The sequence below is a fragment of the Microtus oregoni genome, unplaced genomic scaffold, assembly GCF_018167655.1.
Source record: "Microtus oregoni isolate MIOR12 unplaced genomic scaffold, Mior012 000046F_ref0000063, whole genome shotgun sequence".
NCBI classification, from domain to species: domain Eukaryota; kingdom Metazoa; phylum Chordata; class Mammalia; order Rodentia; family Cricetidae; genus Microtus; species Microtus oregoni.
The window spans coordinates 14,928,412-15,070,203 of record NW_024543220.1 but is presented as its reverse complement, the minus strand read 5'-3'; the positions used below and the strand labels follow the sequence as shown (position 1 = coordinate 15,070,203).

Genomic DNA, 141,792 nt, shown 5'->3' with positions numbered 1-141,792 from the left:
CTCTGGAGACCACAGTGCTGGGACTCCCAGGCTATTAATGGCAGCTTTATGAGGAGAGCTGTGACCATCCAAGGCTAGACTGGGTAGGCTGAGGCAGCTGTTACAGCATCCAAGATGCAAAAAAAAAAAAAGGAGGGGGGGATGAGGGTTACTTGACTAGACTGTATGATGCTGGTTCAAGACCAGCCTTGGCTAGATGAGAGCCTGTCTCAAAAATAAGAAGGGCTTGGGGCTAGAGAGATAGCTCAGCAGTTAAGAACACTTGCTGCTCTTGTAGATCTGAGTCCAGTTCCCAGCACCCATGTTTGGCAGCTCACACATGCATGTAACCCCAGCTCTAGGGGACCCAGCACCCTCTTCTGGCCTCTGAAAGCACTTCGGTCATGTGTACATGCTCACACACAGACATACATGCATAAAAATAAATCTTTAAAAATTAAATAAAACGGGGAGAGTGTTAATTGGAAACGTTGAGAACCAGCTGCAGCCAGCCCGCGTACTCTCTTCCTTGTTTCTGCTCCTCTTGAGGTCCCCACCCTCCGACCAAACGCACAGAAGCCAGAGGTCAGGGGGTTCAGGGGACACTATGGCTGCAAAGCGGCAACCCAGAGCACAGATCAGGGTGGAGAGTGGAGGGACAAGAGGATGCCCTTGTCACCTGTTGCTCACCACCATCACCACCATCACCACCAACACCACCCGACTCCACAGCCATCACCTTTCCTGCCTGATTTTCTGTTTACCACTTAGCCATCTTTTAAAGTACCCAGCTTTTTTTTTTTTCCTCATCCTCTACTGTAGTGTGAGTTCGACAAGGACCAGGACTTTATCTCTTTAGTCTACAGATGCATCCTTGGTGCCCAGTCCAGAGCCCTGTGTATTATAATAAATGTATGGCACACTGAGTGATGGTTCCTAGGTGGTCAGTGGGGGAGGGTCAAGAAAGCAGGAACGCAGCCTGAGGTTGCTTCCTGCAGCTGAGATCTCTGGGCTTGGCCCTGGAAATTGCCATCTGTAAGGGAGAAAGAATGCATTCGTTGTTCGGGTAATTGGTAGTAACTGATGGTAATTTCGAGTAATTAAACACTAATTAATTCAATGAGTCAGTAATGTATTTATTTATGGTATCCGTGTTTGTTCCCTTATAAATATTGGTGTTACTTTTCTCAGGCAATTAAAATCCACTGGTGGGGACTGGCTGAGGTCCCAGGAGAATCTGGAAGCTTGGCCTGGCCTGAGCCAAGAATGAGTGGTGGAGGGGCTGGAGAGACGGCTGAGCAGTTAAAAGCGCTTGTTGCCCTTGCAGAGGACCTGGGTTTGGTTCTCAGCACCCACAGTTGTCTGTAATCCCATTCATTATAGGAGACCTGACGCCACCTTCTGGCATCTGTGGGCACCTGCAAGCACGTGGTAAACACACACACACACACACACACACACACACACACACACACACACAATCTTTTAAAGAGAAAAGAAGGAAGGAATGGGTGATGGAACCAAGGCGACATAGGGTGGGGTGTAACACTGGGGGTGCTGAGGGGTTCTGTGTGTTAGGCTGGTGCAGGTTTGCGTAAGATGCTTGTTCACAAAACCCTTCCTAACTTCTCCACTTGGCCCTCCTTGTCTCAAAAGCATTGTTTTTAGGTTGCTAATACAGGAAGTCTGTGGAAAACACCAGAGGTAGGGGAGGGGAGCTCTTTGACTTCTCTTCCAAGACCTCTACTTGAGGTCTGAGCCCTTTGGCACATGACCAGACAGATCCTGATGGATCTAAGATGGAGAAAGAGAGAGGGAAGGGAGATCCTGGGAGCCAGAGCAGGACTTGAGGAGCTGTGGAGGCAGGAAGCCCAGACCTTGGAGTCTTGATGACTTCGGAGGTACAAGTCTCCAGGTCCTCCAGTTAAGCTGACATGGAAGGACAGACCCCCCCCCCCCCTTAGGAGGTCCCACCCTTCTGTCTAGGTCCCCAGTTCACATTCCCTCAGTAGCCACAAACCTTAGGACTTCTCAGCAGCTTCAGAGGGCGCCTATCTGTCTTCAGGATTCCCCCAAACTACCATTCCCCTGGTACTGGGTCACAGTCCTCTTCTGTTGCTCTGATAAAATACCCCGACTAAAGCAACATATGGAAGAAGGGTTTGTTTTGCCTCATGCTTCTAGGGACACAATTCGTATCCAGGATGACAAGACAGCAGGAGCTCGAGGCTGCTGCTTACGTTTGTCCATAGTTAGGAAGCAAGAAACAATGAATACATGTACTCAGTTTCTCCTTTAAAAATAATATATATGTATATGTATATATAGATATAGATGTAGATGTAGGGACTGGAGAGATGGCTCAGTGGTCAGAGTGTTTGTTGCTCTTTCAGAGGACCTGAGTTCAGTGCTCAGCACCCATGTCAGGGGGTTCACAACTGCCTGTAACTCCAGCTCCAGGGAATCCGACACCTTTGGTCTCTAAGGGAACTGGCATTCCCATATACAGACACACACATACATAAAATTAAAAATAAAAAAATCTTAAAAATATTTTAATAATTATTTGAGATTTTTTTTTTATTTGTTTGTTTGTTTTGAGACAGGGTTTCTCTGTAGCTTTGGAGCCTGTCTTGGAACTAGCTCTTGTAGACCAGGCTGGCCTCAAACTCACAGAGATCCGCCTGCCTCTGCCTCCCGAGTGCTGGAATTAAAGGTGTGTGCCACCTCTGCAAGAGCACTCAGTGCTCTTAACCACTGAGCCAAATCCCCATCCTGCCCGTCTCACCCATTTTAACCTCAGAGATTCTTCTCCTCCCATGGGTCCAGATCAGCCATGGGAATTTTCCCTCCGTGGGTTCCAAGGGCTTCCCCACTCTCCCCTCCAGCGTGTGAAGAGGTTATCTTCTCCTCTGGGGGTCCAATGCTGGCAGGGAATTTCCCCCTGTCTGCACCACTGCCTTCCTGTTTCCCAGCCTCTGCCAGGACAAGCACACTGTAACCCCCTCCTGCCATGTCCCAGCGGCCCCTGGCCTCGTGTAGTGATCTCTGAGTCTTTGTCCCCGTCTCGCTGCCCTTCATTCTGCTGCCTCGTCTCCCATTTCTCCTCCTCTCTCCCCCTTTGTTCTCTCTGTCTCCCTTAATTAGCGACACTCTGGGACTGAGCTGTTTTTATTATGTTTTATTTATTGAATGGCTTTACTGTTTCCTGTTCTTAATTTAAAAGGCAGATCGATAAAACGCTTTATATTCCTGCTCAAAACGAAGCTAAGTCCAGTTGTTTTTCCTAGTGCGGCTCTTCCTTGTGTCTTTCTTTCTCCCTGGGAAGAAAAGATTCCTCATCTCCATTCTTGTAAATCGACAAGAACATTTAATTCATTGGCCTCACTTATTCCATTAATTATTCAGCAGATAGTGATTGTGTGCCAGGCACTGTGTAAGACCCTGGGGACCCCGGGGACCCCAGAGATAATTCAAAACAATGTTTCTGCTCTCCAGAGGCTCCCATCTAGCGGGGACACCTAGACACCAGTATGTGACAGAAAATGCTCAAAGTGCCATGTTAATGTATGTAGTGTTACATGCAGCACACAGGGAGGGAGCGGGAAGGCTTCTGGGAGGGAGACAAGTCAGGCTGAGAAGCAAAGGTGAACCTGTCTCTTGGTGCAGGCTCACAGAAGCAGGTCAGCCCTAAGACAGGGAGATGTGTGTCAGTGGTGTACTTAGGAGGGTCCCGGGGAACTAAGGTAGCATGTGGCCCTTCCCTTCTCACCGCCCTGACAAGACTCCTGGGACAAACCACGAATGAAGAAAGATTCATCACTCAAAGTGTCATCTGCAGTTGGCTGACTCCACGTTCCTGGGCTCGTGCTGAGGCAGAATGTCATGGCGGAAGGGCACGAGGAAACAGAGTGCCTCACTTCGTAGTGGCCAGGAAGCAGATGGAGAAACAGGTGAGGGCCAGAACCAAGATGTACCCATCAAAGGCACACTCTCACCGACACTTCAATCTCACGAGCCCCCCACCTTCCACACCTTCACCCCTCCCAATAGTCTTTTCAATTTTTAAAAATGTTTTGATTGATTGATTGTGTGTGGACAGAATGCATGGTGGAGGTTAGGGGGCATCTTGTGGGAGCTGGGTCTCCCCTTCTGCCATGTGGATCCCAAGGGTCAAACTCAGGTTGCCAGGCTTTGTAGCAAGCCCCCTTGCCTGCTGAGCCATCTCACTGGCCCATTCTACTCAACTTCAGATGGGCCAATGGAATGAACTACTGGTTAGGGCAGAGGCCTCACAGACACCCAGAGGTGTGCTGGGGTAATTGCCTCCATGTCTCTGAGGTCAACCTCAGGAGTCAGGGCTAACCATCATGGCGGAAGGTGGAAGAAGAGGCCTGGTAGGAAGAAAGTTAGGAGAGCGTGTCCCTCCTGTGAGCAGCTGGGCTTCATCCCCTCTGGGAGATTGGGGGGAGACTGCAAAGCATGCAACAGAGTTGCCCCAAGTGGTCAGGGGGGTAGCTGGGTGTTTCGGGCTCCTGTCCACTGTCACCTATCATGGGTGACAGTGCTCAGGAGACGGGGTTCCCCCACAGCTCTGATTTGTCACACAGATGGCCAGAGAGCCTTCATACAGAGAAATGAGGGCTCTGGTGGATTGGCATGCACCAAAGTAGCCAGAAGGAAGTAGCCAATACCTCTGCTACCATGCGTGTTGGGGAAAGGGAGAAATGTTCCAGACAGAACTCCTGAGAGTGACCCCTGCAGTTTCAGCAGGTCTCAAAATTCAAGTGCAGGAGACCTCACTCATTTACAGAAGAATGACAAACACCTTCTCCGCTCATCTGAGGTGATTTGCAGGGAGCCCCTGCTCGCCCAGGGCCCTGCAGAACAGAGACCCATTCAGCCTATTCTTTGAATCCCTCAACCGCACCTCCTGCCAGCCTGTGCGAGGCTATTTATGATGTCCTGTCGATATCTGTCTTGGCGCGGGAGCGTGGAGGGGACGGATGGAGCCTGGGGTCCTATCCATCAGTCACTTGGCCACAATCTCTAAAGAGATTTTAATTGTGAGCTCAGATTTACTCCTGCCATCAGCTGCGCGCGCCCGCCTGCCTCTTTACCAGCTAGAGCAGGGCCTGCAGGCCCGCTGCGCTTTGCCAAATGCACGTCTTGTAGCAACGTTGAGGAAATATTTGCTGCGGCGAAACTGTGTGCCCCGAGGAAAGCAATCGCCCTAAATTGCCCCCTGACAGCTACCCAGCTCCTCGATACACGTCTCTGCTTTCCTTCCTGCCTTCTACCCAGCTTGTTTCCTGCCACCAGAGACAGTGGCCTCTAACCTGGGGGAAGTTGAGGCAGGGGCCACAGCACGCCCTCTTCCCGGCCACGAGGTAGAGAGGATTGCAGACCATTAAGGTAGCAGGGTGGTGGGTGAGGGTGGAAGACCCAGCCCTGAGCGAGGCAGGCCTGTCTTAAGCAGGCCAAAAGGACAATACCCTATGGCCCATTTATAGCGGGGGTCAGTGCCCAGGGAAAAGGGTGTCTATTCAAGGCCACATGCTGATTAGGATTTGGTGATCTGAGAGCTGGCAGAAGGTTTGATCTTTAGACCTCCCCAGCATCCTATGATCCTGTGTTCCAGGGACTAGGAACCCCTTCACTGCAGGACTGTCTCTGGGGATGCCACCATCTGCTTCAAAGAGGATGTGCCTCCCAATGGCTCCTCTCCTAAAGGACACAGATCTCTCTCTCTCTCTCTCTCTCTCTCTCTCTCTCTCTCTCTCTGTGTGTGTGTGTGTGTGGGGGGGGGTATATGTGTAGGTGTGTGTGTATACGATGAATACACTCAAAATATTTAATGTGATGTCCTCAGAGAATTAATAAAAACTATTATTATTATTATTCAAGACAAAGTTTCTCTGTAGCTTTGGAGCCTGTCCTGGAATTAGCTCTTGTAGACCAGGCTGGCCTCGAACTCACAAAGATCTGCCTGCCTCTGCCTCCTAAGTGCTGGGATTAAAGGCGTGTGCCACCACTGCCCAGCAAAACATTATTTTAAACAATGCTTATCTTGACAAAAGGAAAGGAGGGGAAGGGAAAAAAGGGGAGAAGAAAGAGGAGGAGGAAGGAGAGGAGGGGGAAGGAGAGAGAGGAGGTAGATTTGAAAGAGGAGAGGGAGGGAGATGAGAGAGAGGGAAGAGGGGGAAGAGAGGAAGAAGAGAATGAAAGGAGGGGAAGGAAGAAGAGAAGGAGGAAGAGGAAGGAGAAGGGGAGGAGGGGAGGAAGGAGGGGAAGAAGGAGAGGAGAGAAGGAGAAGAAGGAATAGGAAGGAGAGGAGGGAAGGAAGGAAGGGGAGAGCTTTTCCCAAACTGTGAAGTTATTCAAAGGAGAGCCTCCCATTCTCCCTTCAAGGCTTACAGCTTGTCTGGCCCCAGAGGTTCCATTTGGTCTAAATGCACACTCCCTTGGCCCTCAGCAGGCCTAGTTTGTGGAATTCATCCTACTACTGAAGCTACCTGGCTGCAAGAACTGGGTGATGCTGATAGCAAAACTCTGGAAATGGATCTTTTAATAGGGGACCATTCCCTGAGTTGGACATTCCCCACCACCACCACCACCACCAAGGATCAGGAGACACCACACATAGAAGCCTTAGGAGAGTTGGGAGACTGAAGCCTGAGCATAGGAACCCTGTAAACCCAACAGTGGAGGGAGGGCGTCAACAGGTCTCTGATGGGTCAGAGAACACCAAACCCTCTCCCTATAGCTTTCCCAAATTAGGCCACCAGGAGAGAAGTGGCCATCCCTCCCTCCATCTTGTCCCCCCTCCCTGGCTTCTGCAATGCCTGCCAGCCTCCCATTCGGTGGCATCTGAATGGGCTGGGTGGGCAGTCGGAATGCTGTTGAGCAGGTTCCAGACGGGTACACCACCACAGGTGAGCCGGCTGGGAGGCACGAGGTCAATAGGTGAGCACAGAGGGTTGGGGAGCGCCCATGCCCACGAGGCCTCTTAACACTGGGATGGTGAGGGTGGAGACCGCTGAGATCACGTGAGGAGGAAGGCAGCAGCTGAGGAGCGGTTTCAGAGACGGCCAGGTGGACTGCTGGACGCCGTGCTCTGAAGTTCTGGCCGCCACTCCTCACTCTTTGTCACTCCGTTTCCTCTTCCAAGTCTGTCTCAACAGCTAACCCCGATTCTGCCTGCGGCCTCCTCTATAGCTGAGTAGAGACCCACCCCACCCCACGCCCACCTTTCCTTCTCCATCAGACAGGGCCTCCTGAAGGCCAGAGCCCACGGAACCCCCATTCTCTGGTAGATGGGGATACACCTCGCCCCTGCAAAGGCTGGAAAAGCACAAGCCCTCTGTCACCCTGCCTGGGCCCTGCTTCTTCCAGTGGGTAGGACTACCTGGGGGGGCGGGGTTGGGCGAGAAGAGGCCACTTGTCCCTGCCCTCTTCTCCAGCCAGATAGCCTGCCTCACCTTCCCCAGGTTGTTTACCTTGGCGCGCTCCCTCTGCCCTGCTCTCCCAGCCGATCTGATTGCCGTAATTAGTTAATCAGTAACTGGCATAATTTCCCCCTGATTAATGCAGGAATAATCACCCGCCAGGGCTGCCAGCAATTTGCTTATCAGAGTCACTTTGAAACAGCTTTGAAAAATGAACGATTGGCACCTTCCTCAGGGTTAAAATTAGAGTCGGGGAGGCCGCCCTCTGCTGTGGGCGGCTGGGAGTGGCAGGCCGGGCTGGCAGGGGCGCCTCCACCCCAGTGTCTGGGGTAACCGGAGTGGGTGACTGGCACAGTTCTATGTCTGGCTGATCCCAAGTGAGCGCTGGAGGGAGGGGAATATGTGTGTTGGTGCGGCTCCCCAGGAGAGGGAAGACAGGTTGGGATGCTGTAGCTGTCTCTGGGATGGGGCTGGCCCATAGGGATCTGGACAGAGGCCTTGGACAGTGCAGGACAGAGGGACATGCTTACATTGGAGTAGTACTAATAATAACAGTGTCAATAGCAAACCAGTCACATTCATCTTATTTACTTATGTTCTTGTGGTTCTGGGAGTGAAACCCAGAGCCTTGTATCATCTAGGCAAGCACTGTACCCCTAAGCCATACACACACATCCCAGTAGAGAAACCCCTGGCTTTCTTTATATACGTTATCTCATTTAATCCACTGAGTGAGCTCATCTGCTGGACCAGTATCTGACCCTTTATTTTTTCGTAATTTTACTTTTGTTTTGTTTTTGTTTTCCAAATCAGGGTTTCTCTGTGTAACAGGCCTTCCTGTCCTGGAACTCACCCTGTAGACCAGGCTGGCCTCGAACTCACAGAGATCCTCCTGCTTCTGCCTCCCGAGTGCTGGGATTAAAGGCATGCGCCACCACCACCCGGCTCATTATTTTACTTGCAATTAAGGAAAACTTCCCACGTGGGCAGAGAACACTGGGATAACGAGCGCCTATGAGCTCAGCGCCCACTTTCTTCCTGCCACCCAATGTCTCCCTAATCCGGTTCCATCTGATCCGCCCTCCATTCTCGTTAGCACTGGTGTCCAAGTCTTTAAACCAGTCCCTAATACGGCAGTGTTCTCCCTGTAAAATGGGGTGCGGCAATCAGTCTCTGCCTCTCGGGCAGGCTGGGAAGTTTAATGAGATCCTTTGTGGAGGTGTGAGGTAGATGTGCATCATTATTTTTTTCAGAGTGGAGAGTAGCTTGGTTGGGTGTTGAAATTTATGGAGTCCAGAAGACAAGCATCAGACAGAGTTGGGGGATGAGGGAGGATTATAGTACACTGGGCTGTGCTCCAGTCAGCTAAGTCAGAACACACACACACACGCACACGCATGCACACACACATGCACACACGTGCGCACACACGCACACATGCACGCACACACACACGCACGCACTCCTGCATACACACATACACTACCAAGTAGGTTTATTACTCACAGACAGGCAGCAGGCCTGGCTTTATGGGGAGCTGGTCCCCTGAGACTCGGGAAAGCTGCCTGGAGGGACAGCCTTTTCTATGCATGGCTGACCTGCAGCAGAGCAGGGGGACCCTGGGAAATAGACTGTAGGGTTAACACATCTGCCCCTGGGAGGGGCTGGAAAAGAACTCACACTGTGCCAGGAGACCGCAGAGGTAAGAAAGGTGAGGGAAGGTGAGAGAAGCTGTGCCCAGGCGGCAGGGGCACACAAGCTGCTGGAGCTGGGCGGGTTAAAGAACCAATTACCAATAAGTAGTGTGGGGCCTGATCCTCGGCACTTACATGTCTATGCACACGTGTGTATGTGTGTGCACACACGTGGCCTCACTCCTAACTTGCAAATGACCTGTTTTGTGCACTCGGGCTGTTGCAGGAGGACACAGGCGCATGTCCCGCATGCAAGCATTCTTGAGAGCCACAAGGAGAAAGTGAGGGCGGAGACTGGGTGGATCTAAGGCCACATGGGGCACTGTCCTGCAGAGGTGTGTGAGGATCTTGCTAGTACAAGCCTTACACACCTAAGTCTTGCGGGAATCGGGCAGCAAGGCTGGTGTGATTGTTTTGTAGTTTTATTTGGATTGACCCCAGGGCCTACACATTCACTGCTGCTGACCGTTGCATTAGCTTTTCCAAGGGAGGGGGGAACAAATGTCTACTTGCCACAGACAGAGGTGAGCAAGCCAAACAGACCAAAGCGACAATTGCACTGTAGTTCGTCATGATGAGACAATGAGTTCACAGGAGACCCCCAAACAGCTACACCATCAGAAGTCCCACCCCATAGTTGCATAGATGGAATGTGCCCTCACCTCAATTAACCTTCCATGCTCTGTATTGAGACCGCAGACCACATGCAGCAAGCCCTGAATTACAGTTGGGAGGGAGGTACAAGCACAAAGTATAGGAAGACGTAGTTAGAAGCTCAGATGTGGGCCTGAGGACACTCCCCCCCTCACCCTTCTTCAGGAAAGCAAAAAACCAGAATTTGAGGGTCTCTTGTGTGTAGTCAAAGTGCTTTAAGATAACAATGGCTGTGACACTCAGAACACAACCCTGGCCCCTGGGCATTGGTCTTTCCCCTCTATGTGAATTACCTGGGGGCCTGCAAGTGGGTTCTAAAGGGATGGTGTTGGGGGTTATGTCCCTGGAGCTGAGTCGTGGCTCCACGGTTGCTGTTTGGATCATGGAGTACCAACCTTATTCCATTTGAAGAGCTGGGACAAAACATAGGCAGGTGACAAGGGACCCCGAAAGAGTTCTTGTTCTCTCATAGCCTTAAGTCAGGAAGATCTAAAATCACCAAGTACCTTGCCTGTACTGGGAGTGCTGGGGCTTCTGCCCGCTCAGAGCTGCAGGAGGCGCTGCTGAGTCAGTCCGGAGGAGAGGGAAAAGACCACAACAAAATGAGGGAGGCCTTGCCGCAAGGTTCTCACCACCTGGTGGGAACGGGAGGAATTAAACAAGAACAAGACAAACCATGTCAGGAACTTTGGAACACATCAGAGACCTGACCTGGCCTGCTAGGGCCTGGACCCTTGGCGCATGCATGCTGATGCATGCTTGTGCGTGGGCGTCCGTGCACTAAAACACAGACACAGACACACACACACACACACACACACACACACACACACACACACTACACGGCCTCACGCTCCTGACTTGCAAATGAGCGGTCCTGTGTGCACATTGTCAAAGAACACCTGTCATAGAGAAGTCTTTGTTAGGGCGAGAAATAATGAGAAGTTAATTTAGAAAGATTTCTCTGTCAAAGAGTTGAGACTGTGTGACTAGAGACATTAAAAAAATCATTTAAAACACCACAGAAGAATTTAAAAATGGACTTTATATTAAAAGAATCAAGTTCTTTGTGTTCTGCTGCTCCCATTGGCCAATTTCCCGGGAGTAGATGGTGGCACCCCACCCCCACCGTGCGTAGGTGTCACTTTTGCGTGCGTGGCACTGGTCTGGCTGCTCCCACTGTAGGCAGTCAACTCCTACCTTCCTGGAGCTCTGGCTTCCGGTGCTGGATTCGTCTCCTGGCTTCAAGGCTCCTCTTTCATCTTCTCTGCCAGCTGCTTCTGTCTTCTCTCTTAGCGGCTGGAACCCCTGAGACTGAACCCACCGTTCACTTCTCCCGTGATCCCCTTCATTCTCTTGGCTTCTTGTTTGCTTGTTCATCCCACCACCCACCCACACCCCCGCCCCCTTGGTTTATTGTTTTCAGACAGTCTCAGGTAGCCCAGGCCAAATTCCCGCTGTAACTGAGGCTGGTCTTGAGCTCCCATTCACGCGCCTCTGCCTCTCAAGCGCTGGGACACAGGCGTGCATCACCATGCCTGGCTCGCTCTCTAGGCTTTTTACCATCAGCTTCCAAACCAATACTGGCTCCATCTGTTCTTCTCCCAAGGACTCCGGGCTGCAGTTCTCTGTGGGTCCCGGACACCTTTCTCAAGGTTCCCTTGCGGGAAATTCCAATTCAATTTGTCTTTTTCAATTTGTCAGTCTTCTTCTGCAGATTAAATTATCCTTCTTTGATCTCTACACCTTCACTGGGTACCACCATTATCTTAGAACTTCAATCAAGAAATGTAGCCACCACATCTGCACCCCCACACTCTGCACTTCCAAGGACTTCCAGCTCCTGGTAGGCTCTGCCTCCCCCACATCCTGAACACACCCTGCTGAGCCCCCATTCCTGGCAGGATCTCCACCTCTTGCTGGGTTCCCCTCCTGTCTACCCTCAAAATCCTAATGGGGATCTTAAGTCCAGACAACTCAGCAGCGCTCCATCATGGGTTTCAGCCAGCTCCCTCCTCTCTCCTGTCTACTCCTCTCTCTCTGAGCCGTCTGCTGAATCATTTCTGGGGAAGGCAAGGGATGGTTGGGTACAAACAAGTACCTGCTACTTGGCACTTGGGAACAGGGTCCTCAGCCACACTCATCTCTACCTATGTTTTACCTTCTCAATCTTTGTTTTTTGAGGAGGGGGGGCTTTTCTTCTGAGCCACACCCTGCCCCTACCTGGTTTTATTGGGTGGTTTTAGGTTGGGCTTCAATAATAGAGATTCCACATCATGGTAACTTAAAGTAGATGCTGTTTCTTATCCCTGTTGATGTCCAGATGGAACTCTCGTACTTAAAATCCTGAGAATCATTTCAATTTGTTCATTTGTCCACTGATGCTTACGACCCAGGACACTAGCTTGAGTTCTGCCATTTCCTCTGTGCTCTAAGTATTAAAGGGAACAACAGGGCATGTACGGCCTCTTGAAGACATCTGTCTGGAGTTCCAGGGTGTGTTTCCACTTCCAGGCTGCTGGCCAGCTGCAGGGAAGGGATGTGACATTTAATCTTTGCTCTGAACTGTGTAACTGGTTGGAAATCCTGCCTGTAGTATTATTCAAGAAGGCAAGAGGGTTTTGTGGGGGGCCGTCTAGAAGTGTCTGATGCTGACTGACTGTGGACCACTCAAACATCTCTTCCTTCAAGTGCCTTCTCAGGCCCCCAGCAAGAATCAATCAGTTCTTCCCTGGTTCTTGCTGGCAGTATTAATTAACCACAGCTGGTGCTAGTTGGTCTCTCCTGGACTCTAAGGCCCTGGGAGACACGTGTCACAACCCTGAGCTGCCTTGTAGCCGACCACATGTGGGGCAGAAGACGTGATGCTGGTGGAAGTGGCCCAGTCCTTGACCACCTAGGTCCTTCTTCCTTGGATTCCAGGGCTCTGCAGTCTTGGCAGCTCCTGGCTGCTATGACATAAGGAGCCGCCCTATGTGTCTGACTCCTTGGTTTGGTTTAATAACATATCTTTTTTTTTTTTCTTGAGACAGGGTCTCACTCTGTAGACCAGACTGGCCTGGAACTCATAGAGATCCGCCTCCCTCTGCCTCCCCAGTGCCAGGCTTAAAGATGTATGCTATTACACACAGGCATGCATCTTTTTGAGGCAAGGTATCTTAGCTGGCCTTGAACTTACTGTGTAGTTTAGGCAGTCCTGCCTTGAACATGTGGTGATCCTCCTGTCTCAGTCTCCCATGTGTTGGGATTCCATCTGTGAGCCCCCATACCCAACTCTTGCTATACCTAGCTGTTACGTACAAATCTTTGCATGTGTTAGAGAGAGAGACAGAGAGACAAAGAAAGGGAGAGAGAGAGGAGAGAGATGAGGGTCTCCTGTAGCCCTGTTTGCCCTCAAGCTCCTTCTATAGCTGAGGGTGACCGTGGGTTTCTTCGTCTCTCCACAGGAATTACATCTTCACCACCAATCTCAGTTTATGCTGGGCTGGGGCTTGAACCCAAGGCTTCGGCACATCAGGTGCTGCTTACGTAGCTTATGTTTCGCTAATCATGCCTAAGCTCAATGGATTTTTTGATAAATGTCCTGCTTAGCCACTCCTCTGACCACGAGAGAACTGTACCCTTTTCTAGAGACAGGCCTGCAGAGGTAACCACTGCTCATTCCCTGCATTCACCTGGGTTTTTATCAACGCTCACATGAACTGGCACAAACAGATGACAGCGTGGGGGCTGAGAAGAAAGCAGGAGTTGGGGCGGGGAAGTTCTTCCTTCTCTGGGTTCCAAGTCTTCCCCAAGTTACTACGTGCCAGTCAAACTCATCCTTAACTTCCTCTGAGTCACTCAGCTTTCTCCAGCCCCAGGGACTTGGTACTGGACATTCCATTTCCCAGGCTCACTCTGCGTCCCCATAAGGTCCTGATCCTCAGTGCCTCTCCATCTGGGTCCAAACATTGCTTCTTTGTTTGGCTGTCCCTGACACCATCTTAGGGTCTTGCCCTCCCACAGAACCTTGGACGCTGCTCTGTGAAATCGCCATTCTTCCTGTGCTTGCACAATTCCCACTGTGGTGGATGCTCTGGAGCGTAAGCCCCCAGTGGGTCATACCCACATAGAACCCCTTGTTAACGTGAGACCTTTGGCCTGCTCCTGTCAATCGATTATGTTAAGCATGAAGGTTCTAATGAAGGCTCACGGCCAGACAATTTTGAATTAATTAAAAAAGATAGCTCAGATGGCTCTCAAAGAAGCCGCGCGTTCCGTTCTCAACACCTGCATTCTGATGCCTGGAACCACCTGCAGCTCCAGCTGCGGCAGATTTGATGTCCTCTTCTGGTCGCCTCAGTCATCCGCAGGAGCTGCATGCGTGTACGTGCACATACCCGTGTGTATGCACATAACTAAAGATAACAGCTGGGTATGGTGGCTCACACCTTTAATCCCAGCACTCAGAAGGTAGCAATGGTGGGCAGGGGTGGGAGGGTGGATCTCTCTGAGTTCGAGGCCAGTCTGGTCTACATAGTTTTGGGACAGCCAGGGCTACATAGTGAGACTCTATCTTAAAAATAAATAAATGTATCTATCCTTTGGAAGGCCTGACTTAGACTCAGAGAAAAGACTCTGAAATAGGAGCTGAGACCTTCTTTGAGCTAGCCTGGAAACAAGTCTTTAAGCAAGAAAGCTGACTCTGCCAGGACAGAGAGGCTGTGTGGGGCTCTGAAGAGAGGAACTAGAAAGCTGACGACAGAAATGAACATGAGGAACGCAGGTTGTTTTTAAGTATCTAAGTATAGGGTCATTTGTTTTGCAGCGATGTGTAGCTAATACATCTTATCTGCCCTTCCCTTTAGACTCAGAGGTTTGGAGGGGCTATTCCTTTCATTTTTTCTTCTTTTTAAAAATTGTTTTGAAACAGCGTCTCATGTAGCCTAGGCTGTCCTCAGATTCCCTATGTAGCTACGAGTGACCTTGAACTCCTGATATTTCTAAATCTACCTTCCAAGAGCAAGGATTACAGGTATGCACTACTACATACAGTTTTATTTCATTTTTTAAAGAAATGACATTTATTTATTTAATGTGGGCACATACCTGCCTTGGTACACATGAGGTGTTCAAAGAACAGTGTGCAGGAGTTGGTTCTCCCTCCCTACTGTACGGGTCCAGTGCATCAAACCCAGGTTATTAGGTTTGGTAGCAGACACGTTTACCCACTGTGCCACCCTGCTACTGCGACAGTCTGCAGGTGCCTGAAACTGAAGACAGTGCCCAGAATCTATGCATTGTATGTTTTTCCTCTATATACATAATTATGATAAAGTATAATTCATAAATTAGGACTGGTAGGAGATTAATAATAACTAAAAACATGAGTTATAATATTATAGTAAAAATAACTTAAAATTACATTGGTTTTAGAATTTTCCAAGAATATCTTTTTAAAAATCTTTATGTGTATGTGTGTGTCTGCGTGAGTTTATATGTGCCATGCATGTGCAGGAATCCACAGGCACCAGAAGAGGGCGTCAGAGCCCCAGAACTGGAGTTATAAGCAGTTCTGTAGGCGATGCAATTCAAACTTCAGTCCTCTGCAAGAGCAATCAGAGCTCTTAACCACTGAGCCACCTCTTCAGCCCCACACTTTGTATCTTTGGATGCCACAGAAGGTGAAATTGCACATAAGGGAGGAGGGCCACGGTTTCTCAAGCCCTAGCCTTAGATCAGCCCCTCCATGTTCACCCTCCCTTTCTATTCCATGGAGATTTTTAATATGACTCAGTTTCTTTCTTTCTTTCTTCCTTCCTTCCTTCCTTCCTTCCTTTCTTTCTTTTAAAGATTTCTTTATCATGTACACAGTATTATGCATACAGTATTCTGCCTGCATGTATGCCTGCACACTAGAAGAAGGCTCAGTTCTTAAGAGTATGTAGCTCTTGTCCAGGACCCAAGTTTATGTGGCAGCATCTGTGGTTTGGTAGCTGACAAGTGCCTGTAACTCTAGCTCCCAGGGATCCAGTCCCTCTTCTGAACTCTGCGGGTGTCTGCCCTCACTTGAGTACATAACTCCCACACACATATGCCTGTGACTCAAACTTTTTCTGATCTTTTAAAATCTTAGAAACGTGTCTTCACAGACATTATCAAAAGGATTCAGCACATTATAACGCTTACCATGAGCGTGACTCCCTTCTGACGCTTCTGAGATGTTGATGCGTTTCTATGAGCATGTAACATAGCTAACAAGGCTATGGTGCCCGGCACATGTACCTCTGCTTACGGTTTGGGAACTGGGAATCTGGCGGGTACATGGCAGGGGTTAGAGCCACCTGAGTGGCTGAAGCGACAGTGGTGGAAAGAGAGCCCAGAGAGAGATGGAAAATATAGAGGAGAGAAGCCCCCTTTTCCCTCTCCTGGCACAGGGACTCTACTGAGCTGCCAGAGAGCATCCAGGCAGGAAGTAGACACCAGTCCAGATGTCTCAAACTATAAGAAATACAAGCAGACAGTTGGTCAGACATGGGATGGTGAGATAACTCAGGCTGGTGGGAAGAAGAGACTGCTGGTTTGTTCCCTTAAACTACAGAGACAGAAGCAAGAAGCCATTCCATACCCCCAAGACAACCACAACAACAGTCGAGGCCAGCAGGAAGCTAGTGGTCACATCTGATAAACACAGCTTTGAGGGGGCCATCTCTAGGGAGAAGGGAGGGCAAGGTCAGACATGGGACTGAAATCACAGCAGCCCTGGAGAAGGTGTGAAGGACCTGGTTATGGGGCAGAAACTAAGCAGGGGAGGGGTCTCATCTTCTAGACCCTTTTTACCTGGCTTAGGGCCGTGTGGGCATCACTGGGGCCATGTGGATATCATTCTGAGACATGCTAACTTGTCATTGAATAGGGGAATGGTTGGGGGACACCCTGGGTGCTCTTGGATATCAAAAAGACAACTGGTAATGAGACCAGGCTCAGAGCACAGAGCTTTGGGGACAGGCCTGCTGTCACCCGGAAGCATAACCTCAGGTCCCTCCCCCACTTTGGGTCTGGCCCCACATGCAAATGATCCAAAAGCCCCCTTATATTTTCCTCTGACCTTGGCCATCCTCCAGGGCACCGCTAACTGGATGCTGGGAATGGGGTGTGTTGTTGGTTGGTGGAATGCTTGGTTGGCTTACCCAAAACCCTGGGGTCAATCTTCAGCATTGCCTAAACTGGGCACAGTGGTGCCTGCCTGCAAGGTCAGCACTCAGAGCTGGAGGGAAAGGGAGAAGAAGTTCAAGGCTGTCCTTGAGCACACAGCAAATTCAGGCCAGCCTGGCCACCTGCATGAGATCCTGCTTAAAAGCAAAGCAAAACAAAACACCTCAAGAAAAAAAAAATCTAACCGTTGAAACAGGCCATGAGGGTAACTCGTGGGTAGGCATGAAGGTGGGATGGCTGAGAGATGGCTCAGCAGCTAAGAGCACCGTTTCTCTTGCAAGAACCTTGGCTCAGTTCTCAGCAGGCACATGGCAGCTCACAGCTGTCTGTAACCCCAGTTCTGGGGATACGATGCCTTTTTCTGAGCTCTGTGGGAAGCAGGTACGGGTATACAGGCAAGGTACACATGCACCCACAAAAATTAAAAATAATAAATACTTTAAAAAAGAAAAGAAACAAGGTGAGGCCAGATTCCTTCTACTCAGGGTCTATAGGCACCTGCTAACCATACTCTTATTTTTATTTTGTATGTATATGTGTGTGTGTGTTGTATGTGACTATAGTCTCTCAACAGGAAAGCCTCCTTTAGGTCACGTCTATCCAGTATTTGGTCACAGTAATATGACTAATGAGGGACATTCCAGAAAGAGGAGACAGGATTAAAACCTTTCCCATAGACGTCCAGGTCAACAGAACACAGTCACATGCTCCAGACATCAGGTTCTCAGCATGGGGTCAACCTTAATTCCTCTGCACCCGTGTTTCCTCCTTTCCCCGAGTGGACAAGGCACTTTCATAATCAAACTGATATTCACAGGCGAACAGAGAGCTTCTTCCATCATAGGGGTCACTTTGGCTCCATGTGGCCTTGGGATAGTGCTTGCCCCTCTTTGTTCTGTAGTGAAGGCAAGGTCATGACCCCTGCCCTATGACCACACATAAGATACTGACCATGGGCCTCCCCTAGGAATGGCCACCTGCTGGCTGGCTGGCTGGCTGGGCGAAATGGTGAAGGCGGCAGGGCTAACTATATAAAGAGAGTAACCGCATGGGGGTACCTCTCGTGGATGGGGTGTGGCCGCTGCACTGGAGGAACGTGATGTGGAGAGCGAGGTGCGTGGGGCTTCCATGTGGAATGGCAACCCGATCTGCTTCCCCTGTGCCTCCTTCCTGCTGGCTGCCCACATCTCATACATACCAAGTTCTTACCACATCAAGAATTCATAATCATCCCAAAATATTCAATGGGGATATGAAATATTTACACACAAGGCATTAGACGATGGAACGAGTGTGTCCCCAGCCCTGACAGAAACCTCTCTCCTGCGGGGACAGAATGGTGCTGAGGGGGGAGAGTGGGCCGGGCAGTCTCCATGAGTCTTCTCTCTCGCCCAGAGCTCTGGGCACCCAGGGCATACTCTGGGTGTGAAGTGCGGGCACAGCATTAGCTCTCAGCCTCCTCCTTGCTCCCCATATGGAGCCTGGGGCAGGTTGGCCTCAGATTGACAGGGGACATCTGGGGGGATGAAGTGACAGGGACCCAGGGACTTCTTATTCATCACTGGAACCTCAAATCCACTCCTCCCCATACCCCAAGTGTTTTGGGGAAACTCATCTGCCTGCTTGCTTACACCCCAACCACAGGGACCTTGCTATCACCATTTACTAACGTACAGTTCCAAAGCTCTTCCTTGCAAGGAGGCATGGTAGCACAGGCTTGCAATGCCAACTCATAGAGGATCCCAAGTTCGAAGCCAGCTGTAGTAAGTTCAAGACCAGTCTAAGCTCTATAGAGAGGCCCTGACAGCATCCTTCTCACCCTGAAAAAAAAATGGAGGGAAGAGAGGGCAAGAAAGAAAGGTCCCTGGCTTTAAAATGACTCCTCATTCTACCCACCAGCCCTGCTCTGCCTGGCATCCCTGCAGCTAGCTCAAAGGTCACCTTGGCCATCCCCCTGACAGCCTGGGTCTCCAGTGTCAGCAGACCCCAGATCTGTCAGCACACAGGGACACACCAGAGCACAGATGGGCCCCCAAGCAGCCCTAATGGCCTCGTCTGTCTAATTAGCATGCAATTAGCCTAATGCATATTTTAACATCACATCAGAGTTGCTCATCAATCATCCCCCAGCCAGGAAGGCAGGCAGAGACAGACAGACAGACAGTAGGCCTGCAGAGCCGGGAGAAAAAAGGTCTTGCTGGCAACTTTTCAGGGAGGACTCCCCACTCCCAAGAAGTTACAGGGCTGCCTGGGGGCTGTGCCAAGTCAAAGGATCAAAAGCCTTTCCGTCTAGCTCCATGGCAGGGAGGAGATGCCCAGTCATCATTTCCCCACTGTAGCTTAACCGCCAAGGGGGCCAGCAGAAGTAGATGCCTCTTCCTGCTAGTAAAGCAGCCCAGGACACTCTCTCCCCCATCAGGCTGGGGACCCTTTGAGGACAGACTCATGTCCTCTCTTTTCTCCACCTTTCCCAGAATTTGCAGCTCAGGACTGTGATCCAGGACAGAAGGAACTCTGGTCTAGGAGTCACTGAAAACCTGTGTCACACAGAGTAGAGAAAATGGAGATTTAAAAAGTAAAGGTGCCATCCGTGTAGGCCCACTGCGGGTAGCTGGGTGACCCCGAGAAGCTGTCTCAATCTCTCTGAGCCTCCGCTTTCTCAAATGCAAAGGCATTCTCCTGTCTCTGTTGTGGAGTGGAGAGAGAATCCGTTAGTTGGCATCACACTCTGCCTTCGGTTCACAGGCTCCTTCTTGGACTGTGGCCATTTGGTTGCTGGTGCCAAGGAAACCTTTGACACCAGTGCTGAGTAGAGGCCTATGTGGGGGTAGAAGGGCTGTGAGGAGAGGTGGGGTGCAGTCATGAGAGGGAGAGGGAGAGCCTTCCTCCTCCATGGGGATGAAGTGGAATGTGACATTGTTCCCGCCAGACCCTGCGCCGCAGAACCCAGAGGCGCCTAAATATTTCATGGTCAAATTCATCAATAATGGAGACCGAGACTAAATTACATAACTGTCACCTTTCTGTTAAATAATATTTTCTGCGGGGGGCTGGGAGGGGGCCAGGGAGGCCTTTATTGCAAGTCATGAATGATTTAGGACCGCAAATAAAGGGGATCTGGAAGAGAGGACAGGGGCTTCCAGAATCATCTAACACATTGCCCTGCCGTGGGGGACAGCTGGACAGACTCGGAGTGCGGGCGGAGAGGATCCTGGCATCTCTGCAGGGTGTGTCAGACAGACCCCTGTCACCATAACAAAACACTAGAGATAAATCAGTGTAGGAAGAGGAGAGCGGGGACCTGGAGACGGCTTGGTTAGTAGAGAGCCCGCCTAGGCAAACAGCCCTGGGTTCCATGCCCCCCACTGCATGGGTGGCATGTGCCCCTGGGGCTTCAGGGTCATCCTCTATGACATAGCTTGGGGCCATCCTGGGCTACATGAAATCTTGTCTCAAACAGGATATAGCAAACCAAATACAAACAAAGAGGGTTAGTGGAAGGGTCAGCGGCAAAAGCGTTCATTGTGCAAATGTAATGGCCTGAGCTAAATTCCTAGGACCCAAATAAAGAAGAAGGAAGAAAACTGAATCCATAAAGTCACACACTTGCCCCCCTCAACATCATCCACGCACGCATGCGTGCGCACACACACACAGATCCATAACAATTTTAAATTTTTATTTTTTGCTTTTGAGACAGGGTTTCTCTGTGTTGTCCTGGAACTCACTCTGTAGACCTAGCTGGCCTCAAACTCAGAGATCTGCCTGCCTCTGCCTCCCAGTGCTGGGATTAAATGTGTATACCACTGTCTCCTGGCTTATAAATTTCAAGTTTTTTTAAGAAAAGAAAGAAAAAAAAACCTGATATGATAGTACAGGCTTGTAATCCCAGCTCTCGAGAGGCTGAGGCAGGAGGATTGCTGCAATAGTGCGGTCACCCTGAGCTACATACTGAATTCCAGGTCTTAAGGTCTGGGGAGTTGGCTCAGTGTTTGAGAGCACTGGCTGCTCTTGCAGAGGACCCAGGTTTGATTCTCAGCATCCACATGGAGGCTTTGTAATTCCAGTTCCAGGGGATCTGATGCCCTTTTCTGGCTTCTACGGATATCAGGCAGCCATGTGGTACACGTACATTCATGCAGGCAAAACACCATATACATAAAATAACAAAATGAGTAAATCTAAAAGAATTCTAAATGTAAGAATAGGAGAATTGCTTTCTTTGTTTAGACTGACAGTTTTGGGGCTTGCAGCTGGCTGCAGCCAGAGGCAGAAGAAGCCGCTCACTGCATGGCATCCGAGAAACAAACAGTGCCAGGAGAGGATGGGGCTCCACTGTCCCCTTCTACGGGGCATCCCCAGCAACTGGAGGTACAGACAGTTGTGAGTTGTCATGTGGGTGCTGGGAACTGAACCTGCATTTTCTGGAAGAGTAACCAGTGCTCTTAACTGCTGAGCAGTCTATCTGGAAGCCTTCAAATAGGCCCCACCTCCTGAAGGTTCCGCTGCCCGGAGAGGGCACACCTCTCTCAACTGCTGCCACACCTCCCCCGCCACGAAGTCCCTTCACCCTGAACCAAAGAAACCCTGTTTCCTCCAGCTTCCTCTTGCCCAGTATTTAATCACAGCGGTCAGCAAAGTTACTAAATAGAAAGGACACACCTTCCATTGCAGGTTTGAGCATATAGCACGTTAGCTTTCAGTTGGCATGGTCAAGTTGTCCGGTTTACACAGAGAGAAAGATTCCCAGAGACAATCAGAGACCCGGGCACCAGCTCCCTGTCCAACAGAGGGGTGCTGCTTGTGGGGAAGCTCCACCCAAAAGGCACCTTGGGCAGGTTTGTCTCCTGTAGCCAGAAACTGTGTCTGCCCTCACTGAATCTGGACCTTTTTCATCAGTGAGCTCCCTTCTGCCCTGGACTCGGGCACTCCTCCATTAGGCCCACAACGCCGGGAGTCCACAACAGTGTGGAATGATCCGATTAGGGGCTCCTGGAACACTGGTGTCTGTCCCCTCAATCACAGTGAGGTCCCAATAGGCCAGAATCACATCTCTGTTAAACTGAGGGCTTCTTGAGGTCTAGACTACACCTTCTTCTTGTCTTTCAAGTCTGCGTCACCTGAGGGAGGCGCTCAAGACCTACTGCACCTCTGTCTGGAAGGGATGTGGAGAGTGTGTCCAGGCTTTGCTGCGGCTCCTGGGGCTTCACAGCAGGCGAGCTCTCCCCTCCCAGGAAGGAGTCTCTGTGGGCGTGTGTGCAAACTCACCCTGCACCGTCAGCCCATGTGGGAAGGGTGAGGGTTGGGAGTGCGGTGCCCGCTAAGTGTATAATTACACGGTACTTGGGGTAATTTCCCTGTTCCTCAAGAAGCGCACGTTGGCCCTGATTTTCCTATCTGCAGATTGTAAGCTCGTAATTAGTAGCAAATTACCCACACAAGTGACAAATTTTTGTGCTTTCAAGTAAACAGACAAAATACCCACAGTTCATAAATTGCCTCTCGGTGCAGCAGGCACCTGGCTCCGGCGATGCCCAGCCTGCCCACACATGGCAGAGAAGAAGCCGGAGTCAGTGAGAGGTGCATGGCTGCACACAGAGGGACGAAGGGGATGTCTCTTCTTTACATCTGACCCTTCCAGTTTGCAGTTCAACAGGAAACCAGCAGGTCACTCACAAGCGTTGGGGAAACTTCATGGTCTCTGGCAAGGGCTGGGGACACGAGGGTGTCAGTCTCAGCTTCAGTGTTAGGTGGGTGGCTGTGAACTCATCTGTCACTCCGAATTTCACTGGGGTTCTCCCAGCAAATACCAGCTCTCTGGGTATCACATGCTAAAAGAATACTGACCCCCTTACAGGCCTTTCTTTTGTTTTGTTTAAGGCAGGGTTTCATGTAGCCCGGGTTAGTCTCAAACTTGCTGTGTAGCTGAGGTTGGCCTTAAACTCTGAATGCTTTCTGCCTTCATCCCCCAGTATTGGGATTACAGGTTACACACCCACTGTTGGCATACAAAAGAGTGGCTAAAGGGGTTCCCATGGCACATCACCCCAACTGTATTGCAAATCTTTTAATATTATTCTTAACCTACTCTGTCCCGTGGGTCTTTGGCAGTCAGTCAGGGCCTCTGGAGTAAGCCTCAGGTGGTAGAGTCCTTGATTGGCATGCACAAAGCCCTGAGCCCCAGCACGGCACACCCTGAGCAAGACGGTGCATGCCTGTAACTCCAGCACTTAAGAGGTGGAGGCAGGAGGAACAGAAGTTCAAAGTCAGTTAGAGACCAGCCTGAACTACATGAGATGATGTCTCAAAAATACACAAGAAAAGAAAGAATAGGCAAACAAACAACCCAACCCCCCAAAACAAAGCAAAACAAACAAAAAACCAAACAGACCAAAAACCCTGAACTTCAACATCAGGCAGCTTGGAGTTCAAATCTTGGCTTTACTCTATGTGACCCTGAGAGTCTGGTAACTTCTCTGTGCCCTTTTCCCTATAGCAGTGGTTCTCAACCTGCGGGCCACGACCCATCTGGGGGTGGGGTCAGCTATCAGATATCCTGCACATCAGAGATTTACATTATGATCTGAAACAATCGCAGAATTGCAGTCGTGAAGTAGCCATGAACTAATGTTATGGTTGGCGGTCACCATAGCGTGAGGTATTAAAGGGTTGCAGCCTTAGGAAGGTTGAGAACTCTGCCTTTTGGGTTGGTGTCTTACATAGGGTTGGAAGGATTAGATGGCATAATGTGTGCAAAATCCTTATCGGTCTCTTGCACACAGCAAGTGTTCAACCAACGTCGTGTTCCTTTTATCATTGCTAATCCTCGGTTTGTGAGTCGGTTCTTAATCCCCGCGCTTGTCTTCTGCTTTGCGTATGTGCGTGAACGGTGCATGCGTGCATGCGTGCGTGCGTGAGTGCTGCGTGCGGCCATCGCTCCCACGGCCTGGGCTTGACAAACACTCATTCAACAAACACTGATGGTGCCTGTTCTCCTCGAGTTCCCTAGTGCCATCTGATATGTACGGTGTCCCTTCCCTCCTGGCTCACAGTGCTCTGTCACCCTGCCTGACCCTAAGGTCATTATTTTTAAAATGAAGTTCTCCCATCAGGCTGACAAGGGATAATATTGCGCAACGCTTGGTAAAGGCGTCTGGTATGTCACAGGGCCTGTCACTGGTTCTATTGTGTGTGGAAATCTGCTACATTGGCGGCTTCTAAGGAAGCACACCCAATCGCGGCTCTAGCTGCTCCCATCCCATGCGACTCTGGGCTAGCTTTTATGTCCTGCCGTATTTCAGACTGGGGCAGGAGTCTTGTGGCAATTCCTGCCTGGGTTGTAGGAAGGCCTGGCAGCCTGGTGAGCTGCTGCTGGCTGGCTGGTACCAACCGGCCAGAGCTAATTGGTAAATCTGAAGGAATCTTCTGAGCTGACTGACAATGAATTGGTAGCTCACAAGGAGTCTTTTGTTGTCGTTTTTGAGATAGGGTTTCAGGTAGCTTAAGTTCACCTCCAGTTCACTAAGTGGCCAAGGCTAACCTTGAACTCCTGACCTTCTGAATCTCTGCCTTTGGAATGAGCCTTGACAAGAGAATTTATAACACATTTGGCAAATACTCTAAACCAAAGGCTCTTCCTTCTTTCCTTCCATTTTCTTTGCTTTCTTCTCAGTTCCACTCCAGCCCCAGCTGACCTGGAACACTCTGTATAGCCCACGACAACTTCAAATTCAGAGACCTTTCTCTCTCAGCCTTCCAAGAGCTGGCATTACAGGAGTGAGTCACCACACCTCCTCTTCTTTTTTGTCCTGAAGGGCCCATTACCGGCCTACCCCTATCTAATAGTTCCACTCTGAGCTCTGGTGAGGCTGACCCACGTCTGAGCAGTTCTGTGCTGGCCTCCTTCTCACTTTCACTGTGGTTTCAGCAATGGCCCCGCCCCCACCCCTGTGGAGAGCCCAGAGCACAGAGAGAGGCCCTGAGATTCCCCAGGTGACAACCAGGAATACATATATCTGACTTGAGCCTTTCCAGCTGGCTGCAACCCAATGGTCCTCCTACCTGGGACAGACATCACCTGGGAAAGAAGCAGCCATAGACTCTGCCCCCACTCCAGGAGTCAGCACATCCTTGCTGTAAGCCTGCAGGGTTATGATCAAATAAAACACTCTTGTTTCAAACCAGGAAGTTTGGGGTATGCTGTATCACAGCAATAGATAGCTGAACCAACCACCATGTGTCCCTAAGACGAAGAACCTGGCTTCCTCATTATGTGGCCTCCCATTCCTTTCTGTAGCTCCTGAGGGTCCAGGAAGCCCAGAGGGAGGAGCCTGTGGATGGGACAGGGTTGTTTGCCCTGGAACCACGCCTACCTTGCAGAGATCCCAGGTGGCATCCAGCTCACCCTCCTCCACAGGACATACAAGGTGAAGGGATGTGGAACGTGGGTTTCCACTGGGAATCTGAGACAAGCGCCGAGTCCCCTCCCTTCCCTGTTGACATTTGCAAAGGACTAAATTAGGAGACAGGTAAATGCTATTCTTTTCTTCTCCTGGGGACCAGGGAAGAGGGAGCGGGAGGCGACTCTTGTAACTCTGCTTCAAGCTTCGTAAGTTCTTTAGGGTCCAGGTTGATGCCAGTATTGCAGGGTGTTGGGCTGTTACCTTCAGGCAACGTTCCTGGGACTGATTTAGCGCAATCAGCTCAGCCTAAACCAATAATCCAGTGCTTAGAGAAACCCAAGGCCCCTACCTCAGGCATCATAACCCATCAGGGATGTGTTTCTAACTTCCTGGCCGAGCCTAATTTGGGAAATTTGGGAAACTGGAAAGTAGAAATCCTGAGAATTCTTGGAAATTTCCAATATCATACAAATTATCTTGTATTTCTTTCCACCACGCTGTTTTTAAACAATGATGTGTGCCTGCAAATAATAAACAGTCCGTCAAGTTTCAAAGACGTATTCAAAATCTCAGAGGTCATTTTTCTAAAAAGACGTAATATAAAATGCATGGACTGTTATTGCTAAGAGCCACTCTATGTTCACAAGATTATATTTTAATAAAATACAAAATAGTTCTCCACCTGGTATTGATGTTGGACAAGCAAAACCATCAAAATAAGGAAATATAAAAACCACAACTACTAGATGGGAGTGGTGGTACATGCCACTCTGTGTAGACCAAGCTGGTCTTGAACTCACAAAGATACTACCGCCTGCCTCTGCCTCTTGAGTGCTGAGATTCAAGGCGTGCATCATCACGCCAAGTTAATGATTATTTTTTATCGTAAAATGAAAACTTTAAAACCCGTAGAGCACTCATTAGCTAGCCTGGCAGTCATGATCTCTGTTTTGAAACAAATATTCCAAACATAGCAAAGATTTGGGTTGTGGCTCGGGGGTGGAAGGATGGGTCGTGTGTGTGTATATGTGTGTGTGTGTGTGTGTGTGAGAGAGAGAGAGAGAGAGAGAGAGGGGTTGGCATTGACATTGCTGTACTGACCAAGCCTGTGTCTATGAACAACTTCAGTGTGGGAATTCTGATACCCAAGACTCTTCACAAACAACGAAGCGCTTTGTCTGCTAGCCGCGGTTTCATTTCTGTCACTAAAATCGATGCTGCTCCTGCTCGTTCATATATTGAATCCGCTTTTGAGTTTGCAGCTGAGAATCCCACAACATCCTTAGCCTTTTTTTTCTCTTTGCATTTCGTTCATAGTTAATATTCAATCACTGGAAAAAGGCAGCGCCCGTGACAGGATGGTATTTGAAGAATGGTAACATTTGGGTCTCCCCGCAAGGTTAGCAGTACTATGCATACAAAAATTGCCAATTTAGGGGCTTATTCTGCTTCTAAAACTTATTTCTTGAAATATCGCCCATAGGATCTGCATAATGTATGCTATGCAAATAAACTTATTAATATTTATTTTATTTGGAAGATTGACTCGCCATCGGCAGTAGACAGGGCCACAATCATGCACTGGTATAACAACAAGGGTGGTAAGGGGGATGAGATGGTCACTTCCTCCCCCCATGGGCGCTTGTCCCCTAATTCCGGAAATATTGCATTAATCTTCAACTCCGCATATCCAGGATTCTGACTCTTGTTTTTAACTTTTAATAGAACAGGATTCTTCTGAGTTGTAAACATTCCTGTGTGGATTATGAGGCTCCAGTCCTCAAGGAGAACTTTCACTACCTCTCTCCATTTTTCAGAACTTTGGGGATTTGAGATTTGGGAAAAGATAATTTCCTGAGAAATGCTAGGGAGATCTTGCTGCACTGTGGCATTGAGATCGCTAGGGTGGTAGTTAGGAAAGCCATGGGAGCAGGCAGGAAATGTTCAGGGCACTACTTATCCTACTAGGCCTGTAGCATTCCAAGGTGTGGGCTTCTTTTGGGAAGAGTGAATTCAGCATGCCCTTCTCCCTACAGGAAGGGTGGCCGTGGTCCGGGACTGGGAAAGGGTGGACTCAGGAAGAAGGACCCTCTGACCTCAATGGTGCCCATATTCGCACCTCGACTGATATGCTCATGTAAAATGACACTGTTTCTCAAGGACTTGTTTTTGCCTGTTTACCTTCATCTCCGTGACCTCTGGAGAACCCTGAGGTCAAGTTTCAGTCTAGACCTGAGATGGTCCATCTTCACTGTCAGACTGACTGGCTTTACAGACATCTAGGAGACACACCTTGGGCATGTCTGTGAGGGTGTCTCCGGAGAGGCTAAACTAAGTTGGGAAGACCCATGCCAAGTGTCAGTGGTGCCATCCCATGGCTGGAGTCCTGAGCTGAATAAAAAGGGGGAAAAGAGGAACCCAGCTGGGCATCAGCATGAATCCTGGCTTCCTGGTGGAAGATGCAGCAAAGCCAGCTGCCCAACAGCTCTGCTGCCACAGTTGACTGTATCTCCTCAAACTGTAAGCCAAAACAAACCTTTCCTTCCTTAAGTTGCTTTGGTCAAGTGTTTTGCCACAGCCACGAGAAAAGTGCTAGCAAGCGTGGCAGAGGTTAGTGGGAGGCTTTAGCAACCCCCAACAGGCAGGCAATGCCAGCAAATGCTTAGCCTTTTCCAGATGAAAGGTTAAAATTACCCTGCCAGAAGAAGAACTGACTAGCTGGGGTACTTATAAAGATAAATGGAGCAGGGGACGAAAGGATAAACAAAGGCCAGTTACCAACCTTGCTGCAGAAACAAGAACTATTGTAGGCACCCGCATCACACTCCTGGCTTTCTTATGGGTATTTATCTATTTGATGAAGTTTCCTTTGCTCTCCTGCCCACACTGCCATTGTACTCATAAAGGGCTGCTTTTGAGGATGAGATTTAGAACCTACTACATAGATTATAGAGACAGGATCATGGTGGATTAAGGAGAGAATGAACTTCCTTTGTTAGCCTGGCCCAGTGACCTGCAGGGATTTGGTTGGTTCCCTTTGGGGGAAAGGAGGAAGAAATTTTTCACTAGAAGGGAAATTGCATTGTCAGGTAGAAGCAAGTGGTGACAGAAGCATGGTCATGACAGGCAAGTTGAAGAATGGACTATAGGGGCTGGAGAGGTGGCTCAGTGGTTAGAAGCACTTGCTACTCTCTCACAGGACCTGGGTTCAGTTTCCAGCTCCCACAAGGCAGCTCACTCCAAGGAACCCAATGCCTTCTTCTGGCCTCCATGGTTCCTCTGCTTCTCAAACATTGAGGCTACAGGTATGAGATACCATGACTGGCTTCTGCCTAGGTCTTCTAAAAAATATATTTAATTTTATTTAATGAATATGAGTGTTCTGTCCGCATGTGTGTCTGTGTACCAAGTGTGTGCCTGGTGCCCTCAGAGACCAAAAGAGGGCATCGGGTACCCTGGACAGTTGTGAGCCACCACGTGGGCCCTGGGAACTGAACCCAGCTCCTCTCTGCAAGAGCAGCTATGGATCTTAACATCTGAGTCATCCCTCCAGCCTCTTTGCCTAGGACTTACTGAGAACCCCTTTATGCCTTATTTGTCTGGTTGAACACCAAGTTCCCTGTCCCTGGTCATACACCCTCTTTTAGGATGGGGATAGACCTTGTTCCTGGGCCTGTCTTCCAAGGGAAGACATCCTACTGATAAAGTATCAAAGAAAGGTCCATGTTGGCTCACGGTTTCAATTCATGCTCAGCTTGTTCCATTGTTTCTGGGCCTATGATGAAGTTGACTGTGTGGGTAAAGAAAGGAGTTTACCTCCTAGCAGGCAGAAAGCCGAGAGACAAACACAGGAAAAAACCTGGGCAAGATAGAGCCCTCAAAGACAGCACTCCCAAGTGACCTACTTCCTCTGCTTAGACCCTGCCTCCTAAAGTTTCTAGCACCTTCCAAAACAGTACCACAAGCCAAGAAACAAGGCTTCAACACATGAACCTGTGGGGTTTTTGTTGTTGTTGTTGCTGTTGTTCTTGTTTTTTGAGACAGGGTTTCTCTGTGTAGCCCTGACTGTCCTGGAACTTACTCTGTAGACCAGGCTGGTCTCGAACTCAGAGATCCGTCTGCCTCTGCCTCCTGAGTGCTGGAGTTAAAGACGTGCACCACCACCCCTGAAAAGCCTGTGGGAGCCAGGCCACGGTCAGGAGAATCTTGCATCCTGACTGACCGGCAGCCAGAGTGCTTCTTTATTTATACAAAGTTTAGTAAGTAGAGATACATTCATGTTGTCCTAAAACATAGACCATATAATTTTTGTTTTTGGACTGTGTTTCCCTTCCTTCTGCTTGTCTTTTAGTCGTCGTTAATAAACTATGGCAGAACAGAGTTATTATTTCCCATCGTTTCCCCTCAAGTTTTGGCATCATTGATAAACAGAGTTATCATTTTTACTCATTAACCCAATAACCCAATTTTTAGGAATCTAGAGGCATATGAAAATTTTTCTCAGGCTGGTTACTTCTTTGACTACAAGGACATTTGACCAAAACAATCTTCAAGCCATCCCAGGCACATCGCCATGTCCCAGGCAGGGTATTATCAACTCTTAACGTTCAGAGTGCCCAAGAAAAATCCTCAGGCCCAAGCTGCTGCTGTTATTATTCAAACTCGGTCATGTTTATACTTTGTACCTTTGTAGAATACGTTTATCATCTTTTTACATCATTCTTTGCCCATCGTTATGTCTTCGTGCAGGGTGAGGTAACTTCAGCTGGTCTAACTTCATTGCTATATAGGCCACATAATTGTCTGGGTGTATAGTGGGAAGAGGCTTGTAATCTGAATTGTGGCCAGCTCCTCCAGCCCACCGAATCCTGTTGACCTTTTTAGTTTACTTTGTTTTAGTTATCTTGTTCCTGGGTAAGTACAGATGTTTCAAAAATGCCTTAGAGCCTCATAAAGAGACCACTGGCTTCTTTGTGTGTGTCACAACCTCCAAGGCGTAAAGAAGGCCTTCAAGTAGATTAGGATATCTTCCCAAGACGGGGAAGATGTTCAGGGCTGTGCTGGGGAAGCTTGGAGATAGCACTCCTGGGAGAAGGCATACATGATTCATAAGAAATTTTCCATCAAGCCAATATTCCCAAATTGTACAAATATTAAGTCTTTCAGGTATGCAACAGGTGGAGATGAAAAGCAAAGGTGGCGTGGCAGCCCTCAAGTGGCTCAGCTCTGCTGGGTCTTTGTCACACAGCTGTGCTGAAGTTATGATTTCTGCCAACCCCACCAGATACGACCGTGCCAGACAGGAACCAGGCTGGACTGGCTGGCCAGTGAGTTCCAGGCATCTGTCTGTGCCTCAACAGAGCTGGGATTTCAGGCCCTGTTGCTGGGGATTCAAACCCAGGTCCTCACGCTTGTGCGGCCAGCATTTTTCCGACTGAGCCGTCTCCCCAGCTCCTGTGAATTCCTCTTCTGCAAAAAACAGTGGCTGTGATCTCTGCTGCTTGCAGTTTAGAAAGCCTGATCAAATGCAGCTGGCTCCAGGTTATCTCGTCTGAATCAGTTCCACGCACACCGAGCACCTGCCCCTTGGCTGGCTGGCTGGCTGGCCCATAGGCAACAGTGAGGCAAAGATGTACGAGACAGATTCATATAATTAGATAACAATAGCTCACCCTGCTGGGTATGGTGGTCTATGCCTGTCATCACAGAGCTTGGGAAGTGGAGGCAGGGGGATCAGGAGTTCAAGTCTTTCTTGGCTGTGTAGGGAGTTTGAGATCAACCTGGCCTACAAAAGACACTGTTTCAAGACAAAATAAAACCAAATGATGGGGCTGGAGAAATGGCTCAGCAGTTCAAAAATTTGCCTCACAAGTGTGAGGACCCAGATCCGCAGAACCTATGTAAATGCCGTATGGGCCTACCTGGGATGCCTGCCTCAGAAGAAGAAGACGGGATCTCCAGCGTGCTGACTAAGGAGGTTAGCTGTGTGAGCTAGCTCTGGGCTTGATTGAGAGAGCCTGATTCCATGAACAAAGTGGCAGTGTGACCAGAGATGATTGCCGATGTGAACCTTGGGCCTCCACACACACATGCACATACATGTGCCCACACTTATGCAAGCACACAAACACGCATACATGCATACCATAGATACAAGAAAAATTAAAAGTAAATAAATAACCCTGGGACTGGAGAGCCAGCTCAGAGGTTAAGAGCACTTGTTGCTCTTACAGAGGACCTGGGTTCAGTTCCCAGCGCCTACAGTGGCTCACAGCCATCTGTAACTTCAGTTCCAGGAGACTCAGCACCCTCTTCTGGTTTCCACAGGTACCGGGTGTGCACACAGTGCACTTACATACATGTAGGCCAAACACTTATATACACATAAAATAAAATAAATGAACAAATCTTTAAAAAAAATAAAAGCCAAAAGAATTAAAAAGAGAAAACCATTGCCTGACATTCCATGATCACACGGACTGAGACAGACATTATGCTGTGTACCCCAACCCCGCAATATTATGGTTCTCACGAGTCCTTCTTGTGGTAATTGCTGTCGTTGACCCCATGTTGTAGACAGGGAAACTGAGGCTCGGATAAGGTAATTTGACTGAGACACACAACTGGCCTCTGCCTACAGTGAGCCTGCTCCTAACCATCTGAGGAGATGCCCCTGTGCACCACGGAACTGGTTGGCCCAGGGCAGGGCAGGGCACTTCTGACCGTGGAAAGTGTGTTTCCAAAGGACCAGAGGCACTAGGTTATGGGACTGGAGTGGCCTGTGATCCTGAGGGCAGACAGGCAGAGCCCAGACCTCCCTGTTCCCATCACCAAGCACTGAGCTCTGGCCGGCTGAGCCTAAGAAGCCCAACTTGATCCCGGAGGCTGTAGAACCATGAAGGGATTTTCAGTGGATTTACAATTCAGAAATCTCTTGCAGCTTGGCAGGGTGTGTGGGCTGGGAAGAAGAAGCTATTGCGAGGCCCTTTATGTAATTCAGGTGAGAAACGAGCAGGGCCAGGATGAAGCCCCGCTGGTGGGAAGAGGAAATGGACACAGGGACGAAGATGAGAGAGGGAGGCAGAGAGCCGTAGGCCTGGATCGTGCATACTAAGAGGAAAGGGAGCACTCAGGGTGAGGTCCCCCGAGCCTGCCTGGAAGATGGGGGTGCTGCTGAGCCTACGCTGAGATATGAGAGATACGGGAGGAAGAATGAGGCCGTGTTCTAAGCGGCGAGGTGGCCGCCCCGGGGAGCTGGGCCGAAGATACAGCTAATGATGGCGGACAATTACGAAGGCAGGCAGCAGAAAGGGCGACCTCCCAGGGATGCGGGAAGATTAAATGAATTAATACACGCAGTGGGCTGAGAATCGTGCCTCTCCACAAAGCAAGCATGCTAAAAGAATTTGCTATTAATTTGACTATTGTTAGCCTTGTTTCACAGTGTGGGAAACTGGGGCAGAGGGCTCCTGGAGCCGGCCAGGGTCACGTGCTCACAGGACTGCCGCAATCCCACTCAGGGTCCCGGTCCTTACTCCTGGTCCCACACCATGCTGCCTGTGGGGCAGAGGGCTCATGGAGCCGGCCAGGGCCACGTGCTCACAGGACTGCCGCAATCCCACTCAGGGTCCCGGTCCTTACTCCTGGTCCCACACCATGCTGCCTGTGGGGCAGAGGGCTCATGGAGCCGGCCAGGGCCACGTGGTCACAGGACCGACACAGGCTTGGTCAGGGTCCCGGTCCTTATTCCTGGTCCCACACCATGCTGCCTGCAGCAAACTGAGTATGGAGGGTGACCAGAGGTTAGGGTGGGTAGGTCACACAGGGGACAGGAAAGAGGTAAAGACAGAGGCCAAGAGAAACCCTTCTTTAGCTAAAGTGTGTTCTCTAGGCCTCTCTGGAGCCCAAATTTCGGCTATAGACGCGGTTCATCCTTGGAGAACCTTTAAAAGATACACTGACCTTCTTACCTCCTACCCATGAGCCTCTGCTTCGGTCATTCTGAAGGGTAAAGGTCCTGGCCCAAGTTGGAGGAAGCTTGGACACAGGAAGGTGGCTGCGCACTCAGGACTAGATGTAAGGATAAACATGGTTCTGGTTTGTTTTGTTTCTCTCCAGACGGAGGCTCCTGCATGCCAGGCTGACCTCCTACTCAAATAGTGACTCAAAGAGTGGCCTTCAACTTCTGACGCTCTGTTTACTCAGTGCTGGGGATGGAAGCCAGAGCTTTCCAACTCTAGGCAGGTGCCTACCAACTGAGTTACATGGCCAGCCCCCCAGCATGGTCCCCGCTCCGTACTGGAATGAAGACCCAGTGAGACAACACTGGCAGGTGATGGGGGCAGGGCTGAGAGGCAGGGGTGGGGGTAACCCAGTGTTAAGGCCTTGTTAAATTCCTGTGGAGTGGGTGGCCGAAACAGACTGCCTCATTTTGGGTTCTGCTCCCCCGCAAGCCGGAAAGTCCCCTCAGAACCTGTTCCCGCATCATTAGACTGGCCACCCCGAACCTCAGGCTCGCAGGGTTCCCGTGATTAAATGACAGGATGTGTGACTGCTTTGAAGGCTGCAGGGAGCGTGTGTGTGTCTACAAACAGAGCGCTCTGTCACAATCCTGTGACTTCCACCTCTGGAGGTAGCTGGTGACAGACTGGGAAAAGAGCGTGGGAAAGCTGTCTGGGACTCGTGGGCAGCTCGGCGGCTTGGCAGAGGAGTGGAGCGAGGTCAGTGTGGTTGGACTGAAGAGGAACAGGCGTGGGCTGGCTCCTCAGACCCAGGAGGGGCCTGCCGAGGCTGATGGGCTGTGACCTCCTCCATGCTTATCCTGGAGCATGCTCAGGAGTGCTGCAGGGGGATGCGGGCATGCCTGAGTGCAAGCATGTAGTGTGAGCGAGTGTATGAGTGCACACTCGAAGGACCGCCCCCCTCCAGCTTGGATCCACACTCAAGAGGACACCCCAGAGGGGTGTAGGTAGGATGACTTCTCTGAGAAGCAAGCCTCTCCGACGGGTGACTTTTCTGCTGAACCCTCTTCCCAGCAGCGGGGATAATTGGAACGCTTGCAGCGTTTGGTTTGTTTGGGTGTCCATGCACTGTAAGTAAGCCAAGCATGCGCACACGTGTCTGGTGCCGCCAGCCGCCCACGGAGCAACCACGGGTCAGTGGAAAGGGCGGTTGTTTACCAAGGTGCACCCTGGTGGTACTGAGAGCGACTGGATGGTGGCCTCTTGGCTGCTCCTTCTGCGTGTGACAGCCCCCCTTCCTGCCCCTGTGGTCAGAACTTTCTTTGAGAAGGAAAGGTGGGTGGCTGGGAGGAGGAGGGAGGAAGGGGAAAACCACTGTGGTGTCTCAACCGGCCCTGGCTCAATAAACAACCCCCCCCCCCCCAGGGTCCCACTCTTGTCATAGCAATGTCTTGCTCCAAAAGCCAGCTTCCTCTAGCAGCTGTGACTGTGACCCTGGTGGGTGATTTGTGTGTGCTGTGTGTGACTGGCCTCTGAGCTGTGCCTGTTTCAACCCCTCCCAGCAGGGCTTGTTGACTGTGTCTACACATGTTAGTGTGGGAGGGTGGAGGGGGTCACAAGGCCCTCACACTAGCTACAGATCTGGTGCTCCCGTGCCACCTGATGTGTGCAATTCTGCCTAATTGCACACGGCCTGGGGAGGAGCTAGAGTACATAGACGGGGAGACTAGGGGACTATCACTCAGTTCCCATTCATGGAGTACTAGGCTGCAGACACTCACGCTGGGCATCAGTCACTTTGCCATTTGACAGGATGTCATCATGTAGTCACCCACAGGGTTTATACTTGAGAACCACTCAATAGCTTACACACACACACACACACACGCATGCACACACCTCATCTTTAGTCCATGGGTTGGACGCGTCTGGTAGAAGTCCCTTGGGGCTCTGGGAGAGTCAAAGACATGGTGAATGTGATCTCGAGCTAGACTGGGTTCCTCCAGTGGGGCTAGCACCCTGGGATCTATGTGGGAATGTTGTGGTGAGTTTAACAGCAGGTTCTCTCGAGGAAGGGTCCTCTTGGTACCCTGGGTCAAGAGCCCACCAGTTTGGGAGTGGGAAATGCTAGTTTGAGGACACAATTGTGGCAGCAACTCTATAGACTGTGATAGCTGGGGTCAGCTAGCACCTGGTGCATAGTAGGTCTTCAATCAATATCTGTTTAAATGAATAAGTGAATGGTCAGGTATATGAATGAATGAATGAATGAATGAAGAGCTGGCTGGCTGGGAGCTGAGTCAAGAGGCTGTTGCAGGTTGGGAAGGATGGGGAAAGGAGACAGAGGCCTCAGAAATCAGGACCCAGCTGATCCAAGGGGTCTCAGCCCCAGCCCCATCCCCAGCTTCCCCAGTTCTGGCCACAACTTAGCATTCTCTCATAAATGACCCGGGTGCTGTTGAATGCAGGTTTCTCACTGGGCCTTTTGTTTCCTCAATCGTGACAAAAGCCATATTAATGAGTTATTGGAAAAACCAAGCCCTGCTCCAGGCCAGAGACACGGCAAACATAGAGGGGGTGGTGCCAGGAAGCAGGGGGGGGGGTGTCTCTGAAGAGTGGGAAAGGGAATTTAAATCTTCCCACAGCTTGTCTGTTGGAGCACAGCAGCTCACACAGACTGAGGGAATCATTTGCAACCTGACTGGCTTGGCGTCTGATAGTCTCTGACTGTTAGGGCCGCTACCTCAGGACCTTTGCACTGACAATTGCCCCAAATCGCACTCCTGCCACACCCTCGCATTACCTTGACTGAAGGCCACTTCCTCCCCGACACCCTCCCTGGTGATCTTGCCTAACATAACATCATTCTCCACTCCCACCTTCCTGCCCTCACTCTGTTTTAACTTTGGCTTCATAGTGTATAGAAATTTCTAGATTTTTCTAGAAGCAGACCCAGATGAAAATTTGGATGTAACCAGTATTTGTTGGCTCTATGGAATAGTTAAAAAAGGGGCAGTGATGGGGGTACAAACAATGAAGTTGCCATTGTGGGGGGGTTGGAGCTCATATCACCAGGGAACTACAGGACACATTCTCAGAGACACCCTTGCGTGGCAAGGGAGCTGGGTAGGCCCTAGGCTCAGCGAGTCAAAGGTTAGGAGCCATTCCTAAGGAATGTTTTCCTGATGAAAATGGTGTGGCTTGAGCTGTTGAGATAACTCAGTGGGGTGAAAGAACATGATAGTAAGCTTGATGAGCCGAGATTGATCCCCATGACCTGCTGGAAAGAGAGAATTGACTCCTGAAGGTGTCCTCTGATCTCCGTGTGTACACTGTTGTGGCATGTGTTCCTAACACACACATACACATACATATGTACATATACATATATTATATATTTAATATATATATGATAAAACCTATGGGGAATGGTGTAGTTTGAGATCAGATCCAGTCATACAGGAAGTAGGTCTTTGGGTACAGCAGTCTCTCCGACTCCTCCCACTAGGTTTCCTCCAATCACTATCCTGAGCTAGGGCATTCTATATCCTGAAGTTTGGCTTATGCTGGTTTGGCCTAGCCCATGGGAGCGTGTAAGGCTGTTCTCCCAGGACCTATGCTGGAGTGTTGTGCTTTCCGGCCTCAGCTGGAGTAACCAGAGCTTTAGATGTTGTTGTCTGAACAACAGAATGCCCCACAGGTGAGGGAGGGGCAACTGAGGGTCTTGGGGTGAGCGGAGAGGCAGTTGGGCACGCTGATCTGAGAAGTGGGGATTCACCTTGGCTTGTCTGCCGTGCTGCATGGGGACTTGTGCAGACACAGGAACTAAGTAGCCAGACCCTCCTCAGGTCTGCAGGCCACTTGAGGTCCTGAAGATTCAATGGCAGGCGCCTCTCAGGGTGTGTCCAGGGCGGTGCAGCCGGACACAGCCTTCAGCAACCACAGGGACAAGAGTCAGCGACGTGGCAGCCTGGACCCTGGAGAATCAAACATAACGAAGGCTGGTTTCTCAGCATTGCGGCAATTGGAGACTTGGGATCCAAATTTATTTGACTTGGAAAAATAAAACAGGATGACATTTATTGCAGGAGGATGTGGCAGCGTAGATTCAAGACCACTCCAGTGCAGGATGCCCTTGGGGCCTCTAGGCAGAAGGGTCTGGGTTGAAAGGCTTGCCCTGGCCAAGTGTAAAGTGGGGGACAGAGAGGGGGGTACGGAAGCTGCTAGGGAGAGGGCAAAGGAATGGAATGTTTTGTTTCATTTTTAATGTACTTGAAAAAAAACATTTCTTTATTTCTGATTGTAAAAATAACACAGGCTGCTTGTGGAAAATTGGGGAGAAACCATAATATATGAAGTCAGAGTTGCAAATCACCCCTAATTCTATCACCCACGATAGTCATTAAAACAGTATTATCCAACCTTCTCATCTTTATTCCATACCTGGCTCTTCCCATAATTGAGGCCATATTAATATTATTTATATAATTTATATTCTATCTATAGAGGACAGCAGATCCCTGAGCTCTGCGCAGTAAACAAATGAGAAACCCGCACACACAGTCCCTCGCCCGTCCATACTCAGATCTTAATTTACAGAGAGGTGGAGCATGGGGGTGTGTGACAGATACCAACCCTGCCAACAAACAGTATGGTGACCCTGAAGACGCGACCTCACACCCTGCGTGCCTCAGTCTATACCGCACAGCGGTTTTGAGGAGCGCCACATAGAAGTGTCCTTTAATAACTGTCACGGTGCCGTCCAGCCTTGGTGGTGGCGGAAGAACAATCGGCGGGGCTTTGGCATTCAATTTGCCATATGACTTTAAAGCTGCTCCTTCTGCTGCTTCTCCTTCTTCTACTCCTCCTCTTCCTCCTCCTTCTCTTTTTCCTCCTCCACCTCCAGCTCCTAACTGTCCTTTCTTCTTTTTAAATATTTGAGGCTGGAGAGATGCCTCGGGCCGTTGAGAGCCCTGGCTACTCTTCCGGAAGCCGTCGGTTCAGTTCCCAGGGGCTCACAACATTCTGTAACCCCAGCTCCAGAGGATCAAATGTCTTCTTTGGTTCCGTCATTGCCAGGCATGCATGCTTACATACACACAGGCAAAACACGCACATAAAAGAATAAATAAACATTTAAAAAAGCAAAAGAAAGAAAAGGCATTCGATAGTCTCTGGTGTGAATGCCAGCTTTGCTGTGTGGCACTGGGGATGTGACTACACCTTTCTGTTCCTCGGTGTCCTCATCTCCCAAATAGTTGAGGAAGGGGGTCTGTGAAGGTAAGCGGTTTTTAGTCTAGGCTGTGAAATTTGAAACCATAGCCTCCCCTCCCCAGAAGGCCCTGGAGTAAGGAGATAGAAAGGGCATGGGCATGTAATAAACAGGCTGGATTATCCTCAAAGGATTGAGAGGTTGGTCCCTTCCATCCCTGCCTCCATGTTTGGATCCTGATGCTGCATGCCCCGCTGGTAGTCTCTGGAGGTCCCATAAGGGCCAAACAATGAGACTAGTTAATCAAAGGGGCAGCGGATCCCCTGGACTCTGGGCTTTCTGAACTGCTCGGCCTGTGGCGGCGGATGCTGGCATTTCCAACCCTCCCTGGACACTCAGAGCAATCAGAGTACATCCTGTGGAGACAGGGGACAGGCCTGGGTGGCCAGGGTCGGAGCTGGGGGAGGCACAGGCCCACATGGCCCTAGGGTTGATGTAGGTTGGAGAGAGGAAGGGGAAATGAAGACCTGGGTGTGGAGATGCCAGCCTGGGGTCACATAGGAGCAGAGGGAGTGGCCACATACTCTGGGTGCTTAGTGGGCCAGGGACAGTTCTGGTTCAGAGGAATCTGTGTGAATGGCGCCCCCTGCAGGAAATGCCATGCGTTCCCTCATCACTCTATGTGTGTGTGTGTGTGTGTGTGTGTGTGTGTGTGTGTGTGTGTACGTCTGTGCATACAAACTGCTCCTCCACATTTGTTGCAAATTTCCATGTCCCTCAACCCCATACTTAGATCACAAACTTGAGTCATGGCCTGCTTGGCCTACAGAGATAGTTCAAGGCTAGCCTGGACCACTTTGTAAGATCCTGTCTTGAAATAAAGAAAAAAGGGCCTGGGTGTAGCTCAGTAGCAGACTGATGGCCCATTGTGAGTGAGAACCCAGGGTGTAGTCGTATGTGTGTGTGTGTGTGGGGGGGGGGGTGATTAAAGAAAACAGTTGGATAGAAGGTTGAACAGAAAGAAGTAAGGCGCACTCAGGGCCTGACCTTGAGCCCCCAGGCTATGACCTCAGCTTCGCTGGTCCCCTTCCTAGGCCATCTCTTTAAGCTGGGGAACATTTGATCCAGCTTCTGGCAGAGGCTGCTGGGAGCGCGAGAAAAGCCAGCTCAGCGGAACAGGATACTTCCACTGGGGCCCCAGATGCCGCCGGAGGACTGGCCCTCTCAGCAGACTCTTGGAGGAAGAGTACCTAGCCTGACCTCTGGCCCAGTCACATCCCAGAAGCGGGAAGCCATGGGGACATTGTCTGCAACCTGCTTATAGGGGGACTTACTTCCTGTGGCCACCTGGCCCTCACTGGGCAGCTCCCTTTCTCCAAGAATCGACTCCCCCAAGGTGAATGTGATTCTTCTGAGAACCTGAGCATTTGCATTTGCCCTGATCCAACTATCGATTGGGTGAGTCAGGCCTCATCCAAAGCCAGTTAGTGCTGGTCAGTGTGGTCAGCTTGGCTCACGAGCACACAGGTGACTGCTGTGTGTTGGACCACGCCCTGGGTGCTGTGAGCGGCCCCCACAGGAGCAGGAAACATGGAAGTATAGAGCACAAGACACTGATGCCTGTTCAAGGCCTGGGACATGGGTGACATCCAAGACCGCGTAGCAGCTGGGGTTCCAGGAGGAGCTGATCTGCAGATACCCGGCAGTCCCAGAGGCTGAAATGGCTTCCCTGGAAAGACTGTTGGAGGTTTCTTGCCCGAGTGGAGCCTGGCACTGTGGAGAGGGCAGGTTCTCTTTCCTGTGTGTGTTGCCAGCTGCCAGCGTCAAAGACTCACCATCAAACAGACCCAGTTCCCAGGAGCCTAGAGAGACGTTTGCATTGAGAGAGAAACACAGCAGGCTGCTTTCCTGGGGCGCTAAAACTGGTAAGCTGCAGCTGGCCAGGCAGAGGGCAAGAAGTAATCTTGCATTAAGAACACAGAGTAAACCCGGCGGTGGTGGCGCACGCCTTTAATTCCAGCACTCAGGAGGCAGAGGTGGGCGGATCTCTGAGTTTGAGCCTAGCCAGCCTGGTCTACAGAGCTAGTTTCAGGACAGCAAGGACTGTTCACAGAGAAACCCTGTCAAAAAACAGCCGAAAAGAAAAAAGGAAAGAAAAAAAGAAAAAAGGAAAGAAAAAAAGAGCAGAGCCACCAGCCCAGAGCCTTTCTCTTTACTGCTAGGGTCCATCCTTAAATGTGTGTTTGTATCCATTTCTGCATCAGGATTGGAACCCATGTCCTCTCTCAGGCAGGAGGCAGGGCCCAGGGCTGTGCCTCTTCCCTCAGACCCAGGCTCCCTGTGGACAGGCTGTGTTCCCTCAGATGAGGCTCCCAGTGGACAGGCTGTGTTCCCTCAGACTCAGGCTCCCTGTGGACAGGCTGTGTTCCCTCAGACTCAGGCTCCCTGTGGACAGGCTGTGTTCCCTCAGACTCAGGCTCCCTGTGGACAGGCTGTGTTCCCTCAGATGAGGCTCCCAGGTCTCCACTTGCTGGTTTTCTTCTAAAGGATGGGCTGTTTGCTATGATACAGGTATGGAACTTGACTAAATTGCTCATTTCTTCTACCTGTTGTCGTCTTCCCTGACCCGTTCAGTGGGGACACAGAGCCTGGTCTCCCACTGTTCAGAGCACCTTCAATTTTTTAAAGTCGGTGTTAAAGCAAAATTATTTCTGATCTGCTGAGCCTTTGGTTCAAAAGAGGTTAAATGAAACCTTCCCTGTTCCAACAAGAGTGTGAGCAGAGGGAGGCTGGAACAGTCCGGGTGACTCTCCAACGGGAAATGGTGTGTTTTAGAAGCCAGGCTTCAGTCACAGCTCACAGGCCTCGGAGTCTAATGCTCTGAGGAATTTCAAAAGGTGGCCCAGTCACATTGATATAGAGCAGAAAATTCTGGAACCCAGAGAGAGGACGCTCACACAGTGAGGCAGGGTGCAGTCATGGCACAGTAGTAACTCGTGGCCTCCTTGTTCACATCTGTAAAATGGGTAGACCACTTGTCTTCCCTCCAAGAAGAAGGTGAGGATAAAATAGTATGGTCAATGTGGGAGTCACTGGCAAGTTCAAATCTTAGGGTTTCTAATGCCGAGATAAAACACCATGACCAAAAACAACTCCGGGAAGAAAGGTTTATTTCATCTTCCACTTCCACGTCATAGTTGTCATTGAAGGAAGCTGGGCAGGAACTCAAGGCAGGAACCTGGAGGCAGGAACTGAAGCAGAGGCCCTGGAGGAGCACTGCTTACTGGCTTGTACTCCAGAGGGGTAAGATTCTGTCATGGTAGAGAGGTGTCGCATCAGGCAGCAGGTAGCATGTGGCTGGCCCCAGGAGCTGGCCGAAGGCAGCAGGAAGCAGGTGTGGTCATCTCAAAAGCCATCTCCACTGACACTGCCCACCCTCCAGCGAGGCCACACCTCCTGAACCTTCCCAAACAGTGCCACCAACTGGGAGCCAATTTTTTAAACACATAATCCCCTAGAAGATATTCTCCTTCAAACTGCTACGACCCTCTTTGACCTCAGCAATCCCACTACCTTGGCTACTCAGTTGCTTCCATAGCAACGCACCACCACGGGGCCTTTGCCCTCGCTACCTCACCCGCCAGGTGTTCGCGTGATTCAATCCCTCTACTCTTTAGTGTCATGGCTCCAGGGTTAGACAGAGTCTAGATTCTTTTCGTATCGTTCAACCCTTGTGCTTCCTAAACCTCTCCCTAGCTTTAACAATAACCCTTAGTATCTAAACACTAGATATTTTCTTTACGTGCTTGGCTTATTGTGTGTCTCTTCACACCTCCATAAAGAAGGTGTTTTATCTTTTTATTTTTTTTAAATCACAAGCTGGGTGGTGGTGGTGCACTCCTTTAACCCCAACACTACAAAGGCAGGAGAATATCTGAGAGTTTGAGGCCCACCCCACTTGATCTACAGAGCGAGTTCCAGGTCAGCCAGGGCTACACAGAGAAAACCTAAACTGTCTTGAAAACCTAAACTAAATAAATAAATAATAACAATAATAAATCTTTTACATGAGTGCTAAGGTTATGGGTGTGTGTGTGTGCACGCATGCGTGTGTGCGTGCATGCGTGTGCCGCGGCATGCCTGTAGGCCGAAGGCAGCTTTTGGGAGTCAGATCTCTCCTTCTACCATCTGAGTCCTTGGGATGGCACTTGGGCCTTCAGGCTTGGTACAAACACCTTTACCTGATAAACCTCACTGGCCTCAGAAGGGATTCTGTCTCTGTATTGAGTCCACAGCGCCCAGGGTGACCAGTGAATGGTGCACACAAAGATGAAGTCTGCCTCCTATCAGCAAGGCCTGCCTGAAGGTAGAGGAGAGAGGGAGTGGCAGGGGCTACAGCCTTGGCGACAAAATTTGGGAGGCTCCCCCTTGCCAAGAGTGTCAAGGAAAGACTGCATTATCCCTAGTCTTGAGCTGAACAATTTATAACAGAAGTTAACTGTTTACTAATTAGCAGCTGGGACCATTAATTGGCTATTTGTTAGAGCTCGAATTAATAAACCGGTCTTTCAGCGGGGTCATAACTCTCATCGTTCGTCACCCCCTCCCAGCCAGCCTCCTCCCCTTGACCAGAACTCAGCCTGCTGTGCGATTCGATCAATACCTGCCACCATATGATTTTCAAACGCAATCTGCCTCTCAAGGCGGCGAGGACACCATCGGGGCCAGGCCAGATCCCTCTCCACTCTCTCTTTCTTCCCTTCCAGGCTCTGACCCGTGGGAGGAGAGCAAGCGGCTGGGAGAGATGGAGAGTTGTCTAGTAACCGTGACGTCATTAGAGCCTGCAGCTGGCTGCCCTGGCTGAGCCCTGACCAGGACCCTGCTTCCCTGGCCCGTCTTGGGCACTCAACCAGCCGTTAGCTAGTTCTGAGCACTTGCTAGGGCCCAAGTGCTGTGCTTTCTCTAAGACAAAGGAAGGTGGGCTTTCTTCAGTAAGGAGTGATGGTGGGTCCCAAGTAGCCTGCCACGGTCTGATCCCAGGGTTCCGTGGTTCCACTCAAGGGTTCCCAAAGGCTTTGGGGTCTAGCTGTCATGCCCCCATACTCAGCAGCCCCACGTGGGGTTCAGAGTGCTGTTCTGGAGATGATTCTTATAACAATGTGGCTACTCACCTCTGGGCTCGCATGCCTGCAGCACCGGTAGCTCTGGAGGAAAAAGCAAGGCCATTTCGCCTGGTTTCTTAAGTCAGGAGCACCTGACCGTTCAGCAGCTCTGTGATGCATGCCTGACGTATCTGATGCAAAGCCTCTGGCCCTGCAGTGGGCACCCAGTCTCTCAACCCATCCCTTAGGCAGGGATCCCACCTACCTGATATCTGGGGGAAAGTGAGGACCAGAGAGAACAGGGCTGAAGCATAAGACTATCATTTTGCCTTCTCTGAGGTTGTCTGCCGCTGTCAGTTCTGGGGCTCTGTCCCAGGCAGCAGGCCTGGAACACTGGGGGAGGAAACGATGGAGTTGACAGGCACATATGAACAAGCTGTCGAGGTGTTTACATTGCATGCAGCGAGTATTCACAAGTGGATTAGCACAGCAAATGTTCAATCCCAGCCTGCCAGGCTCTGGACTTCTGCTCCCCTCCTCCCCAGCCCTCCTCCCTCACAAGGCCTCTTTCTTCTGTAGGCCAGGGTGTGTTCAGACTATATCCCTGTCTTCGCTCTGCTATGCCAAAGAGGAGAGATTTGATGCTGTTTGGGGTTGAGGTGTCTAACTGGAAAAGAAGACAACAGCTTCCCAGAATAGGCAAAGTCAGGGAGAGCCTGAGTCATCAGGATGACTCCCTGGGAGCTTCCTGGGGGATTCTGGAAGCTTTCCAATAATGGTAACACCACAGTAAACACAGCTACTCACCATCACCCCCTCAGTTGGTACCACTTTCCTTTCAGGCTGGGTGGGAGAGGTAGGTGGGCAGACATTGGATATCTATGGAGCAGATCATGCATTTTTCCTTTGGGTTAACGGGAGGCTATGAGGAGGGAGGACGGTGCGCTGTAGGCTGCCTTGAGCTGCGGGATTTGGATCGTGATGGGCATCATTCATTCATTCAGTTAATAAATCTTCAGTTGCTGAGTTGGGCTTGGACACCCTTAACTGAGCCTTGAACCCTCACAGCAGAAGAAGGGAAGAAATGAGGAGGGCAGAAACAAGGGTTGATAGACTGGATGAATCAAAAGGAAGTTGAGAAAGGACAGGCTGATGGCGCCCCTCCCCACCTACCACCTCGCGCTCCTCGTTTGCAGGTCAGGTCTGCTCAGGAGGGCCGGAGGAGAAAGATCCTGGTGGGAAATGGATTTGAAGAAGGAGGGGTTTATTACTAATATTTTTAATTTATGCGTGAATTTACATGCAAGAGAATCAACTCTTTGGGTGAACAGGTCTTTGAGTTTGGACAGATGCCTGGAGTCATGGATCCACCATCGCAGATCCTGAACAGGATCCAGTCTCCGAGCTTGTTAGCTGCGGCCGCTGTCCGCGCTCCCACGGGCCGCTCTAGGACAATCCCTGCGCTCACGCCGAGATAAATAACGGCGACAGGTGGAGAAGGTGAGATTAGCAGGACCCGGGTAGGGGGATGCGATTGGAGGCGCCAGAGCGGTCGCGCGCCTCGCTCCACAGCCCACGCCCCTCCCCAAGGGCGTCTGGAAGGAACTACGTCTTTGGGGAAGGCCGGGTTGGGGAGACCGCGAGTGCTGTACTCAGGCCCCGGCTTGGCAGCGGAAAGGGCGTGTACCCCTAGGGCACTGGGTCACGCCTGAGGTCCCATGGGGAGGCAGGGTGCCAGAGAAGCAGGCTGAAGGGAACACTTGGTGTCCCCGTGGAGCGGCACTGGGGTCTCGCTGGCAAACCTGTTGGCAACCTGTGGGCCGGGGCTAGGACACGAGCAGCAAGCGCGTCCTCCTCCTCAGCTGCTCTGGCAGTGGCTTGGCGCCGACCCGGGGAGAGGCCGAGGCGGCTTGGAAAGGGGCCGGGGCTCTGCCAGGGGCGGGTGGTGATTGGAGGTGGCGGGATTCCCAAACCGAGCCAACATCCCTGCAGAGCAACAGCAGGCAACCGGCTCTCGCGCCAGCACTGGTCTAGGAGAAGCAGACATCTCGGCCTTTCTCTCCGATTCTAGGCTCCAGTCTCGCCTTCTCCAAAGTACAAAACGTTCCTAACTGTCCAGTGCCCTGAAGGCTTGGGTCCCCGCAACGAGCCGCCAGTACCTGGCCCACGAGCGTGCGGCGACCGTTTGCACCCAGCCCAGGCTTGCCAGCTTGGGCTGTGCAAGGGCGGGCGAAGAGCGTGTGCGAGTGCGCGGCTGCAGAGCCCGCGCCGAACCCACGTTCCCGCTACTGTCCTCGGGATAGATGGATCCATTGCTGCTTTCTGACATTTTTCTGCCAGGGGGCTGTTGGTGGGGGAGGCGGAGATAGCGAGAGAGAGAGAGAGAGGGATGGGGGAGGGAGAGAAAGAGAAGAGGAGAGAGAGGGAGAGAGAGAGAGAGAGAGAGAGAGAGAGAGAGAGAGAGAGAGAGAGAGAGAGAGAGAGAGAGAGAGAGAGAGACTGCTTCCCCCAGCCCTGTTTTGTTTTCTCTAATTGGTCCTGGGGGAAGCAAGGAAATTGGACAGAGGCTGGGCCGGGCGAGCTGGGCTGCCTTTAATTGGCTCCTTTTTTTAACTGGAGGGGAATCAAACAGGAGAGCGAGCGACAAAGGGTGGGAGAGCGAGAGACCGATCGCGGAGATGGGAGGAGGGAGAGAGGGTGGAGGGAGAGAGGGAGGCGGGGTGGTGGTGGTGGGGAGGTGGAGGAAGCGCGGAATGAAAAGCTCGGAGGGACCAGAAAGCAGCACAGCGAAGCCCAAGTTGCCGAGCGAGCGGAGCGCTCCCGCGGCCCCGGAGCCCGAGTGGCCGCCGTGCCCGGGAGCCCGGCCCGGCCCCGCCCGCTGGGGCCCCCTCGGGCCCAGGCCTCCAGGAGGGGGGCGGGGACGCCCAACTTGGGGCGCGGCGCAGCCCCGCTCTCCCGAGATCGCGGAGCCCGGGAGCGCCACGGCTGCGGCCAGACGGCGGGAGCGGACCGCGGAGACAGGAGGCAGCTGGCGGCTCCCGAGCTGCTGCCCGGGCCTCTGCAAGAGCGCAAATTATTTTCAAAGGACTCAAACTTTCCTCCTTCCCCTGCTTGCTGCGGTCCCTCTTGCTTTGGAATCGTTCTCCGGAATCCCGCGGGGGCTCTGGGACGCGCTCGCCTCCCCCGGATTCCTCGGCGGCGGCTCCGCCAACTTCGTGGACCCGGGGACCCGGAGCGCTCGCTCGGCGGCCGAATTCAGTCCTCGCTGCTCCCGCGCTCGACAGGACCGGGACCCGGGGAGACCTCGTCTCCGAGAAGGGCGCCTAGCCCTGATCCCTTGGGTCGGGCTGCCAAGCCCTCCGCACCCACTGCAGAACTGGAGCCAGCGGATTAACCTCCCGGCCTGGCTCCACGGTGGGGCGTCCCCTGGGCGGGGAACGACAAGTTTGTCAGGCATCGGTGGCCTGTTGGATTGGAGCTCGGCCACCGCAGCAGAGAGGTCCCCTGCGCTCAGCACCTTCGGCAGACAGCCCTGGGGACTCAAGGCTACTAGGTGGCCGAGCTTTCTGGGCCAGGGAGCTGGCTGCTGCGCCTGGTGCACAGAGGCACCAGGGTCTGGGCCAGCGCCCCCAGCGACCCAACCCGGGCAGCCGCCCTGTGGGAAAAAGACAGAGCCAGTCGCCGCCTGCTCGGACTCCTTCTCTCGGTCGTCTCGCTCTCTGTCGCGTCTCAGGGAAAAGGAGGGAAGGCAGAGGGCATCGCGGTGCCCCGGCGGATGCGCCCCCCGCTGCCTCTCAGGCTGCGCCGCCTCGCGGGGATGAAGCACTGGCCGTGAAGATGGAGGTGACCTGCCTTCTACTTCTGGCGCTGATCCCCTTCCACTGTCGGGGACAAGGAGTCTACGGTAAGAGCCCGCGTCCAGCTCCACCCTGGCGGAGCCGCGCGGAAACTTTGCAAGATCTTGCTCAAAGTGCGCGCTGGCGGGCCTTGGTGGAGCCCTGGGCTTGCACTCTGGAGTGGATGACCGCTTCCCCGCCCTCGCCCGGGCGCCAGGAGACCTAGTGGTCTGCTCCCGAGCCCAGGAGCGGGTCCTAGGGTATGGCATGAAACTGGGGTTGCCGGGATGAGGTCTCGACTTTCCGAAATCTTGCTAGGGGTTGGAGTGATCTGGAAGTATTGGGAGAATCCAGTGGGATCAGGAGACCCGGGAAGAGCCCAAGCCCTGGACTGGGGCAGCGATTTCCACCGAATCTTTTACCTCCCCTGGCTCAGCCTCCCGAGTGGAAGCATGCGATGCAAGTGATCTGGAGTTGTGTGCGGCTGGCGGATGAGATGCTCGCCAGAACCGCGGCCGGGCCGCTGGCTCGCATTCTCGGCAGTAGCCACGGCTGAGCTGCCTCTTCTAGCTTTGTAATGGTCTAAGCGGATGATGGGCATCGCCTAACTCTGGCGCCTAGGGTTCACGGCATCCCTTTTCAGAGACCTCTCCCGAGTCTGCTCTTCCTGTCCCTGGTTCCCAACCTCAGAACCTCAGCCCCAGCTTCCTTCTGCCGGCTTGCACACACAGACACATTCAGCCACCGTCCTCAGGAAACGCAAACACCGCTTGCACCCATTCAGCTACGCGTCGAAACTCTGCCTCCCGCCACGCAGCTCCACTCCTGCATCCCCAAGCCACGCTCCGTTGCGCCAAGGAGTATTCTGGCCCCATTTTCTCCACTTCCTGCCGCGGGGTTTTCTCAGCAAAGGCTCCTTGGTTCAGTACTACTCGGGGTCGTCCTGCCGACGTGCACAGCACAGAGAGTTGGTCCCCAGAGCCTATGGTTCTGACTTTGCCTTCTCCTGACCGCAGGGTGGGCTTTGTAGTTACTTTTTAATGATGTGTGACCAGGGTGGGCAGTATTCTCCCTCTTTCTCTGGGGTCGAGAATCCAGTTATTCTCTTTGAGAGTGGAGGGAGTTGGACTTGAACAGTTTGGGTTGCAGAGCCCATGTCCACAATTACTAGCTTTAGTCCCGTGTCTCTGCCTGTGCCTGGCAAGGGAAAGGAGCATCCTGGGAAGCGGGTATCTGGAAAGTATACACCCCTGAACTCCAATAGCTAGCTGGCTTGGGCTTAATTCCCTGGTGAGGCCAGCCCAGGCTTCCAGCCAAACTCCTTTTCTTAATTAGTTTGTGTGTCTCTTACTGTCTGGCCCCTGGCATAGGCCAGACAAAGTAGGCAGGAGGAGGGATGCTGCGAGGCTGTATGTATGGGGCGTAGGGTGTGAAATAGGTTCTCCCTCTAGGACAGGAAGATACCAGAGGCCTTAGAGTTCTTCTTTCTCCAGGATCACCAAAGATACCAGTGGCTTAGCCACAGCTACCTTTAAGGGACTACCCCCACAGAGGCTGTTGCAACTTGCTCATACACCCTCCTGAGATCTCTGTCTACTACCAGCTCTTGGATTGCTCTGATGACCCCATCTTGTGGCTGTGTGGTTTGGGTTTCTCCTGTCTTCCCTCACCGGGGCGGCCCAATGTGCATGTAAGGAAACCCCTCTGGGACTACGCAGGAACCCGGACAATGAGGACAGAGGTTAGGGGACAAGAGCCATGGTCTTTGTAGACCGTCTGTGCCTCCCCTTCTCTGTCCCCTTCTCCTTTCTTTACTTTCTCCGAGCTCTCACATGCCCAGGTCCCAGCTGCTCTTGTTACAAATCAAAGCAGGGTAGGTCCACCGGGTCCACCCTTGGCCCTTCGCAGGCATTCTTTTACACCTGCTCTGGGAGAGCCTGGCTCCAGGGAAGGCCGGGCTGCAGGGAGATCGCTGTGTGGAAAATCTTCTTGGTGGTGGATAGGAAGCGAGGGAAAGAGGAGTTGGGGGACACTGTCCCTTGTGATGTTACAAGCACAGGTGACACCTCAACAGGGTTGGGACTGGACTAAGAAGTAGGGTGGAGAGCTAGGGTTTGTTCTGCCCCACCCATTCCTCTGCACCCCAAAGCAGATAAGGCAGATGAGTGGGAGTGTGGTGGTATACAGGGATGGAGACGTCCCCCCTGGCCATCCACCGCAGCATCCAGCCCTAGCATGCTACCTGGCGTCCTGTAGGAACTCTGATGAGGCTTGTCGAGTGGATGAAGAACTGCAGGTTGAAATACTTCATGATATTCTCAGGTGTCTCCAGAGCTTGTCACTCACCAAGACAGAGGGCTTTAGTTGAAGGTTTCTGCTCAGAGAGCCACGAGACCCTAGGCTTGCAATCCTATAGAGAAGAGACTGAAGTGCTGGGTTTCGCTAGCATCCAGGAGGGAGGCTGTATGTCAGTATGTGCTGGGGATAGACTTAAGCTGCCGGCTGTCATTCTGCCCCAGGCTACTGATGGAGGGGTAGTCTCATAAGGAGGGTGAAGGCAGGGCAGGAAGGAGGGACAGGATGGCGGCCTTATGGGTGGGTGAGGGTCAGTCCATCCTAGTAGGAGACAGCTGCTCAGAGCCCTAAGCCCTGCATCCTGCTGGGTCCACCCTCCAGCTCTAAAGCCTGCCATCAGCAGCAGGACTGGGAAGGCCCTCTCAGTCTGACCAGGTGGCTTTGCTCTTCTTTGGGGCCACAGATGCTACAGCGGCCAGCCGTGTGTGGGACCAGATGGTCCATTTGGAGCGGGGCCTCCTCCTTCTCCGATTCTCAATCTCTAGCCCAGTTTGTTGTTTACAGAGTAGATCCTGTAATCTATTTTCTGTCAGGCCAGTGTGTGTGTGTGTGTGTGTGTGTGTGTGTGTGTGTGTGTGTCTGAGGCTGGCCCCAGAGGTCCAGTTCTGTGACAAAGACTAGTTGGGTAAAGAAGGGGTGGCACATTCTATGAAGGCTGAGTTGAAGGCTTCTCATCTTCTGTCCTGGCTTCTTGTCTCCTGTCTTAAAGCAGGCAGACTTCCAGGCAGGAGTCAGTGAGGACGATTCAGCTCCTTACAAAACACACACACAACAAACCCCTGGATTATTTAATATGCAGGAGTGGGAAGTGACATTCTCCTTAAGACAGGTTGTTTGCCACGTACTGGGGGAAGTCAAAATATTTCACCAAAGGTGTCATCAGAAACTACTATCCTATGCTAATTTTTGTGGGAACATGAAGACAGATGTTGAATAATTTGACAAGAGCAACATCGCTCACAGAATTATCACCAAGTCAGCCCCCCTTTTCCTCGAGGGGAGTGTGGGGAAGGGATTTCGGGAAGGGTGGGGCTTCTGAGTGTTGATGTTGTGAGTGGGAATGCTTGGGACTTTTCCCTCTGAGGTCCACACCCCTGCACAGAAAGTGGCTGTCTGTGTAGGGCCTTCCCAGAAGAAGCAGAAGAAAGAAGCAGGCTGCATCCAGAGTCAGCAGCAGGCTCAGGCTTCCCTAAGTCCCCAAGAAGGTCCCCGCCTACTTTCCTTCCTTTTTCCTTTTTCCTTCTCTGTTATAGACATTGCCCGAGGGAATGATTGTCTTGCGTCTACAAATCCAGGCTATTTTAGCTGTGCTGCCTTTGACAACCCCCCAAGCGTGCCTGGGGGCTCCCCACAAAGTCATTCTATAGAGCTCTTCCTGGTTTGCCCCCTACCCAGCTTCAGGCAGATGTTCCTTCCAGGCCTGCAGGCTAGGCATTCGGGCAGTGTACGGGGGTGCAGCTCGGGGGTCCGGAAGCTAGATTGGAAGGGTTGTAAGCATCCTTGAGGGGCAGGCTGGGACTGTCTGAGGGGTCTACATACAATTGGCCAGGTCTGGCTCTAAGCTGCTGAGGCCGGGTGGAAAAGCCTCATTTAGAGCCCCGTATTAGCTTTGCTTCGCTGAAACATGGAGGGATGGGCGGGGAGCTCCGTGGGGAGGGAGAGGGAGCTAATCACAGTCGCCAAGGCCCGGCCAGTGAATGATGTAGAAGATCAATACCGGGGTGGGATTGGAAATCAGGCCGTGGTAGCGGGGCTTGCTTCTCCTGGTTGCCCGGGAGGCACGGAGGGACCTGGGAATAGTAAGGCCCAGGTAGGATATGGAGGATTCCTCCCTCTCAACCTGTTACCCACGGCAACCTTGACGACTCTTCTTGTGACTGGGTTCAGGAAGATTGGACTAGAAGGTACCCCACCTAGGAAAGTTTGGGAGACTAGAGATGGAATCGAGTTTCTCAGTCTAGCAAGGGTTCCACTTCACCTTCCCCCTGCTCAGACACCCCGATCTGAGTAGGTCCCTGATGCTTGTGTGTCAGAGAGGTCGGGCATGTAATTAATCCCTTTGGGTCCTGCGGTGTTAAACTGGTACTGCTCTTCCAGACATTGCCAGCAGGGGGCAGGCTTGGCCACCACATCGTGTCTTCCCAGTGCTTGCCTCCTCGCCCTATCTCAGAAAAGGAGGACTTGTTCTGACTCTCCTGCCTGAGGTGGAAGGGGGCTCTCTCCCCAACTCTCACATACCTACCTCAGAATCCAAGGGCACCCACCATGGATAAAGTCACACTTTCTGCCTTTCCAGGATAACTCAATTCTTCTCTAGGTCAGCTGAGACTTTGAGGGGGCTGTGTGTGGGGAGGGGTCTGACACCTCTGCACAATTGCCTCTTTGCAAACCTAGGTACAATCCCTAGCCAGCATTGCCTTTTCCACGGTCACAAAACTAAAGACCCACGTGGCATTTAATAGCTGATGCAGAAGACAGGCAAGAGCCATGCTTAGCTCAGAGGAATGAATCGATCTCTCTCTCTCTCTATTTCTTTACATGATTCTTCCATTTTCCTAAGACTAGATAACACATGCAAAATAACCAAAGTATACATGGAAGTAAAAGGAAGTGTGATCCAGGGCTGGAGAGATGGCTCAGTGGTTAAGAGCACTGGCTGCTCTTCCAGAGGACCCGGACTCAATTCCCACCCATATGGCAGCTCACACCTGTCTGTAACTCCAGTTCTAGGGGACCCAGCACCCATGGCCAAAGCATCAATGTGCATAAAAACCATAAAATAAAAATTTAAAAAAGCAAGTAAGATTCAGTGTCCATGCATTGGGTATGGTTCTCTCCATGTCTTTTAGTATATTGGAGGGTGACCCCCGTTCAGGGAGCATCCTTGGTGAAGTTGAGAGTCTCTCACAAACATGGGGGTACCCCATGCCCTGCCAAGTCTTTGGTCTGGCTGTGCCTTTATTTCCAGTGATATTCTGAGAAGGCAGTCCATGGGGTGCCTATTTTCGCCATTGAACTGAGGTTCCAAGGACATGGGTGACCTTCTTAGCGGGGCATTGTTGGTGAGAAGGGGGGCTCCAGTGGGTAGCACAGTCTTCTGGGTGGAGAGCAAGGACAATGAGAGGTGATTTTCTGTGGTGCCTACCGAGTCTTTCCTCTGGAAAAACTGGTTCTGGGCATCATGGGGCTGCATGACATGAGTCAGGGGAATGAGAAAATGGTTCCACAAAGAGTCGATAAGTCCCTCATGGCAAAGCCAACTTGAGGCTCACAGGAGGATGGAAAAGTCACCTCCTAGGACTTGTGGAGGACAGAGATTGGACGAGCCGTGGTCATCAACAACCAGGCCTGAGAGGCTGTCCCTGGCAGAGGGCATAGAGCTGAAGACCCCTGTTGGTCAGGCATTGGTTGTAAAGAAGTCAAGGCTATGAGGACTGGAAACGCCCAGGAATAATAATAATAATAATAATAATAATAGTGCCAGAGATCATGAATATGCATTGTTGTCTCTGGCTTACAGCGAGCCTCCTGGAGAGATAGACTCCGCAACCCATTTCACCCTTGAGGAAGCCAAGAGGTTGAGGGAGATGAAGTTGCAGCCCCTAGATAGGGCCCAGAGATGTGGACTGCAAAGCCTGTGATGGAGGCCATGCCGGAATGATGGACTGGGGAAGCTGTGGTGTTTAGTGGTTTTGAGGGGGCGGCGTAGAGGGACTTTCTGGAACTCTATCAGGGTGCAGAGCTAGCATGAGGCTTGGCCTGGCTCAGCTGCTGGGAGAAGGGGCAGGAGGAACTGACAGTGGAGCAGGATTGGGGGGTGGTCAGCTCTTGTTTCTCCTAAGATTTACAGGGCTGTGGAGGGAGAGACGGCTGCAGATAGAAGAGCATGAAGAGACAGCCTCTCACTGACAGGAGGTTCGTGTGGACGAGGGGACTGAGTAGAGAGACTGTGGGTCAGTTCATGCATGGTGGCTGGGGTTGGGGGCTTCCCTGTGGAGGTGCCCCGGAGGCAAGAGCTCATGGATATCTATGGGAAGTAGCCAGGCAGGGGGCTAGGCGGTGCAATGGCCCTGGCGTAAGGACGGACCTGGCTTGATAGAAGAGTCCGTTGTGGGGGAGAGAATGAACGGCGACAGTGCAGACAGGGTCTGACCATGGGTGAGGACAGACGTAGTGAAGGCTGTGTAAGGACTTCTGAATCTAAGGGGATTGGGTTTTGAGCATATGAGGAGCACCGTGAGCAGTTTTCTCACAGAGTCTCTTGAAGGAAGCAAAGCTGGTGAGTTTAGAGACTGCAGAACTCCATCCTGAAATCCAGAGCCGGGCAGAGAAAGAGATCCCTTGGGGACAAGAGCTGACAATGGCCTGCAGTTGGCAGTTGGGGAACAGGCTCACAGTAGGAAGAGGCAGAATAAAATGCTGTTGATTAGACAGATTTGGGGCAGGAGAGTGGGGAGGGTTAGGGCCTGGGCTTCTGAACTGCTGCTTGTTCCTGCCCCAGAATGAAGCCTGAGAAGGCGCTGTCCCGGGCCAGCCTTCTGTCAGGGCAGACAGGCAAACAAAGGCCTCAACAAATAGCTTAATGACTGGAGGTTTTATCTTGAGACAGGCTGGCTGTGTAGCCAAGAATGACCTTGAACTTTTGCTTTTCTTACCTTCACCTTCCCAGGGCTGAGAGTATTGGGGTTACAATCGTATCCCATGCCGAATTTATGCTGGGGACTGACCTCAGGGCTTCGTGCAAACGAGGCAAGGACTCTACCAACTGAACTGCATTTTTGTTGTTGTTTTTTGTTTTGTTTTTCAAGACAGGGTTTTCCTGTAGCTTTTGAGGCTATCCTGGAACTAGCTCTTGTAGACCAGACTGGCCTCGAACTCACAGAGATCCGCCTGCCTCTGCTTCCTGAGTGCTGGCATTAAAGGCTTGCGCCACCACGGCCCAGCCATTGAGTGTGGTTTTAAGGTCGATTTTATTCATAGGCTGTGTGGCAGGGAGGCTGGCAACTCAGAAAAGGTTACAGTGTGCCTTGGTTTATGTCCACAAAACAATGCGGACTCCCCCAAGGAAGGTACATGTCTGTGGGGGCACTGGGCTGAGGTGAGGGTCCCATGTCTAGAGAGAGGAGAGAGGGGAGACAAAGCAGATGTGTAAGGGTACTGTGTAAGGGAGAAGAGGAGGTGCTTCAGGGTCCACTGAGGGATAGGAGCTCCCCAGCTCTTCCAGAAAAGCTCTTGGGGAAAATGCAGATTCAGGCTGTGTTTCTAGCAGAGCCCTCATGACAGTGACAGAGACTCTGAGGGGACATGGATTGCTCTTGGCCTAGCAAGGGCAATACGCTCTCTTTAAGAAGAGCCTCAGTTTCCCTGTCTGGAACGGGCTGGGGTCACAGGAAAGCCTCAACGTGATGTCAGTATTTTGCCAGCTCTGAGGTGAACTACAAGGGACTTGCGGGAGCAGAGCAGTGGCAGCAGACAGGGAAGTCACTGTGTGCGCGGCATGGGGCGGTGTTGAAGCAGCGGCTGCACATTTGAGAAATTTGCAAGACCTCGGAGGCCTGAAGTGGCTGTGGCTCTAACCTGAGCCCCGCTTGGCTTGTCTGTTTCTGGTAGATGATGGCGCTTTGGAATGGGTGACCTTGTGGCTTGGGAGAGGCTATCCCAAGCTCTCTTTGGTTCCCTTCCAGTCCCAGAGCCAGCCAAGATGCTAGGATTATCTGGTGGTTTGGAAGCCATGAGGTGGCATATTAGAGCCATCCGGGAGCTTATCCACGGTGCAGACCTCGCTCTGCCTGGACCCTCCGCTGCAGGAGCTCTGCAGATGGAAGCTGCGGCTGGAAGCCCTGAAATTGGTGCTTTGACTCAGAGGCTAGCTGGATCAACACAGAGGGTGTAGACACGTTAGAATAAGCAAGGCTAAACTGCTGCTTCTCCCTGGGAAGTCTCCAGGGCATCGTCTAGGCTCCAGGCCACCGCCCAAGCTGAGTTCCAGCCAAGCTCTGCCGGGGCCTGGGGACTTCAGTGCAGGTCACTTATCCCTGAAGCCACCAGCTGGAGCCTTTCTGCTTGCATGATTCTCACAGAAGGCTCAGCCAGGGGATCGGGATAGCACTTTATCCCTCCTTTTAACCACAGGGCCTCCTCATCCCAAACCAGCCAAGGGCTGAAAGGTTGATGGGTGCTGGATGTCCCTAAGGATCTCCCCCCAAACCCTCATTTTCTAAGTGCAAAGATTGAGGGTCAGGCTGAGTGGCAAACCAGGGTCCTACAGTTGGCAGGTAGGTGGTAGATCCGGGATTTGAACTCAAAGCCACCCAGTGCCAAACTTCATGTCTACCTGTACTACCCCAAGGGTATTTGAGCTGCCTGGCTGGTTTGTTTCTTAGTTTTTCTTAGGGTCAGGGGGTTGAATTTTGTTTGTTTGGTTTTGGTGTTTTCGAGACCTTCTCTGTAGCTTTGGACCCTGTCCAGGAACTAGCTCTTGTAGACCGGGCTGACCTTGAACTCACAGAGATCCACCTGCCTCTGCCTCTGCTGGGATTAAATGCATGTGCCACCACTGCCCGGCTGGGTTGATTCTTGAAGCAGCATGATGAACCCTCCAGTCCTCCAGGGACCCCATCTGGCTGTGACGCACCGAGGCGTCTGTCTCTGGCTCCTTGGGTGCAGAGGTTCTCCCGGCTCCTCTCACATTGGGGCCCAGCTTCAGCAGTAGTCCTCAGATTTGGCTGCACAGAAGATAACCCGGGACACTTCAACAGTTCCCCGTGCCCACGCTGCATCAAGTAGTTAAATCAGTACACCTGACATTTTGGCCCAACCACCTTCTTCTAAGATTTCCCAGAAGCCCTTGGGTGGCTTCTGTTTACATTGGGCAGCCTTGAGCTCCTTGGCCGTTTTAACTGTAAGGGAGGCTGAGGTGGGCATATTTTTGCCCACAGAAGTACAGGAGTTCCACAGACGAACACACATGGGGGCAACAAGATGGCTCAGCAGGTAAAGGCACTTGCCACCGAGCCTGAGGACTTGAGTTCAGTCTGCAGGTCCCAGGTGATGGAATGAGAGAACGGACTCTGGAAAGTTACCCTTGGGCCTCCACAAGCTCGCCTTGTGTACACACACACACACACACACACACACACACAAATATAATAAAACCTAAAATTAAAAACAAAACAGGACTGGAGGCGGACAGGTGACGGGGTAGGCATGAGTCCCCTCTTAGTCAGTCCTCTATCCCATCTTGGGGTTCGTGTGCATTGGAGATCAGAGGCTGATTTCAGGTGTCCTCAGCTGCCCTCCACCGTAACTTTTGAGACACGGTCTCACTTAGACCGGGGGCACACTGACTGGCTAAACTGATTGGCCAGCAAGCCCTGATGACCTGCACGTCTCTGCTTCCCCAGAACTGTGACCACAGTCATGTCCAGCTTTATCTTTTTCTTTTAAAAAGATTTAACTTTCTAACTGTGTGTGTATACACACAAGTACAGGTGCCTTTGGAAGCTGGAATAGGGGTATCACATGTCCCGGAACTGGAGTTACAGGTGGTTGTGAGTTGCCTGGTGTGGGTGTTGGGAACTGAACTTGGGTCCTCTGCTAGGGCAGCTGGTACTCCTAACCAGGGAACCCTCTTCCCACCCAAGCCTGCCTTTTTCAAGTAGTGCAGGGGTCCCAACAGAGCGTGGCAGGGCAGGACTCAACCGTCCCCCTGTGGTCTCATGTGACCCAGATGGGGCTTTTGGAGATTCAGTGTAGGGCAAGTCCCTTGAGCTGGGCAGCAAGGACCTCACCCATGGAACCATTGTCTTTCCCCCACCTGTGGCTTCCTGACTGAGGAGGGCTGAATGCTGTGAGCTGTCACACTGGGCCCTCTTCCACCTACTCTGCCAACCTCGCTCAGGTGGGGTGGGGGCCTTGGAGAAGACCGAGACCAGAGTGGGCATGTGACTTGCCTGGAGTCACCCAGACATCCTGAGAGAGTCTTGCCTGGTCTCCTGCCTGCCTGCGGCTTTGATCCCTCTCAGCCCTCTCCTCTCAACCCTCTCCTCTGGCTCGGAGGCTCTCCGGGAAGTCTATCTCCAAGAGCAGGTGTCTCCTTTCAGCCTGTGGTCTGGGAGCAGCAGCCTCTTGGCTCTCAGACACTGAAGGTTATGGGATGGGAAGTTCTTCTGAGGTGACCAGGTTTTCTGGTGGAGCGCACTCTCTTGTGAGATCAGGAGGCCGCACTACAATTTGCTGTGTCTTTCTTTTGGCTCTTCATTTGGGGAAATTCTCACTGTCTGACTTTATATCAACTTACTGGAGCATAGCCTGACATCAGAGAGACTTGGAGTTGAGTCTGCTGTGCTGAACTTGAATCAATCCTTGGCCCTGAGCCTCTTCTCTCCTACACTGGAGGCCTCTTTCTCTGTCTCTCTGAGTAGAATCCCGGGAGGGCAGAACGGGAAGGAACTGAATTCCAGTGGCCTGGTCCCTTGGGTCTGTCTTTTTTTTTTTTTTTTTTTTTTTTTTTTTGATTTTTCGAGACAAGGTTTCTATGTGGTTTTGGAGCCTGTCCTGGAACTAGCTCTTGTAGACCAGGCTGGTCTCGAACTCACAGAGATCCGCCTGCCTCTGCCTCCCAAGTGCTGGGATTAAAGGCGTGCGCCACCACCGCCCGGCTCTTCTCTGTGGTTTTGGAGCCTGTCCTGGAACTAGCTCTTGTAGACACCCCCCCCCCCCTCGCTCTTGGGTCTGTCTTAAATGCTCCATTAAAATGCAGGAGACCTTGGGGAAGGTCAGGTTAGCTTCCTGACCCAGTGAAGCCTGGTTCCCCACACGGCAGCTGCAGAAACACCAAAGGGTGTGGCAGGCAGGACTCGGCCACCCCACTCTGGTCTCATGTGACCCAGCCCATTGGGATCGCTGAGATTCTACGTAGGAAGAGACTTGAGACCAGAGAAGGCAAGTGGTTTATGAAGGCCACACAGCCGTCATGTGCCTAGGCTGAAGTCAAAAGCCATGCACGTACAGGGACTCCAAAGTCAACTCTCTGTCAGTGTCCCACGTCACCTTAGGCACGTCTCCCACAGCCTCAGTGTCCACCAGACAGGAGGAGATGCTTGAGGGTTGGATGCCAGGGCCCTTCATGAAGTATCAGGGAGGCAGTGACCTTGTGTGGGCCTTGCTCTCAGTCCCTTTCAGTCTTGTCACACTTCCCACAAGAGCAGGGGACAGTGCCACCTCTGGCAGGGAAGGCCCGGAGGCTGCAATCAACCCAGGCCCTGAGGCTCAGGACTAATGGGTAGGTGGGTTTAGGTTTGGGGGTATCCAAGGACATTGTTTGGGATAAAGGAGGGAGTTTTTAGACAGAGGTCATGGTGCTTTGGGGTGGAGGGCGACAACCCGGACACGACATGGGGCAGGGGAGGGGGTGGAGTGAACCTCTCACATATACCATAGATCTTACACCATAGATCATCAAAACTCCCTTGGACCTGTGGTCTTAGGTGGCCTGGGTTGGGAAGCAGAGAAGTAAGCTAAGAAAACGAGGGACTCCCTCCCCCTTGAGCCTGATTAAACCAGTTGCCCTGTGCCCTTCTGGAGAGCTCTGGCTCTCTGCTCCTGGGGTGGAGACACACCCACTCCTGTTTCCGTTGGACAAGCTGTTCCCGGATGGTGGCACTCTGAGCACTCTGCCCTCTGAGCCCACTAGGCACATAGGAACATGGGCTGTAGTGGCCAGGGTGGACTCAGACTCCATAAGACGGCAGGGGGTAGCAGCTAGTAGCTAGATGGATGGCCACTGGCCACTGAGAAGGCTAGAGGGACATAGGGGACTGACAGCAGGTACCACCACATCTTCCTTTGTAGACGGAACCAGCCTGATTTGCAGAGCTGCAGGGCCTTAGGCTCAAGCCTCTCTCCAGAACAAGCTACTCACTAAGTCGCAGTGTGTGGGTTTCCCCTAGGCCAGTGGTTCTCAACCATCCTGACACTGCGACCCTTTAACACAGTTCCTCGTGTTGTGGTGACCCCAGCCATAAAGTTATTTTCATTACTACTTCATAACTGAACCTTTGCTGCTGTTAGGAATCGTGACATAAATATCTGATCTGCAGATGGCCTTAGGCCTCTCCTGTGAGAGGGCTGATTGCCCAAAGGGGTCAAGTTGAGAACTACTGCCCTGGACCCTTCTGGAAGGTGGGGGCGGGGCTTGTCCCTGGAGGGGACAGGGTAGGAGGAGGGTAGTGAGGACAAGCAGGGCTCTCCAGGGTACTTTGGGCAACGCCATGAGTGGATACTTGCTCTGAAGAATTCCAAGTCAAGGTTGAAGTGGGTGGGCCCAGCAACTTGTCCTGCAGGCAGGGTTTTGAGGTGTTAGGAATTCTTTCTGTTCGTGTCCTTGAGTTTGCTGCCCTGCAGCCCTGAACAACTGAAGCTTTTCAGAGACCACAGAGGAACACCGCTGGACTTTTGGGGTGCTTACAACTGGGACCTGAGATAGATGGATTTAGCATGTAGTGATCACCTGCTGGGTGACAGAAAGGGCTAGACCCAGCTCAAATGCACAGAGGTTAGCGGTTGACGACCGAGAGGTGAGCTATTAACTCTATCCCTCAGAAGCAGAAACTGGTGGCCAGTGTAAGTCAGCGGCCTCTCTCTGTGTCCTCAGAGGGACCTGGGCTAACATGGCCTGAGATGGGTGTGTGTGTGAGCGTGCGTGTGCTTGTTAGACTGCGTGTGTGCATGTGCGTGTACATGCTTGACACGGCAGGATAGTTGGCAGGCGAGTGACTTTCCTGGAACATTCAGAGGCTACAGCAAACTCCACCTTCCCTTCCCCTAGCTTCTCCAGACTATGTGGTCCCTAGCACTAGCCTCATGGTGGGGCCATGAGGTTCTGGTTCCTGGGTCTCCTAATCGGAACACAGAACATCCCCGTGTGGGTGTGGCTCACTTCCTTCCTTTCACTTTGCGGGAGCTGAGGGAGCAGGTGGAGAGCTCGCTGGGAGCCAGGACAGGAGCTGCCATCTCCCTTCCCCATTCTGTTGGAGACAAACATGAGGTTGGCAAGTGTTTCTCACGGTGGACCCTGACAGCCCTTGCTGCTTACACGGGCGCCTCTGATCTGTCTCTCAGGCACATGGAAATCTGGCAGGCATGCATGAGTAGGCACAAGCACGCATACTGGAGCAGCACACAGATGAATGCGTGTGTGCCCTGGGTGTGCCCTGGGGACCTCCGCAGGGATTCTGAGCCCTCCAGCAAACTGTGGTTCCTGGCAGCCACCAGGCTCAGCCCCAGCACCCCGGGTTCAATCTGTCTATTCCTGGCTTTGGTTCCTTCTAGGCGCAGGCCCCCTCTCCTCCCCACCAAGAGGCCTGGAGTGGGGGGCAGGGGCAGGCCAAGGCTGGCCCGGAGCTCATGGCTAATTTTCCCGGCCACAATCGATCCGGCAGCTTCTCCTGAGTCTATTAGCAGTCGGCAAGTGAAAATATCCCCCATTGCGAGCCCTGACCTGAGACAGGGAGGGATCCATAGCAATTTGTTCAAACAGAGGAGAGCGATTCCCTCTCATCTCTATTCCAATTTATTCCAGGGAGAAGAGGGTCAGGCTGGGAGGCCAGAGCTGGACCCAGGCCTTGTCCACTGGGTCTCCTGTGCCAGCCAGGGTGGCAGCTGGTGCCACCCGTAGTTCCTGGGGGGGCTCTGTCGGTAGCTGGGAGGGAGGCCTGCCAGCCTTCCCGGCAGGCTTTGCTTGGCTGCCGGGCTTGGTTGTGGGTTTGGTTTTCACAAAACACAAAGCCACCCGCCAGAGTCTCATTCCCAGGCACCGGGCCCTGTGCCAGGCGTGTGCTCACCCAGGACACCCTTGCCAGGAAGGAGGCTGGTCTGGTGCAAGACCACAGTGCCCCCAGCTGGGCCCAGCAGTAGACAATAGAGGACGGGGGAGGGGCTGCCTTCTCAAGCTCCATGGCCAACTGGTTGGGGACAGACATGGCTTGAAGAGGACCCCATCACCTTAGGGTTCCTCTGCACCTAACTTCCTGACTCAGGTTCCAACGTTAGGCCTGGTCAGAGCTGAAGGCCTAGTCAGGGAATCTCTCTCAAGCCTCCAGGGCTGAAGATGTAGGTAGTTAGGAGTGCTTGCCTAACCTGCTTGAGCTCCTGGTTAGCTCCCCGACAGCACAAACAGGGTGTGTGGGCATGCCAGTGACCTCACCACTTGGGAGGTCTGCAGGAGATTCAGATCAGTCCATTTTGGCTCCATAGTGAGCTCAAGGCCAGCTGGGCTATCTGAGAGCCGACCCCAAGAGAGAAAAAGGCCTCCCTCCCCCAACATTTGCTAATTGCCTACTGTTTTCCGGTCCCTGGGCCACTTTCCCCGATCCACCTCAGTTTCTCCCTGTCGTTCCTTTTGCTCTTGTGTACATACGCCTTGTCCTCTCAGCCGTCTGCCTGGTCCCCTTCACAGCCCGCACAGCCCCATACGTCTTCTGAGGGAGGAGACCCTGATGACAGACGGCCCGGGAATGGGGTCACTGCAGCCCCTCTCCAGGGACTCCACGCCCCGGTCCCCATCAGACCCAGGCCTCTGAGGGTGGTGCCATGGCAACCAAAGAGGAGGTGTCTGGAAAGAGTTGAACAAGTGGCCCCACAGGCATGGAGGCCCCCTCCCCCCTTCGTCGCTTACTTCCCTCCTGCAGAGCCCTGGGAGGGCGGGGAGGGCATGACAGGAGAAGCGCTTCACACTGAGGTGTCAGCGGCTCGCAGCTCTGAGGTCAGCTGTTGCACATGACTTGTCAGGCTCAGGTGACACCACCAGGGTCTAATTTCAGCATCATGTAACTAAATATACCACAGCCGGTGGAGGATGTCTCTCTGGCTGGGGGCGGGGGCAGTGTTGGGGGGCAGTGTGGGCTGAAGGGAAGCTGCAGAACCTTCTGGAATGGATCCTGGGTTCCAGATCTGCCTGAGCCGTGTGAAAACCTGGGTAGGATTTTAGTTCCCCTGTGCCTCAGTTTCCCCACCCATGAGGAGAATCGATGTGTGCTAAGGTGTCCTCAGCCCAGTACTTGGTCCAGGGAGGTTAATGACAGATGTTGAGAGAGCACAGAAAGCAGTCACGGTCACACACGATGCCACCAGAGGACTGGCATAGCTGGCTTGGTGTGCAGGTGACACGGTATTAAGGAGGGAGAGGACGAGGCTGAGGCTGTGGCCCCGGAAGGGAGAAAGGTGGGAGGGTTCTTGGGGCTGCAATCCTCCCGTCCAAACATAACCCACGGCATTCCCGTTCTTCCGCCTCGTCCAGACCCACCGGCCACCTCTGTGTCACCATAAATGCCACACTTCACCTTCCCTTCCTGAGAGCTGTCCCCTCCCATGTCACATCTGCAGCCTCCCCTGTGGAGCCCCCAGCTCTCGGGAGCAAAGCCTTTGCCCCTCGCCCACCCGTCATTTACAGGTTGTTCAGAGCATAGCATTATAATCGGATCCCACGGTTTGTGCCCTTTACAGCCAAAAAAGGAAGAGAAACTTTGCAGTAATGGAAGGAGAAAAAAAAAAACCAACAACAACTAATAAGAACATGCTTAAAGAAAGAGCAGGTATTGCATCTCCTGATCTACAAACACACTGGATGCTGAAGAGACTACATTCCCAGGCTCTGAGGTTTTTGAACTGACTCTTGAAAAAGATGGCGTGTCCTTTTAGATGTTCAACGTCTGTTTCTTCCCCTGCATTGTTTGCTTTGAAGGGATACAGAGAGGGAACAACAAAACAGCTGGGTTTGGGTGTACTTTATTTCTCTTTAAAATATTGTATGTATGAGTATATGTGTGTGTGCGCGCTCGTGTGTGTGTGTGTGCGCGCTCGTGTGTGTGTGTGTGTGTGTGTGTGTGTGTGTATGTGAGTTGTATGTAGGTATCTGTGGAAGCCAGGAGAGGGTGTCAGATGCCTTGGAGCTGGAGGTCCAGGCAGTTGTGAGCCCCCTGATGTGGGTGCTGGGAATTGAACTTGGGTCCTCTGCAAGATCATCAAGCGCTCTCAGATTCTGAGTCATGGTCCCAACCCCTGCTGAACTTTATTAAAAAAAAAAAAACCTCACAAAGTCAGAGCAGGGATAGAACTGTAAGTGGGGTGCCCAGGAAAGCGTCTTGGAAGGAGGTGCTGGAGAGAGCTCTGGAGAGTTGGGGATGCCTGCCCTAGCAGAGCAGTGACACGCATCAGAGGTGGTGAGGTAAGAGGTATGGCTGGGCTCAGGAGGAGGGCGGTAGAACGTGAGGTGAAAGGGAGCAGACGACAGGACAGGGCAGGCATGGAGGCTGATCTTCAGTGTCACCTAGGAGACATGCCTCTTGGGTGTGTCAGTGAAGATCTTTCCAGAAAGGTTTACCCGAGGAGGGAAGCGCCTGCCTGAAGACGGGCAGGACTAACAGGGGCTGGAACCCAGAGCGAATGAAAAGGAGAAAGTATGTGCCTCTCTCTGCTCTGACTGTGGGCGTCACGTGACCAGCTGCCTCATGCTCCCGCTGCCATGACGCCCCCACCGAAACGGACTGTGAGCCAGAATAAAGCGTTTCTCATCAGGTGTTTGGTCGCAGCTGGGAGGAAAGCAACTACCCCAGCCGGTTGTTGAAAGTATTGGTCCGGTTTGAGTGAGTCAGGAATGGGGTGAGCAGAGGAAAAGAGGGTGTTGTTAAAGATCGCTTCTGTTGCTGTGGTGCAGGCTAGGGGGTGAGGGATGAGGCTGGGCAGACCTGTCAGGAGGCCGCTTTAACCATCGAGGCAGGAACTGGTGATAGGGACTGAGAACAGGGTGGCAGACAGGAGGCGAGCTCGGGGCGACAGCTGGTGAGGCTCACTGGCGGGTTGTGTGTGGGATGAGGGAGAAGGCGAGGTCTCTGATGACTCCCAGCTTCCTGATGGACAGTGATCACTGGGAGACTGTGTCCTGCGTGTGGGGGTGCTGACTTCAGAGGCCAGGGGCTGCAGTGGTGTGAGTCAGTGTAACCTAGGTGTGAACCCACCCATGGGGCCAGGGTGGCATCCTGGCGTGCAGGAACACACCGGTGACGCCGTGTGCAGACAGTCTCAGTGAGGCTCCAGAAGCCTGGTTGTGGTTCCTTCCTGCAGCTGGCTCAGAGCATCCCAAGACTGGGAGTTCCACTGGGGACTAACAGCAACCTGGGATAGGGGAAAGGCATCCCCAGGCCTGCATCCTCCCTTCTTCTCTCTTTCTTCCATCCTAGGAGTTGGGGCCCTGCCAGCTCCCAAGCTGCAAGATTGATTTTGCTTTCAGTGTTGTTATTGTTATTATCAGCCACTTAAACAACTTCACAGGAAGCAGCCGGCCCCTGTGCCCATCAAACATTAACCGTTCATCCGAGCTCTCTGCCCATACCTGTCGATACATTTTTACATAGCGGTAAACAGTCCTTCCTCCCAGGCTCTCTGCTGACTTTATCTCCCACACACGTCTCTCCCTATTGACGGAGCTCTCAGACCTGCCACTTTAATGGGCAGTAGCACCCTCTGCATTGATGGGCTGGGCTGGGATCACCGTTTCTCTGGAGCCAGCTCCGGGGCAGGTGCCAATTTGGCTTTCTCTTGAAGAACGAACGCCACGGTGAATACCCTCATGCGGTCCTTTTTCCCTTTGCAATGGGTTCTTCAGAAGCCTCTTCCCCGAAGTGAGATCACCGTCTAGCTTCTGGTACAGGGGCAGTTGGATGGGTTCGTCATGCATGGCCCGGCTACGCCGATCTGATCACTTTCCTGCGTTTGTCTGCCCTGGTTCTGCAGATGTATGGTCTCACGCTTTTTCATCTCTGACTTCCCACACCCCGAGGCTGTGTCTGGACCTCTCGGTACCTGAAGATCTGCACGGGCTTTGCAGTTTACACCTCACTTTGTTAGATGTTGTGCTTAGCGCGACACTGTGAGCCTGATATTATTTTGTGGGGGATTTAGTCAAGCCAAGAGCTCGCAAGGAGCCTTCCCTCAGCGTCCACTCCTAGCAAATTCGGTGGAAAGTATTCCCAACCAGCCGTCACTGTCACCTTCTGTCTGAGGGCTCAGGGTCTCAGACACTCACAGAAGCCCACTTGGAGCCCTGTGCTTTGGGGTTGGGTATCGGATCCATGGGCTCAGATGGAGCCCCATTAACCCCTCATAATTCTGGGCTTTGGGGTCAAAGTCTTCAGGGCCCCCTGGCTTCAACATGGTGCTGCTTTGTCTGTTCCTGGCCAGGGCCTGGCCCAGGCTCCACCTTCTAGGATGGGAATCTGGATGTGGTACAGTAGGAAAGGCCTGACTCCTAGGACCTGAGTCCCAGGCGTATGGGTACAGCAGCATTCAGGGGGATGTGAGGATCCACGTTGGAATAGCCAGGCCTGCAGTGCGGGTCTGGTTTGTTCTGCTCCCTCTGGCCGGTCCTAGAGTGTCTGTCCTGAGTCCAGTGCTGAGTCTTACATGTTTAACACTCACTGTTGATGGCCAGCCCATTTTATAGTCAGAAAAACTGAGGCTTCAAATGAGAGTATTATGATTTGCTTCAAGTCACACAGCAATTATTGTCACAGCTGGGACAGGAAACCTGTCCCCTGAGACACCCGAGGGCAGATCTATATATGAATAATGATGGGGGCCTGGATTAGAATTCGACTCTGGGCTACTGAATGAGGCCAGGGCTAAGGGAATTGTGAGAATGGGGGAGCATGTTGGGGCTAGATGATGAGGACCCAAGTTGGGTTATTGAATTAGTGAACCAATGAACATGGCCCCAAATCCCTGAGCCAGGCCAATAGGCAAAAGCCTCAGTTCCCCGCTAGCAGGAGGAGCTCTTTCATTGGTGACAGACGCAGCCTCCTTTGCTGCTCTGGTTTTTGTATCCTGCTAAAGTGTTCCACATTCAATTTTTTTGACTCCTCCTGCAGAACTTTGGGACTGTTTTCCAGAGAATCCTGGGCTCTATTACCACCCGGAAATGGAGCAGAACTGAGTGCCTATCAGGCACCAATCCCTGTGCTTGGTGCCCAATGCCCGATCCTCAAGAGGCAGCTGAGCAGTGGAGTATAGGGAGCAGTGATTTCCCCATCCTGCAGATGAAGAAACTGAGGCTCAGACGTTAACTTGCCCAAGGTCACATGACTGTGGAGTCCTGTCTCTGTCCCTCAGACCCATTTTGTACAGACTCACTGCCTGGGGTTGGGACCCTCCTGCTTTCTCTTCCCTGAGTGACTGCCCCTGCCTGGGGTTGGGACCCTCCTGCTTTCTCTTCCCTGAGTGACTGCCCACCACTGTTCTTTGTCCTCCTCAAGTCTGGACTGGCGTCCCTGTACCCAGAGAAACCTGCAGGTTCTCATTTAGAGGTCTTCCCAGAGCACCATGAACAGACACGCAGCCTCGATGGCCGCTGACTGGCAATGTGAGCCTCGCCTGGCCCACCCCTAATGAGGGACAGATGTGGTGAGAGGGGGACAGACACACTGGCCACCACTTTCAGAAAGATAGGGTTCATAAGAGGACCAGCCTCTTCCAGAAGCTTCCGGCTCTGCCAACACGCTGTGCAGCTGCTGATGGAGAAGCAGGGCTTGGTGGTGGTAGGGAGACCACAGCCTTCTCATCCTTAGCTATGGACCTGAGCCTTGCTCAGCACAGCGGCAGTGCCCTTTGACTTAGAGGCCAAGGATCCTTGTCGCGGAAGGGGGAGGTTAGCTAGGTGTGGGATTGGTCTTTGATTATTTACTATTCATTTATTATTTGTTATTTTATTATTACTGCGTGCATGTGACTGCATAATGTATATGCAGACGCGTGTGTATGGAGGCCAGAGGTCAACTTTGGGTGTTGTTCCTCAGGAGACATCCACCTGGATAGACTGAGACAGAGTTCTCTCACTGGGCAGTGACTCACTGATCTGGCCAGGCTGCCTGGTCAGCAAGCCCCAGGGACCTGCCGGCCTCTCCCTTCTCAGCACTCACCACCACGCTCTGGCTTTTTCCTGGGATGGCGGGGGTGGAACTCAGGTCATTGTGCTTGCAAGGCAAGTACTTCACTGACCGAGCTATTCCTTCCATCCTGTGGGTTTGGTTTTGATCAGCACAAAAGGCCTTGGGGTGGAGAACAAATTTTACCACAGTCAGAGCTGAGGAGCCCCGAGGCTCCTCACAGAAGAAGCTCTCTGTCTATGAGGCTCTGCATCCTGGCTCTGAGGGCAGAGATCACTCGTTTCGGAGGCTCGAGAAATGTTACCGAACCAATCAACACATAAGTGGAAAATTCAAAGGTGATTGTCTATGCCCTAGGAAGGCTTGGGAGTACAGAAAGAGAGGAAGGGTGAAGAGCAATGAACGTGGCCTTGGGGTGACTGGCCTGGGAGAGATGACCAGGGGTGAACAGGCCAAAAGTCTGCTGGAATTTCTCTGAAGATGGCTTGCACTGGGGTGAGGAGAGAGAAGATAGGCAGGGAGAAGTGCGATTGTTACAAACTGGTTTCCCCAGCGTGGAACTGGAGGTGCCTCTACTCTAGGCAGGTCCCCAGGAAGTCTGGGTCACCCCTGGCTAGCAATGTACAGAGGGCAGGGTTACGGCAACATGTGGAGATCTGGGCTATATGAAGGCTAGACCGGCCTCATTTCAGAGAGCAAGGAGGATAGGACTCAACTTCCTGGGACGCCTATGTCTGATAACCCATGGGCTTCTGGAGGGGCTCAGCGAGTCAATCCTGGTAAAGATGGTTCGGGAGGGCTGGCTGTCACCTGCTCCAGGAAGCCTCCTCCTAGGCCGTCGGTCACCATGCTCTGAGCAGCTAATTAAGGGGGGAAAAGCCTATTACTATCTCGGCACTGTTAATTTCCCTCTAAGTTATTAGTGTCTGTTTACATTACCTGCATAAAAGGATCAATAAACATGCTCGTGCCCAGAGATGGGAGGGCACGAGGGGTCTTGGGAAGGGAGGGATGGCAGGGAAGGGTGCTGCCCATGGGACCTGACTGGAGCTGGAGTCCTGAGCTCAGTCCTTAGCACTGTGCTGGGCACCCAGTAAATGAAATTTAAGAAACGCAATGGCTTCCAGACCAGAGCAGTTTGTGAGGCTTAGGTAGCCTTGCTGAGCCTCATCGTTCTTATCTGAAAAATGGGAGCAATGGTAGACTCATTAAGGCAACAAATAAGATCAGACCTGAAATGATGTGTCACCCTCTGAGATGGCACACTCTGTAGAACTCTGCAGAACAAATGGCTTTCTTTGTATGCTATGGTGGTGAGGGTGTGGGGAGACCCGAGGTGTGACCCAGATCCCCAGCTCACAAAAGTTCCTCTCTGACTCTAGGCAGACATTCGGTCACAGCTGGTGGCCTCCTGGGGAAACAAAATGGTGGGGAATTGCACAGGAAAGTGAATGGAGTTACAAGGTAGCAAGCCTGGGTTCGAGTCCAGGCTCCACTATGGTCTCTGTGAGTGATCCAATCAAAGTGCCTCGGTTTCCCTCTTTGAGAAGGAGGCTAAATATTGACTTGCCCTTTCTGTCTTGGAACAGAGATAGGGGTCTTGAACATATACAGTGCACATCAGGACCATGCCACTACTCAGCATATGTGGCTGGGGCGGCGGAATCTTCATTCAAATGTGTACCACCTCATAGAGAGGCCAGTGCCTAAGAGCTCGTGTTTGTGTTAGCCTCAGTGTGTTGGCTGATGGTCTAGGTGGCTTGCTGCGTGTCAGACACCATTCAATTTTATTTATTTAGTGTGTGCATTCCCGTTTATATGTGTGTGTATATAAGCACATACGTGTGTGTGTGTGTGACATCTGTACATGCATATGTGTGTTCCTGTGGAAGTCAGAGGAGGGGGAGTGAGGTGTCCTGTTATTCTCCACCTTATCCATTCAGAAAGACTCTCTGAGCTTGGAGCCTGGCTGGCAGCCAGCAAGCCCCCCCACACACACACACACACTGAGGTCAGGCCCTAGGCTTTTACAGAGGTGCTGAGGATTTGAACTCAGGTCCTCAGGTTTGTACACCAAGTGCTCTTCCTCTCTGGACCATCTCCTCAGATGCCTTAAATGCTCCCGAGGGCTTACTTAGGCATTGCTCACAGTCACTGCATTTTAAAAAGAAGACCTAGGCTCCCACAGCTTGAGGGGCACTGTACTGTAAGAGGGGGGTGCTCAGAAAAGCACCCCAGGTCCTCGGTCCCTACGAACCCCAGCATGAGTTCCTGGCGTGTTTATGAGACATCCCTTCCCGTTTCCTGTCGGCTTTGTGTGTTTCCATCTGGGGATGGAAGAGGACCACAGGGGGCAGTCACCTGTCCCTCCTCTGTTTCACAGTCCCAGGAGCTGTCATTCATCATGAGAGCATGTGTGATTGGGGCCAGGTTTTGTATACATTGCTTTGACTGCTCCTGCTTTCTCTGAGGGACATTACCGTTCTCATTACAAGGCTAAGGCTCAGAAAGGTTAAGAAACTTGAGCAGTGTCCCCTAGCAGGTGGGTAACAGACCTCGACCTTCAGTCCTAGACGTGATGACTTCAGAAGTCGACTCCTTTCTCCAGCCGGTCCCTGCTGCTCTCTGTCACCTACCCCTGCTTTGGAGCTCTCATTGCGATCCCTGAAGCCACCTTGGTCCTCTTTGCTTCCCTGCTTGATCATGCTCTTTGAGGGCAGCGAGCCCTGTTTACTTTTGGTGACAGGCTCTCCAGCACCTAGCAGGGAACTGCTTAGAGCCTGCACCTAAGCAGGGCACCGCTGACCCTGATCCTTTGTTGTTGGTCAGATGGAAGGCAGGATTATGACAGGCCCTGGCTTGGTGGCCTTTTGAAGCAGATGCTGCTCGCCACTCCTCGAGGCTCCTCAGGATGTGCAGAACTGGGGGCTGAGAAGTAGAGTCAGGGCAGAGTGAGCAGAGTTTGAAACTGTGGCCTGTGGAGGATAGTGCGCAAATCGGCATGCCCAGGCCACGGTGCATGAGCTATGTGATACCAGGAGGAAAATGGAGGGCTGGAACTGAATCAACACTTTTTATTATTATTTTTGTTTCTTGAGACACTGTAGCCCTGGCTGTCTGGAACTTGCTCTGTAGACCAGGCTGGCCTTGAACTCACAGAGATCCCCTCTTGCCTCTGCCTCCTGAGTGCTGGATTAAAAGCATGCGCCACCACTGCCCGATCTCAGTAAACTCTTGACAAGTGGCTTTTCCTGGGGAGATGTACATGGACATCTGTTCACCCACATGAGGCACCCAGTAAAACAGGGTTTATGGTGGTCACAGCAGACTCGGTGACTCCAAGGCTCATGTGTCCCTGGAGCTCCCCAGCTCTGCCAGGGTCCTCTCTCCAGCAATGGTCCTGTCTGTATGACCTGTCCAGGGGCCCTGTGACCCCTGAGACCTTCCCAATTGCCTGGCAATCTGCTGGAGTCTCTCTCCTCCCTCTCTCAGGGAAGAGATGACTACACAACCATCTCCAAGGTGGGGATTGAGGGGATGGTTCTGGGTTTTCTAGAACAATGACAATGATTAAGGCCAGCAGAAACAGGTAAATGGATGTTTTGTTTCTCTTTTTATTGTTTTTTAAATTGAAACATAGCTTAGTGTGTTGGTCACTCTGACAAAATACTTGAGAAACTGAATCTAAGAGGTGAAGAAAGGTTTGATTTAGCTCATGGTTATTACAAATACATACCTACCATGTCTGACTCTTTTTCTTTCTTTCTTTCTTTCTTTCTTTCTTTCTTTCTTTCTAAGCATAAGTTCTTTGGATTAAACTCAAATCCTCATGCTCACAAAGCAAGCACTTTACTGAGTGATGTATGTTCTCAGCCCTACCCAGCCCCTTTTGAGACAGGATCTCACATAGCCCAGGCTAGCCTCGAAGTCTGTGCAGCCACGAATGACCTTGAAGTGGTCCTCCTGCTTCAGCTGCTTCATGAATGCTGGGATTATGGACGTGTACCCTCATGCCTGGTTTTATGCAGTGACTGGGATCAAATCCAGGGTTCCATGCACACTAAGCAAGCACCCTACAAATTGAGCTACAGCCTGAGCCCTCTTTATTAAAGGCCTTTGATGGATGAAGTTAGCACCCTCATGATCAAATCACCTCAACATAACTGGGGGCACATGAGCCTTTGCCGGAGGGGCATGTTGTATACACACTGTAACAGACAGGGTGAACGCCCAAGCAGTTAGATACCTGGATATATGAACCTCACCACCATTGAACCGGCACACTCCGATGGAGGTTCTTCTGTCTCACCTCCCTGGGACATCCTGGTGTAAGCTGAGATTGCTGAGACTGCCTTCATTTCCCGGCAGCTCAGACCCAAATAAGCACAGAGAAACTATATTAATTACAACACTGTTTGGCCAATAGCTTAGGTGCATTTCCAGCTAGCTCTTACATCTTAAATATAACCTGCTTTTATTATTTTTATATTTCACCGCGAGGCTTGCGGTTTACTGGTAATCTTCTAGCGTTGCATGGCGTTTCCTTGATTCTACCTACTCTCTGTCTCTATATCTCTGTTCAGATTTCCTGCCTAGCTTTACTCTGCTAAGGCATTGGCCGAAACAGCTTTATTCACCAACCAATAAAAGCAGCACATATGCAGAAGTGCATCTCCCATTATCCTGGAAGTCCCTTCCCAGCTATTAATACCCTGTCTACCCAAGGCAGTCACTGACAAGCCTCTGTCACTACAAGCTTAGCTTTTGCAGTTCTGAATTTTGAACAAATGAAATCATGCATTATAGACACTTGCGAGTCTAGGTCCTGTCAAATCGTGCCTAGGAGGTTCGGCAGCGTTGGCGTGGCTATGTTTCATTTCCTTCACTTAGGTTGATATCGCACTGTGTAAAGACACCAGCGGGGGCTGGGGAGATGGCTCAGTGGGTTAGAGCACGTGCCACGAAAGCCCAACGACTTGAGTTGGATCCTTAGAGTCCATGGAGAATTTGGGCACAGCAATGGAAGCAGCTGTAATAGCGATACACCCTTCCTGAGAGATGGGAAGCAGTGACAAGAGAGCCACCAGAAGCTCCATTCCATGGCTGAGCAATCCTACCGTTTGGGTTTTGTTTTTCATTTTGTTGTGAGACAGAGTCTCCTTGGGTAGCCCTGGCATCATAGGACTTGCTGTGTAGACCAGGCTGGCCTTGAACTCACAAAGCTCTGCCCATCTCTGCTTCTCCATCACTGTATGTGAGCGTGTGTCAGCACACTGGGCTCACGTTCACCACTCCTGACAGGCACATGGGTTGCTTCGGAGTTTTTGTTATTAGAAGAAAAGCCACTCAGAAGATTCTCTCTCTTTTTAAAAGGTTTATTTGTGATTATGTGGATGTGTGTACGGGGGCAGGTTTTTGCACGTGGTGCGGGGAACTGGACTCGGGTCCTCTGCAAGAGTAGCCCATGCTCTTAACCACCAAGCCATCTCTCTAGCCCCCTTGGAGGATTCTTGGACCTGTGGTGTGATTGTTATAAGTGCTCATTTCTGTTGTATCTGTCCCCAAGAGAGGAACTATAGTGCCATGGGGCACATGCATGTTTAGAGTCATAGATATGACTCAGACTCTTCCAGTGTACTCTACTACGTTAGAGTAGGATCATCTTAATAGCTAGTATTGGCAGAGAGAGGTGTGCAATCTTCATGATGTCATCTGTGATGGCCGCCCCCTGCCCACCTCCATTGAGCAAGCTACAGGCCCTGCGTGTGTCTGCTGGCCATTCCTCCCTCACCGCCCCCATCCAGGCTTGCTGTGCCCTGAGCATGTGAGGCTTTGTAGCTCTTTCCCATCATTCCTTATCTGTCACCAAAGCTTCTGTCATTACAACACTGCTTTGCTGTGGGCAAGCCACAGCGTCCAAGATTATAGCTTATCTTCCATTGAAGCCTGTTCAACCGATGTCTTCCTTGTCAAGAGGCACCCCGGGCTTCCTGCAGACATCCATGCAGCCTTCTGGTCTTATCAGCAACCAACATGCATGACATCTCTTGGTAGCTTGTTGCTTGGTGAGGTATCCCAGGGACCTGGGCCAAAGATGCCTATCTCTTCGGTGTATGGTGACGTTCGTGCATTTTTATGGCATGGCGACAGTGACAAGCCCAGTCCCTGGAGTGTGGTGTGCATTTTATACAGACACTGTGTGCTGATTACAAGATCAATAGCAAGTTGAAAAGACCTCGGAGATCATCCACTTCCCTCCTACAGATGGGGAAACAGGCTCAGAGTGGTGGCTCACATTGTGTGGGGACACACAGCTTATCTTTTAACAGCTCAGCCCAGGCTCCTTCCTCTGTGGCAGACACGCAGTCAGGATGGCCACCTGGACAGCGTAGAAGTTTGCTGTGTTAGGCGGGGGCAGTGTCAGGCCGAGTGGCTGTACCACAATTTTTTCAGCCAACCTGGGGTTGGTGGCATGTGCCTGTCATCCCAGCACTTAGAAGGTGGAGGCAGGAGGATCAGAAGTTCGAGTTCATCCCTGCTACAGAGGGTGCTGGGAGCCAGCTTGGGCTTGGTGAACCTGTTTCAAACAGTTTCTCGAGCTGCTGGCTGGTTGCCTTTTGGGACAGTGGTCTGGTTAGGTCGTGTTTGTCCCATTCGTGTTGATGGCAGATACTGCTTTGGATCGCCTGGCAGTTCTATTTTTCATTCCTCATGCCCCTTCCATGTAAGTTCTAGGAGTTGGCTGTATCCCCATTTCAGCCTAGGGAGAGCCCCCGAGAGCCTGAGCAACCATGATCATCCCTCCGAGTGTGTGGTGTGTGTGTGTGTGTGTGTGTGTGTGTGTGTGTGTGCATGTGCCTGCATGGGTCACCTGAGAGCTGTGAACATCATTAGCAGAGGGAGATGGGCACACCTGTCATATTATAAAGCTGGGTCTAGCACCAAGAGCACCCAAGTCTGGGATCTGCCAAGACAGTGAAACCAATCTTACAGAGCAACTGGCTACCCCGCCTGCCGTATTTTTGAACTTGGGGGTCACAACCTGTAACCCAAGTCATGTCTGGCCACTGCCCTGGATAAGCCAATTAAAAGAGACAAATTAGTAGTAGGATGCAGAAAAAGGCTTACTCAACATGGCCACGTTGGGAAGAGGGACAGAGATCCAGTGAACCCCCAGAGTCCATCTTTGGGGGTCCTGGAATGAGGTCAATGGCATGCTCATCTAAGCAGCCTGTAAAGATGTGTCCAGGCCCACCATTGACCCATCATCCTCTGGGCTTGGGTCTCTTCCTATGAGGTAATCTGATACATTGTTGCAACTGTGTGAAATCTCTTGCCAGACACAAGTTCCTCTTGTGTGTGGTCCTTTTCCTTCTCCCATAGTATCCCTGGAGAATTTACCATTCTTCGGGGTCCTTTGTTTCAGTAGTCTGAAAAGATAGATTGAGAGGCAGTTTCTCTTTAGAATTTCTTCACTTCTGCCATGCTTGGTGTGCAGAACACCGCCCACTCCCTCCCCACTGCACTTTTTCCTCACTGAAAAGCACTCATGGTGCCCACCACCTCTTTCCCAAATCCCTAGGTCTCCTGATTCTGCCCTAGGCCCAGAATCGATCCTGGCCTACTGGGGGTGAAGTCTGGACTCTTCCCCAGACACAAAGAGGCAGCCCTAGGCCCTAAGCTCTGTGAGTCTCCCCTACCCCTTTTCTGTCCTCTCTCCACAGCTCCAGCCCAGGCCCAGATCGTGCACGCAGGGCAGGCCTGTGTGGTGAAGGAGGATAATATCAGCGAGCGAGTCTACACCATCCGGGAGAGCGACACCCTGGTGCTGCAATGCCTGGTCACTGGGCACCCTCGGCCCCAGGTAAACTGGGCCTCGGCCTTGCCGGGTGCCTATCCTGCCCATACTCTCTTGCCTGGGATCAGTGTTGGAGAGGAAGCCAGAGGTGAGAAACTGCATACACTCCGGAGGGCAAGCGACATGACAGGCTAGAAAGACTGGGCCAGATGACTAGCCTGGAGAGTAACTCTTCAGGGAGGTGCTGGGTGCTGCGGGTGCTGTCACCGGAAAGCACTGACAACAGAGAGGAAAAATGAAAGCCAGTTGCTCCATTCCACTCCATCCCTCTGTGGAGCAGACACATCCTTACACACACCCTCAAGAAATACTGGTGGGCAGACCATATGCCAAGAAGGCCCCTTGCCCAGTGTTTTTTCTCTCTCTCTGACTCCTCCAAAGGCCTCATTTTATAGTTAAGAGAAAGCGAGGCCCTGGGAGGCTGGGCAAACTCCCAAGGTCCCACAGCACCTCTGAAAACAGAAGCAGAATTTGAGTCTAGAAGCCGTACCCTCTGTGGCTTGGCACGCTGCCCTCCTCTTTGGGTTAGGAGCTGCACGGATGATACGGGCAACACTTCAGGCTTTTGGCAGGCCAGAGCAAGCTCTGGAGGTTCAAAGACACAAAGCAATTAGAAGGGGACGTAAGACAAGTGTCTGGAAATGCCAGGTGCGTTTTGCCATAGATCAAGTGCTCAGGTTCAGGCAGGAGGTGGGAGCCTGCTATTGCGGAAGGCTGATGGAGGAGGCGGGTGGGGAGGAGGGCTGGAGGAGCTGGCTGCCTGGCGAGCTGCTGTGACCTTTAATACTTGAATAGCAGCAACAAAGGTGGCAATTGGATTCTGGGAAGGACGCTGGAATACAGACTCCCCCCCCTTTTTTTCTCCCTGATAATTTGGGGGAACGGAGACAGCTTTCATAGCGCTGCCGTGGAGATAGGCAGATAGGCAAGGAAACCCCTAAAGACTTCCTCCGTCTAAAGCCACCATCGCAGCTCGCTCCAGCTCAAAGGTTTGCTTGGCATTGAGGACCGTGCAGCTGCATTTCTGGGGATCTTTGTGTCACGTGTGGTGACAACAGCGGGGCTGTGGCTGGTGAGGCCAGTGGGGCCAGGCTACACTGACCATCTCTGCCTGGGGTCCCCTGTGACAGAGACAGGCCTCCAGTTTGCCACAATGACAAGGATAACTGAATGTCTGACCTTCCCACTTGTACTTACATTGTGCTGGCGTCAGAGATGTGAGTAACCACACCCAGCTTGTGCCATGCTGGGGGTCGAACCCAGGCTTTGGGTGTAAGCTGAGCCTGCTAGCCAAGCACCCTCTGTCTTCCTGTTTTCATTAATGGCTTCATTGCTTGTCCTGTCTGGCAAGCTCACTTATTTGACTTTGCACTATTTCCCCAACGGTTGGCCGGCTCTGGCTTTTTGTGTCTTACACGGTCTCTTCTTTACTGCCTTCTAGCTCAGCTCTTCAGTCCCGACCCTGGACCACGATAGTAGATCGAAATTGATCCTCCAGGCTCTTTGCTTGCCCCCTACCTTCATTCCATTAGAATGAACGCCCCAAAATCTGCTCCATTACCTCTTTCCCCCCCACTGTTTGCCATCTTGCTCAAGCCTCCGAGGTGCAACTGGAGACTTTTTGTATCCTGACCCCGCTTGCCCCTACACACCTGTGTCCCAGCCATATGGGCTGCCAATCATTCTCCAGGTGTGCCCTATTTATCCTGCTTCTGCCACTGTGGTGTCCTCTCCCCAGAAGCCTCCTTTCCTGCTTGCTTCCTTACAGTGAGTGACACTGAGCATCTGTTCCAAACAGCAACCAGGGCGCCTATTCATCAGGCTGGCAAGGAGTGAGCCTCAAGGTCCTTGCCTACCAAGGTCAGGGCAGAGGCGTGAGTAGATACACATAATCAGTTCAAAGAAGAAAGAGCCTGGGCGTGCTAGGGTCTGCAACCCAGAGGGAATCTACACAAAAGGGGAAGCCGCAAACCCCAAGTTTTTGCTGCCGCTCAAGCAACCAGTGACTTGAGGACAAGTTGTTGGACAGGAAAAGGGAGCGATTTAGAGAGCTAGCAAGCTGCAAAAGATGGAGGCCTCGGGATGTATCTCAGCAGAAGGGATGCTCGCCTAGCATGGCCTCCAGTTCCATCTCCAGCACTATAAAATAAGGTGTGGTGGTACACACGTCTAATCCCAGAACTCTGGAGATGGAGTCTGGGAAATCTGAGTTCACAGTCATCATCAGGTATATATCGAGTTCAAGGCCACCCTGGGCTCTCCTTGAGACCCTGTTTCAAAAATAAAAAAGAGGCTTTCTCCAGGTGGTGGGTGCCTGGTTTAGGTAGGGAGCTGTGGGGAGGTACGGGACAGGCAGATGGGGTCCTCAGGGTGGGCACAGACTTTGGGTGCTCTGCCTTTCCGATGCCCAGGTGCTCTTCTCTGTGGGCCCCTGGAATAGTCTTGGTTCTTTAAGTCTAAGGAGATGTTATGGCTGACAGAGACTCCTGTTCTTTGGGCTTTTGGCTTGCTTTCCAAGGAATAATGGATCCGAAGGCTAATTACTAGGAGGCAAAGTCTCCTCTGGGAACAAGGAGAGAGTGAAAAGCCACTGTCCCCAGAGTATGGGAGAACCAGAGGAAAGCAGCTGAAGAATATTTTGCTGGGGGAGGGGACAGTTTTAGAGCTGATCGGTTTCATCGACTATAGTGGGAGGCACTGTATATGGCCCAGCGTGTGACCTCCCAAATTAGTGGATTTTAAGTCAACTAAGAACAAATGAATGGAGAGAGGGGACCCCGCCCCCCGCCAGGCAGTGAGCAGAAGCTGAGGAGCCTGGGGCTGCACACACCTCAGGACGAGCTGTGTTTACATACACAGAGTGAGTATTACAGTTTACATACACAGATGGCAGTGTTCCTGTTGCCGTGACAAAATGCCTGAGAAAGTGAACTTGTATCTCAGGGTTTCAAAGTCTCCCAAGCATGCCCCTGCAGTGACAAACTTCTTCACACTAGTTCCCACGTCCCTGTTCCCACACTCCTCTGTGCTTTGATATGGGAAAAGGCAAACGGAAACCATAGAAATAAAAGTAGTCTTTTAAAAAAAATGTCCTTAATACCTCAGAGATAGCTAAAGAGAACTTTAGTAAATTGGGTGCTAGATCTGAGGACGTTAATCACAAGTCTGGAAAAGCAATAGAAATTATGAAAGAAAAAATTATGAAAGGAAGGTTTGAGGATGTAGCTCAATTAATAGCGTGCCTAGCACACGTGAAGCCCTGGGCCTGACCCCAGCACTGCATTAACAGACATGGCGCTACGCTAATGTAATACCAGCCACCAGCCACTGTGGAGGTGGAGGCAGAGGAATCAGGTGTCCAAAGTTACCTTTTGGTTACATAGCATTTGAACCTAACCTGGGATAACACAAAAAGAAGAAGAAGAGGAAGAGTGAGAGGAAGAGGAGGAGGAAGAAGAAGAAGAAGAAGAAGAAGAAGAAGAAGAAGAAGAAGAATCATTTATAATTCCAGTTCCAGTGGGCCCAACACCCTCTTCTGACCCCCAAAGGAGGTGTGAACATTGTACACAGAAATAAACAAGACAAAAACCTACCCAAACCAAAATCCGAGTTTTGAGTTAAAATCCACATAGACAAATGAAGGTAAAGCTGTAGAACATCAGGAATTAACCGAGAGCACTGCTAATAACAGAAACCGGCGAGTGAATAATGTATTCGCGGCACCACATCTAAGTGCTTCACTTCCTAAGCTTCATAACTTACAAAGTAGGCATTATGCTATATTAGTTATTGTTGACTGGCAAATACTTCAAAATGCAGGGACTTGGGTCCTGGAACACTTCCTGGCTCCCAGCGCCAGTGGCAGGAATCCAGCAGCAGTTGATTCTGACGCAGGGTCTCTCTCAGGGCTGCGGATGGGTGTTAGTCATCTGAGCGTGACTAAGGCTGGAGAACTCTCCGCAAAGGGAAGAGGGTAGCTCATGGCTCCTCCTCGGCTCCTCTCCATCGGGCTACTTAGGGCAGAGGAGCTGGCAGAGGAACAACAGATCAAGGCCATGGTGCAATAGTTTCATACGCTGTCCTAGTCTCTCTCCTGCTGAAGTCTGTCAGCCACACAGACCAGAGCCTCCCTAGAACAGTGGGCTGGGCATACAGAAGAGAGTGAAGCCCACCTTTGGAGACTGGCTTCCAGTGGAGACCAAGGGTTGAGTAACCTATGAGGTCACTAAGCTAAGGGGTGGGTTAACAGTCTTCCCAGTGCTGAGTATACACTTACCCAACCAATCCTCCGTTAACTCTAGGCAACTTGGTCAGGCTCCCAACTTAGAGCTTCCTCGTTCTGACTTTGACCTCTGCCCTGTGATTCTTCTCCCTGTGGTGTCCTGAGGGGGTCGGTCATCTTTGCCCTCCTGCCACCTGTTTGGGTCGGGCCTGCATCCTTCCTCTTCTGCGCCCTCAAGAGCATGGGGGAGGCAGGGGACTCTTGTGCGGGGCCCTTAGCCCGCTACCCTAACCTCAGTGCGGCAACCACCCGCCCAGGTGCGGTGGACCAAGACGGCTGGCAGCGCGTCGGACAAGTTCCAGGAGACGTCGGTGTTCAACGAGACGCTGAGGATCGAGCGCATCGCCCGCACACAGGGCGGCCGCTACTACTGCAAGGCGGAGAACGGAGTGGGCGTGCCGGCCATCAAGTCCATCCGTGTGGACGTGCAGTGTGAGTCAAGACCCTATGAGACCCTGGACCTGACAGTCCGTGCCCCTACAGGGGACAGCTCCTGAATCCTCAGGGGGTGGGGAAGGGGTAGGGTGGAAAGTGACATCATGGTGGAGGAGGCAAGAGTCCTCTCTTTGGGAATGGGCAGTTGATCTCCCTAAACCTTTCTCATTCCCATGTCACCCTCCTCCCGTGGACTTGATGCAATCCTTTCACGTGGACAGGGAAAGGCGAGGGACCAGCAAACCTCCTGTATGGAGAACACAAGGGCAGGTCTGGGGTTTCCCTCTCCACCACCCTATGCAACTGAGGACTCTCCCCCACCCCCACCCAGGTCACAGCCCTGGCTGTGTGCACTAGACTCTCTGATAAAAGTTTAAGGTCATAGCTAATCTGTGTTGTGGGGGAGGGGTCACAGGACAGCTTGCAGGAGTTTGTTTTCCGCTACCTCCTGGGTCCTGGGGATTGAACTTCCATCATCAGGCTGTGGGAGGTACTTTTACCCACTGAGCCAGCCCTCCTAGCCTCGGGAATCTTTTTAAAACTGCTGGCGGCTGGGCGGTGGTGGCGCACACCTTTAATCCCAGCACTTGGGAGGCAGAGGCAGGTGGATCTCTGTGAGTTCAAGGCCAGCCTGGTCTACAAAGTGAGTTTCAAAACAGCCGGGGCTACACAGAGAAGCCCTGTCTTGAAAAACAAAACAACACAGAGATCCAGAAAGAAAAGGAGCTTAAGGGAGGTCACACTATAAAATTAGTCAATGAGAGATTGAACTCAGCTTTCAGCTTGTTTCCAGTCAATGGCTGCCTGTTCTATCCTATGAAAGGTACAGTACTAGGTCCCGTACAGGTCCCTGGGGAAGAACAGCTGAAAGGGAGCGGCTGGAAGCCACTAGATCCAGTCCCCCCCCCCCCGCCCCCACCTCTAACAGATTGGTCCAGTTTGCGGAACTGAAGGCAGGCATCAACATCCTGTGTCTTCTGAGAGTGGCTTTGCTCTTCCCAAGGGCTTCCAGGAGCCTGAGCTCCCAGCTCTGGGGTCACCTCATCTTGACGTAGCGCTGGTTTCCTTGCAGACTTAGATGAGCCCGTGCTGACGGTGCACCAGACAGTGAGCGACGTCAGAGGCAACTTCTACCAGGAGAAGACGGTGTTCCTACGCTGCACTGTCAGCTCCAACCCACCCGCCCGCTTTATCTGGAAGAGGGGCTCCGACACCCTGTCCCACAGCCAGGACAATGGGGTTGACATCTACGAGCCTCTCTACACCCAGGTCAGGATGGGCAGCTGGCGCCCCACACTCTTGCACCCCACAAGGATACCCTGTAAGGGGCTGAAGCCTGGCAGCCCGGACTCCTGGAGACTGACTTGATCTTAACAATTCAGTGCCTTGGTGGGAGGCACCTGGTCTAGCATTCACACAGCCTGGGGTGAAAAGTGAGAGAGCAGAGAGGTCAGAGGTCAGAGTGAGCCCCAGACAGGGGAGTCCCCAAAACAGCATGTTCCCCAGAGTATGGCCAGATAGGAATAACCATCTAAAGAACGAGTGAACCATCTGTGCCTGCTACGGTGGCTGAGATGGGGACCCATGAGCGATGCAAATGGGGTTGGGGTAGAAAGGCCTCTCTCAGTCCATACTTCCCTGCATGCAGTTCCAGGAGACGGGGACAAAGCCATTCTGCCAGGGAGGGCTTCCAGAAGGGACTGCCAGCCCCTTGTGTGGCCTGCGAGCCAGTCCCATATTGTGTCCAGAATATGGACACTGAGGCCTAATCCAGGGCAGTGTGCCCCAGGACTGCCTCTGCCCCAGAGAAACCACGGAAGCCCTGGCAGGGGTGTGGAGGCTTCCTCAGGGAAGATATGGGTAGGGCTTGAGGAGAGGAGAGCTAGGATAGGAATTGCCTGCTGACTGTGTTGTGGATGTAGATGAATCGATGTGGGGGACCCCAAGAGACCCAAGCAGGTCCTCACCCCAGCGATCCACTGCCATCCAGGGGGAGACAAAGGTCTTGAAGCTGAAGAACCTGCGGCCCCAGGATTACGCCAGCTACACCTGCCAGGTGTCCGTGCGCAATGTGTGTGGCATCCCAGACAAGGCCATCACCTTCCAGCTCACCAACACCACAGGTACAGGCGCCTCCCCTCTCACCCACCCAGACCCACTCCCCACCCTAATGCCCAGAACTTCCTCTCCAGCATCCATTCCTGGGTTGAGCATCCCTGACCCCCACCCCCCAGGGTTCTCTATCCCCGCATTTCCCTCTCATTTAGCCCTGGAAGTCTCCTGAGACCCAACCTCCTTGTCCCCCTTAGCACCGCCAGCCTTGAAGCTGTCTGTGAACGAGACTCTGGTGGTGAACCCTGGGGACAATGTGACAGTGCAGTGTCTACTGACAGGCGGCGATCCCCTCCCCCAGCTGCACTGGTCCCACGGACCTGGCCCACTGCCCCTGGGTGCTCTGGCTCAGGGTGGCACCCTCAGCATCCCTTCAGTGCAGGCCCGGGACTCTGGCTACTACAACTGCACAGCCACCAACAATGTAGGCAACCCAGCCAAGAAGACCGTCAACCTGCTGGTGCGATGTACGTGACCTCGAGGGGCTGGTGGGAAGTTGTGCGGTGGACAGGGTCTCTGTCCTCCAGGGACTGCAGGTGAACTGGGTGAGGGAGCCATCTGTTTGTCACAGAGTATGGGGTGTGACCGGGTTCCAGGGTGTGGCAGGGTGCCACAGTCTGGGCAGTCTGCTTTCCCTGCAATTCAGCAGTCTACCACCAGGGGCAGAAAACTGCAATTTGTAATTTACAAGGACTGGTAACTGAAGGCGTTTCTTTTAAACTGGTAAATGGGGGCTGCAAAAAACTAAATGTGGATACTGTAGGCTCCAAGAGAAATCCCCTGGCTTTCTTTCTAACTGTGGATTGGCCAAATTTAAGTGACAATAACACACAGTTCTATGGAGCATATATGCATTAATTTTTTTTTTCAGACACTGTCTCACTATATAGCTCTGGTTGGCCTGAAGTTCACTATGTAGACTTTTCCTCCAACTCACAGAGATCCATCTGCTTCTGCCTGCCAAGTGCTGGGTCTAAAGGTGTTGTGTATATGTGTAAATATTCTTCTCCTCCTCTGCTGCTGCTGTTTCTTCTTCTTCTTCTTCTTCTTCTTCTTCCCCTCCTCCTCCTCCTTCTCTTCTTTTTCTTCCTCTTCCTCTTCTTCGCTTATGCAGTGTTAGGCGATTTTTAAAAAAAAGACCCAAACTTTCAGATCATGGTGGTGCAGGCATGTCGTCTCAGCCCTTGAGACTTGGAAGCAGAAAGACCAGGAGTCAAGGTCATCCTAGGCTACATGGGAAGTCCAAGGCTAGCCTGGGATGCCTGAGACCCAGTGTCAAAAATCAAAAACATGGACTGGAACAATGGCTCAGCAGTTGAGAGCACTTGCTGCTCCTGCAGGGGACCTGAATTCAGTTCCAAGCACACACACTGTGGCTTACACCCACCTGTAATTCCAATTTCAAGGGAGAAGACCCTTTACTGGCCTCCATGGGCACTGTACACATACATGGTGCACACACATACGTGTAGGCAAACGCTAACACACATTTAAAGTAATTTTTGAAACAACAAACAAGTGGGGGAAATAAGAGTCAGGCTTGTTCCCAGACCTTTAGGCTTGAAAGTCAAGTGCAGGTGCCAACAAACATAACGGAGCCTCAGGACTGGCTTCTGCGTTCATCTCTTTCCGGTCTCCTCTCAGCAAGAAGCCAACTCTCTTCAATTTGACTTAGATTGAGAAATAAATTAGCAAGATTGGAGCTCTCTGACCATAGCTTTCTCTTCCCCATCAAAGATGAGCTGTCTCCACCTGACCCCACTTGATCTTGAAAACCTGGGGTGGTGAGATCTTTCTGGACATCCACAGTTGTGGTCACCTCTTGGGGTGGCTCTGCAGCCTGTGTTATCCATCCCAGCCCTGATCTCCAAGCCACCGTACCAACCAATGTTCTATCAAGTTAGCGCCTCTCCTAGGAAGGGCTTTGACTGACTTCAAACAAGACCCACATTCTAAAAAACATCCAGACCTTAGTTTTCTAAACCAAATGATGTCATGCAATCGCATGCAAGAGCATCATATTGGCTTTATATCATTAAAAAAAAATCACACAGCCTTGTTGTAAAAAAATCAGACCATACAAAACGGATGGGGAGGTGCAATTAATTGCTTTTCAATTTCCTTTGGATTCACGCTAGATAGAACAATGATAGAGTCTCGTGTTTCCTTCTATATCGGAACTTTGATTACACAAGGTTTCAAACACAAATGAAAACAAAGCAGTGTGTGGACAAGAAGGATTTGAGGGCACAAGTTAGACTCGCTGAGCCCCGGTTCTCTCCGGAGACAGTGGGACAGGTTGTAAGCGCTGATCCATGTGTGGAGTGTGCTCATTAATACTGCCTGGAGTCAGCACCAACCCCACGTTTCTGCACTGAGCTCTTTTAAAGCTATTAAAACACCTCTGAGCCATTGGAACCATTTCCAGATTGGGGGGGGGGGGGGGTACGCACGCGGGCGCGCACATGCGCACGTGCAGGGGTAGGGTGCAGCCGACTTGAGAGGAGAAGCTGCGGCGGGACGTGGATACCCAGACTTGGGTCAGCCCCAGCTCTTCTCTCCTCATCTCCTGCAGCCTTGAAGAATGCCACATTCCAGATCACCCCTGATGTGATCAAAGAGAGCGAGAACATTCAACTCGGCCAGGACCTGAAGCTATCTTGCCACGTGGATGCGGTGCCCCAGGAGAAGGTCACCTACCAGTGGTTCAAAAATGGCAAGCCGGCACGCATGTCCAAGCGACTGCTGGTGACCCGAAATGACCCTGAGCTGCCAGCCATCACCAGCAGCCTGGAGCTCATTGACCTGCACTTTAGTGACTACGGCACTTACTTGTGCATGGCGTCCTTCCCGGGATCACCGGTGCCTGACCTCAGCATTGAGGTCAACATCTCCTCTGAGACAGGTGGGGGCACCGGGAACAGTGGGGAAGCCCTAGAGGACCAAAGTAGTGTGTGTGGTGGGGAGTGGGCGTGGGAGGGACATAGCAATTTGCAAATGGGTGTCTAGCAGGAGGATGATACCATTTGTTCATGCCATACACACATGTTGGGGCTCTGTGATAGCCAGGCCCCGTGGCAGGTCTTGAGGTAGAGTGATGGGAAGAGGAGATGCTGTGTTTCTTGAATTCGGTAGGAAGATGAACCTATTTCAGACAGTTCATGAATAAATGTATCACTGCAAACTGTAATTTGAATGGGATCAGAGGGAGGAGAAAGATTGTGCTAAGGAAAAGAGAGCCAGGGAGGTCACAGAATCAGCGTATGCAGAATCACTGTGGTGGGGGGTGGGGGTGGGAGAGGGACGGTGACCAGGAGAGTGGAATGGTACAAGCTCAGAGAGGCCACCCTGAAGACTTCTCAGCCATGGAGACTGGAGGTCTGAGGTCAAGGTGTCAGTAGAGTTGGGCTCCCTGGCTGACTGGTGGCATCTTCTTCCTGTTCATGTCTGTGTCCTAGACTGGATTAAGGGGGATCCCATTGGCTTCAGCCTTGAAAGGCCTGCCTACAATATAGCCACGTTTTTTTCATACACTGGCATTAGGATGACCACATATGGATTTTGAGGGGGCAGAATGCATCCTGTGACAGGCCATGGTGAAGAGTCAGGTCTTTATTCTTACGATAATTATTATAATACGGTGAGTTGATAATAGGAAATTGAGTGGATTCTTGAGCCTGTGAGTTCTTCCTTCACCTCTGTGACTTATTTTATAGTGATAGGGATTCCCCCACTGTTTTACTCCTTTATTCTGTGTGGATGTGCATGTGCACGTGTAGACATGTACCATGGGGCACGTGTGGAGGCCAGAGCACAACTTGCTGGAGCTGGGTTCTCTCCTTCTACCGTGTAGGTGCCAGGTATCAAACCCAGGTGGTCAGGTTTGGCAGCAAGTGCTTTTACCATGGAGTTACCTTGCCAGCTGGTCACGGGTAGCAATTTATCTTCCCATTTTACTAAGGAAGAAGCAAGCCTTAGAAACTTGAGTTTGAGACACTTAGCAAGCAGTGGAGCTGGGGAGAGGGGAGCCCGGCCAAGGGCCTTTGGAGTCTGTGCTTGGCACTGCAAGAAGATGGCAAGAGGCCAGAGGATGGTTGTTGGGAGAGGGCTCTAGGACCTTCTACTGAGAAGCCAGCTGAGCGTGGCTGGTGAGTCACGTGACCAGCCAGTACACTGCCAACTCTGATCGTTATGAGTATTTCTTTCTTTGACACTTAAGCTCTGGCCTCAATTTCTCTTGGTGGGCAATTAGACCCTCAGCGGACCCTCTCGCCCTGACATCTGCACACATGAAACCCAATGAGACTGGAGAGCACAGAGGAGGCTTCTAGAAGGAGATGGGCCCGAGCAGGACCTCAGAGTAGATGGGAACTCTACAAAGACCACAGATTGATTTTGCAGAGTCTTTTGTGCAAAGCTGTGGCAAACTAAGAACCCACCAGACCCTTCCTCAGAACTCGCTGTCTGGGCAGGGGAGCTAGAGCCGTTAGGAGAAGGGAGAGGGCAGGGAAAATGCTGAAATTCTTGCTTAGGAGGCCAAGGAGGGGTCTGTAAAGGGGACACAAGCAAAGGAAGGCTAGGCTGCCTAGGAAGCCAGAGAAGGCTTTTTGCAGGAGGTGTGTTCCACATGATTCTTGGACTAGCAGAGCGCTAGGTGAAGACGTAAACCCAGAAGGGGTACAACAAAAAAGAAAGAAAGAAAGAAAGAAAGAAAGAAAGAGAACATTGCGGGGGGGGGGGCTGCCCAGTGTAGGAGAAGCTGTGCCTCGGGTAGGTGAGCAGATTCCTCATAAAGTGAGTTACACAACTGGGACACTGGGGCACAGATGGGAGCTGAGGCTGGAGATCATGAGAGGCCAGAGTCGCCTAAGTATAGAGCTTTAACCTCAGCGCCCACTGAGAGGGGGAACTCTATCCTGGGGGAGCTCAGAAGTGTCTGACCTAGGGAAGCAGCCTAGGGCTGGTTCTGCTTTGGGCTCACGGGTCCAATGCCTGGAGCACAGAAGCCTTGTAAATGCCTCTGGGAACAATTTAAACCTAGAGGGGGATGGGAAATGAACAAACTGGCTCCAAAATACCAAGAGAAAGCTGCGAAATGGAAGCCAACAGATGTACAGATGTTGGCAGGGCACAACTTATATAAACCAGACAACTGGCCCTTCGCCTGGTTTGTATAGTCATTTACGAATAATTGCTTTATAGTTAATTATATTTAATGTTCAATACTTGACATTTAATGATAAACCGTTTGATGTGGGTTAAGACCCAGGGAGGTCTTCTCAGAGCCCTCCGTTTGGCAGTGTGTTGGGGTGGAGTGGGTTTGACTGTGAACGACAGAACTCCAATAGTGATTTCAGCGCTAGGCTGTGGCTCAGCTGCGGTGCCACTGGCTTAGCATGTCGAAGGCTCCGGCCTGCGCGCCCTTCTGAAACCAAGTGTGCTTATTACTTTGGAAGGAGGGCTACAGGATGTTGGAAGTCGAGGGTAGAGTTAAGGCGGTGTGCTAATACGGTAGGCAAGAAAAGCTGGAGGGATGGTTCAGTGGCTGAGGGCACTTGCAGAGGACAAGAATTTGGCTCCCAGCCTCTGCGTGCTTTGGAAATCTAGGGTGGCTCACAACCCTCTGTGACTCCTGTTCCCGGGGATCCAGTGCCCTCTTCTGGCCTCCCTAGGCAATGTGTGCATGTGTTCATACACATGCTTGCACACATAAATACACACAAACATAAATCTCTAAGAAATGCTCAAGGGCCAGGAGTAATGCTGGGAAGGAAGAGGTTAAAGGTGCTTGAGAGTCTGAAACAGGAGGGTGAAGTTCAAAGCTTACTTCAGCTACATAGCAAGTTCAAGGCCAGCTTGGGTGGACTAAAGGAGATCCTTTCTCACCCTCCAACACGTGCCAGAAGAAAAAGAAAAATAGGACACCCCTGTGTGACTGTTAGGGAAGTAGACTTACTTAGGCTGACTTCAGGGCTCTTTCTGAGCTGGGAGAGTCTGAGGTAGAGATGCCTGAGGTGGAGAGGACTGGGGAAGGCCAGTCACTGAGCTGTGATCCGAGCATTCTTAGGGACCGTGGCACCCACGGGCTGGAAAAGGGGGAAAAGCAGGGCCCCACATTAGGGACCAGGGATCCCTAACTACGTTCACCCCTCTCACCCTCCTCCAGTGCCGCCCACCATCAGTGTGCCCAAGGGCCGCTCGGTAGTGACCGTGCGCGAGGGCTCTCCTGCCGAGCTCCAGTGTGAAGTGCGGGGCAAGCCCCGGCCGCCAGTGCTGTGGTCTCGCGTGGACAAAGAGGTCGTCCTGCTGCCCTCAGGGCTGGCCCTGGAAGAGACTCCGGATGGGAAGCTGCGACTGGAGCGCGTGAGCCGTGACATGAGCGGCACCTACCGCTGCCAGACAGCTCGCTACAATGGCTTCAACATACGATCCCGGGAGGCTCAGGTGCAGCTGACAGTGCACTGTGAGTCCCCTCCCCAGACACCCAGCCTAGGCCACCCCCACCCCTCCACTTACTGCTTCACACCTGAAAACTCTGACGATTCCTCTACCGAGGCACAGAAAAGCTATAATTTGCCTCAGTTTGTACAGCAAGCCTTGAATTTGAACTAGGTCTAGCGATAGTGCTCTAAGTTTCGTGGCTGTGCGGTCTTTCGTTACGTGTTGGTCGAGGGCATGAAATGAGCACCACCAGAGGCCCAGTCTGGGAAGCATGGGTGGAGGGAACCGCCGGCAGTCTGAGCTTGGCTGTTGTATGAATGAGTTACGAGTGTGTATCGGCCCCGAGATCCTCCTAGGCCAGGGTCACGGGACTGGGGGACAAATAAGCCACCTCCTCCACGGTCCTACTGACCGCAGCCCTGGTTCCCAGTCCCACCAGAGGTGGAGCCCAGTTCCCAGGACGTGCGCCAGGCCCTGGGCCGGCCGGTGCTCCTGCGCTGCACGCTCCTGCGTGGCAGCCCCCAACGCATCGCCTCGGCCGTGTGGCGCTTCAAAGGACAGCTGCTGCCCCCTCCACCTGTTGTCCCCGCCGCCACCGAGGCCACCGATCACGCCGAGCTGCGCCTGGACGCCCTGACCCGTGACAGCAGCGGCAGCTACGAGTGCAGCGTCTCCAACGACGTGGGCTCAGCCACCTGCCTCTTCCAGGTCTCCGGTGAGCGTCCGGTTGGCCCCATCCCGCCTTCCCGCCCACGCCCACCTGGAGCCAGGCTCCACCCCCTGTGGCCCTGCCACTCCTAGCTGGGCTTTCCTTTCAGTCCTGCTTCTGCCGTCTTAGGCATTCATCTTCCAAGACCTGCCCATACCAGGTGTAGACCCCGCCCCGCGGAGCCCAGATCCAATCCTTGACCTCTTCTCGAAGGCCCGCCCCCTCAAGATCACGCCCTTCCATCCCTGTGCTTTCTCCCGGAGGTTCCCAGCTGGTGAGGGTTCGGTCCCTTTCTTTGGCTTCCTACAGCCACGTCCCTTTCAAGCCAGTCTCTCAAACGACCATGGTAGATTTAGACCCCTTCAGCCTCATCCATCCCAGTGCTTCTGTCCCTCCGACCCCGCTCACACTCAAGACTCGGGCCCGGTCCCATCTCAGCCTCTAGCTCTTCCTCTAAGGTTCTTGGCCCCATGGTCCTTGCTTGACCTCAGAGGCTGCGGATGGGGGAAACCATTGGTTATCCCGCTTGTAGCTTGAAGGGTAGAAGATGCCCCTAAAAAGCTGGGGAATGTCGGGGTGAGGTTTGGCTGGCCCAACACAATCCTCCCCAGCCCTCCTTCCCCTCCCTCCCCCCCCCCCCCAGTTGCCACCCTAGAGGTACAGGCTGTGGGTGCTCAGACATCCTTCTCAGCCTCTCCTTTGCATTAGGCCTCTCCCCCATGAGCCCACAGGGCTGCTGATGGGCCAGGATGGGGGGACAGCATGGTGGGGATTGCGGAGAGAGCCTAGGGTAATAGACAGGCTGCCAGGGTGACCAGTGGCCTCTCATTCTCCTCTCCATTTTGAGAGCCACTTTCCTGCCAGATCTGGTGGCAGTGAGCCTGGGAGACCTGTTTCCCTATTGGTTGGCACCCCCAGATTTCTCAATAGCCCCTCCAAGGCACTGGGTGGCCCCTTTAATTCTTGAACCACTTAATCCTCTCCATAGCAGGGCTAGAGATGCAGGTCACTGGCTGCTTCCCAGGCCCCTCCCCACACACTCAGCTTTGCCAGCCAGAGGCCCCTGTGACATTTCCCACCTCCTTCCCTTTCCCTGTTCCCCCATTTTCCCTGTCTCCCGACCTTTTGACCTCCACCCACCATTTCTTCTTTCTTCCCTCGCTATATGCCTGACCCTCGTCTTTACCAATCTTTCTGTTTCTTCCTTGGCCCTTCCTTGCTATTCTCACCAACAACTAACCCCTCTTGGAATTTACAATCACCCTTCCGTTCCCACCTCACCTGCATCCTCCCCATCCCCTCTCCTCCCAACGCCAACTCTCCTCACGACACCCCTTTCTCTTTGTCGCCCCCACCTCTGACCACCCCCTTCCCACGGCTCCTCTTCCCATCTCTCTCCCACCTCCATCCTCCACGGCCCCGTGCCCCCTCCCTGCCCTCTCAGCCAAAGCCTACAGCCCGGAGTTTTACTTCGACACCCCCAACCCCACCCGCAGCCACAAGCTGTCCAAGAACTACTCCTACGTGCTACAGTGGACGCAGAGGGAGCCAGACGCTGTGGACCCCGTGCTCAACTACAGACTCAGCATCCGCCAGGTGCGCCAGGGGCGTGAGGCATGGCCAGTGGGGTGCGGTTATCATGGCGGATCCTGGAAACAGATGGGAGGGGTTCCTGGACACAGCCCTCCTGTCTAGGCAACTTCTCTGAAGCAGAGGAAGAGTGTGGATGTAGCAGCCAGAGCTGGGAGCCTCTGAGCACACTGTGTCCTCCGTACTGTCCCTGGGCACAGCTGAGTGCAGGACAAGGTCACTATGGCTCCTAGAGTGAGCATCTCCTCTGGTACCCAGGGCTGAGAGCAGGAGCTCTGCGGGGACAACGCCCCGTATGCCTGGCTGCTCTCACGCCTGCCTGGTCCAGTCTATGTGGTCCTGCTCTGCCCAAGCGGCAGTAGTGGGAGGGGAAGACTGTGTACTCTTGGGGACAGGGCCTGGGGACAGGAGCAGAGTTTAGTAAGATTACAGCTCTTTTGACCTTCATTTGCTTATCTGTGAAGTGGGGGTAGTGTGACTATTTCATCTCAGAGCATTGTTGTTTTGAGTATTAGATGACTAAGGATGCCTAAGCACTTTATAGTGCCCAGGACACACTAATTGTCCCTTATCTGTTTCTATTATATATTATATAAGGATTATAATCCTTGTTAACATGGTGACAGCCCTGGGAGGGGGCCTGGAACAGCAAATTGCCCCATCTCAAAGATGGGGAAGCCGAGGGCCGATGTCCCAGACTTTTCCTGTTTCTGCTCCCCTGAAGCATTCCAGGGTCTGGGTTGTCCCTCCAGGGGAGACTATGGCCTGCTGGGCATCTAGGAACTCTCCTGTATCCACAGTTGAACCAGCACAATGCCATGGTCAAGGCCATCCCTGTGCGGCACGTGGAGAAGGGGCAGCTGCTAGAGTACATCCTGACTGATCTTCGTGTGCCCCACAGCTATGAGATCCGCCTCACACCCTACACCACCTTCGGGGCTGGTGACATGGCTTCCCGAATCATCCACTACACAGAGCGTAGGTGATGGTGGCGGCGGCAGCTCTGGCGGTAGCAGGAGGGGTGGGCCTGTTAAATATACCCCTCCTAGATCGCCCTTGAACTTGAACTTGGGTCACCCCATTGTGCAGGCCTACTGGTCCCCAGTCCTGGCTCTGAAGACCCTTTCCCTTGACTCCCCAGCCTGGGCACACTTTGCACAGCCATGCACCTCAGTTCTGACTTGGTTTCCTTGCTTGCTTTTTCAGCCATCAACTCGCCCAACCTATCAGGTAAGACCCCAGTCCTTAACTTCCCCTGTTAGGGACATAGAGGCTCTCCTGTTGGGATATGGGGATCTGGAGAGGATACTCAGAGAGAAAAATAGCTGCTTCCAGTGTTTCCATGGAGAAGAGCCAGCAGCAGAGGATGGGGCTGGAGATGCTTCTCAATCAAAGTTTACTCTGGGCTCAAAGACTGCACATTGGTGAAGGGCACTGACTGCCAAAGGGATGGAAAAGTCGGGCTGTCCTAATTTCATCTGTTCCTGCAATAAAAATCCCTAAACAAAAAGCAACTTGGGGAAGACAGGGAGCAGGGGGCTAGTCTGCGATGCCGAGCTCCTGCTAGGGACCTCTGTGCAGAAATCACAGGTTGTCTGAATCTGTAGCGGAGCATCGTTATTTCTTTATTTTCTCAGCTTCTGACAGAAATTTAACAGGCTCCTTAATGATGAGCGTAGACAACAAACCCCTACAGAATAATCAGTACCTGTTACTTTATCATCCGCGGATACCCAGTGTTTCCGCGTCGCCTTACCGTTGTTGCAGACATCTGTAAATGTCACTTTCAGTCATTAGTATTACAGAACCACGGTAGTTATTAGACCTAGCTAGATCTTGTGATCTAATTATATAATAAAGAGGGCCTGTTATTATATAGCGGATTACAAGAATATTTTGACAACTGTGTTTCAATATAATTGATTTCCTTTGAAATCCCTGCGCATTTTATTGTATGTGTCTAGAATCATTATTCTGGAGGGCAATCTTAAACTGGAAGACTGTGGCAGAAAGTCCTGTTCCTGAATAAATTTGTCCTGGACCCCACTGCCTGATCTCTCTGGCCCTGAAGCCCTGGACCCATTACTTAGATCATTTAAAGGTGGCTTAGGGATGTTAAGGGGAGGGCAGGATAGACAGGGGCTAAGGCTGAGTCTCTTTGTCCCATCCCTATGCAGACAACACCTGCCACTTTGAGGATGAGAAGATCTGTGGTTACACTCAGGACCTGACAGACAACTTTGACTGGACGCGGCAGAATGCTCTTACCCAGAACCCCAAGCGCTCTCCCAATACCGGTCCCCCTACTGACATCAGCGGCACCCCTGAAGGTGAGGACGTGGCCTGTTGTATGGAATAGAGCATGGTCTCTGGAGGGAGTCTAGGCCTATGGACCCCCAAGAATGGAAGGAGACACATACAATCCTCGGGGACCCTCTGAGGGAGACAGAGCTGTAGCCTGGTTGAAGGTCAGAAAGGAAGAAACTGTCCGCAGAGCTGGACACTGCTGAGCTCTGAGCAGAGTCCTGCAAGGTTGGGCGAAGAGCCTCGGTGGGGATGGACTTCAGCAACTTGCGGTAGCTCTGAAGACCAAGCAGGGAGGAAATCAGCTGTAAGAGGCGGGGTGGCTGGGGAGAGGTTGCTAGTACACCCCCCCACTTCCACTGCAGGCTATTACATGTTCATCGAGACATCCAGGCCCCGGGAGCTGGGGGATCGTGCCAGGTTGGTGAGTCCCCTGTACAACGCCAGCGCCAAGTTCTACTGTGTCTCTTTTTTCTACCACATGTATGGGAAACACATCGGTGAGTTGGAGACCGTGATATTTACTGTGTGAGCTGTCTGGGGAAGATGAGGGAGCCACAGAAGGTTCGGGACTTCCCAAGGAGGCCTAAGCTTCTCAAGTCGGCTAACCTGGGAGTTGGGGTGGGGGACTGTGGGCAAGTAGAGCTAAGGATGGAGAATACAGGTTAGCTGTTTTGGTTGTGTGTCGGCTGCTTGCCAAGTACTGGGATCCATATAATTCAGAGAGGTTAAACGTTTCCTCAAGATCACATTGCTCAGTGACGTGGGTCTGATTTCCCTGAAATCTTAAAACACAACATTGGAAAGGTGTTTCCTCCTGAGCTGTTGAGGAGAAGTGCTGCTTCCTAAGTGTGATGTAAGGACCACCAGATGGGGAGAGAGGGCTGGGGGAAGCATCACTTTTCAGTCCTGAGCTCACCAGCACGGCTGCTGCTGCCATAGCTTCTGCCGGGTACCAGCATCCGTCCCTCTGTTGTGGGAGAAGGACAAGTCTCTGCTCCTCAGCCAAGGGGACAGGCAAATCCGACTGCTAATGGCATCTGATGGGAGTTAGTGACCACTGTGGTAGTGGAAGGACAGCAAATGACGAGGAAAACAGGGTCTGTCTGGAGGCTGGGCTTGGAGACTGCTGAGAATGCGAAGGCTGTTTAATGAGCTGTTTGTGCTGGGTGTGGCTGTGCATGCTCTTGATCCCAGCCCTGGGAGATTGAGGCAAGGGTCAGTTTGAGGCCTGGCCTACAGAGCCAGCCAAGCCAAGCAAGCCAGGACTACATAGTAAGACCCTGTCTTAAATATATTTTTTTAAACCTACGGAAGAGCTAATGTATTTTACAGGGACTGACAATTGTAAAGGGTGCAGTAAATACCTCCTGCTCTTCTTGGTCCTGCCACCACTACAGAAGGCAGTAGGCTGTACACGGAGCCTCTCTCCTGACTGTTTTATACTCTGTTTTTACACTCACTGCTTCCCTCTGGGCCATCCATCATCCTGGCACTCCTTCCTTATCGGTCCCTTGCATGCCCCCTCCCCCCTGCATAGCAGAGGTGTGGCTTGAAGGTTCACCCTGGAGAAGTTTCCACATAGCGGGAGGAGGGTCATGCCAAATGGACCCTCCAGGACGGGGTGAGATGGAGGATTCTGCACTTGTGGAACCCTGCTCCTACCCATCTCCTCAGACCAGCACTGTGGCAGGGTCTGGACTCTGTGAGAGGTTCCCCTGGGGTGAGGAAGATGGCTGACCCTGGCTGTTCGCCCTTGGTTCCATTTAGCTTCAGAGCAGTCAATTCATTCTGGCGTCCCTAGTCTTAGTGGTGAGCTACCTCACTCCCAGGCAGATGCAGATGGTGGGGGGGGGGGGGGGGCACAGAGGGTATAAGCCTGGCGGATTAGAGAGACGGAAGCCTGAGGGGACAGGCTCTGTGACCACAGACCTTGCTCCGGGCTTCCCAGGAGTGGAGCAAACACCAGGCAGCTTTGAGGCCAGCTAAGGGTGACTCTCATCGTTAGACCTGTGGGTCAGGAATGAGCTATTTGAGAGGTTGAACGCATCCAGACCATGGACGGAACTATCCAACTGTGAGAGACTCTATTCCAGATCATGTTCCTCCTCTGCCCAGGACCCTCTGACCCTTCCTGTCACCATAGTCAGGTCTCCCATCACCTGGCACAGCTCTAACCCCTCTCTGGCCTTATTTGCTGCCGCCTGACGCTGGCGCCCATCCCTTGCTTGAATCGTCCAGGCACATTCCTGCCTCTGAGGGCTTTGCTCAGAACCATCCCTGGCCTGGAATGTTATTTTCTCCTTCACTGGGGTCTCCTGGGGCAATCCTTCACTACCCTGCCCAACACAGCTGCCCTTCCTGTTTGTCGAATTGCTTTTGGTTTTGCCTGTTTGTTTGCAAGCACATGTGTGTGCACCTGTGTGCGGAGTCAGAGATCGACCTTGGGCATTGCTTTTCTCTCAAGTTCCACCTGATTTTGCTTTTTGTTTTGTTTTGAGGTTGAGTCTTTTAATGTAGCCCTGGCTGGCCTTGAGCTCACTGTATAGACCAGGCTGGCCTCAAACTCACAGCAATCTACCTTTCTTTGCTTTCTGTTTACTGGGGTTAAAGGCGTGCGCCAGAATACCCTGCCAACCTTAATTTTTTGAAAAAGGATCTATCACTGACCCTGGAGCTCGCTGATTCCACTAAAGAGATGGCATCACAGTTAAATTAGTGGCTGTTCTTGAAGAGCACCCTGGGTTCAATTCCTGACACCCATTTGGTAACTCGGAGTGGTCTGAGACCCCTGTTTGGGGGCATCTGAAATCCTGTTCTTACTCTGTTGGGAGACGCATGTGCGGTGCACATGCATGTATGCAGGTCAACACTCATACAAACAAAATAAAAATGAATCAATCTTTTGAAAAGATTGTTTTTGAGACAGGGTTTTATGTAGCCCAAGCTAAACTCAAAATTGTTCTGCAGTTGATGGTTTGTAAGGATCCTGAAAAACATTGGCTCTGGGCCTTGCTGAAGCCAGGGTAACCATTTCCTGTTCTGCTGGTACAAGCAGCCATCCTCTTAGGGGCCCATGCCTAAGGGCTGAGGTCTTGTCAGCCTCGAGAGCCTTTAGCATGTCCCCCAGGTCTAGCTTTGCTATGTAGCCCCCACCCCCACACTCACTGTGCCTGGCAGCTTTGGGTACCAGCTGTCCCTAAACTTTGTGTCTCGTCAGCTCTCCTTGGTCTCAGCCAACTCCTTTCATCCAAGGCAGGTAACATTTGGTGACTCTCCCCGCAGTGTGGGGAGGGAGGTGTCGGTCTCTCTGGCATCACAGATGGTTCAGCTTTGTGAGCAACGCAACGGAAATGCCAGCCACCAGGTGCCTCTGAAGATGGATTTCCCTTTCCTGCAGAGCCAGGTCTCTTGTGCCATGGGAGTGGTCGAGAAGGGCTGAAAGAGACGTCCAGGGGGCACTGATGGTGCCTGTGTGGCCTTCAGGACGCTACAACCGCTGCCGTCCGAGTGCCCCCAGCACTCCTGGGATGGCAGATCCCCAAGGCTCTAACAGATGGGTCAGCACCCCAGCTAGCTCCGAATCTCACCATAGCCATGCAGTCCTCGTTTATGTCTAAATAAACTCATTCTGTGTTGCAGTGTTGTGTTTTCACTTTGTCCTAGCATTAGTATTAGAGCGTGGCTCAGAAGGCTACGTTTACCCAGTGTGTAAGACATCCAAATAAGGAGCTGGGGAGATGGCTCAGTGGGTAAAGTATTCGCTGCTCAAGCGTGAGGACCTGAGTTCAAATCTGCAGCACCCATGAGAAAGCTGAGCGGCAGTGTAGAACTGTAACCTGATGGGACTGGGGAGGTTGGGGGGTAAGACGGGCAAATCCCAGAGGCTTGCTACCAACCCAGCTGTCAATCAATGAGTTCCAGGGTCAGTGTACAAAAAGATGCTAGGAAGACGCCTAATGTTGACCTCTGGCCTGCACATACACACACATGCACATGCACACGCATACACACACACACACATACAAAATCAATCTCTCTATGTATATAATTTTTAAAACTATACAATAAGTGAAAAATAGTAAGTCCCTTTCTTCACCCCAGTAACCATGTCCCGTCTATGTGTGCACTTGTGCTCTGAGAATCTTGTCTAGGATGAGGTGAAGGGGGTGCCTGGATGGGGATGGCAGTGTGTGTGCATGCACGTGTGTGTGTGTTTGTGTGTGCATGCACGTGTGTGTGTGTGTGTGTGTGTGTGTGTGTGTGTGTGCGCACACGTGTACATAACACTCCAGGCCTGATTCATTGATTACACAGAAGAGAAAGGAGAAAAGGAAGGAACTCTGCAGGCTGGTCTGGGCACAGGAACAGCTCCATTATGCAGGGTAGCGCTGTGGGCATTGGTGAGGGAGGGAGAGGCTGGCTTAGGGGAGACAAGGAAGCCAGGATGTCTTGGCCAACCTCACCATGCTCTCTCTTCTCTTGCCACAGGCTCTCTCAACCTTCTAGTGCGGTCCAGGAACAAAGGAGCTCTAGATACACATGCCTGGTCCCTCAGTGGCAACAAGGGCAACGTGTGGCAGCAGGCCCATGTGCCCATCAACCCCAGTGGGCCCTTCCAGGTGAGTGGCTTGGCGAAGGTCCTGTGCAGGTTCCTGGGGGGTTAAGATGGGGGATGGGGACTTCCAGGTAGCCTGAGGTGGAGGGGTGGGGAAGCTCTGCTGCCAGGCCCAACTTCCCCAACCCTTCCCCCACTCTCTGACCCCACCCCAGATTATTTTTGAGGGGGTTCGAGGCTCGGGCTACCTGGGGGATATTGCCATAGATGATGTCACTCTGAAGAAGGGAGAGTGCCCCCGGAGGCAGATGGATCCCAATAAAGGTATGTGACTTGAAGTGGGTTGGGGATGGGGGGGGCTGCTAGGGAGGGGTTTAGGGTGCCTGGGTGACAGGAACGTTCATGAGTGCCCACTTGGGCACCACACTGAGTCAGGCTGTGAGGAAAATGGAGAACTGACAGGGGCTGCCGGCCCTGCCTCCCCTAAGCTTGCTGACTTGTCTGTAGTCTGTACCCACGGCCCAGGTGTCTCCTGTGGACTGAGCAGGACAGAAAGCAGCAATAGCAGGCTTCGCTTATTGCTCCTGGCAGCTCCTCGGGATATCAAATACTATTAGACCCATTTTGTAGGTAAAAAACTGAGACCCACTGAGGTCAAGTCCTTTGCTCTGTGTCTTAGTGAGCATGAACAGCAGCACGCCTAGTTAACCCCCGTGAATGTGTCTATGGGAACTGTGAACTCCTCCTACCTTCAGGCTTCCTTCACCCCATGAAGGGAAGAAGCAGAATCATGAGGCCTCTCATGGTCTAGCCCTCTGTCCCTCCCTGCCCCTGCTGGAACTAACCGGAGCTCTGGCCTGGTTCTTCTCTGTCTTGTGTCACAGTGGTGGTAATGCCAGGCAACGGAGCCCCCGGCCTGCCCAGCCTGCAGCTTTGGAGACCCCTGGCTATCTTCCTCTTGGCATTGCAGAGATGATGAGAGCTGTCTGGCCCCCACCTCACCCCGCCCCGGCACACCAAAGTGTCCACATCGTACCAAAGACTGACCCCTGCCAGCCGGGGTGCCCAGGGGCGGGGCCGGCAGGGAGGGGGCTTTCATTGGCTACAAGGATGAGCGGAGAACACGGACAGTGGCCAGGCCAGGCTCTGATGGTTGTTCAACACACGCACACACTCACACACTCACGCTCACACACACAGATATATTAAAGCACAAGTTTTTAGCCAACCTGCCAGCACCTTCTTTACTATTGGAGACAAGGGACTTAGCCAAACAACGTCCGACACCTCCAAGGACCTCGGTGCGACACTGGCCTCATCCTGGCTGCACTACACTGTTTCTGACCTTGCCCCGTCCCCCGATTCAAGGCCGAACTCCAGCCCAGAGCCTTGGCAGAGGGGGCCAGGTGTGGGCAGACCCATCAGGTTTGTGTGTCTGGAGGTCACAGGGCTCACAGGCAGGCCAGGCGGGACTCTGTGAGCTCTCTGTCCCTCGTTCTGCACCTGCTGCAGGCAACTGTCCCCAGAGTGTGGCGACAGGCTGGATGGTTGAGGCACCGGTCAACTCAAATCCCCTTGCCTGTCCCTGAGATGTCATATTCCCCTCCCCACTGTGCCCACTTGGAAGGGACCCCACCACAGGACTTAGGGGTGGGCAGAGTGAGGACAGCTCCCCCATCCTTCCCCAGTTCAGATGGTCCCAGCTTGGGACTTCCGGGGAAGCTGGTGATACGAAAAGTGTCCATGTCAGTTTCCTGGGTGGGGCTTGGCTTTGAGAGGAACAGAGTCCCCTTCTGTGATTCCATGTTCCCACAGAGAACAGTGAACTCATAAACAGAGTGGGGCCCCTGTTTCTTAGGTATATAGTCTCCCGGGGGGTAGGTCTGGAAGGAGGGGGCCGGGGAGAGGACAGAACGCTGTCCAGTCAGCTGTGGAGCAAGGGGGTGATGGATGGAGGTGGCTGTGTCTCCTTGTTCCCTGTGAGCTGGGAAGAGCACTTTGTCCTTGGAACTTGAAATTGATGGGATAGGATCTAGAACTTTCCTCTTTGGTTCCCTTTACCCCTTACCCAGTTTCTATGGGAGAGAGGAATCCTAGCCCTTTCTGCAATGAGTCTATGAACCCGTGCATGTGATGTGACTGTGCGTCTGTGTCCAAGTGTGTCTGTATGTGTGTCTCTGCGTGTGTAAGAGTGCGTGTGCCCATCCGTGTCTGTGTAGCACTGTGCACATCTCTGGACAGGCGTGTACAGGAATATGGGGCTGGGTTCAAGCCCAGTCTCTGTGGGTGACTGACAGTGCATTTTTCATCTTAATGACGCGGTGTGTTTGTGGGTGCTGTCCCTATTTGCAATCTCAGACTGCCTGCTCCAGCCTAAATCTTGCATCTCCTGTGGTGACAAAGGACTTAGAGACAACCCTATTGAAGGCTAGCCCCTTGCCTGGAGGCACAGCACAGGGCTCTTCCTTGTGCATTCTGGGGGGACAGTTGCAGAGAAGAGGCTGGAAATCCCCGCCCCTGCCTCCCAGCAGCACCATGGCACCAGGACGCACACTGAGGATCAGGACCCTTGCTGCCCAGCCCCCAACTCCACCTAGCCTGTGTCCCCGTCATCAGCATCATCATGGCTGATGGGTTGCCAGGCCAGGCTACAGCTGTACCTTCTGGTACCCGAGCAGCATGTCTACCTTCCTGGCCCCTTCAAGGCCTCTGTCTGAAGTGAGTTGCTCTGGCTTCCAGAACACGCTTCCATGGCATCTGCCTGGTATTGCTCCTTAATTGTCCCATCTGTGCAGAGTCTGTTGCCCCTATCTAGACTGTGAGCCCCTCCCCCTCTGAGCCCCTCCTCCATTCTTGCTGGTGTAAGGGAGACTAGGGTGGAAACCAGGTGGAATGGATCCCACAAACCAGTGGTCCCTGGCCCTGGCTTTAGAACTGACCTCCAGGGTCTTTTAAAAGTACAAGTGCTTGGGCCTCAGCCCGGGGGTGGGGGTGTGATTCAATGGTGTCGGAATGCAGCCTGGCATTAGGAACATTGAGAAGTATCTTAGCATAACCTGAGACGGGAAGCTAGGATCCTCTCAACTCCAGGGCCATCCTGGAGAACAGCTCCACTCCTTCCTCCTTGAGGTTCCCACCCCACCCTAAGCCTGCTCCCCCACATCTACCCATTGTCCTGACTGCTCTATATCTCAGAGCCGGGACACATGAATGTGTAGTATGCATTCCCATATTCCAGAATCTTCCCTGTGGTGGGAGCAGCCATGTCTGAGGGTGTGTGGCCTGAGATTACAAAGCCTGTCTGCTAAGAAACCTACCCTCTTGTGCAAGTGGGTAAGGCTGGGGTGTGCACATCTGTGTGAGCCGTGGCGTGGTGTCAGGTGTGTGTGTATTGAAGGCTGAGTGCCGAAGTGTAACTGTAGGGTAGGAGCTTTGTGCACGTCGTGGTGGCTGTGAGTCTGCTTTCCTGTATGTCCTATGGGTCAGTGTTGGGATAGTGACCACCCCAGGAGACCAGGCTGACGGGATCTAGCTTATCTCTTCAGTGGCAGCATCACCCTCTGTGTTGAGGGAACTGAGGAAAGTTGTGGCCTTAAAACAAGGATCCCAGAGTCATTTCTCAGGGGTCTGGAGCCCTTTTACCCCAGCTTCTGCAGATTAGTATCTGGGGGAGAAAGGGATAAGGGACTGAATAGCAACCGATGGGGAGTCTCAGCTTGACCACCCTGCCCCTGGGACCACACCACAGGCAAGCTCCTGGGGTGCGGGGATACACCATTCACCCGAAGACCAAGCCTGCTCCTCCTGGCACATTCCTCCCCTCGGTCCTTTCTCGTTCACTCTCTTTCTCCTGTTCTCTGAGAGTACCTGTTCAGACTAGCAGAGCCAGGGTGAGCCTCAGACAAGCCGGTCTTTCATGGCACAAATGCAGAAGCTGGAACAGAGAGGGCAGGGATGGCACAAGCCTTGAAAGCCTAGTGCTGCAGCCCTGGGGACATTGTCCCACTGGCCTCTGCTCCTGGGAGCCTCTTACCTGACTGACTAGCTACAGGAGACTGAGCGGAACGGACCCTTCTCTGGGTGCCTTCGGTGCTGCTGGGCCTGTCACACATGCGACAGGTGTCATGAGGATTTTTGAAGCGAGAAACCATCTCCCTGTCCTGTTCTGGCCTCTTCTCCCAGGCCATAGTCACTCCCAGCCTGTGGACAGCACGGGTACCACATGGAAGCTGTCATTCTCTGTCAACATTGGCTGCAGCCACTGCTCCTCCCACAGGCTCCAGACAGAGGAGACTCTGTTTCCCCACTGCCCGCTGCTGTCAGCACAGGAGGCTGGGCTGGCAGCCAAGGCTGGCAGATGCCAGTGTCCTCATCCTCCTGATGTCCTCCCCAGGACCAGGAAGGCTGCGGAGGATGTGCAGTCAGTATCCTTGGGTTTTCCTCTGCTTGGACAGCTCCATGGGGCAGGAAGGGTGGGTTTCCAGGGAATAGCCTAAGAGTGTGAAGCATGAACCTGTACTAGAGAGTTCCTATGGGGTACTGGCTGAGCTTAGATTTTGGCTGCATTCTGTCCTGTCAGTGCTGTGTGTGTGTGTGTGTGTGTGTGTGTGTGTGTGTGTGTGTGTGCGCGCGCGCGCGCATGTGTGTGTGTGTGTGTGTGTATGTATGTGTACATGTGCGTGCATGCACGTGTGTGTATCTGTGTGTGTCTGTGTGTGTATGGGCAGAAGGACCACTCTTTTCTGGAGATCTCTTGACCTTTAGCACTGGAAGGGATCTTAGAGGCATCTCACCTGGTGTGCCCATTGTACAGGTGAGAAAACTGAGGTTCAGAGAGAAGGCACCTGCCCATCTCCATCCCTCTCCCTTCCATGTGTGGCCTGCCTTCATTGCCCAGGGGCCCTCTTAGAAATGCTCCCCCCCTCCTAGCAGCTTCCTGCCCTCTACCCAGACACCTCATCTCCCCCATCTCAGCCCAGTTGGGCAGGAGATGGAATGCCCTAGGACATCCCCAAGCACCACCACCCTGTTCCTGCTCATCAAGCCCTTATCCCCAGCCCATAAGGGACAGGAAAGAGAGGACTGTTCCAGCCCTGGGGCCTCACAGATGCGAAGAAAGTCAGCCCTTCCTCAGATTCCCAGGTCCACGTCTGCCCCGCCCGTCCTGCCACTGAGGTAAAAGCACAACAGGAGACCCCCCATTCACGGGTGACACGCCTTGGGGTCGTCTTTGGTCTCACGACCCTGCCTCACCCCTTTGCCTTGCTCTCTGTCTCCACTCAGCCTCTGTTCCCCGTCGCTCATCTTTCTCTCTTCCACAAACCCCAAAATGTAACCTCTAGTCGCGGCCGCGATTGTTTCAATCAATAAAAACTCAGTGTTCTAGAACTCAGGGCCAGCCTGTGTGTGTTGGGCTTCAGGGAGGGAGAGCAAGGGGATGGGATGGGCAGGGGCAGTCTTTCCTCTCTTTGCCACCTATCACTGTGCCCTAGACAGAGGACACCGTGTGTTGTCTGCCCACAGCGAATCCTTATCCTGGTCATTTGCTGCAGAGAAAACACTGCGTCCAACTAGTGGGGGAGACAGACACGGAGCTCAGACCGTCACCAGAAAGTGTATCAAGGAAGCAGAAGGCTGTCAAAGAGTTTGGGTTTGGGGCTTCGGGGAAGACATACCTTTTTAAAAGAAGTATTTGGTTAAGTGTGGAACAGTTTGCGATCCCAGAACATGGGAAGCTGAAGCAGTAGATCCTGAGCTTGAGGCCAGTATGGGCTACATCAGAATGAGTTCATGGCCAACCTTGGCAATTTAGTGAGACCTTGTCTTAAAATAAAATGTTTTTAAAAATAGCATGTGTTGGGGGATTGTGGAGTGAAGGTTCAGATGCAAGACCTCACATTGTTCTTGCCAAAGATGCAGGTTCAGGTCCCAAACCTGGGGTGGCTGATAAACCACCTGGAACTCTAGTTCCAAAGGATCTGGTGCCCTCTCCTGAACTCTGCAGGCACCTGAGCTCACATGTGCATATACCCACACATAGACACACATGCATGTAATTAAAAATAATTTTTTAATGCTGGAATATAGCTCCGCAATAGAACACTTGCCCCAGATCATCACAGTAGCCTTTCCTATTGTTCTAGGACTGCAGAGCTGCGAGGTCTGTCAGTTCCGTCAGCTTCTTCCTCTGTTCTCCTCAGGAGAAGAGGCTTGCTGAGGTCACAGGACAGGCAGTGGCGAGCAAAACCCATACTGCCGTGAGTGAATGTCCACATCTGGAGGGGTGTCATGAATGTCCACATCTGGAGGGGTGTCATGAATGTCCACATCTGGAGGGGTGTCATGATAAGGGCTGTAGTGAGACCAGGCAAGCAGTGAAAAGAGTCTGTCTTGTTAGTTATTTGCAATGGCTGGGGTGGATAGAGTCGCCAGGCCCATGTTTCACACAGGGAAACTGAGGCCTCACAAGGCAACAAGCTAAGGACTCTCCGCCTCTCTGGAGCTTTATCAGTGCTCATCATAGACGCCTTCTTATGAACACACCTGGCTGGAGATTCATAGCTTGGGTAGTCTGGCTCATAAGGAGCTAGACAATGCAAACTCTCCTGAGAGTCTCACACACACACACACACACACACACACACACACACACACACGCACACACGCACAGACGCGCACACACACAAGCACACATACAGATCAAGAGGGCCAGACACTGAAATGCCCACATAAGTTGGGTTGTGACAGAGAAGGTGTCCTGTGCTATAGGGACTTCTGGGCTCCAGGTAGAACTGAGAGCTGAGGCCATCGGTTATAGAAACTTCTGGCTCCTGTGGTGAGGTAAAGATGGTTGGAATCCCTCCTCACACTTCCTGTGGGGGCAGAGTCTGACTCCCTCCCCTCCAGTCTGCACTGGTCTTAGCAAGTCTTTTGTACAACTGAATGTGACTTTCAAAGCCGCTTCAGCTTGGGTATCTTGGAATGTCCTGTCCCCGAGCCACCACGTACCCAACTCTCCTGAGGCTACCAGGAGGCATGGAGTCCCCCACTCGCACCCCAACCATCCCAGCTGGGACTGGCCTGCCAACCATTTCTGCCAAAGTACCAGGTGATGCGGGAGTGGAGCCTTCTTGGACTCCAAGACCATCACTCCAGAGGATGCGGTTCGGGACACATTTGCCTGAATTTCTGGCCAGCTCGTCATGGAATAGAACGTGATGCTCCTGAGGTAGGGGCTCGCTTGCTTGTTACAAGCGCAAGAGTTAATCTGGCCTGTGTGTTTTGTCATCTGTACTCCATCACATCCCCCTCTGAGCATAGCCCACCCACACAGTTCCTCTCCTGACTCATGTCAGCTCCCTCAGACTGGAGCCAACCAGGTACCAGGACCTCCGCTCCATTTCCCCCACATGAGCGAGCTTCCTGGCAGCTAACAGCACCCAGTGACTCAACCTCTCAAGAGAAATGGCTGCTGGCTGCCTGCTGTTTTACATCCGGACACACACACACACACACACACACACACACACAGACGCTCAGTTGAGCAACCTGTTGACTAGCTGCCGGCTGATGACATGTGCCACCTCTGATCTAATCAACAGGCTAAAGAAAGGGGTCATGGGTGTACAGCATGGCTAACATGGGGGCTACCATTTTTAGAGAGCTCTTGGGTAGACCTTCTTAAAAAGGCAGGGGGCAGGTGGGTCTCATAAATCCTTTTTTGTCCACCCTTCCTAAAGTGGCCATCCATTCCAGGGTCACTGTTGTGTGGTGTGTGCACTGTGAATGTCTTCCAGTTGTCCTTGGCCAAGGCCCAGCAAGTCTCAATACCAGGATCCAGGCAGGTGAGGTCACTTGAAGCACAGCCCTGTTGGCTCATGCTAACTGTTGAGAGACTTCTGGGGAAGGGCGACACACACATCTGTTCACCTCAGAAAGGGAACCCATGACAGACCAAAGAAACAAAGGTATAAAACCCAATTTGGTGAAGGAATGAGGTTTCTGTTTGTTTGTTTTTGGGGGGAGGAGGAGCGTGGGTGAGAGGTTACTCAGAGGAGCAGGCATGACTCAAAAGCAGCTGCATCACCGAAATGCTCACCCCGAAACTGGTGTTGACTCAAGAAAGTTGCCACCTGGGAACTCTCGGCACAGCGTGCGGGCAGCTTCACAGTCCAAGAAAATCTCCCCCTGCAGCCGCTGGGTAGTCTCCCCCTGTGGTTGTGCTGTTTCCCTAAAGCTGGGGACAGCCGTGGAGAATCTTCCAAGTTTCAGCTTTCCCATACACGCGCCCTCCTTTCTTCCTGAACCTCGTGGGTCTCCCCATCCTTCCTGGAGAGAATGTTCTAGTTCTGAGGACCATGCCACATGATCTACTCAACTGTTTTAGTTCTGTATTGCAGATAAGGCCTGCCAGGTTCAGAAAGGTGAGGTGGTCACCAAAGTTCATAAAATTCCAGAGGGGAAGGGTCTGGAGAGACATCCAGAAGTTTGGCTTTCGGTATGGCGTTCCTCCTCAGCCTGATGCTCTGCTGTGTTCCCTCCTGGGGATTGTCCTATCTTGCTAACCAGCTCCTCCCCAGGCGCGTGCGGGGGAGGGGGGAGGTGTGTTGGGGGGGAGCGGAGTCCTTTCCCAGGGGCTTGGGCTCCAGCTTCTGCCGATGGAACTGTCCCTGCTCCTGCTTCTCTTTTTCCAGCGCCTGACCTTTTTTGCGTATGTCCTTTGTTGAGAGCTCCGCTAACACCTTTTTTAGAAAGAGGCTGGGTAAAAATAAATCCAAGGAAAAAGCCGACACACTTCTCCTTGAAGTCACCCCAAACCCAGGCAGAGGCCTCCCTCCAGCCCTCTTCTCGCGCCTCCAGCTTAGATCCATCTTTCCTGGGCATGCAGCCTGACGGCCCCCAGCATGGCTTCCTGCTCTGAGGTCAATTTGGCCGCTCCCTCAGATGCAAGTCCCTGAGTCCATCATCGCATGGACTCTGGCTGTTCAGGTCTCCTCTGAAGACGGGGGCGGGGGTGAGGGCGGCCAGCCGGCATGGATTCTGCACTTAGGAGCCTCACCCTTTGCTGAAGCTGCACCGAGCAGGGTCCACTCTCCCATCCACTCCCATCCCCCACGGCCATCCACCTACTCACTCTCACCTGAGACGCAGGGAGAACAGAGTTGAACATGAATGGGGCAGGCTGAGGTACAGCATTCGTGCAGTGGGCGCTTCCTATGCTGGTCAGAAGTGTGCACAATGTATGAATGAGAGAGAATGGCCAACTGGAAATCAGCGTGCCCATTGCTACTTCATGCATGTGAGTAAATGTGTTCATGTGTGTGCAGGTGCACACATCTGTGCTTACACACGGGCAGGTGTACATGCGAGGCCAGAGGACGGCCTTGGGTGTCATTCCTCATGCACTGAGCACCTTTTTGTCGTTGTAAGATAGGGTCTCATGCTGGCTTGGAGCCTGCCCAGGAACTAGGCTGTATGACCAGAGAGCTGAGAGGTCCTCTGTCTCTCCCTCCCCAGAGAGAGGGTCACAGACTCACGCCACCACCCTAGGCTGGGGAGGGAATCCATGTCTGCATGGCTGCAGAACAAGAACTCAGCCATCTCTCCAGCTACTCTCTCATGTTTGTAAAAATGTACCCGAAGTGTTGTGTGCATGTGTGTGTGTGCATGTGTGTGCATGTGTGTGTGTGCATGTGTGTGTGTGCATGTGTGTGTGCGTGCGTGTGTGTGTGTATGTGTGTGTGTGTGTGTGCCCCCTAAGATTCTCCCCCCTGGGATGGGAAGATTGGTGATTACAATAGTGAAAATTCAGAGACTCTGAGCCACCCCAGGCCTTCCGCACTATTTGAATATCTCTACATAAATGTGTATGATTTTTTTTAATTTTTTTTTGTATGATTTTTAATAACCAAGAAGAAAGCCTTATTTTCTTGAGAGAACAGAAGGCAGACGTCATCAAGGACTATAGATGAAAAGTAAAGGTCACCTTCTGTTCTTTCTATGAGTTCCATAGCTTAGACATCTCAGAGTTTGGGAAGGGGCTTTGAACTTGGGGTCTTTCCTTGCTGGTTTATTCAAAGAAAAATACTCATACAAGTGAAAGGGGAGACAGGAAGAATAGGAGGAGCCGACCAGGAACAGGAAGTAAGGATATTGAGCCAGGTTTTTAATTAATTAGCTAATGAATTGTCTGTATGTATACAGATGGTCACAACACGCATGTGTAGATCAGAGGACACCTCTAGGGTGACAGTCTCTCCTCTCATATAGGAGGACCTAGGGATTGAACTCAGGACATCATGCTTGGTGGCAAGCACCTTTACTCTCTGAGCCATCTCATAAACCCCCTTGAACCAAGTAAGAGAAACCTCAAAGAAAATCCCCAAATTCCAGGGAGAAATACTAACCTGTAGTGTTCTGTCCAAAGTGGCCTACATGTGTGTATGAGACACAGAGGGACCGCAAAAGTGTGCGTGTGCATGCGGGTGAGTGTATTGCATGCCCAACTATGGATGCCTGCAGCTACCTTTCCACTATAATTTGTTCTAAGGCAAGTGAGTAATTAAATGTCCTGGGTTGGTGGTTGCTGCCATCAGAGGAGAAGAGGTCCGGGAAGGAGTGGTGTGTGGGTTGCAGCTCCTACCCTTTCCCCATTCTTCATCTTCCCCATCAGCCTCTGGTCTCTTCACCCAGAGTCGAGGCCCCAGAAGGGAGACTGAGGTCTGGGGCCTGGGGAGGAAGACAATGTGATCAGTCAGGCTCCTGTGCCCTGTGTGCCTCATTGAAGCCTCCTTGTGCTCTCTCTCTTGTGGCTGAAGGGTACCAAAGCCCTTAGCTCCAAAAGGCAGGAATAAGAGGTAAGGATCAGTCAGCTGCTACTCTGGACTAGATGCCTGGGGAGGAAGACCCCACCAGTGTGCTTTCCCTGGGAGGCTGAATTGTGCCCACTCTACAGACAGGACTCAGCGAGCAGGGCGGTTTGCAGAGAGGTTGCAGGGCTGTAGGGCCGGGCTTGGATCTTGGGTCAGGCTTCTCGTCCCACCACCTGCCCAGCATTCCCTGGACAACTTCAGGCCCAAGGAAACAGGCTGTGAATGTAATAGATGCCCATGTCCGCGGCTCCCTCAAGGGAGAGAAATGGAAATCACAGTGCTTACTGATGGAATGTGCAGGGTGGGGGTGGGGAGGGCAGCTGGAGGGAAGTGTGAGGAGGGATGGAGAGCTCTTTGGGAACTTGTGTCCAGTCCGGGGAGGAGGAGCAGGTGGGGACAGCAGGTCGTGGGCTTCTATTCGTGCCCGACAGAAAGGTGAAGAGGGAGGGTTCATGAGACTCACAAAAAAGCTGAAAGAACTCAGGAAAAAAGTGGTACTACCCATGAGACCCCATCTGCGGCACATAGACAGCGGGCAGCCCTGGGGAGGGAGGACTCTTCAGCGGGACAGGGAGCTCTTGTGAGTTGTCACCTGCTGGGGTGAGCTTCTCAGAGGTTTGTCTGCCTTTGAGCCAGCAACTCCGTCCACCGCATTAGACGCGGGTGGGACCTTTTCTTTGGTCTGTCGGCTGTGTCCTCACTGGAGTGAACAGACGTCTGTCCGCATCTCCCCAGGGACACTCACACAACAGCAGGTTTTAGGAGGGGGTGGCATCTCCCCAGGGACACTCACACAACAGCAGGTTTTAGGAGGGGGTGGAGATATTTCCAGAATGTTCCGGGTTTCCACACACATTTGTTTTGTCTTATGCCTGATAGGAGGTTTTTTTTTTTTAAATTTTTATCAATCTCCTATCATTATGTAGCTCAGCCACTATTATATTCGGTTAAACTCCCACCGTAGCTGGGGAAGAAAGGCTGCTCGCCTCTCAGCCTGCCCGCCCTATACAAAGCAGGCTGGATGACTGCACAGACATTGAGTGTTGTCAGCCACCACGGCCTCTACCACAAGGGGTCATAGAGGGCATCTGGATTTCCTGGAGGAAGGCAGAAGAGAGGAGGCCAGGACTAAGACTGAACCCCGAGGGAGCGACTTGTCGAGGCCCAATCCCCTGTGATTAGGAAAAGATGGCGGAGGTTTGAGCCCAGGGAATAAAGATTCTTCCTGTTCAGTTGACCAATGAAAGTAGAGAGTGGGTCATTCCCACGGAGTGCTGAGAAAGAGAAGAGACACTGTAGGTTTTGTTGTGGTTGTTGTGTGTGTGTGTTTTAACTCTTTGGGGGCCTGTCACCCAGTTCCCAAATATATATATATGGAGACTTATTCTTACTAATAGATGCCCAGCCTTAGCTTGGCTTGTTTCTAGCCAACTTTTCTAACTTAAACTATCCTGTTTCTCTTTCTTACTCTGTGGTTGGTTGTATGGTTGGCCCCTCCTCCTCTCCTTCCTTGCTCCTCTCTCTCTCTCTCTCTCTCTCTCTCTCTCTCTCTCTCTCTCTTTCTCTCTGCCTAGGAGCTCAGCCTATTCCTCTCCTGCCTTGCTATTGACCATTCAAGCTCTTTATTAGACCAATCAGGTGTTTTACACAGGCAAAGTAACACAGTTGCAGAGTTAAACAAATGCAACATAAAAGAGTGCAACACATCTTTGCATCATTAAACAAATAGTCAACAGCACAAATGAATGTAATACATCTTAAACAAATATTCCACAACAGGATGCCTGCGAAAGGTCAAGGAGAACCCCAACATGTATCTCTGTTTCTATTGGTATGGCTGAGCCTGTTGTCTCCACCCTCTGTTGCAGATCCCCACAACCCAGGCCTAGGTGAGATCCAATTGACCTCCTCCTTCTTCCCACGCTCACCCCCTGAATTGGGCCCCACCCTCACTGGGAGGACGGCAGGAGCTGTATGACAAGGACACAGGACTTCAGTTGACTTGGCCCAGGGTGGGGGAGGGGGATGGTATGAGCCAGAGCAGCCAGTGTAGGGGAGCATTGCACAAAGCAGGCTGAGCTCTGTGGGGCCCAGGGCCAGGCATCCGACTCACAGCAGCGGCACCAGGATAGAGAGGAGCCGCAGCCAGAGATCGGGCTGGGGTCTGAGACAGTACGCCTTGGTGAAAATGAACTGCAGGATTCCAAAGGGAGAGCTGCCTTCATGAAGTCCCAGGGGCAGCAGGCCCTCTGTCTTGAGTGCCGGGGAGCCTGGATCCCAAAGGTCATTGACCTTGCCCTGGACTCTTGTTCCTGGAGCTGGGAAGGGTCTGTCCTGGGACCCAGTGACGTATGCCATGCTCGCTGCTGTGCCAGGTGGCCTCCAAGCTGCGCCAGCCACACGCCATCCAACTTCCTGCATCCTGAAGATGCTGAGGTCAAGGGTCTAGACTCTGGGAGAATGGTCAGGAGCTCTGCTCTGCCCCTGCGTGTGCTGCAGACTCTAAGGAACCCCAGATTGTGGTTTCTGACTCACTCAGTGGAGACCACGGTTCTTCCTCGAGATCAATTTCCGATCCAATTTTGGAAACACAGCAGGACAAAGAGTAGGATCAAAAGACACTTGCTAACGGGTAAGTGATTCAGGAGGGTAGTTTGTGTCTTCAAAATCCTCGGGACTCGTTATAGCTGAGGGAAGGCTCCAAATCTAGTATGGGAGATTGTAGAGGTGTATCTTCCTCCCACTGGCCAGGGTGTGCTGAAATCAAACCGTGTCTCCCTCATACTGCAGCTCCCTGAGGATTAGCCATGTCCCCCTGGTATGTTACCCTCTCAGCCTGGGACTCCCTAAGGCCATATCTCCTTCAGATTGAGGATGTGTCTTCCCCAAGTTGGGGTTCCCTGAGGATAGGCCATGTCTTCTCCAGAATGAGTCCTGTCTTCCTGGATCCCCCGCCCCCCACCAGGACAAGGTATGTTATCCTCAGACTGGGAACCTCTGGGGACAATCTGTATCCCCCTCAGCCTGGGGTTCCTGCACGAAACACCTCCTGTGTGTATTTCAGATGTAAAACACTCTCTTGGGCTTCCCGGTACAATGCTGGGTAAGCCTTGTTCTACCCCTCCCACCCCCATCTCCAGAGCACTGGCTGTGGCAAGGACTGCAGATGGCATCCCGTAATGCCCGTGGGTGTTTAGGTGCCTTGGGAGTAAAGTTTAGCCTCATTACAGCTTGTTTGAGAGAAGAGCCAATTAGAGAGGCAATTTCCCTTGAGCAGCCTGAAGAATGTGTTGATATGCTAGCCAGTGGGATGGGAAGCCAGTAACCTTTTTCCTCTCTGCAGGTCTAATGGTGGCCCTGACTACCCCTCACACCTCTGTGAGTCTCCTAGCCACTGGATTTGGGCCAATGGTAGGAGAGGAGCCTTTTGACCTAGTTCTCCTGAGACCTCTGCTCTCCAGAGGTTACCCTGACCATCTCTCTCCATTAACTCCAGCTTCTTTCATCCTGGTGTGCTCCTTGTTGTGGGGAAACTTCATTGCTAATTACCTTCTTTGGGGCTGTCTTTCTATTGACTTCTTTGTGGCGAAGGAAAATGGGATGAGCTCTTAGAAGAAAGTCCCCTTTCCTTTCCCATCCTTTTCCATCTAAGCCGGCTATCACCAGATGGAGGTTGACAATGACCCTGTTCTAAAGCTAGGTGCTGGCTTGGGAGCTATAGATCCCGGCCTTGACTTTCTTTGACCCTTTGCCTGCTGGAGTGAACTGAGCACGAGACCGGGCCTGCAGCTGCTCTGAGCACGAGACCTCGCTTGCAGCTGCTCTGAGCACGAGACCTCGCCTGCAGCTGCTCTGAGCACGAGACCCTGCCCGCAGCTGCTCCTAGCACGAGACCTCGCCTGCAGCTGCTCTGAGCACGAGACCTCGCCTGCAGCTGCTCCGAGCACGCGACCTCTCTGAGCACGGGACCCTGATGGCAGGCTGATGAGACCTACAGCTGAAAGATCCCGAGAGGTGGACGTGGCCAAGGATCCCTATTAAGCTGCCCCTGAGCACAAATAAAGGTGGGCATTTGGCATTCTTGTATCAAAGATGACCCGTGTCCGTGTCTCTATCTCTGTCTCTGTGTTGGTCTATGTGTTTTTAGTCTCAGCTTAGTTCCCGGCTCACGTACCAGTCCTGTAGTGGCACGGGAGCTACAGGACCGTCTTGGTTTGGGTTTTTACAGGCCAGGGTACAATAGGAAGCAAATGAACGAAACCGGACTAAAGCCACCGAGGTAACACGAAGGGAAGGACTTCGGATCTCTAGGAATCAAAGCTCAAAGCGAGGGTGGGGCTGGAGCCCAGAGCTCTGCACAAGCCAGAAGGTGCTCACTCTTTCTCTGGCTTGTTTCCTTCTTTCTTTCTTTCTTTCTTTCTTTCCTTCTTTCTTTCTTTCTTTTTTTTTTGCTGTTGTTTTTTGTTTCTTTCTTTTTTTTTTTTCGAGACAGGGTTTCTCGGCTCCTCTAACTTTTTGAATTAGTGTGATCTCTAGGCCCCTCTCCCTTCACAGGGCAGCCACCTCTCTTCTCTACCTCTCCACTCATAGCCTTCCGTGAAGAAACAGCTAAGCCTCTGCTAGAGATTCCCAGAAAAGAATGCCGACTGACCCAACTTTGGGTACTTGATCATTGGGGATCCCTGAGAAAGGCTCCCATGCTGGAGTCAGAGCTGGCCTAGGGGGAGCCCATGCCAGGAAGAGGACAGACTAGAGGGTGGCCATCCATCATAGGGACAGATGCCTCCTTTCCTCACTGAGCCTGTCATCTTGTCACACAACACATTGAAGCAGGCACTAAAAAGTCCCGGTGGCCGGATGATCCCAAACCCGGGCACTCTACACCCAGATCTGAAGCTGGGCGCACAGAACTCAGAGGGCAGCTGGAGCTGAGCAGGGCCTCTCGAGACAAGTGGTCCCCCATCTGCTCTGGGTCCTTGGCGGGTGGCTCTGTATGGGAAGACACTGGAGGAAGTGGGGCACAGGGCACGGATCTCTACTTCCTGCTTGCTCTCTGTTTGCTGACTGAAGGCAGTGAAATCAGCTGCCTCTCATTTCCGCTGCCTTGATGGAGTATTCCTTCTCCAACCTTGGACCAGAACAAGTCTGTCCATTTTTTTAAGGCTTATTTTGTGCGCATGAGTGCTTTTTTTGCATGCATGTCTGTGCACCACATGCACGCCCAGTGTCTAATGTAGTGGTGAGCCTCCATGTAGGTGCTGAGAATCGAACCTGGGTCCTTTGAAAGAACAACAAATGCTCTTTTTTAATTAATTTATTTATTCTATGTCTTTTACATCATGTATCTTGATCCCATTCATTTCCCCATCCCTTTGCATCCGCTCTCTGCCCCTGCATACCCCCAAATAAAACAAAATTTAAGAAAAAAAAGGAAAATAAACTAAAATTTAAAAAGGGGAAAACTTAAAAATCTCATTCACACCTGCACTGACAGGACAGCAAATGCTCTTAACCACTAAGCCAACTCTCCAGCCCAAGCCTATCCTTCTTGAGGTTTTGGTTAAAGCAATGAATACAGCCAGCAGGCTTCCTGGAGGAGGCGCCATCTGCAAACAGCAGGTTCTGAATGCCCTGAAGAAAGTGTGGCTGGAGGTTGGGTTGGTGACTACAAGAATAAATAGGAAGGGAAAGGTGGCTTTCCCAGCATCCTGGCCAGTGACCACAGGGGAAGGTTGGGAAAGTGGGCCAGAAAGCTGGACGTGGAAACCATAAGCAGGGCTGGCGTGAGTGCTAGCCCGAGGGCACTGGATTTTAAAAGATTTATTCCTTTAATTTTGGCCTCTGCGCACTCATGTGCACCAAGCTGGAAGGTGTACATGAGTGAAAGTACCTGCAGAAGCCAGGAGAGGGCGCTGGATCCCCTGGAACTGAAGTTAGGGGCCGTGTGCACTGCCTAATGTGGATGCTAGGACCAGAACTCAGGTCCTCCGGAAGAGAAGCCGAGAGCTCTTAATGGCTGAGCCATCTCTTCAGCACCACCCCAACTGCGCGCGCGCACACACACACACACACTCACACTGTGGGTTTTTTAATGGAAGTGTCGGCAGGAGAGAGGGTGGGACACAAATGTCTACAGCCCAGACTAAAAGCCAGGACAAAGTAGTAGGGCTGCCCCAGCCAGGGCAGAGCAGGGCTCACTACCTTAATGAAGTGGCTTGAATTACAGAAGTAGGCACACCACGGGTGCTCAGCAAAGGACGTATCAGGAGCCTGTAGAGGACACATCAAGTTCAAATCAGAACAAGGAGGGACACTTGATTTGCCTGAGTGCAGCTATGTTAGTGTGGCCAGAACTCCTCTGGGTGTGGGTGTTGGTGGACACCCAAAATTGATGGCAGAATCCTCCCCAGTAGCTCACTCACTGAGTTAGGGTCTCTTAATCAAACCCAGAGTTCATGGATATAGGTCGTCTTGCTAGCCAGCTTGCTCTGGGACTCCCCTGTCTCCAAGGCTACCAGGAATTTTATGTGGATTCTGGGGATTCAAACTCAGGACCTCATGCTTGCTCAGCAATCGTTTTAACCATGGAGCAATCTTCCTAGACCCTTTACCATCCCTTGAGAAGACAATTTTGAAGATGAACGCCTACTCTGTGCCAGACACTGTCATAAAAAAGGAATATTGTGGCTGGGCTGTGGTGGCGCACACCTTTAATCCCAGCACTCGGGAGGCAGAGGCAGGCGGATCTCTGTGAGTTCGAGACCAGCCTGGTCTACAAGAGCTAGATCCAGGACAGGCTCCAAAGCTACAGAGAAACCCTGTCTCAAAAAACAAACAAAAAGCAGTATTGTCTGGGTCATCAGTACATAGTATAACTTTCTATATTTTTAACAAATATGCAAAAGAAAAAGCCAACACCCTGAGAATTAAAGGGATGTATCCAAGGTCACACGGCTAGAAAATTAGAGAACTTGATTCTACTTCTACAGTACCTTAACCATCAACCCCCGGGACCCCCTTGGCGGACCCCCAGGCAGAGGGTAGGGATGGGATTGTGCCTCTGCCATTACACTCGCTGATAGATATTTCATCTCTCCCTTCGCTTTTAGGGGGTCCTCGTTCAGGGTTCACACCCTTCAGCTCTGCACTGGGGCCCTGCAGAGGCGGGGACCTGGGTTCACGCTGGGCACCAGTAGTTTCGGGGCGTCTCTGAGAGGCGCCCCCACGGCAGAGGAGAGCCCCCTAATTAGGACACGCTCTTTACGACTTTGTATTCCAAGATGTCATTTACCAGACTCGGGGTTGGGGGGTGGGAGTGGAGAAGTCTTACACCCTTGTTTTTAATTACATTTGGTTTGCTAATTTCTGATAGAAAATAAATATTTACCGAGAGCCATATTTCTTCATTTCACGCCGGCTGACTCTCAGAGTTTATCGGGAGCCCAAACAGGCACGCCTGCTCACCTCCCCCCTCAAGTCCCCACCCCCTTGCTTGGAGTCACACTCTAGAGCCTGGAGAAGGGGGTAGGAAGGGAGAGATGGGGTAAATTGCACGGCGGAAAGGGGTCAAGTTCAAGTGTGGACAGCAAGTGAGGACGTGGAGGTGAGCCTCTTTCCTCGGTCTCTTGTGTAGTGGCCTCACCAGAGGTCAGAAGACAAGGTGGCCTTAGCCCTCACGTGTCTTCCTGGGTCTGTCCACACTTACAGGCCACCCCTAAGGATGTCCAGTCTACTCGTGTGCTAGGATGCACTCACTCTGGCTTCAAGGTGGTCCCTCTGAGGACCAGGCTCCAAGATGGGTGGACGGAGCTTGCCAGGTGGCCTCTCTCCAGCTGGCCTTTGCAGGGCAATGGGAGTGGGAAGAGAGAGCATGGAGGAGGGGAAAGGCCTGGGGGAGGGGAGAGCACCTCGTTAGAGGGCATAGGATGTGGCTACAGGACAAGAGCAGACGCTTCTGTGTGGTTATGTGTTCAGAGGCACACGTGTAAGCGGATAAGTAAACACGTGGACTTGTATACGTGGAGGCTGCCAGGCAATCTCAGATATCGTTCTTCCAAAGCCTCCTTGTTTTTAAATTGTGTGTGTGCGTGTGTGTGTGTGTGTGAGAGAGAGAGAGAGAGAGAGAGACAGAGAGAGAGAGAGAGAGAGAGAGAGAGAGAGAGAGAGAGTTTATGTACACTACATTGGATCCCCTGGAGAAGGAATTACAGGCTGTTGTGGGCCACCTTGTAGATGCTGGGACTGAACTTGGGTCCTCTGCTAGAGCGGTAAAGCTGTGCCTACCCCTTTTCCCAAGGTCCCAGTGACAAACTGAGGCATGGCTCCACCAGAGTTCACCCTGGAGGACCAAGAATTGACTGGGCACCCTTGCAAAGCCCAGGTGAGGGTTATTTAGAGGCAGATGTGGGCACGTCTCTCCCAATGGGCAGCTCCTGCAGAGCCTGCCCAACAGGGACGAGGGCATCTCCTGTAGCTACATAAACGGAGTCTCTGGCCTGGGGCTTCTATATGAGTTAGTTCTGCCCAAGGCCCCTTGCCGGGTGGTAGGAGCAGCTAGGTACTTACAGGGGTGGGGAGGGGGGATGGAAGGGAGGAGTGTAAACTACCACCCAGACCTGCTGAGATGAGGCACCGCTGAACTCCTCAAGCCACTGGTTGCTTGGCTCAGAGAACAACCACTCAGAACGTTGCTCTGAAACGCTGAATGCTCTCTCTCTCTCTCTCTCTCCCCGGGTTCCCCCTCCTGTTTTAAGACAGGATCTCTCTACTGGAACCTGGGGCTTGGACCCAGGGATCCTCCTGTCACCATGTCCCCAGCACTGGGGTTACAACCAAACACCACTATACCTGGCTTTTTAATGTGGCTTCTGGGGCTTGAACTCAAGTCCTTATATAATTTACCAACTGAGCCAGTCCCCTGCGGTGCCCACAGCCCTCACAACCCTACACCCTTCCCTCTGCATTGTGGTCTTGGACTGATGCCTTCTTGGTGCACACAGAGGAACTGGAGCCTGTAAATAGACCAGGGAGAGCAGGATCTAAATCTCAGCAGGACTTATCTGGACTGTCGTTGGTATATGTGCTGTATGATGGCACCCTGGCATCTTCACCCCCACTCACAATAGCTAAAGCTGCCTGTGGATAGAGTCATGTATGCATAGGGGGCCCTCACTGAGAAGCACTGGTTGAGTACCAGGTGGGGAGGGGAAGGCTAGCTGGGGAGGGGGGGAGCCTCAGGGAGACTGGGAGAGCCTGGCAGCTGGGAGGAGTCTCAATGGTGCCAGCAAAGGGATGGGGGAAGCGATAAGGAGAGCTGAGGGCATTAGAGTGGAGAGGTCCCTGCCCCCAGCCTGATTTCCAAATCCATGGTAAGCCAAGACTGTGTTTTTTTTTTCCAATTACATTTCAATTTAGCTCAATTACTTTTCCATTATTGTTCAAGCGACTCGGTTTTAATTGAAGCTGGTGGTTCTTATCTTCTTCACCTCCCTACACACACACAGGAAAAGGGGAGGAGGTGGAAGAGGAGAGTTGGGAGAAAGGCCTAGGAACCGTGGCCCCTTTAGGCGAAAGGACACCTGGACCTTTGGGATACCTAAATAAATCTGCACGGTGACAAGGAGAGACTCCCAAGAAGCAAAGTTGTTGGCCACCTCTGACCAGTACAGTGGGCCAGTCCTACGCCTGGTTTTAATCCCTGCGGTTTCAGCAAACTGTGGTCCAAAAATACTCACCTGGACTCTTTTAGGAGGGAGCCGCCACGCTCCAGGACTTTTATTGTGATGAGTTGCTACAATTGTTTTATTTACGATGGTGCATCCCTCCTGTGCCTGCTTCATAAAGCCAACTTTATGGTGGCAGGCATGCACGTATGGGGATACCTGTCTCGACTTTCAGGGGCCTCACTTGGATCCTGGATGATCTCAAGAGACTTTTGGACCAGACTCAGTTACAGCCAGGATTCATTTCATCCTGAGCACAAGCCCACAAAGTGCTTTGCAGAGGAGAGAACTGGAGCCTAGAGAAGTGAAGGGATTGGTCCTGAGTCTTACAAAGGAGAAATTGCTGAGGTGGGGGGTATCTCAGCAGCATGGGTCTGAAACTTGGGTACTGCCCCCAGAGTCCTGTTTTATACACACAATATTGCATCAACCCCAGTTCCCTGACGCTCGCTCCTCTGCTTCCAAAGTCTGTTCCTTTGAGCTCTCCTCTTTCGCCTTCACCCTTCCCTTCCCGCTCTCTTCAGGCAAACAGAGCTTTTGGGTTGGATAGAACTGGATGAAATCACCTGCAAGTTGATTCTGAGAGTCTCCATGTCCTTCTTAACTAGATATTAACAACATCCCCTTCCTGGGTAAGAGGGTTCTGAGACGAAGGACGTTAGGAACCTTCCCCTCCATCGTGTGGACCCTGGCACCCAACCACAGCAGGGTTAATCTCCCTGCTTGTCAACTCAAACCAATGAGTCCAGAGATGTACTCAAACTCAGGGAGGAGGTGCAGAGTCTCATTCTGGGGTCCACTTCTCTCTGAGTCACCTTCTATTGCTGTGACCAAGACGCCATGCCAAAGGCAACTTATGGAAGACTTTATTGGGGGTTTACAGTCTCAGAGGGTGAGTCCATGGTCTCTACAGCAGGGAGCATGGCAGCGGGCAAGCAGCGGGCAGGCAGCAGGTAAGAGCTGTGCTGGAACAGTAGCTGAGAATTTACATCCGTGTCCAAAAGCGGGAGGCAGAGAAAGTTAACCAGAAATGGCATGGGATTTTGAAACCTCAGAGCCCACGCCCAGGGTGACACACCATCTCTCACAAGATCACACCTCCTAATCCCATCCTTCCCATAGTTTCACCAGCTGAGGGGGGCCATGCATTCAAATCATGAGCCTATGGGGGCCTTTCTCACTTACCTGCCATACTTCCTCACCTGAAATGCCCTCAGCCCTGCAGAGAGGAGGGAAGGGAGAGGCAGTGTCGGTGACTTCAACTTTACGAGCCCTTGGGGTGAGCAAATGCCTGTGTGCATTCTCTTTGCACACCTCCCTTGTTCTGCCCACTTCACCACCCGACTCTAAGGTGGGTGAGGGGTCAGCAAGCCTTTGGCCTTGTGGTTATGATACGTGTATGGGTTTCTCCAATGAAAGATGCCTTCTACTAGAAACAATGGAATATTAAGTCAAAGGGGGAGCTTTACATGTTTTCTTCAAGTAGCAAAGCCTGGAGGTGGGGGGGCAATGGTGGTTTGAACAAGAATGGCCCCCATAGATTTGCTTGTTGCTTTTATAGAGGACCTGGGTTCAAGTCCCAGCACCCACATGGCAACTATCACCTGTAAGTTCAGGCTGTACAGTAGCTTAAAGCTAGCTTGAATACATAAGATGTATCTCAGAAGAAATACACAGGTGCTGGACAATGGTGGTGCACGCCTTTAATCCCAGCACTCCGGAAGCAGAGGCAGGTGGATCTCTGTGAGTTCGAGGCCAGCCTGGTCTATAAAGCTAGTTCTAAGACAGCTAGAGCTGTTACACAGAGAAATCCTGTCTCAAAAAAACCAGTCCAAACAAATAAAAAACAAAATAAAAAACACAGGCAGACATGGTGACACACACCTTTAATCCGAGCAGTTGGGAGGCAGAGACAGGTGAAGCTCTGTGAATTCAAGGCTAGCCTAGGCTACATACCAAGTTTCTGTTGGCTACATAGTGATACCCTGTCTCAGTCAATCAATCAATCAAACAACCAATGCAGTAATTGCCAAAATTCAAAAAAAAAAAAGAGCAACCCAATCCTGTATCTCTTAAGTAAATTAAAATTATTTTACAAACTGAAGTACCTAGGCCATATGTTTTCTCAGATGAAGCCTACCGAACATTAAAAGAATATGTTATACTTATCCTCCAATCTCTTCCTAAAAAAGAGGAGCAATGGGAATACACTGCCACCAGTCTGAGGAGCTGAGATGGCCTTTATTTTTAAATAGGAGAAGAAACCTGCAGACCGCCATTCCTCAGGAGCCTAACAACTAAAATATTATGCAAAACACTAGGCAGGTGACTGCATCAATACACAGAAAGAATTACACACCACGCCGAGTGGGGCTCGTCCTGGGAATGTCAGGCTGGTTCAATATTCAAAAGTCAATCAATGTAATCCATCACATTAACAGCCCACATTCTCCTCTCAAACGGAGATAATAAGCACGTGTTGCTGTAAGCTGCTGGGCCGTGTGACAGTTTGATACTCAGCGATGGATTACGAACCCAGCACAGCTGATGTCCTGGGCACTCTCTCTATTCACTCGACACTCCCCGGGGGTAATCACTGGCCCAAATGTAGTGTGTGTTTGTTCTTTCTTCCTCCCTTTCTCTTTCTTTCTTTTCTGAGACAGTATCTCATCTTGAACTCACAGAGCCTTCCTAATTCTGGTACCCAAATGCTGGGATTAAAGCTGTGTGCCACCATACCTGGCTATTCTATGTGTTTATGTACATTTTTACTCAAAATGCTGGGGATTGGATCCGGGGACTTGTGCATGCTGGCAAGGATTTTGTCTCTGAGCTACACTGCAGCCTGTCTTTACAGGTTTTTAAAACATACATAAATAATATCCACACCGTAGGCAATCCTGTTTGTACTGCGCCCGGGCTGGCAATGCAACTCAGTTGGCAGGCATAGCCTGGACAAAGCCCTCGAGCCCATCTCCAGTGACATCTCTAGTCCATCCTAGGTTAATCTACAAAACCAGGTACGGTGGCAGGTAGGTGATTGGGAGGTGGAGGCAGGAGGGTCAGAAGTTCAAGGTCATCCTTAGGTACTGAGTGAACAGAGGCCAGCCTGTGGTGCAAGTGACTTGTCAGTAACAGCAGGAGTGTGTCCTGAGATTCATCGGTGTCCTGCGAGACTCTCACCTCTTGTGGCCCTCCACTGCGGTGGGTTATTGATCCTTCATGGTGAAAGATTCATTTGTCCCCAGACTTCTCATTTATCACAAAGTCTTAGCAGGAACCTTCCTGTGAGTGTCTCTAGGTGTGAAGGTGTCGGAGTTTCTCTGGGGAGACAGAGAGCTATCCGGTCCTTCTGTGTTCAAAAACTTCTCTGTCAGGGCCCACACGAAGGGGCCACAGTCGTGGTGTGTGTGTCTGCGTGTTTCAGAGGTTCGGAGGGAGAGGAGTAACAACTGTGAGGTGCCCACAGGTCCTATCTATGTATGAAATGAACTCAGTGGAGCCCTCATGCCATCAAGAAATGTACAAGGATTTCAGGTGCTATTCTTGCCCCTCCCGTCCTCCCTGATGGTCTCATATCCTCCCCCACCCCACCCCCCAGCTTCTGCCTGACCTGCGAAGCTCCTTTCTCCTTCCATATTCTCACCCGATCCCAACAACTTGCCAGGTTTCAGGAGGAGGCGTTATAGCACGAGATGGCAGGCACCCCTGCCTCTGGCACGAGCGAGGGACTGGGGGCTACAATTAAATGGGAAGACAGAGAGGAAAATGGAGGAGAGGTAGAAGTGGGGGAAGGGCCACTGGAGTAAAGATGCCCTTGTCTCAGCAAGCTCGAGAGCATTCCTGCCTGGAACAATGTTACCAGAGTGTATCTGAGCATCTGGGGTGCTCTGGGATGTGATGACATGGCATGTTCTCGACGGTGTAAGCAAGGACACATCTCACACAACATACACACATGAAAGCAGATACCTTGTGCACACACATACACACTCACACACACTCACTATTTGTGCTCCTTCTTAACCCAATAGGAGAGCAGGGGATGATTTATGCCCAAATTCTCTCACAAATTCTCAGGCTCCACCCAAGGCTTTAGGAAGTTCAGTCGTTAAGACTTTCATTTCCAGCTGAGGGTGGGTTGCTCATGCTTGTGACTACAGTACCCAGAAAATGGAAGCGGAAGTATCCAGAGTTCAAGACCAGCCTAAGCTACAAAGTGTGATCCTCTTTACTTTCAAAGAGAGGAGAATATGGCAATGTACACATATAATCCCAGTCTGAGGAGGCTACGCAAGAGAAGTACTTTATGTTCCAGAGGCTAACCTGGGCTACATAGTGAGTTCCAGGTCAGCCTGGCTACAAAGTGAGACCCTATCTCAAAAGAAGAAAATGTTTCCTTCTATTTAGGGTTCTGGTTTTGTATCATTTTTTCCACTTAATTGCACCCTTTGGGCTGTTATTTGTTTTTCAGCAGAGAAACAGTTGACTTTTATTTTAAGTTAGAAAAGTAATCCCAGCTAGAGAGACAACTCAAGAGCACACACTGCTCCTGCAGAAGACCTGAGTTCAATTCCCAGCACCTGCATCAGGCGACTTTACAATTACCTGTAACTCCAAGTCCAGGGACCAGACACCATCTTCTGTCCTTCGTGAACAACCCCCCCACGCCCCCCCCACACATACAAATATATATATATATATATAATTAAAACTATAAGTAAATCTTAATTAAATGAAAATAATCATTTTCTTCTCAGGAGTTAGATAACATAAAATAACAAGAAGATAAAAACCACAGAGGAAACCTAATGCCATCTAAAAATAGGTCCTTCTAGAAGTTTCTTTCTTCTAAATAGATTCAACTATCTCCCTTTTCCTAAGTTACTCCTAATTTGTTTTTATTTGACAATTTGACAATAAATGTTTTTAAAAGCCTCTTTGATAATAAAATTAACCAGCTGATCCTATTTCTACAGTCTATTTAGAAGTGCATGGTGTTCCATTCTCTGGTCTGGGTACATTGTATTTTTTTTTTTAAATACAATTGTGACAGTATCTCACAAGTTATTCTAGAACCATGGACCTCACTTGAGATAGAAAGCTCTGTGTCCCCTGTCTTCCCTGGGCTGACCTTTATGGCTGATTTGATCACTAAATACTGTGACAATCTCATATAATAAAGCCCAGGCTAGTCTCCAATTCACTATGTAGCCAAAGACGACCTTTGAGCTTCTGATCCCCCAGCCTCCACCTCCCCAGAGTGCTGAGATTATAGACAAGACCACGGCAGGTTTAAGGCCTCTGAATTCCATATAGCTCTTTGGGACACATGCGTGTGTGCACATGAACACACACAATAGATAGGTAGGTAGGTAGGTAGATGAATGAAGTAACTTTTTTTTAAAGATTTATTTATTTATTATGCATACAACATTCTGCCTCCATGTATGCCCACATGCCAGAGGAGGGCGCCAGATCTCATTACAAATGGTTGTAAGCCACCATGTGGTTGCTGGGAATTGAACTCAGGACCTCTGGAAGAGCAGACGGTGCTCTAAACCACTGAGCCATCTCTCCAGCCCCCGAAGTAACTTTTAAAATATGATATAAATTAAATTTAAAAATCTCTTCCTCATGAGTTGTGGGGATTTTCCCATATACACAAACTACAGAAAACTAGCAGTTTTGTCTCTGTGGGCATCCTGGCACTCTCTCGGGCCCAGTGAGCTTTCCCTTATGAAGTAATGAAAAAGGGGCAGGCATGTCCCATACACTCTTTAAAAAAAGGGGGGGGGCATTTAAATTTTTATTTTTGAGATTTTAATATAATTATATAATTTCTCACCTTTCCTCCAAAACCTCCTACCTACCTCTCCTTGGTCTCTTTCAAATTGATGGCCTCTTTTTTCATTAATTACTGTCTCATTAACATGTATGTAGACATATAACCCTAAATACATAATACTGGTTTATTAGGTGGTGGCTGTGGGTTCTCCTCCAAGATCCACAACTTCACAAGCTCTAGCTGGTTGTTGGTTTTCCAGGGCTGGTGCCAACTCAGGGCAATAGCAAGAGCCTGGTCCCATCCAGTCCTCTTTCTCTTCAGTGTGCCCCATGCTCCAAACAGCTATGGCCAGCAAGCCAGGCATCAAGCTGGGATAAACAAGGCGTGAATTCCCTCTGGTCGAGCTTGTGTCCAGTCCAGTTAGAAAACTGTGGCTATTGTCGAGGTCTGTGTGCCTCGGCTGTGCCCGTGGGCTTGTCAAGCCGTGCCAGTCCCTGTTGAGGCTCGGTTCACAGTCAATCTACCTGGGTAGGACTGTTGGTTTCTCCCTTCTTTGGGAGCTTGCATGACACCTTCTGGTACCGTGAAAGCTAGTCCTCAGGAAAAAGGCAATCAGGTTGGTTCCTGTGCAGGGGCTTCTGGGCCTTGTATAGGAAGTGCGTGGTGCCTTCTGCGATAGGGCTTACCTTGCACCTCTGGAGACAATCAAGGGCAAAAGCAATAGCCTGGTCCCACACTTTTTTTTTTTTATGTGCCGTAGGCAGAAACAGCTTTGGCCACCAGACCAGGCACTAGGCTAGGATGAACAAGGACTGCCATTGGCCCTGCCCCTCCCTCTATAAGAACAGCAACAACAAGAAGGTTGTTGCCTGTTGCCAGGGGTGGGGTTCTCATACACCCTTAGCAAAGGAGGAGAGAGACCAAGCGGGTCAGGCCCAGCTTCTGGGGATGAGGACGTGGGTCTCTATGAGATCTTTAGGAATTCTGCTGTACCAGTCCTGGGTCCGCAGACACACATGGCTACACCTATATTGGGGACCAAACTCAGGTCCTCTTGCTTGGGCAGCAAGCAGTTTTCTGAATCAGTCATCTTCCTAGATGAAGAACTTGGGCTTTAAGACATGCACAACCCTTAACAGTGGAAGGCTCGTCTTTAGAAAACGCATTGGGTCCCTCTAGGCCCAGACACACAAAAAACGCAAGAAACCTCAGCGGGTGGATGGTGGGGCCTGTGGAGATGTGTCCGTCTTTCACTCCGCTGTTCCCCCGGGCCCAGGGTTGACAGCCCAGAAATCTGAGTGCTTGATAGTCCCTGTTCCTCTTTCAAGAAAAAAAAAATCCGCACAACTCTATTAAAATAGCAGCGTGATAGAGTTAATTATTCCCCCTGGAAAGTGAAAAGCGGCAGGAGCACAGCTCATCCAGCTCCCTGCTGCCTCACCCAGTTTCCCGAGCCGGTTCTTGGCCCTTGTGATTGTGCCTGCCCCGGGAGCTGTAAGTGGTTCTGAAGACTGAGAGGGCTGGGACCCTCCCTACGCTCAAGCCTTACTTCGCTGGCAGGATTCTGCATTCTGTATCAACTGGGCTGTCTGTATCACACCCTTGTCTCTGCCTCTGTATGCTCTGGTGAGACCCTGATCGCCATCGGCTTCCTCCATGAAGGAGGCTTTGATGGCTGCAACCCAGAGTTTCTTCACGTGAACTCAAACCATCAGCACTGGGTCATACAGCGTGTGTGAGGAGTGTGGGGGAGCGGGGTAAGATGCTGATGATCCAGAGACATTTTGTAGCAATCGCAGGAGTCTCCCCTCATGTAGCACACGGTCCCTTTGTAACGGTAATGCTTAGCATTGTCAACTTAACAAAACCTGAGAAGAGAAATTCCCCGTGGGGTTGTCTACATTGGGTTGGCCTGTGTGCATCTGTGCAGATTGTCTTGATTACTAATATCAATCAATGTGGGAAGGCCCAGCCCACTGTGGGCAGCACCATTCCCTAGGCTTTGGACTGTGTAAGAATGGAGAAATACACACAAGCAGGCAACTGAGTGGTTGTGCATTCATTGGTTTCTCTCTGCTCTTTACTGTGGCTGTGAGAGGACTAGCCATTTGAAGCTCCTGCCTTGACTTCCCCATAGGGGCTGTAGCTTGCAGTAGTAAGCAGCAATAGAACCCGTTCTCTCCAACGTTGTCAGAGCATTTTAACACAGCAACTGAAACAAAACTGGATTAGTGGCCAGCAGCCCTTCTCTGACCCCTGGAGCAGAGCCTGGAGCTTTCACTTAGCCCCAGCTGATACTGGAACCTGATGGGCCAGTCACTCCAAAGAGCCTTCTCTCTACATAACACCCAGTCCTCAACCAGCCATGCTTAATGACCTGGGATTCGGGAGCAGGTGGGGAATGCTTTGAGAGCCCCAAAGAGCACATTAACGTCAATGGGATTGTGTAGGGCAAACAGAACCCGCCTGAGATTCCTGCAAGCACTCAGATGCCCGGTGTCCCTTGCCTTCCAAGAAAGCCTCTTTAGAGGACAATGTTCCACTGTTGTCTCCAAGGAGCCTCTCAGGCTCAGTTCGAACACAAACCCATGAACACGGGGCTGGGGAGATGGCTCAGTGGTCACGAGAACATCCTGCCCTTGCAGAGGGATTCAATTTGGTTCTCAGAACCAAGTTAGGTGGCTCACAATTGTAACTCCAGCTCCAGGGAACCCAACAACTTCTTCTGACCTCTTTGGGCACCTGTATCCATGTGCACACACTATCATACCTTCACACATACACAGAATTTTAAAATAAAGATAAATCTTTTTTTAAAAGACCCTCATAATTGCAGTTGAAAAAAAGCACTTAAGTTGAGCACAGTGGGTTAGAGCTAGCAGAGATCATAAATGACAGAGACAAATGTTCAAAGAATTCCAGGGCTATCAGGCGCTGACCATAAAATAATAATAATAATTATTATTATTATAATCATGAATAAAGCAATGGAAGATAGATGGTTGGATAGATAGATCGATAGATCGATAGATCGATAGATCGATAGATCGATAGATCGATAGATCGATAGATAGATAGATAGATAGATAGATAGATGTATCTATGTATATTTGAGGTAGAATCTCATGTAGCCCAGGTTGGCCTCATATCTACCATATGGCTAAAGCTGGCCTTGAACTCCTTTTCCATTTATTATTATGTGTGCATGTGCTGATGGAGTGGGCACGTGTGCCACAGTCTGCATATGTAGGTCAGAGGACACCTTGCAGCGGTCAGTTCTCTCCTTCCACCATGTGGGCCCTGGAGATCGGATTCAGGGCATCAGGCTTGTCTACAAGTGTCTTCACCTGTTGAGCCATCTCAGAGGCCCGAGTGCCGGCTTCAATATTCAGAAGACACCAGGACGTAACACTAGTCTCCTCCAACCCCCAGACACTCATTTCCCAAATGGTAAACCTTCATGGATCCCAAACACTCGTGACTCCTACCAAAAGAAATTAATCCGTGCACAAAAGACATGATGTTCTTAACACCTCCGCCCCGCACTTTTGAAATTTTGCACAGGGTTTCATGTAGTCCAGGCTAGCCTCAAATTTTCTGTGTAGCTGAGGACAAGCTTGCATGCTCCTGCCTCCAGCGCTTTGGAGTTATAGGCCCCTGACTCCTGGTTTACTCAGTGCTGGGGGCTCAAGTCCAGGGCTTCATGTACCCTACCTGTTGGGCCCCATCACCAAACCACCCTCGGACCATTTTAGTGCAAATGCTACCTGCTCTTCAGGCCACTCCCCCTTACTCTGTCCCTTGTGGCTTGTCTTAGGGTGGCCCCTGTGAGCTTTTGTACAGTCCCTGCTGTACTGAACTCCATCATGACGGCTGTGCCATCATCTCTTACAGCAACCAGGTGCCCGACAATCAATATTGCCTTGCTTGAACCTTTCCTTTGAGAGAGCTCTGGTAACATCCTTGGGCATGGGTCCTCTCTCCTGGGGGTGAGAGAGTGGATGTGAGGGTTGCCAACCTCCCTGTAGACTGGGAGTCGGTTGCGGACTTCTTCAGGGAATGGGCCTGCATTAAACCCCAACCAAAGCCACCTTCCTCCTTGGGACAGAGGGATCCACAGGAGTGTCACGGCTTCGCTGTGGGGCATCCTTCCTCAACCAATGGGTATCTGGCCAATACAACATACACATCAGATCAGAATAGGAAAGGCGGCTGCAGAGAAAAATCCTCACAGAATCTAAGGACATGCTTCCATGCCCTGAGGTTTGGGTAATGTCCAGCTTTTTCAAAGAAAAGCATAGAAGGGCATGCATACAGTAGGCATGCAATAAATGCTGGAGGGATCTCTCCCACCTGATCCAGAAGAGAAAGGCCTTTCTGCAGAAGGCCACAGGCCTTTCTGATTCCACCATGCAGAGGGCAGGATGGACAGTCTTCCTGTGTTGTCAGAGTGGGGGGATGTGTCCAGCTGAGGAGTGGATTGCCTGTCTAAGATGGGCCACAGGGTCTGACAGGGGCAGGGACACCCTGAAGTCTTACACCAAAGGGGAGACTTGGACCAGGATGGGAGCGTGCACAGACTAGAGGCCAGGGGCTCACTTCGTGTGAGTCTGTAACAAAGGGTGGGACCTGAAAGTGGACACAGTTTTGTCTCCTCCCCAGAACCGTGGGCCCTGGATTTTTTTCCAGGGGAGGGGAAGTACATGGGTTGCTGAAGGAAGTCAGCCCCTAGTGAGATGGGTGGAAGTGAGAGACATAGCTTCAGGCCCTCCCTCTGCCTCAGCCCCACCCTGCCACCCCCTCAAAGGCATATCCAGTCTCCAAAATCCAGCAGGAGAGGGAAGGAGGAAAAAGATGTCACTGAAGGCATGGGGGTGCTGACTCCGTGCTTGCCTAGCCCTCCTGCCTAGTTCAAGGGCTCTGTAAATGGGCCACCCAAGACACTAAGTGAGCATTCACCGTCTTCAGTCAGCACAGTAGCTGGTGAGATATGGTGCCACCAGGTCTCCTGATCCCCACCTTGAATATGAACAATCCTCTCTGGTCAGGGATTAAGGAAGGAGTAGGGGAAGGGCAAGCAGGGGCAGTTTTTACCAGCCCCCCCCCCAACCCAGAGGTCAAGTTCAATGCTACTCAGGAAGGGGAGCCAGCCTCCGTATCCTCTTTCTCCTCACCTCTCACCCTAAACCCACGCTGACCCCCACTTCTCTGGCCCCGCAACCACAGCAGCTTCACACAGGCCCAGAAGGGGCCTTGCAGAAGGGGAGCAGGTGTGAGGGTGGACAGGGTTTGCAGCACCCTGTTGCCCATCTCTGAAGCGTGCCCCAGGCTAGCCTTTCTGACCTCTTTGACTTTCTCCTGGACACTCTGGAGGCCCTCAAGGTCACAGTTAGCCTCCAGACTCTGCTTCTGCAGGAAGGGAATTCAGATAGGTGAGCACTGACTGCCCCAGCTCTCACCACGCTTCTCAAATGTCCACTGGATTTTTACACTGCACTAAATAAACTTTAATAACAGCCTGGTTTATCTGAATCCCGGTAGCTAGATTCTGTCAGGGCTCTGAGGCTCTGTGTACCCCTACACGGATAGCCCCCCCACTCCCTCTCCATCCTCCACCAAAGCACCCCTTCTTTAGGTGTCTTCTCCAGCTCTTCGCAGCGGAGGTGTGCCCCGCCCCCCTCACACCCTCCCACATCCTGCCTCGGTAACTACCACTGACACTCGGGCTCACAGATTGAATTCTGTCCCCTTGGATTCCCTTGTTGCCTCTCTAACCACCCCTCCCGGCTCCTTGCACCTCAGGAAACGGCCTTCCTGGAAGCAAGATGTTTGTGTGCGCAGTAACTTAGGAAAAGGTCATGCAGGAGTGGGCTGGGCCCTTAGCGAGCACTCCTGGGCCTTTGAAAAGGATGACTGTGGGAAGAGAAGGACATTCAGGGGAAGTTGGTGTGCAAACAAATGTCCAAGATGACAGCAAAGAGGACACTAGGAGAGAAGCGGCAGCTGCTGTCCCGTCCACAGAAGTGCCACTGCCACCCCTCACCTCACCCACCTGAGCCATCCTGGGCTGGAAGGAGGTTTGCGCTTAAGCCAGTCTGGCGTTTTGTCTGTGAGCATTGTGCCATCCACCTGCGCAGGCTAGGGCATCACTCCTCACAAGGATGCCATGAACTCCTGGCTACCACATTTACACTAGGGGAAACTGAGTCCCAGAGCTGGTTCAAGGGCAGAAGCTTCCTCTAGCCCAGTGGTCCTCAACCTTCCTAATGCTGTGACCCTTTAATACAGTTCCTCACGATATGGTGACCTCCAACCATAAAATTATTTCTGTTGCTACTTCATAACTGTAATTTTGCTACTGTTGTGAATAGTGATGTAAATATCTATGTTTTACAAGGAGGGGAGATACACAGGTTAAAAGTCACTGCTCTAGAGCGCTCCCCCACTTCTTTCTTTTTTTCTGAGACAAGGTCAAATGTAGTCAGTGTTGCCCTTGAACTTGCTCTGTAGCTGAGGATGCCCTTGAACTTCTTCTGATCCTCCTGCCTCCACCTCCCTCCCCGGTGCTAGAAATACAGGTGTATGTGACCACGCCCAGGTTATATGGTGCTTGGGACGGACCCCAGGGCTTTGTGCACGCAAGGCAAGTACTCTACCAACTGAGCCACATCCCAGTCCTCTGAGACCATGTTCTTAACCACTAGCCTGTATAGTCTTATAATTATAGTCTAATAATCAGTGGTAACTAACAATAGTATCACAGAATGAACGACTACAAGTTCTGGGCTCTGATGATCCCCACAGCATCAAGAGAGAGGAAGAATCTCACAACATCCTCAGGGACTGGTCCAGCTCCTAACCATAAAGAGGCAGGGCCGGGCTCAGCCCCTAGAAAAAGACACCCCATTACAGTGCCAGGCAGATGGGCACAGCTATCTCCAGCTCTTCATGGCCTGACGGGGCTCTAGCTCAGGATGCGTGTCCTCAGCAGGGGTTCCACAAACGCCTGTGGGAAAAGAGACCCCAGGTGTGCCTGGGATGTGACGCCGCAGTCTCCTTGGCTCTCATAACCACATTTCATCCCCGGCTCTCCTGTATCGACAGACTCCTCATCTCAGCCTGCTAAATGCCTGCCTCATTTTCCACTCTATTGACAGACTCCATTGGACTTAACTGGCCCCCATCGTGCAGCAATTGGAAGGCTTCTTGTTGCTCTAAATTATGGGAAGAGCAGGCGCCAGGCCTGGGCTTCTGCAGGGGCGGGGTGGGTGTTTCCCCGAGAAACAGGGCTTTCCCATCACCAGGATCACCTGGACGGCTGGGGGAGGGTCGGAGACAGGCTTGAGGCTCGGTAGACATCACTCTGTCCCCACTCACCCTCCTGTTCTGCAGAGGATGAGCATGCCTGTCTGTGTTGATGCTGTGGAGGGGACACGGATGCAGTGCTCTGGAGACCGGCCCTGCTGACTTTCCCTGCCCTGCTCTGGCTCCCATGCTCTTCCTCCTACCTCCCCTCTTCCAATCCTTCTCCAAGGCAGAGGCTCTGGCTTCTTTCTGAATATTAACCCAGCATGGCCAACCTTACCCACCCTGACCTTACACACCAACATTACTCACCCTGCCCACCGCTTCACTTTTCCCACTGTGCCCATCCCCTGACCTTACCTACTCCATCATACTCTGAACTTACCATCTTGAAGCCTCTAGGACTGGAATGAAATTTGGGGAGCCATATGCTGGGGATTCAGTCATAAACTAAGGAACTGATGTTCCTGAAAGGACAGAGGCAGACACACAGACAGAGGAGTCTGTCCCACAGGTGAATGGGCATCGTGGTAGCTGGGGAGAAGTGCGAATGAGTTCAGTAATGTGATCCAGAAATGCCTGTCTGGGAGGGGCACCTGAACAAAGGGAAGGATGTGGGCATGTGGGACAGAACTTCCCACACCAAGACAATTGTGAGTGTAAAAGGTCTTGAGGCAGGAGGGGCAGGCATTCTCCAGCAATAGCAAGGAACCAATTTAGCCAGAGAGGGCAAGATGACACATGGGAGAGACTTCAGGACCTGCCTGGAATCTCTGCCTCCTTGACTGAACCATGTAAGTGAGTTCATGGAATGCGGCACACACTGGTTTACTGTCAAAGATCCCTCTGGCTGCTGTGAGTCTAGAATGGGCAGGGGACCACAAAGGGGACAGAAGGGAAACAGATGTAATCATTCAGGCAAGGGACAGTGTAGCTTGGATCAGATGGTGACAATGGAGCCCCTGTGCACATGCGAGCACACAAATACACACACACACAAAACAGTCATTCCAGAGTTTTGTTCATTTGTTTGATTGAGACACAGCCTTACTATGTAGCCCAGGCTGGCCTGAAGTTTACCACGTAGTTCTAGGCTGACCTAGAACCTATCATGATCCTCCTGCCTCAATCTCTCAATACTGGAATCTAAGATTTCTCTTGAAGTTATTCTGGAGACCACTTCACGGGTGCCCAAACTGAGGCCCAGAGAAAGAAGGGACCATCCCAGCCACACCGAAGATCAGGTTATAGACCCCAAATCCAGTATCAGCCTTTCTGCGACTGGCTTCTGTCCCAATATCTCTTTACCCTTTAGTTTATGTCGTATGCCTCCCCTGGACATCTCCGTCCCCAGAGCTCCCCACTGCTATGTCCTCTCTCCTGGCACTCACCCTGCAGATGCCTGGGTATCCATTTTCCCTCTTATTGGTCCCAGTTTGGAGCAACCGGGAACATTTACTGATGAATTATAAGCCACATGAATCTCAGCCATTGTCACCCAAAGTCCATGGGCTCCTGGAAGGGGGCCTTGCCATCTGATCTCCACACCTCCTACCTCCTCTCCCAGGACAGCAGGAGGCTGTGTCCACCCCACCCCCACCCCCTAGCCCCATCAGGGCTCAGGACTAGTTCATCTTTGCCAATTAATTATTGAATGGTTTATTTCGCACCAGGAGGTGATAGGAGACAGAAAAGCAGCCTGTTGTTAAGTTGGCACCTTAATTACACGCACGCATGCACGCACGCACCACACTGGGTGGCATGACGTGCCCTGAGGGTGGGAAGAGGGAGCAAGGTTGTGTGGCCCTGACTCTGGTCCCTCTGGATCGTGCTCCATGGACACACTCATACGGGGTTTTCAGAGTCCATTTACAAACAGGGAAGGGGGAGGGGAGAAATAAATGGGGTCATAGGACACCATGGGTGAGGCTAGAGGTGTCCTTATAATTCTCCTGAGGGTATGCACCTCTGAGTATACGCTGTACTGTGTCTCAGGCCATCTGCCCCGCCCCCCACCCCACAGCCGTTCATCTCAGGCCTATCTGCTCCCTCTTCTGCATATTCTAACCTTGCTGGTTCTCTGGCTTTGCAATGCGGGCACCCCTTGGCCTCAGGGCTTTTGCACCAGAGGTTCTTCTGTGTGGTACCTGCTCCGGCCTACTCTGGTCACTCCATCGCCCCCTGCAGGTAGAGATCCAGCATCGCCTTTCCAGAAGGTACTCCGGAGAGTCTTTTTTAAATTGTAAACCTTCACCAGTTTCTCTTTCTAGTGTCCCTCCCCACCCCACCCCCCACGACGGTTCGTTATATTCAAAACCGTGTTTTACTCCCTTGTTATTATGTGTCTCTTGCCAGAGTATAGGGTTCACAAGGTTTAGGAATTGCTGTGCTTCTCGCTACTACCCACTTCTCCCTCCAATCCCCATCTGTGTCACCAGCAGTAAGACCTGTGCCTGGCGCAAAATAAACGCAGTTAATCATTGTCAAATCAATGAATGAACGAGAGAATGAATGAATGAATGAGTGAATGAATGAATGAATGAATGAGGAGCTATTTATGTGCAATCCTCCAAATGCGAGAAGATCAGGGCTGATCCTTTCCCCCTGAACAGGGCTCACTCAGGACCAGGAATTTGAGGGGGATTCTTGGTAGAAACAGGGGTCTCCCGTCCAAAGAGGAAACTGCTGGAAAAGTCATTTTAAAAAGCGAGAGCTCCTGTTGATTTCATGTCTGCGCATGCCTCGGGGCTAGCAGGTCTGCTGTGCCCCTCCATCAGTCTCAGGCAGATTGGTCCCCACCCCCCCTTCCTACTCTCCCCAGGGAGGGGACAGGAGCAGGAGAAGTTGCAGACACTTTGATTAACTCCCCAGCAAGAGTCCCCACGTCTGTGTCTCCCCCTCATCCCCCCTAGGCAGCAAACGGGGACAGTGCACTGATGGCGGGAGGATGGGCAGGGACACTGCAGCGGGGAGGAGCACGGGGTGGGGGGCACCGCGGCTATGAGTGGATGAAGAGAAAGGACTTTAGTCCTCAGCTCTGCCCTCACTCCAGGCCTGAGGGTTTGGGGAACCTGACAGCCATAGAGCGCCACAAAGCTCTAGCCTGCTGTCCCCTTCACGTCCCTTCACCCTCTCCTTTAAGCTGGGCTGTCTCTCCCCACCCCGAAACGAAGATGGTGATTTTTTTTTTTCTTTAGAGCCAGTTTTTCCCCAAATCTCTGGAGATGCTGGGAGCTGCTGTTTCCATGGAAACCTTCCCGCCAACCTCGCGGAGGTGGAGTTGGGCAGCCGCCCCCGCCCCTCCGCCTGCGCAGCCTGCGCAGCCTGGCTCTAGCCCGCGGGGGGCCCAAGTTGCGAATCATCGCCCCCCCCCCCACCTCCCCGCATCCCCAAAGGGGCCAGCAGACTGAGCAAGGGGAAAGGTGGTGTGTTTGGCTTTGGCCTGGCCTGGGACCCGTACCAAGCAGGCCAGGGGCATGAGGCTGCTAGAAGCAAGGGGGGCAGGCTGCAGGTTACCGCTGCAGCTTCCACCCCAAACAATTGACAAGAGCCACTTCAGCCAGGGACCGACCCTGGGGCTGGGTTTTTATTTTCTTTCGTTTTGTTTTTTTCTAAAATATACTTGAAAGCTCCCATTTATCTCTGATCTGGGGGTTCCCTCATTTCTCGCACCGCTCCATCCGAATTCCTCAGGGTCCAAGCATTCAGAATGTAAATGATAAAACCCACAAAAAAATAAGCAAAAACTCTATGCACCTCAGGTGAGAAAGAAATTGATCCCGAGGAACAGAAAGAGGGAGGCTTTTAGAACGCCCCCCCCAATAGGGGTGGGGGAGTCGGTTTGAAAAAGCAGGCTTGGAACCTGTCCAAGAAGACTGACTGAGGAGGAGGCCAGGGAGTCTGTCCTCCTCCCCAGCCAGCGGACACTGCCCCCTCAGGAGGACACACAAGCTTTCTGTACAAACACTACATCTTTGCGAAGGTCCTCTTTGCACAGGGCTCCCTCCAGGCCCCATCCTGGGCCAAGGGGTGGTGGAGGCAGCTTTCCTGGGTGACGAATATATTTTTGTCTGTCATGGTGGTGACACGAATCGATGATTATTAAAATTTATAAAATTACACAAAAATGAGATCGATTTTACTGCATGTTAATTTAAAACATAAGGTCCCAGCTCCCCAAAACTATCCTCTAGTGGCCAAGATGGATCAGGTACCAGCAAATCAGTGATCAAGTCAGGGACAGAGGACTCCTCTCTGCACCTCTTTGCCTCCAGAATGGGCAGTGGCTCTGCCTCCCAGCCAGATTCACTGAGGCAGGAGGATTTCCAGTCTGAGGTCAGCCTAGGAAGTCTCTATCTCAGAAAAAAACGCAGAGACAGGGTTCTGGGTATGGGGTCCAGGCAGAGAGGGTCCCCTGCTTCATGGGAGGAGCTCTTGGGTGCCTCTGGGCTTCTGAGGGAAAGCTCAACCACCGTGGAGACCCTGCTGCAGCCAGAACATTGGTTCACAGGCATAGAGGCAATGCTGGACTGTGGGCATGATGGTGGGTACCCCAGTGTACACACACGATGCCTAGTCTAGCCACAAGCAGGGATGCTTGCTTTGGGGGTAAAGGTGCCATGAAGGGATGGAGGGAAGCTGTTCTGGAAATGGCCCTCAGGAAGGGCTCTGTAACAAGGGACTTTGGACCGGTGACATTCATGTCTCTGCCTGTCCCTGGTCTCTTTCTCCAGTCTCTGTCACTTCTCTAGGCTGGCTTCTCTGGGCATCTGTCTCCTGCCCCACCCTCGTTATCTCATCTGTCTCCATCCCCTTGTGTGCCTTAGAATGGGGGCAGTAACCAGCCCAGGAGGGGAGCTTAGGGAGTCAAATCTGGCAAATAGTTAGGGGGTGTCAAGGAGATCTTTTTATTTTCTTTAATGTATGCGCATGCTCACGCCGTGTACACATGAAGGCCGGAAGTGGGAATTCAGTGTACCTTGATTGGTTTCCACCTCATTTTTTGGAGACAAGATCTCTCACAAAACCCAGAGTTCACCATCTCAGGTAGGTTGGCTGGCCAGCCAGCTCCCAGAATCCTCCTGCCTCTGCTCCATCCCCTCAGGGGTGACAGAGAAGAGCCACCATGCTAGCAGGTGCTAAGAATTAAATTCAAGTCCCTACGTTTGTGCAGCAGGCACTTTGCCCCTTGAACCATCTTGCCAGACGCTGTCAAGATCTTAGTGGCCCTTCATCCAGGCCCAGAAGAAGGGCTCTACCGGGTGGCAGTGAAAGCAGATGGGGGTCATTTGGGACAAGATACCTGCCCTGAGAGCCACACGGCTCAGCAGGTCCCAGGATAACAGGGATGGCACAGTTCTCTCCATCTCTGTCCTCCCTCCGTCAGGCTCTCTCTTAAGTAGACATGGCAGTTGGGGGGGAGATGGCTGAGACAAGGGGTCGTGGAGTTTCTGCTACCTGAGGATCGCAGGAGAGAGATGAGGAGGGGTGGGGGGGATTCTCCTATTGCTACCTCCACAAACTGGTGTGCAGTCACAAGTCAGTCCCTTGCTCTGTGAACTGGGAAGAGCGGTGACCTCGAAGCTTGCTTGTGCTGATCAGATGAGTTAGGAAACTACCAGGAGGACCCTGCATGCTTGGGAGGGCTCTGATAGGATGCAGGGATCCTGACCCACGTGAGCACTTTGGATGCCATAGCTGATTCCTGTGGTCACACAGCCCTGGGACCAGCCCTAGGGAAAGCTCACCGACATTCCTGAAGTTGTGAGGGCCTCTGCCTACCCCACCCCTACCAAGGAGTTGTACAGTGTGACAGGAGGGTGAAGGCCTGTGGAAATGCAGAATGCTCTTTTCCTTTCTGGAAAGGAAATTTCTGAACATTCTTTCATAAGTGCTTACGCTAATAAATTACATCACACATCTGTGACAATCATTAGCACAATTCAAGGCCAGGTTTTGCCATCTGGGCCTGCAGTGGCACCCACCTGCTCTCCTCCATCGCGGGGTCTTGGCGCTGGTTCTGGCCTTGGAACTGTGAGCAGAAGAGAAGTATCGTTCCTGCTGTGAGACCCTCCACAGCCTGTCTCACAGAGAAGAGATGGCTGCCTGTCAGGCAATGTCCTGAGGTCCCCCTTCCTATTCATAAGAAATGGTAGGAGTAAGAACTCATGTGACAGGGGCTGGGGAGATGACAGGGGCTGGGGAGATGACAGGGGCTAGGGAGATGCCTGACAGTTAGGAGCAAGCCCTGCTCTTGCAGAGGACCCTGATTCAGTTCCTAGCACCCGTATGGATGTCTCACAACTGCCTATAACTCCAGCTCCAGGGGCTCCATCACCCTCTGCTAGCCTCTGCACACAAAGACACATAAAATAAAAAGAAATATTAAAAAGAAATAAAAAGAGACGCACTTGGGTGATCTGAAGTCTCCGGGGGTTAGGGTGGGCCTTGCCAACAAAGCCTGGTCTGATGGATTCAGGAGCGGAACTAACCCGCAGAGGAGGAGAAAGACGGTTACTGACAGTAACAAACGCTTTCCCAAGCTAGAACTTAAATAATCAGGATATCCATGTTTGTGTTATCTCTTCCTTGTATCATTTTCTGTCTCCCTGTGTGATTGCACCAGTTAGCATTTGGTGTGGCTGCAAATGTCAGATAATCCAAATTCACAAAGACTTCAATAGCCGAGTAACATCAGTTTCTTGTGCTCCGGTATCCAGAAGTAAGCAGTCTGGAGCTAATGTAGTGATCCCTTGATCCAGAACTCAGCCACTTTCTCGTGGGTGACTGTCATTTTCAACAGATGACTTCCTCCCAGTGACTCAAGATCGCTGCCAAGACCCAGATCATGACATCTGCATCCCAGCCAGCTCAGAGAAGGAAGGCATCAGCAATTACGGTCTACTTTGTCTCTGCTACTGACATAGGTCACGTGTGAACCGGACTGTCCCCTGGAGCCAGGACTTCATCCCAAGGCCACGCTTAGTTGCAAGGAAGGCTGGGAATTAGAATGCATATTCTGGGCAGCCGTGTGCCCTGCTGGTGCCTTCGCCAAGGATCGGAGAGAGACCTAGGGAGGCAGCTGCTGGCTGACGGGGCTCTGCTGCCTCCTCACGTGCAGGTTCTGTGCTGTAATGACTGGTTTGGACCCTTTCCAATTTATTTCACGTTCCGGGTAACCATATTAGTGAGAATTGCTTTTCTCCATTTGTGCTATTTCGTTGGGATTTATTTCCCAATGTGTGACAACCTGCCAGGTTGAAGGGTGTGAGGCGTTCTCTCTGGCAGGAGCTGCGGACTGGTCTCCGGAACACTGGGGCAGCGAAGAGTTTCGGAAGCCTGTAGTTTTGTTTCCTCCCGAGGTTGTGTTGCCTCCCTCCTCCTTCCTATCTCCTCCCCACTCTCCTTTTTTCCCTTCCCTCTCCTTTCTTGCCTTCCTTTCTTTCTTTAAAAAATATTTTTATTGCCAGACGGTGGTGGCCAATGCCTTTAATCCCAGCACTCGGGAGGCAGAGGCAGGTGGATCTCTGTGAGTTCAAAGCCAGCAGGGTTTACAGAGCTGCAGAGTTGTGGGACAGGCTCCAAAGTTACACATAGAAACCCTGTCTCTACACACACACACACACACACACACACTGTGTGTGTGTGTGTGTGTGTGTATGTAAATTTATGTGCACAGATATTTTATTTGCCTGAATGTCTGTGCACCATGTACATGCAGTGCCCACTGAGGTCAGAAGGGAGTGTTGGATTCTCGGGAACTGGAGTTACAGATCCATGTAGGTGCTAGAAACTGAGCCCAGGTCCTCTGCAAGAGCCGCCAGTGCTCCTAACTACTTAGCCATCTTTCCAACTCCGCCCCCGCTACTTTGTAGCCTAGGCTAGCCTCAGGCTGGCAGCACAGACCTCCTGCCTCAGAATCCAGGACTGGATCACAGGAGTGAGCCTCCATGCCCAACTACTTTTATTTATTCTGTTTGCTTCTGTTTTTTGTTTGTTTGTCTGTTTGGTTTTGTTTGGTTTTGGAACAGTCTGGTGTAGCTCAGACTGGACTGGAACTTGCTATGTAGGCAAGGATAACTTTGAATTCCTGATTCTCCTGCCTCCACCTCCCAAGTTATAGAATTTCAAATATGTTCCACTGTTCCCAGCTCATTTGCATGTCTTTTTTTTCAATTTAAAAGATTGTGAAGGCTGTTTAATTTTTTAAAGTTTAAAGTCACATTTTTTTATGTGTGTGTGTGTGTGTGTGTATGTGTGTGCCCGATCTGTGGAATATAGTTGGTGGTCAGAGGACAGTTTTGGGAGTTTGTTCTTTTTCACTCTTGTGGCTCCCAGGGATTGAACTCAGCTACCCAGACTCTGCAGCAAGTGCCTTTACCTGCTCAGCCACCTCACCCTACTGAATCTCCAATTTTGTATCCGTTGATAGCTAGCTGAGAGTTTTGACCTGGGCTAATTTCCAATCTGTATATTCTCAAAGAATAACTAATTTTGTTTCCAATTAGAAGGCAAATTCAAAGCTGATAAAGCTAAGGCTTGGAAGATGAGGCACAGGGCATCTGGGCCAGAGCCCATACTGGAACTAGCTGACCCCTAAGCCGGGGTTCACATACACAGGGCTAGTTTAAATGATGAAGCACGGATGCTCCAATGTGGCTGCCAGCAAGAAGATCGCTGCATGGGAACCTGAGGACCTCCTAGATGAGGTTTGGTCCTACTGAGCCCCTCTGCTTATGCAGGAACCCCTTCCTCTCCTAATCCCTGCATGTGCTCCCCTGAACCCAGAAAACAGACAAGATGGGCAAGAGGGGAGAAGACGCCCGGCGGGCCTGAGTCCGCGCCCTCTTCTCACCTTCAAGACTCTGAATGCTGCAATAACTACAAGAGAGAACAGGGAGGTGCTGAGAGGTGTGTGGACCGTCTGCCCTCCCTCCCCAAACTCAGCTCACCTGTGTCCACACCCCTGTCCCACCCTGTATCTGCCTAGGGACTCACCACGGGGACTCGGCCACACCCCAGCAGCAAGGATTAGATTTATCTTCATTTCTCTCAGGGAATGGGTATTGGGGTCTCTTGTGACATCCAACGCTCCCGGCGCTTTATCAATGTGAGCACAGCCGCACAGAGAGGCTGTCACTTTCTCAGGGTCCCCTGTGGCTAGTGGCAGAGCCCCACAGAGTCCGGACTGCAGTTCTATTCTACTCTATATTGTTCGGGTTTTGCTTGATTGATTTGTTTAAGAGGCAGGGTCCCACGTGGCCCAGAATGCCCTTGAACTTGCCACGGAACTTATCGCTGAGGTTGACCTTGAACTCCTGATCTGTGTGCAGTAATTTATAGGCGTGTACAGTCACACCCAGGATGCAAGGCCACTTTATCAGGCTCCCATCAGGACCTTGGTTATCAGCTGGAGAGACGTGCCTCTTTGGGCCCTCCTAAGGGCTCCAGCTAGTGAGCCTGATTAGGGGCAGGGAGCCTGAGCCACACAGGGCTGCCTTGCAGCTATTTCTCCCCTGTGTGTGTCTGAAGAGAAACTGGGGGACTAGGAAGGGACCCTCAGTGGCTTGCCATGGACCAGCAGTGCATGAGATATTATAACCACGGTACCAACTGAGTCCATAACTCTCAGTAGGGGTGAAAGTCCAGTAGGCTTGCATTTTTCTGAAATTTTCCACAGGAATGTTCCTGAGCTGGTTTGAGAACTCAGGGCACCCTCCACTAAGTCAAGGATATATAAAGAGGGAGGGGGAAAGTGGCAGCGAGGGCTGAGGCAGGGGGAGACTGCTTTAAAGAGAGCTCTACAAATAAATAAATAAATAAATAAATAAATAAATAAATAAATAAATAGAGCTCTAGCCACCCCACAGACTCAGACTTCTACCTACAAGAAACACCATGGTGAAAGAGACGGGTGTAACATGAGTGGGTGAGGATGGGGAGAGCTACAAACCTCCAGCAAGCATAGAACACACTTGGCATCTCAGCCCTCAGAAAGTGGACACAGGATCAGGATGCAAGGCCAGCCTGGGCTACATGAGAACC

At 51.8% G+C, this 141,792-nt stretch overlaps 1 protein-coding gene and 1 long non-coding RNA gene across 6 annotated transcripts; one reads left to right on the top strand and one right to left on the bottom strand.

The window, feature by feature from the left end:
- Positions 1-42,785: 42,785 nt before the first annotated feature.
- LOC121435618 lies at positions 42,786-44,036 on the bottom strand. The gene is made up of 3 exons (XR_005972589.1): positions 43,912-44,036; positions 43,716-43,748; positions 42,786-42,904 (listed from the first exon to the last, which is right to left on the bottom strand). It is a non-coding gene; the product is annotated as an uncharacterized LOC121435618 (long non-coding RNA).
- A 2,367-nt stretch (positions 44,037-46,403) lies between these two features.
- Mdga1 (MAM domain containing glycosylphosphatidylinositol anchor 1) lies at positions 46,404-102,682 on the top strand. 5 transcript variants are annotated; one of them, XM_041634819.1, is made up of 17 exons: positions 46,404-47,550; positions 75,498-75,637; positions 80,171-80,345; positions 81,421-81,617; positions 82,339-82,471; positions 82,658-82,927; positions 85,036-85,365; positions 88,627-88,923; positions 89,332-89,616; positions 91,055-91,206; positions 92,001-92,178; positions 92,407-92,430; positions 93,378-93,530; positions 93,870-94,004; positions 97,996-98,126; positions 98,278-98,386; positions 98,947-102,682. In XM_041634819.1, exons 1-17 carry the CDS (start codon positions 47,484-47,486, stop codon positions 99,036-99,038), a joined length of 2,868 nt encoding a protein of 955 aa, XP_041490753.1. In that variant the 5' UTR covers positions 46,404-47,483; the 3' UTR covers positions 99,039-102,682. The 5 variants fall into 5 exon arrangements, with proteins under 5 accessions (XP_041490753.1, XP_041490754.1, XP_041490756.1 ...); XM_041634820.1 differs by having other exon boundaries at positions 47,440-47,550; positions 98,330-98,386; XM_041634822.1 differs by lacking the exons at positions 97,996-98,126; positions 98,278-98,386; positions 98,947-102,682 and adding an exon at positions 96,764-97,088 and having other exon boundaries at positions 47,440-47,550.
- Positions 102,683-141,792: the final 39,110 nt, after the last annotated feature.

Bases quoted from the DNA above. Each gene is read 5' to 3' on its own strand.
- Mdga1 (XM_041634819.1), top strand. From the start codon at position 47,484: ATGGAGGTGACCTGCCTTCTACTTCTGGCGCTGATCCCCTTCCACTGT. The intron at 82,928-85,035 runs GTACGTGACCTC...CATCTCCTGCAG, and splicing joins CGTCAACCTGCTGGTGCGAT to CCTTGAAGAATGCCACATTC. The intron at 94,005-97,995 runs GTGAGTTGGAGA...CTCTTGCCACAG, and splicing joins CATGTATGGGAAACACATCG to GCTCTCTCAACCTTCTAGTG.